At 38.2% G+C, this 144,179-nt stretch overlaps 1 protein-coding gene and 1 pseudogene across 1 annotated transcript; both read right to left on the bottom strand.

Annotated features, from left to right (window-relative positions):
* Positions 1-67,575: 67,575 nt before the first annotated feature.
* On the bottom strand, positions 67,576-129,406 carry MACC1 (MET transcriptional regulator MACC1). The gene is made up of 5 exons (XM_053609535.1): positions 129,347-129,406; positions 86,626-86,748; positions 83,160-85,201; positions 79,134-79,322; positions 67,576-67,801 (listed from the first exon to the last, which is right to left on the bottom strand). The coding sequence occupies exons 2-5, from the start codon at positions 86,738-86,740 to the stop codon at positions 67,589-67,591; spliced, it is 2,559 nt and encodes an 852-aa protein (XP_053465510.1). The 5' UTR covers positions 86,741-86,748; positions 129,347-129,406; the 3' UTR covers positions 67,576-67,588.
* A 1,512-nt stretch (positions 129,407-130,918) lies between these two features.
* On the bottom strand, positions 130,919-131,051 carry LOC128560445 (uncharacterized; annotated as a pseudogene).
* Between the last annotated feature and the right edge of the window lie 13,128 nt (positions 131,052-144,179).

Raw genomic sequence — 144,179 nt, 5'->3', positions numbered from 1 at the left:
TCCTTCCACATAAGGCTGTAGTAGAAGGGAAAAAGCCACCCATAGTAAGTCAAGTCTAAGCCTACACCATACACATGGGTAGAAATGTTAATATGAAAGCTATATAAAACTCATCAAGAGGCCATCATAAGTACTGGTTCTAGACTGGATGGCTCTCATTTGCCCCAGAAAACAAAAAAAAAGAAATCTTGTTTGGACACAATCGATGGCCCAAGGCCATGGGACACAAATGCGGGAAAATGTCCTGCTGACGAGGAGCTTACAATCACAGAAAGGAGATGGAAGATGAGGAGGAGGAGGTTGTTATAATAAGAGTGAGATGGAAATAAGGGAGAATTAGCACTGAAAGAACTGGAGATCATAGAAAGAATCTAAAGGAAAATAATAAAATTTGTATTTTGAATAAATTAAAGAATAAAAGAGAAAATGAAAACCATAATGAATTTTAAAAGATATAAAGAGGGAAAAACAAAACTAAACAAGCATATTTGTGAAAACCAAATTGAACTTCTAAAAAGGCAGTTGATTAGATCCAGCTGGAAAACAAATCATCAACTGAAGGATAATGTGGTTGAAATCACAGAAAGGAGGTCAAAGACGCAAAATGTTTAACGACCATAGAGAATAGAGTGAGAAAATACAGAATATCCAGCTGAAATTTTAGGAAGAGAAAATAGAGATTGGCTGTCTTCAAAAGCAGTATTTAAAGGTAGAACGACAAAGATCTTTTTGGAATCAAAAAAATCAAAAGTTTTCATATACAATAGACAGGACAACCTGAGCAGTGTAAGTAAAAACAGATCTACACCTACGCCTATCATTATCAGACTTCGCATATCAAAGCCAAAGGAAAAAGATTCTAAAAACAGCCATTAAAAAAGGAGAGTTCAACAGCAGAACATTTCTTTCCACAAGTGGCTTTTTCCGCAATTTTTTCTAGCTTATTAAATAGTAGCAACATTTTACAAATTACTCAGGTCCAAAACCTGTGAGTCATGTTTTATTCCTCTAGGTCCCTCATATCCACATCCAATCATCTGAGTAAGTCTGCTTACGTTGATTTTCCAAATATCTCCTGAATCTGAACACTTCTGATCATCTTCAATACCTTCTCCCTAATCTAGAAGACTGAAATAACCTTCCCACTGATCTCCCTCCACTCCAGGCCTCTATAATTAAGTCACAGTACATCCTTGTTGAAACCATCCAGTGGCTTCTATCCTAGGCAGGTACAATTCAATTTTTTCCATAGTGTACAAGGGCCTGCATGATCACCCACTTCTAGCTGACTCCTCCCAATCTTCCTCTGGATTAGCTATGTCCACCCAGGTGTTACAAACTTACTCTGACCCCAACACCATTGTTTACACTGTAATTATATTCACCTGCATCACCACATAGGTGATCTCTCATTTCATTTAGATTTTTTCTCAAAGATCTCTTGAGAAAAGCCTTCACTGAAGATTGTCCATAAATTTTCTTCATGATTCTTTTTAGCATTTAACATGATGTAATATCATACTACACGTTTTTTGCTTGATTTTTTTTTTTGCCTGTCACTCAATAAGAAGGTGGATTCCATGAAGACTTGTATGATACCATCCTTCCTACTGTCCAGATTAGTGCCTGGTGTATGGTAGCTCCTCAATAAAATATTTTTTGAGTAAACTCTTATTTTCAAAAAAGAGAGAGATTGCATATTATTTTCATACACACCTGACCTGTTTACCTACAAATCTTCCTGATGCTAGGACACAGAAAAAGTCCAGTCCATCCACAAAAATAAATCTTATACTCATCACAAAAAATAAAAAATAAAAATAAATAGATCTTATACTCATCACAAAGACACAATGGCCACCTAAACCTCTAAATTACAAATGCAAGAAAATTTCTCTCATGAAACAAATGTCTTCTCTCTGTCCAAACAGAACCTATTACAAATACACTGCCAAAAACAAGTCTGAAAGCCTTAATATGTCACTCATTCAGTATCAATTAGGTGTCAGACTCCTATTCCAGAACTGGAGACGACGTTTTTAAAAAAAGAGATTTGTCTAAAATGAGTGAAATTGAGTAAGGGAAACAAAAATAATACATATCATGGGAAGTTGAATTTGATGTTGTATAGTTTGTAAAGTCAAAAGACCAGATTGAGTGAAGAATTTAGTGGCCCTTAAGCTGGGACTTAATCGATGGATAACATTTAACAGATTCAGGTAGAAAAGGGAAAGAAAGTATCTCCAGGTGAAGAGATTGGTAAGTGCTAATCTATGGAATCAGAAAATTTTACAATACTTTTAGAGAAACAGCAAGCCATCTGACTTGGTAGAAATATAGACTGTACTGGTAAAGGTATACTGAAGGCAAATTCTGAGTGATTTAGAAGTCAGGATAATGAATTTCAGACATTAATCCACAGGTGATGAGAAACTAAGCTCCAGAAGGCTTGAAGGAGAAGGTGATGAAAATCCAAATTATACTTCTAAAAATTTTATTTAGGGCTTGGCTCCTGAAGCTCAGTGGGTAGGGCATTGGCCACATACACAAGGGCTGGCGGGTTCAAACCCAGCCCAGGCCTGCTAAACAACAATGACAACTGCAACAACAACAAATAGCCGGGCATTATGGCAGGCACCTGTAGTCCCAGCTACTTACTGAGGCATGAGGATCGCTTAAGCCCAAGAGTTTGAAGTTGCTGTGAGCTGTGATGCCACAGCACCTACCGAGAGTGACATAGTGAGAGTCTCTCTTTCAACAACAACAAAAAAATTAATTTGCCTGCTGATATTACTACCTTTAGAACAGGGCCAGCAGAGTTCATGAACATAAGTCTTTCATGAGACCCACTCACTGAGCACTGTAGTGCTTGGATCTGCAACTCAGCTTTGTTTGTGTGAGAAAGTTGATCACTGTAAAGTGAGCAAAAGTAATATCACCTAGAGGCGGTGGACAGAGACTTTGGGCACCAAAGCACTCTAACCCCCAGGGGAAGAAAAAGAGAGAAAAGAAATAAATTTTATTTTTTTTATTGTTGGAGATTCATTGAGGGTACACAAAACCAGGTTACACTGCTTGCATTTGTTAGGTAAAGTCCCTCTTACAATTTTGTCCTACCCCCAAGAGTTGTGTCACACACTGTGGCCCCCATCCCCCTCTCTCCTTCCCTCTCTCTGCTCCCCTGTTCCCCCACCCCCCACCATATACTAGCATCAATTGTCCTCACATCAGAATTGAGTACATTGGATTCTTACTTCTCCATTCTTATGATGCTTTGCTAAGAAGAATGTAGTTTTATAAAGATTTTGTCTAAAGCACATACCTAGATTCCGATAAAGATATATCCACGTTATGGATTCCTGCCCACACCTCTGTGGCTAGGAGAAAAAAGTGCAGAGCCCCTTGTGATTTTACTAATTTCCTACTCATTAAAAAGCTAGAATATAGGAACTCTTAGCTTAAGAGTAAATAGCTCCTGGCTTCCATCACTGAGAAAAAGAAATCTCTGTTTTTACCACTGAAGGAGAGGTCACTAAGGGAGATGAATCATGTTCTGAAATTACTGAACTATGCAGGATATGCTGAGTAATATATTTATGTGCAATTTGCACAATTCCTTAATTAGTTTTAAATATCAAGCTTATCCTAGCTGACATCTAGGCTTTAATATTATCTGATTCAAGCCAAGTATGTGGTTTTGAATTTGTTTTGAAAATGGTATGTTCTTAAGGGTTGCTTATGCAGCAATACTCTGACTTCAGTTGCTACATGATCTGTCTTAAGAATTCTGAACAGAAAATCCTATTTACCCACAAGGATAGAATACACATTTCTAAACAAATCTGTCAAGAAAAACGATTCCAGAACATCATATTTATCTGATTCTTAAAATTTTCTGAATTTCATTTCTGGGTTATGAAGGCAGATCACATAAATACACATAATTTAACTTCCTCCAGAAAAAGTGTAAGCTATCGAAGAGAGATTGTGTAAAGGAGCAAGAGATATACAGTAGATGGGCAAGAGACATACAGTAGATGGGATCTATCTCATGGGCAAGAGATATACAGTAGATGGGATTGTAACATCTATGGATCCTGTGTGCCACAGACGGTGAGGGCTGGTGGGAGATAAAATCCAGCTCTTCACTTCTTCCTCACCTGAGGCATGCATCCTCTTAGAGAGAATACTCTTTCCTTATTCATACAAAGACAACTGGCTTATCACACAGAAGAAAGCCAAAATCAAAGCCGAAGAACTAACACTATTTATATGTCAAGAAGCACAAAAACAGCAGCAGTAAGGGAGAAAAACAGTAAAGAGCCTAAGGGCAGAACGAGTCCTGGGAAGCTGCCTCCCTCTCCTACTTCATCCCGCCAAGGAATGGTCTCCAGCCCTAGAAGAAGATTTGGTACCTGGCCCAGGTGAAAAACGTCTCTGTACTGGAGGCCCAGGGAAGATTTTGGAGAATACATTACTGAAACTGGGTGGTGAAGTCACTGTGACCTTCTAATTGAATATAGAACCAGCCCTAGCCCTTGTCGTTCACTTGGCTGCCAGAATTCTGGGACTCACAACCCCGAGCACTACTATTGCCTCAAGATGTTGACTTTAGATGTTTCTCCAAAATAGCTGAATGAGATAAACCTAGAGAGAAACTTAAAACATATACAGATGGCAATCAATTTTTTGTCCCCCACTCTGCATAAGCAGAATGCCATTTTTTTTCAAATTTATATACTTATTTTAAAGTGGACACAAAATTACGTATATATGTTTTGCACAAAACAATGTCTTGAAGTGTAGTCATGTGTTGTTTAAGAGCAAGGATATGGTCTGAGAAATGGTCATCAGGTGATTTCACTGTTGTGTGAAACACCATAGGCTGCACTTACACAAACCTAGACAGTCCAGCCCACTACACATGGAGACTACATGGTATAGCCTATTGGTCCTACACTACAAATCTACAGACTATTACTGAATCAAATACAATAGGAAAATTTAATGCAATGGTAAGTGTGTGTATACCTAGACATAGTGAAGCATCAAAAAGGTACAGTAGAAATATGGTGTTATCTTATGGGACCATCATCATATATGCAGTCTGTTGTTGAGCAAAATGTGGTCAGGTGGCACATGACTGTATACATTCCCTGTGCAATGGTTAAATCTAGCCAATTAATAAATGCATTGTCCCATATAGTGATCATTTTTGTGTTAATAACTCTTAATACCCACTCTCTAAGCATTTTTCAAGAATATAATATATCATCACTAACTGTTAATACAGTAGGACTTTTGCCCACTCAAGGGACTGTAACAAACTGGTCAACATATGAAGTGGTCAACATAAGGAACCAGCCCTACTGTACTGATACATATATGTCGTGCATGTCCAGTCTTTGAAAATTAAGTCAACTTAAGAAGGTGGTCAGTGTAGCGGGGTGGTCAACTATGAATGCTGTACTGTATATTGACCATGCTTTCCAATAGATCCCACAAACTTATTCCTCTTGTTTTAGAGACATGTAAAACACAGTGATATAAGCAATCAAAAGGGCAAAAAAAAAAAAAGGAAATAGACACTATGCAGGGCAAAAAAAAAATATGGACATAATACATACAGAGGTATGAGAAGATAATCCTTAAATTTCTTGAGATTACTTAGACAAAATAGGCAAATTAGAATTCTTGAGAATTAACAAAATATATGTCAGTAGAAATAAAAAAATCAATGGATGGTTGGAAAATAAAATTGAGAAAATCTCCCTGGAAAGTATAGCAAAAAGACAAATAAGTAATAAACAAGAAAAAAATAAGAAAACTTAGAAGACTAATGTAGGCAGTGAAACATCCAGCAACCTCTTCACACCCTCTTTCCTATTTCTGTATCTCTTTTTACTCCAAACATCCATTCTTTTCTTAAAATACCTTGAAAGATATATGTTGTTTTGGATAGCAGCACTCAAAGTTTGAAGACCACCAGACCAATGAGATTTTCATTAGGGCCATGACGGTTCTTCTCCCTACAGACCAAATTATTATATAGACACCTTATCCACTTACAGCAACAAAATCGTCCACACTGTGAACCATCACCTAATATGAAGCTGTTTCTTTCCTCACCGGGTTATCATCTCCCAGTATGCAGAGGTCCTATCTCCCTAATTCACTGCTACGGTCCCAGGTATGAGCCTGCATCTGTTGGCACACAATGAACACTTAATAAAATCTTATTGAATAAATATTGAGTGAATTACATAAACATTTATCTATTAAAAGGGCATGTTTTTCTTTGGTATATATAGAAATTGTAAGTGACTCAATATCAGCAGCTGCAGTAAATTAAATAATTATCGCTTCCCTTATTTTATGTCTCTGGTGAAATCATGGCAATACAGTAGCAAAAATAAACATCAAGCAGCTTTGCAGAATTTTATTCTACTAGCTCTACAACTGCCAGACAGTGCCATGATGAATGGGTTCAGCGTGGAACAACATGGAAATGCTACACTGATCAATCTTTGACCTGACAGTGGTCATGCCACTGATGATGCTAGAACTTCCTTTGATTATAGTGAGTCCTCACATGACATCTTGTATAGCTTCTTGGAACTGTGACTTTAAGCAACATAACAGAAAATGAAAATCAATGTTATATCAAAATGACATTGAAGGAAACATTATTCAAGTACATGCTGCTAGGGGTGAAAGTGGTGGACTGTACTAGACATCCCTTGTTCTTCACATCAACATCCCTCAGCCCAGAATATGGTCCCAGCAATTTCTACACAATCCAAGGCAAACAAGTATAACCTCAGGCCATCTCTCCTCAGCTGTACAGGTTGCTCACTTTCTGCCACCACCATGTGGGATGTGTGCAAGAATTTGCTCAGCCATTCTGACATACACACTAATCAGAAAACACAAGGACATTTACACTCTGTGAAGCAACTCGACTGACAGTGGTTGAGAACTAGTGAATAGTGTAGTCCTTTATCTGTTCCAGTGGTTCTCAGCCTGTGGGTTGCGACCCACAGGAACTGTATTAAAGGGTCCCAGCATCAGGAAGATTGAGAATCGCGGTTTAGACAGTTTAGAGGTGTGTTATACACCAATCTTGAAAGGCAATAGTGTGATAAACTCCCATTTGTCCCCAATTGAGGTCAGCTCAGTGTCATGATCTTGAGTTGACTTTCCCTCTTTCCGTGTTTTATTATTGTTTGTTCTCATCCCGCCAGTTCCTTGGAATCTCTTAGTAAAACAAATGACATACAAATCCTCATCTCCTGCTCTGCACAAGTTATTACAACTCCTTGATATGTAAAACAACCTATCATAAACTAAATATTTCCAGGTAATTTCAGTTTTTAAAAATAAAAAATATTGCCTTTGGAAACAAATGCAAAATAAAGGGAAAGTCTATCACCTAATTGGTTCTTTATTTAGGGTGACATGATATTTTAGAAGAAAAATTATTCTACTATTTTGCAGGTAAATTATTAACAGACAGGGGTGGGGTCCACCGTATTTCTTGTATTACTTGGCATTTCGATAATATATATTTCTAACCTATTTTTTCTTCTAACTAATTTTTATTTTAATACGTATAACTACTTTTATAACTGTATTCTAAATATTAAATTCCAGAAACATGTGTTTCTGAAAGAATTACCTAAAATTCAATAGGTAAATTAACCTAAACTACTCTGAAATAATAAAAGAGTAAGAAGGTTGTTGTAATAATTAGAAATGCTGAAAATTGAAATTTTCTCACATAATATACTATTCATCTCTACGGACATATACACAAATCAGAAAATCCAAGGAAATTTACACACCATGAAGCAACCTACTGACAGCAGATGAAAACTAGTAAATAGTCTAGTCCTTTGTCCCTTAGACAGTTAATTATCCTAACAGGATATTTTCTGTATTTCCCTAGTTGTCTAAATGTGGAATTTTAGGCTTTTAATTTATACACGAAGTTTCTTTTCTGACTGAAAAATAAATGTCAATGATTTTACTGTTCGTAACTATTCTACAATAAAACAAGAAAGCCGTAACCAAAAGTAATAAGCTCCCATGGAATAGTATATGAACTACATATTTAAAATATTATTTTTATATGTATGATAAGAAGAAAAAATGTGGTTTTTAATTGTGAATGATTAAAATGATAAGAGATGAAAGTACGATATAATCACATCATATATATATATTCAGTTTTCTTTTCCCACCTGATATCATTACAATTTGCTACAAAATCAACATGAATATGGTGTTCCCCTGAATCTGACTGTATTAGGCAGAATTCTGTGATGGCACCCAAGATTCCTATCCCCTGGTGGATAGTTTCTGTATAACACCTCCCCACATCAGGTCCCTAGACTGAAGGCATTGTTATAAGATGAAATTCTTGTGTATGAAGTTATGTGAAAAATAGATCATGCTATATGAAAATAATGAAAATATTTGCACATAAATCAAAATCTCTAAGTAATTACTTTATAGTAATAAAAAGTGAGAATATCTTGGGTAGATCTGAAATAATCACTGGGCCTTTAAAAGGAACAGTGCCCTTTCTGAAGGAGGAAATATGAAGGGTGAGAAAGATTTTTATGTTGACTTAGACGTTGGGAGAAGGTACTAATTTAGAACTTGGGAGAGGATGAGGACTCACAACAGGGAACTGAGGCAGTGCTTAGCTGATGAGAGCAATCCCCAGGTAGCAGTTAGCAAGAAAATGAGGACCAAAATACAAATCTATAAGAAAGTGAATTTGGCCAATAACGAGAATAAGCTTGGGATAGGATTCTGATCTCCACAGGATAAAACAATCGAGTTACCACCTTGATTGTTTTGTGAGACTCTCAAACCAGCTACTCTGTGCCCAGATTTCTGATGCACAGAAACAATGAGGTGATAAATGCATGTGTTTTGAAATATTTAATTTTTAATTTGTATAAATTTATAAGGTACAGTGAAGATTTTATACATGATTGTATTGTGGTATAGTGGTGAAATCTAGGCTTTTAGTGTAACTATCACAGAAATAGTGTGCCTTGTATACATCACCTAGTTTCTCATCCTTTATCTCCTTCTACCTTTCAAGTCTATTATTCCACACTTCCTGCCCATGTGTACACATTACTTAGCTCCCACTTCTAAATGACAGAGTGCAGTATTTGACTTTCTATTTCTGAGTTATTTCACTTAAAATTATGACCTCTAGTTCAATCTATGTTGCCACAAAGGACGTAAGTTCATTTTTATTATGGCTGAGTAATATTCTGTTATGTATATATATTACATATATAGTATGTATTATATAGTATAGTGCTGTGATAAACATACTAATGCAGGTATCTTTTTCATATAATTATTTCTTTTCCTTTGGTAAATACACAGTAGCAGAATTGATGGATCAAATGGTAGCTCTCTTTTTAGTTCTTTGAGAAATATTTACACTGCTTTCCATAGAGGTTGAACTAATTTTACATTCTTATCAACAGTGTACAAGAATTTCCTCTCTCCTCATCATCACCAACATTGTTTGTTTGGTTTTTTTGACTTTTTAATATCTATTATGACAAGTATAAGGTGATACCTCTTTTTGGTTTTCACTTGCATTGCTTTGATGATTAGTAATGAATAGGAGTGGTAAAAGGGGCCATCCTTGTTTAATTCTAGTTCTTAGGGGGAATGCGTCCATCTTTTCCCTATTCAGTGTGATATTGGCTATGGTTTTGTTATATATGGCTTTTATTATTTGGGAGGTATATTTTCTCTATGTATTTTATTGAGGGTTTTGATCATGAAGGGATGTTGAATTTTAGCAAATGTTTTTCTGTGTCTACCAAGATGACATGATTTTTGTTTTTAATTTTGATGATGTAGTGAACACTTCTAATTCATTTGTATATATCATCCTTGCATCAAGAAAACCCACTTGATTGTGCTGGATTATCTTTTTGATATGCTATTGGATTTGTTTTGACCTGTGAGTTTTATACTTTCATGGATTTTTATGATACCAAGTATTGACCTTTCATTCCATATGTGTAACACCTCTGAGAATTTCTTGCAGGACCAGCTAGTGGTGAAAAATTCCCTCAGTGTTTGCTTATCTAGGAAAGCGGTTATCTCTCCTTCATTTCTCCAGTTTATTTTACAAGGATACACATTTTGTGGTTCTCTGATCTTGTGCTTAAGTACTTTGAAAATTGAAACCAAATCTTTTCTGGCTTGTAAGGTTTCTGCTTTTGGTTTAATGGGGTTTCCTGTATAGCTGATTAGACACTTTTCTCTAGATGATTCTAGGGTTCTTTTTCATCTTTTTCAGTCTAATCTGATGACTAGAGTATATGTTGTGGTAAGGTCCTTCACAGAACATATTTCCCAAAAGTTATTTGAACTTCTTATACACAGATACCTAGATCACTTGCTAGACTTGGGGAATGTCCCTCAATTATTTTCTCAAACAGGTTTTCCAAACATTTTGCTTTTTTTCTCTCCCTCAGAAATCCCTGTAATTCATAGGTTCACATGTTTTTCATACTCTCATACTTCTTAAAGTCTTTCTTCATTTTTGTTAAACTCTGTTTTATTTTTATCTGACTAGACTAATTTGAATGATTTGTCTTCAAGTCCTGAGACTCTTTCTTCTGCTAGGTCTAGTCTATTATTGAATCTTTCAACAATAGTTGAAATTCCTTCAACGAACGATTCAGAACAAAGAAGTTCCCTTTTTTTTTAATATCTCTTTGGTAATTTTTTTATCCTAATTCTAAAATGATTTTCTAATTTATTCATATTTGTCTTCAGATTTCTCTTGGATCTCAATGGAATTCTTTACAATTAATATTTTAAATTATTCATCAGATATTTAAAGAATAAATTTTTGTCAGGATTTATTGCCAGAGAGCTGGTATGATCCTTTGGGACTATCATAACACACTGTTTTTTTTAATTCTTCTAGAATTGTTACATTGATTCCTTGTTATCAGGAGAAATTGTCACTTCTTTTATTTTTTGAATTTACATTCATTTAGATAGGACATTTTTTCCCACCTTGGGGATAAGAATATAATATATATTGAATAGAGACATTTGGCTTTGCTTCTGGGAATTTTCAGTGTCCAAGACTCTGTATGAATTCCTTTGTTGTGGATATACCTCACTGAGAAGGCTTCCTCAAAAGCCAGTTTTAGTAGCAGTGGACTGAGTATGCGAGCAGTCTCTTGGCCTCCTGCAGAGGCAAGAGTGTATAATTTTCTAGAAGCTTATCTTATTCTCAAGCACCATGCACTCATGTCAGCAGATTTTGTACAGGGCTGTCCATATTAATATCCAGGGCAGTAGGTGGTGCTTGCAGGTAGGGGTCAGCTGTAGCAGTAGCAGTAGTGTTCATGTGTGATCTTTACCAGGAGAAACTCTACACAGCAAGGACTTTCAACTGGTATGCCAGCACACTGGTGTGCCTTGAGAGGATCTTACGTGTGCTGCAAATATATTTAAAGATAATGAAATTATTTTCCAAAGGAATTCAAAGCACAGTAAATATGTTCTTTTTTCAACTCTTCTTTTGGATCAACACAATTTAAGTGGACCACGGAAGTTTAACTATAGGTTCAAGTGTACCATGAGATAAAAAGAAGATGGAAAAACTCAGGGTCTCAAGCCTGTGGTCTGTAGTCTCCTCTGTGGAACACAAAGTGGCCCAGGCTCAGTGCTAAGACCTAGGGGAGGGGTGAGGTGATGTGGAGCTGCCCAGTGCAATTCCACCCAGGTCCCCAGTTGTGGGCACAAGCACTAGCCCTGATAAGGGTGGTGAGGGAGTGGCGAGAACTCTAAGATTTCCTTGCTTATAAATATCCTTAGTATGGCGGCTTTCTCACATGCCAGATGTCCTAGTAATGCACCAGGTAGGTGAGAAGGCTCAACCAGGGTGATGTGAATGGTGGCAGCAGAGGTCATGTAATGTTTCTCTTCTTCCCAAGTATTGTGCATTTGTGTGAGATGTCATGGGCTGTGCAGATTGACCTCCTGTCCAGCAGGTGGCACTGCCAGGTGAGAGCCAGCATGGTGGTGACAGTGAGGTTTATGCTTGACTACTGTTAACCATGTGACTTGGTTCAGGTGTCCCACATGGTAGGCTGAGCTGTGGAACCCCTAGGCATCCCTGTCCCATGTTCTGCCACTGAAGCAAGTAGAGGGTCACAGTGGGGTTAGAGATGCCCAGTGGTAAGTGTAAGCCCTGGCTCTAATGGGGTCAGTGCTTTTCTCATGCAGGTCTGTGCTCCAGGAGGACCAGAGCCTCCTCCACTGTGCCAAAGTGACAGCACAGGGAACAAGGGTGGTTTAGATGTCATAGCCTAACAAGCAGTATTGGAATCGGCCTCAGTCTGTTGGGTAGCTATAGAGTAACAGTGGTTTGTACCAGTAAAAGTAACAGTGGTTTGGACCATGACTTTTAAATAATTATAACGGGGCTCAAACACATATTTATGAATCAAAATAAAAACCATTACAGTCAGCACATTTTTGCCAAAGAAAAATAAATTTGTTTCTTCCTGTAGCATAAAAATCTGTTCCTTAGGATTCTATGAACTCTTGGAAAGCATTTTCTGCATCCTGCTGGTTATGGAAGCCAAAACTTAACAGTCCAATTCATTCAACTTTGGATATGTTGATTATGTAGCAGGTGGTCAGGCGTGGTTGTGGAGGAGAATTGGGCTTTGTTGAACAATGCCAGATGCAGTTTTCAGTGCATATCATCAACTTGCTGAGCATACCTCTCAGATGTAGTGGTTTTGCCAGGATTAGAAAGCTGGAGTGGATCAGACCAGCAGCAGACTACCAAAGAATGACCTTGACCTTTTTTTGGTGCAAGTTAATTTTGGGAAGTGCTTTGAGGGTTTCCCTCAGTCCCACTAAGCTGGTCATAGGCAGTTGGCGTATGAAATCCACTTTCATCAGATGTCACAATCCAATCTAGGCAAGGTTTGTTGTTGCACAGAGTGAGAAATGATGACACTTGAAAACAACAATTGTTCTGTTTTTCAGACAAGTCATGAGACACCCACTTATGGAGCTTTCTCACCTTTCCAGTTTGCTTCAAAGAATGCCTAAGGAACACAGAAGAGAACACAGTTCTCTGGCAACTTCTTGTGTAGTGGTCAAAGGATCTGTTTCAATGATTGCTCTCAGCTGATCTTTGTTGACTTCCGATGGCCAGCTACTAAGCTCTTCCTCTTCAAGGCTCTTCTTGTCTCCTTTGCAAAATGTCTTGAACCATGAGTGCACTGTACCTTTGTTAGCAGTTCCTGGGCCAAATGTGGTGTTGATGTTGTGAGTCATCTCCACTGCTTTATGACCCATTTTGAATGTGAATGAGAAAATTGCTCCAATTTGCTTTTTGTCTAACATCCTTTCCATAGTCCAAAATAAATACAAAATAAACAGCAAGTAATAAGTCTTTAACAAAAAATCATAAAGCTAGAAATGTGCATTAAAATGGTGGTTAACAAAACCACATTTATTTAAGAATGCATTCCAGTACCAAATGGTGAATTTCAATAATACAAAAACCACAATTATTTTTTCACCAATCTAAATAGACATGAGCAGGGTGGATGTGATTGGACTATTATGGGCTCTCATGAGGACACAAAACCCTGCAATTGGGCAATTCTGGGAAAAGGAGATAAACAATGCTCGAGGACTTTCCAATGCAGTTAAGGAATGTGGTCATGTTGACCTGTGGTCAGGTCAGAAATGGATTTGGAAAGAGCATTTGATTAACACTGCCGAGACTTACAGTGTGCAATAGAATTGATTAAGACCCCAGGTGCATCAATCAGAAAAAGAATAGAAACAATGGGGCTTTCCAAAGAGCAGGTGGTACTTCCCTAATCATTTAGAAGAATTAAAGTTGTGCTTTAGTGTCTGGAATCACTAGGCCCAGTTTACTGCATAAGTTGTTAATAAACTTTCTTTTTTTTTAAGCTAAATTTTATTTGTTCCCTTTATTTTGGCAATTACATCAAACCATTTTATGGCTGTAATGTCTTTTTGCTTATTTTGTTCATTTATTTTGTTGATTCAGTACCAGTAACCATTCTTTGGTATTAGGAACCAAAACTTGGAAACTCAGGGACATGTCATTTGGTCCCCACACACTATTCACTAAATATTCCCACAGTCTCAATCCAATGGGATTTCCCCTGTCACTGGCAGCAATCTCAAACAGCCAAGTCAAAAGCAGTCTCAGCTCATAAAATTGCCCAGGACAATAAAACTCACCAGCTGGGACAAAACTAGGCTCCAGGTTACAGCCCTCGTGTTCAATCCTGCTAAAGTAGGGGGTGGTGGTGGGGTTGTCTAGCTCCTTTGCCACCCGTTTGCCTTTCAGTTTTAGTTCCGGAGACTCCTCCCCTAAGATTAGATCACAAATCTGTTTGGAGCCTTTCCAAACCAGTGACCCCTGCCCAGAGTTGGCGGGCTTATTTCCACATACATATTTCTGTGAGTTAGGATCAGGAACAGCTTTCTCTTCTTGGTGCTGGGGACTAAGAGCACCCTCAAGGCACTTCCCAATTCCTCTTCACACTGTGTCCCCACTGCTACTCAAGTCAGACCCAGCACTTCGTAGGGTCAAGGAGCTCCCCTGTGGCCTGGACTACCTGACTGTCCAGAGGGAATGCGTATCATACAGACACTTGATCCCCTTCTCATTCTCTGAGGACCCACAGTTTTCCACCAGACCTGCACCGTGGGCTGCTGCCCGCTGTTATTTTTCAAAACAGCCACAGTTTCTTTAGCTTTTATGTTGAGTTCTATAAATGAGTTATTTTAAACTACTAAGTTTCTTATAATTTGTTACACAGTAATAGAAAATGAATATACTGGTAAACTAGAATGAAATAAGTGCTTTCATTTCCCCCTAAATTTTAGCAATGTAATCACTAAGATTAATAAGCAAATAAATACTATGGTCTTAGCGTCTGAAAAAAAAGTTAAACTTAATTTTCATAGTCTAGTTCTATATTCTCTCAAAACTGACAGTCTAAAACAAATTTAAATGAATTATTTTCTGAAAGTAGGAGACAAAAGTGAATTGGTTGAGCTCACGAGTTCAAGACCAGCCTGAGCCAAAGCGAGACCCTTTCTCTAAAAAAAAAATAGCCGAGTGTTGTTATAGGCACCTGTCGTCCGAGCTACTCGGGAGGCTGAGGCCAGAGGATCACTTGAGCCCAGGAGTTTGAGGTTGCTGTGAGCTAGAACATCATGGCACTCTACCAAGGGTGACAAACTGAGACTCTGTCTCAAAAAAAAAAAAAAAAAAAATTGCAATGCCAGTTTAAAAATTTGGTTTGAAAACAAATATATTAAAAGATGTGGAATGATGAGCTTATTTTTTTTCCTATTTCAGGGATAACTTTTCCTGGGCATGATTTTGATTTCAAAAAGTTACAGAAGTGATAGAGTCTCGTGTTAGGCATACGTTCCCCATTATTATTTACGAAAAAAGAGGATGTTAAGGAAATGAATTTGATTAGCCAAAAAACAATTCTAAATACATCCGAGGAATAATACAAAACTAACACTTTTGAGCATTTATACTGTTCTTGCCACTGCACTGACTGTTTTGCGTGTACTCTATCCCCTGTTGCTTATAAAAATTCTGAAAAATAAATACATCAGAGTTTCTAGACCTTGAACTCAGAGATTCAAATAATTTGTGTTATGTCATATTGTTAGTAAATGGCTGAGATAAAATTTTAATCCTGATGAATCTGATTCAAAAGTTTACTGTCACATAGTTTGTTTAAAATAAATTTCTTTGTCTTTTACCTGCCAGAAACTTTAAGTCATCACATACTATGAGATACAATATTCAGACATTTAGTTTATTAATAAACCACTGTATTTGCAAAGATTCACAGTAAAGAATAACAAGGTAAAGAGACGTTTACTTAGGAGTCCTCTTAGAGGGCAGATTCCTCTCCCAGCCAGTTTGGAAATCTCTGAAGGGACTGACTCGTTGCTCTGACTGGTTAATTAGTACCTGCAAAAATTCTCCAGCGTTTTTGAGCTTTGATGGTAGTGTCAGAGTTTGAGAAATATGGTCTCACCAGATGCACATATCATTGGTGAACCTTCATTGCACACAACCTCACGTAAGTCACTGCTTCTGGGGCTAACTGATTTGTAACCAAGGGGACACTGTGAACTGAAATCCCACCTCCTCCTTCCTAAGTAGGGGAGATCTCACCTGGATCCTGTGTTACTGATCATACTCAATGGTTGTTCTTTCCCTGGAAACTTTGTTTAAATTATCTTTCACAACAGGACACTCTGAGAGTGAAATGGAACCTCCTTACTAATTTTATTAGGACTATTTCAGAGAAACTGAGACATGAGGTAACAGCATGTCTAGATACTGATGTGATTCAGGACACAGTGAAAATAGTCATAGTACAGGAGAAAGAAGAAAATTTCTGGAGATATATCATTGACTAGACTACGGGAGAATGTCCTAGTGCACAGGTAGAGAGACAACTTTCAAATGTATCATTTATAATAAGAAGCAGGAAGGCAAGTTAGGGACTACAGATTCCCTTTTATTTAATTAGCTCTTTTAGCCAATTTACTTTTTATTTCCTATATTAAAATCGTATGTTATTTTCCATGCCATTCATGATTACATTCCAACAGCTGATGTTGATGCCTATTTTTTAAAAAAAACCTCAATAATACCTGTGAAACAAGACACCAAGTACTTCTTCCAGCAAACTGTGCTATTTCCCAGTGATGTCCCACCTGCAAAATGAAACCTTGAGAACAGGATAACAATCCCCGCTCTTTCCTTCTCTTCCACCCACTTTTTCCTTCTACCTTTAGGGACGACCTTAGGAAACCTTTTATTTCTCTTTTTTCATCATGAATCTAACCCAACTTTTAAATTTTACTGAAGTACCTTGATCCTTTCAACTCCAAACATTATTTGTATCTCCACACGTTTGTGTCCTGCATTTCAAGAGCCTTTATTTAGGTCTCTCACAATTAACTCCCAGGCTTCAGTCACTATCTCTGTCATCACCCGTTCTCCATCCATTCAGACTCACCCCTGCTGCCTTTGTCTGTTCTCTCTCCTTCTCTGCATTAATTATTGTAGTTTATCCACTCTTTGGGTAAATACTTTCTTCATCGTCTCAGATTGGGTAAATTATGAGACATTTTCTAAAATACATGTGTCTGTGAATGACCTTTCCTTCACCTTGGCACATGCATGCCAGCTAGCCCAGGCATATGATTTTTACATTGCCTTCCTTTACTTCCTAGTCACCTACAGATGAGATTGCAATGTTATCTGTTCTTTAGAACTGGGAAGCTGGGGGTGGCGCCTGTGGCTCAGTCGGTAGGGCGCCGGCCCCATATACCGAGGGTGGCGGGTTCAAACCCGGCCCCGGCCAAACTGCAACAACAAAAAAAAAAAAAATAGCCGGGCGTTGTGGCGGGTGCCTGTAGTCCCAGCTACTCGGGAGGCTGAGGCAAGAGAATCGCTTAAGCCCAGGAGTTGGAGGTTGCTGTGAGCTGTGTGAGGCCACGGCACTCTACCGAGGGCCATAAAGTGAGACTCTGTCTCTACAAAAAATAAATAAATAAATAAATAAATAAAAAAAGAACTGGGAAGCTGAAAAATACTAATTCCTGGTCCCACTGATAGACGTTCTAATTTAATACGTCTGGGGTGGAGCCTAGGATCGCATTCTCTAGAGTACCTCCGGCCATCCTAATGTGCAGCCAGGACTGAGAGCTTGTGGATGTAATTCTACTGTGCTGCTGCTCTGCTGCTGCTGCTTTCCCCCATGTGCCCCAGCATGGGAAATGAGAAACCCAATTTCAGCCTGATAGGCCTATCTTCATTATGTACTTGTTCTTTCTATATTAAAGCTTTTAGTATTCCATCTGCATGCCCGAAATTTGGAATTTTCATCTTGTTTAGATGTGAGTTTCTTCTTATAGACCCTAACTAGTACTTCAAAATTCCTTTTAATGGGTCTGTTTTCCCTCTATTTTTATCTAATTAATATCCTAACTCAATATCCCACTTTTCTCCTCCTAGAACTCTTATTTTCCAACTGTCTCTTTAATATCACTTCACTTTCCATCCCTTTTCTATCTCCATGTATTTTGTTCTGTAATAGTTTATCTACTTTCGCTTCTAGGCCAGTAATTTGGTGAACATGTTCTCTTTCTATTGACATGATGAAATTTTAAACTTGGAGATAGTGTTATTTAAGCTTCAAAAGGTCATTTGGGGCTGCACTTGAATATTGTTAAATGCTTTTTACCATTTATGTATCCAAATGTCCAGCAGTTGTGCCACATCAGGGGCCTGGCAGGAAGGTCCTGTCACTTCTTGCTCTCTCTTTTTGTGGTTTGCATTAGGAGAGTTAGGATTTTTTGGATTTTTCTCACTGCTGTTGCAATCTAACCATGGAGGAACACTGGATAGCAGCAGCCCCATGGCTGATGGCCTTTGTCCTTCTCTGCGGCAGAAGTCTTTCTCCTGCTGAGTGTCCATGAGCTTCGAGTTCTCAGGGATAGGAACCTGAAGCACACCTTTCTAGCTATGCCTCCACTCACGAGAAGTCAATAAACCCCAAGTATAATGAAGGGTGGTGGCTCCCAATTGTAATCCCAGAACTTTGGGAAGCCAAGGTGGGAGGATCTCTTGAGGCCAGGCAATTGGAGACCAGCCTGGACAATGTAGGAAGACCTCGTCTTTACAACAAAATAAAAAAATGAGTTAGGCATTGTGATGCCTCCCTGTAGTCCTAGCTGCTCAGACTAAGGTGGCAGGATCAAGCGTGAGGCTACAGTGAGCTATGATCTTGCCACTGTAGTCCAGACTGGACTATAAAGTAAGAGTTTGTATCTTTAGAAAAAAACAAAAAGGTGCACTCAGCTATGTTTCCTGACCTCCTAATTTTCACTCTCACTGCTTCCCCCACCCTCCAAGTATCACTATGAGGTACATAGTGAATTTATAGCCTTTGTATATTCATCAGAGTTTTGTAACTCTGGTGACTGCCTTTTCCCCCCATCATGTGAACGGAGATAGTCTTCATTAGTTCCACCTGTTGGGTCTCTGAGAGCCTGAGGTTCATGCTCTTCAGAACTCACAAGCTTGTTGTAGCAGCCATTCTGCGTGAGAAGATTAGATGGGTTGGAATGAAAAATAGAGAAAGCAATATCCATCAAGTCAGTACCCTTATCCAAGAAGCTTTGCCCTTCGTGTTCTAAAATTTTAAGCAATTGGCTTGGCACCTGTAGCTCAGTGGTTAAGGCACCGGCCACATACACCACGGCTGACAAGTTTGAACTTGGCCCAGGCCTGCTAAACGACAATGACAACTGCAACCAAAAAATAGCCCAGAGGAGGAGACAAGATGGCTGACTGAAGCCAGCTTTCCACAGAGGCTCCCGTCCAGTAGGAGAGTTAAAGGACAAAAATTCAGCAAGTAACCTGGTGGATTTGAGCTGCACTAAGAGAGAAGGTTGAAGAATGCACATCAACCCTGCTGAGGTGAGCTGCGACCGCAAGGATACAAACAAAAGGTACAAAATCCATCACCAAGCAGACGGGAGTCCCCTGCCCCATGAGAACTGCTCAGAGTGCCCCACAAACAATCGGGCAGAGTTCAAAGGTCCTCCCACTGCACTCCACGGGAGAGATCCTCTAAAAACTGGACCTATCTCCCCTACTAGGGTGCTACAGTGTCCTCCTGCCAGGCATAAAACTGTATAAACTGTATATAGTCTCTACCTGGAATTCTGAGTTCCCAGCGCTCCCTTTTACTCACACTGAGGTCTGGAGGCCAGTCCCGGTCCACGGAGAGGGGACCGCATTGGAGTGGCAGTTCCCTGAGGCACAGTGCGACAGCCGTCTTTTGGTGACAATACAGCCAGGCATAAAACTGTGTAAAGCTGTGTGTGTTCTCTGCCCGCAACCCCAGGCTCCCAGCGCTCCCTGCACTCCTCTCTGCTCTCGCTCCAAGGTCTGGAGGCCTGTCCCCCAGGGGTCCAGACTCCTGGATGATTGCTCGAGGGGTGTAGACAGTGCTGGGCTGCAGCCAGTGGGTGCAGACTCTGGGGTACGGGAGTGGAGAGAGGACTGTTGGCTGGAAGGGAGCTACACCGGAGCAGCGGTTGCCTGAGCCATAAAATAGCAGCCCTCTATTGCTAGCAATACGGCTTACTACGGAATATTCTGAAGTCACACCCCCTGTCTCCCTGGGCAACCAGAGACTCTGAGTATAGGATTTGCCTGAGGCTACTCCAACTTGCAAACCGGGGAGACTCCCAGGGTGGGGCTGACCCAGAGGTCCGCTTTACTAAACCTAAGACGCACCTGGCCCTCAGGGGATCATCAGCCTATAGACAATATGAGAGCAAAGACAAGCTGATTTGGAACTCAATTCAGCTTCTCTTCTGCAGGGGAACTGCAGAGTTGTTCTGTTCTGTTCTGTTCTGTCAGTAACATTAAAAAGGGGCGAGACTGGACCTGAGTGAAAACCCCCCAACCTTTATCAAGCACCTGAGGTTGTCAGGCCTCACCTCCTCCTGCTAGAGAGAGGCAGAGCACAATGGCCTGGCAGAGTTCCTTGTGATTCAGGCAGGTGCAAACTCCTGGAGTACCAATTCACTACAGGCAACTGGGTCAGGCAACTGCAGGGCTATCAGTGACTGGGTGTGACAGTGGTGCAAGGTGGGGAAGGAGGAAGCAACCTTCCCAGACTGATCTATTGGCTGGGTGGCTCCTCCTGACTCCATGCAGCACTGGAGCAAGCCACACCAGAGTAGTCACCAGACCCCTATGATCCAGTTCCCAGAGACCTCTTAAACTCTCTCACCCAAGACAGGTGCAGAGTGAGACAATTGATTTGGACTTTTCAAACTGAACCAATCGCCTGAGGACAAATCAGGTGGTGCCCTGGGTGCACCATGGTAGGAAGGTTTGATTTTTCTTCTCCAATTGTTTGCCGGTGGGGGGTGGGGTGAGTTAATTGCTGATATTTCTCCACAGCTGATACTTCAACCCAGAGTATCTGTTTCGCTAGGGTGGAACAGAAACCAGCTGAAAACAAGACAGAACCACTTAGCCCCACCACACCAGACAGGGCCCCAGTTTCTTAGGCCACAACACTGTACAGGCCCTGGACAAAACCCCACAGGAAAAAATCAGAGGAAGTAAAATAACCATGGGGCGGAATCAGTGAAAAAACTGTGGTAATATGAATAACCATAATAGATCAACCCCCCAAGGAAAGATATGGCAGATGCAATTGAAGATGCCATTCATAAACAACTGGCTGAGATGTCAGAAATCGAATTCAGAATTTGGATTGCAGACAAGATAAACAAAGTAGAATTAGGAATTCAAGGAGAAATTCAAAAGTTGTCTCAAGAATTTAACGAATTTAAAGACAAAACCACCAAAGACTTAGACACATTGAAGCAAGAATTTGCAGCCCTCAAAGATATGAAAAATACAGTAGAATCCCTCAGCAACAGAATGGAGCAAGCAGAAGAAAGGATTTCTGACATCGAAGATAAAGCCTTTAAACGCTCCCAAACTCTCAAAGAGGAAGAGAAATGGAGAGCAAAAATGGATCATTCTCTCAGGGAGCTCTAGGATAATGCGAAGAAGGCAAATATTCGAATCACTGGAGTTCCAGAAACAGATGAAGTGGCCTCGCTGGGCACAGAGACCCTTCTGCATGAAATTATGAAAGAGAATTTTTCAGGCATGTCTAGAGATTCTGAAATTCAGATAGCAGACAGCTTCAGAACCCAAGCATGACTCAACCCCAATAATACATCCCCCAGGCATATCATAATTAACTTCACTAAAGTTAATATGAGGGAGAAAATCCTCAAAGCTGCCAGGAGAAAGAAAACCATTACCTTCAAAGGGAAGAATATTAGAATGACTGCAGATCTCTCTGCTGAAACTTTTCAAGGCAGAAGAGGGTGGTCACCGACTTTTAATCTCCTAAAGCAAAATAACTTTCAACCCCGGATCTTGTATCCAGCTAAACTGAGTTTCATTTATGATGGAGAAATTAAATACTTTAATGACATTCATATGTTGAAGAAATTTGCCATAACCAAACCAGCTCTTCAGGTTTGGTTCTTCTGTTGAAAAAACAGTTAAGGACTCTATCCCATTCACAGTAGTGCCAAAGAAGATGAAATATTTGGGAATTTATCTAACAAAGGACGTGAAAGATCTCTATAAAGAGAACTATGAAACTCTAAGAGAAGAAATAGCTGAAAACATTAACAAATGGAAAAACATACCATGCTCATGGCTGGGAAGAATCAACATTGTTAAAATGTCCATACTACCCAAAGCAATATATAATTTCAATGCAATCCCTATTAAAGCTCCACTGTTATACTTTAAAGATCTTGAAAAAACAATACTTCATTTTATGTGGAATCAGAAAAAAACCTCGAATATCCAAGACATTACTCAGAAATAAAAACAAAGCAGGAGGAATTACGCTACCAGACCTCGGACTATACTACAAATCAATAGTAATCAAAACAGCATGGTATTGGCACAAAAACAGAGAAGTAGATGTCTGGAACAGAATAGAGAACCAAGGGATGAACCCAGCTACCTACCATTATTTAATCTTTGACAAGCCAATTAAAAACATTCAGTGGGGAAAAGATTCCCTATTTAACAAATGGTGCTGGGTGAACTGGCTGGCAACCAGTAGAAGACTGAAATTGGACCCACACCTTTCACCATTAACTAAGATAGACTCTCACTGGATCAAAGATTTAAACTTAAGACATGAAACTATAAAGATACTAGAGGAGAATACAGGGAAAACCCTTGAAGAAATCTGTCTGGGCAAGTATTTCATGAGGAGGACCCCCCGGGCAATTGAAGCAGCTTCAAAAATACACTACTGGGACTTGATCAAACTAAAAAGCTTCTGCACAGCCAAGAACACAGTAAGTAAAGCAAGCAAACAACCCTCAGAATGGGAGAAGATATTTGCAGGTTATACCTCTGACAAAGGTTTAATAACCAGAATCCACAGAGAACTCAAATGCATTAGCAAGAATAGAACAAGGGATCCCATCGCAGGCTGGGCAAGGGATTTGAAGAGAAACTTCTCTGAAGAAGACAGGCGCACGGCCTTCAGACATATGAAAAAATGCTCATCATCTTTAATCATCAGAGAAATGCAAATCAAAACTACTTTGAGATACCATCTAACTCCAGTGAGACGAGCCTATATCACAAAATCCCAAGACCAGAGATGTTGGCACGGATGTGGAGAAAAGGGAACACTTTTGCACTGCTGGTGGGAATGCAAATTAATACATTCCTTTTGGAAAGAGATATGGAGAACACTTAGAGATCAAAAAATAGATCTGCCATTCAATCCTGTAATCCCTCTACTGGGCATATACCCGGAAGACCAAAAATCACATCATAACAAAGATATTTGTACCAGAATGTTTATTGCAGCTCAATTCATAATTGCTAAGTCATGGAAGAAGCCCAAGTGCCCATCGATGCATGAATGGATTAATAAATTGTGGTATATGTACACCATGGAATATTATGCAGCCTTAAAGAAAGATGGAGACTTTACCTCTTTCATGTTTACATGGATGGAGCTGGAACATATTCTTCTTAGTAAAGTATCTCAAGAATGGAAGAAAAAGTACCCAATGTACTCAGCCCTACTATGAAACTAATTTAGGGTTTTCACATGAAAGCTATAACCCAGTTACAACCTAAGAATAGGGGGAAAGGGAGGGGAGGGAGGGGGGTAAAGGGAAGAGGATTGGTGGGATTACACCAGCGGTGCATCTTACAAGGGTATATGTGAAACTTGGTAAACGGTCTGTGAAGCTAGTGAATGATGCCCCATGAATATATCAATGTACACAGCTATGATTTAATAAAAAAAAAATCTTAGATAATAGATTACAGCTACACATTAAAGAATTATATATCTCAAAAGAAAAAAAAAAATAGCCGGGCATTAGGGTGGGCGCCTGTAGTCCCAGCTACTTGGAATGCTGAGGTAAGAGAATTGCTTAAACCCAAAAGTTTGAGGTTACTGTCAAGTGTGACACCACAGCACACTACCAAGGACAACATAGTGAGACTGTGTCTCAAAATAAATAAATAAATAAATAAATAAATAAAACAAAATTTTAAGAAATTGGTACTTGTGTGGCGTTATTCTATGATGCTTGGCACCGTGGTTCTCAGTTAAGATACTTGGGGCTGGCCCTGGGCCTGTTTATCAGCTTTTTGTAATAGATACAGTAAGCAGGAGACCGTGTAAACATCAATGTAAGGACTGTGCCAAAAGTTGCAAAATATAAATTTGTATATACTCATGTCCTTCCAGATAATTAGATGCAGTTGGTCTGTGGTATGGCATGTGCATTGATATTGTAAAAGCCCTCCATGCAGTTCTGATATATAGCCAGGATTGAGAAGCCCTTCTATAAATGAAAATAAATAAATAAATAAACAAACAAACAAAAACAAAAAAAGGCCAACATCATTAGATTTTTTTGCAAGTACTATGCAAAACAGGGCTTATCAAAGTGTAGTTTGAGAACTATGTAAATGAGAATGCTTGGAATGCTACTTAAAATGCAAATCCTGCAATGATGTCAGCAAGATGGATGAACAGAATGTCACCTCACCACACTGAAAGTTCTACACCCATTCACCGACAAAAGCACCATTGTGGGAACTTTGCTATTTAAGTAAGAGGCTGTGAAACCACAGTGGAGCCCAAGCCCCCGCACTCAGGTGGTTGATCTGCTGATTATGCTCCCAGATTCAAACTCGGAAAGGGCCCCACTCCCTGAAGGGCTTGGCTATGTCTCTGTATGGCCTTGAGCCTGCAACCAAAACCATCTGCAAAGGGGTCCAGGAGGAATCACACAGTCAAATACAATGGTGCATTGGCAGACAGGCTCATCTGCCCACTGACATTTATCTCATCAGTTGACCCAAAAGTTACTCTGTAATTCGGCTCCCGCCTACCTTAGCTGTGGTTCAAGCTTAGTGTTGCTTGTACGGCTTATAGGAGAATTTCCCATCTGAGCCACTGGGACAGGCCTGCTAGTTTCCATCCCACAGCAGATCCTGAAATGGTCCAGTCTCAGCTCCGGCAGCCCTGGAGTTATCCAACTTGTGCAGGGAACTCCTGGGGTGATGAACCTGGCCAGGACTGATAGCCTCTGTCCCACAGTGGTTCTGGACAAGGCCATGAATGTCAGCTCCAGGCCCTCTTAGCCATGGCATCCAAGCAAACTTGCCCACAAAGGGAACTGCTGAGAATCTTGCCTGCTGGTACAATTGGGTTTGTTTTTCCAACATAATTCCCACAGTAGATTATGCATTAGCCCCATAGCTCAGTTTCAGCCCCTCACACTGATGCTCTGGTAGGAGTTCTACCCAGGATCCTGCTGGGAGACATGCCCATCTGAGTTCTTATGGTAGCTTGCCCACCTCTGGTCCTCATGAATCAGAATATTCTATCCAACAGCAGCAAAATAAACATACTTCTCAAGTGTACATAGAACACTCTCTAATATAGCTCAAATGATAGGCCACAAAATAAATCTTCGCGAATTTAAGAAGATTGAAATTGCACCAAATATCTTTTCTATCCATAATGTAATAGAAAACTAGAAATCAGTAATGGGAGGAATTTTGGAAAATTCATGGACATACAGAAATTAAATTGTATGTTACAAAGTAACCCATTAATCAAAGAAGAAATTAGAATGGAAATTTTAAAATATCTTGATATAAATGGAAATGCAGCATACAAAAACTTATGGGATACAATAAAAACAGTCCTAAAAGAAAACTTTATACCAACAAATTTCTACATCACAAAAGAAGACAAATTCTCAAATAAACAATTTCACTTCATATCACAGGGAACTAGCAAAAGGAGAAAAAACTAAATATGAAATCAGTAGGATGATGAAAATCAGAGCAGAAATAAATACAATGAAGAATATAAAGACAATAGAAAAGAACAACGAAACTAAGAGTTGTTTCTTTTAAAAGATAAACAAAATCTACAAACTTCTCAACAGACTAAGAAAAAAAACACTCACATATAGATGGTCCCCAATTTATGATGCTTCAACCTATAATTTTACAGCTTTACATTGGTACCAAAGCAATATACACTTAGTAGAAACTCCACATTGAATATCCATAAAACTATTCTTATTTTTAATTTTCAGTACAGTATTCAATAAACTACAAGCATTCTGCAATATTTCACTATATAATAAGCTTTGTGTTAGATGATTTTTCCTTGCTCTAGGGGCTAATGTGTTTTGAGTATATTTAAAGTAGTCTAGGCTGAGCAATGATCTTTAGTATTTTAAGTGTGTTAAATGCTTTACAACTTACAAAATTTTCAACTCAATAAGTTTTTGGGGATACAACTCCATCATAAGTCAAGGAGCATCTGTAAGCAAAATGAGAAATAAAAGAGAAAAGTTGCATCTGATACTATAGAAATACAAAATGTCATAAAAGACTACTATGACAATCAAAAAATGGATAATCTAGAAGAAGTGAATAAGTTACTAGAAACATATAACTTAACCCAAGGCTGAATCAAGAAGAAATAGAAAACCTGAATAGACCAAAAGTAAGGGACATTAATCCATTAAAAAAAAAAAAAAAAGCTCCCATCAGAGGGAAACCAAGGGTCCATGGGGTCCACAGCAAAATTCTACTAAAGATTTACAGACTGATATCAATCTTTCTCAAACTCTTCCAAAAAATTGAAGGGGTGGGGAATATTTCCAAGCACATTTTAAGAGGCCAGTATTACCTTGATAGAAAAGCCAAACAAGGGCACTACCTGAAAAGTCAATATCCCTGATGAACACAGATGCAACAGTCCTCAACAAAATACTAGCAAACTGAATTCAAAGATACATTAAAAGGATAATTTTCCATAATCAAATGGGACCTGAGACTATTAAACTACTAGAAGAAAGCAAAGGGGGAATGCTTAATGATATCATTCTGGGCAAAGATTTAAGAGAAATGACCCCAAAAGCCTAGGCCACAAAAGCAAAAATAAACAAATGAGGTTACATCAAACTAAAAAGTTCTTACACAACAAATGAAACCAGTTAACAAAGTGAAAAAACAACCCATGGATTGGAAGAAAGTATTTGCAAACCTTATATTTGATAAGAGGCTAATATCCAAAATATATAAGAAACAACAATAGCAAGAAAACAAATAACTTAAACAAAAAATGGGCAAAAAACCTAAATAGACACTTCTCAAAAGAAGACATAAAGTAACCAACAGATACAGGGAAAAAAATGTCCATCACCATTGATTATTAGAGAAATGCACATTAAAATCACAATGAGGTATCACCTCACATCTGTTAGAACGGCTGTTATCAAAAACACAAATGTTAAGTGTTGGTGAAGGTATGGAAAAAAGGGAACTCTTGTGTACTATCATTGGGAGTGTTACTTAATGTAGCTACTATGGAAAAAAGTATGAAGGCTCCTCAGAAAATTAAAAATAGAATTACTATATGATTCCATAAGCCCACTTCTATATATATTACATATCCAGAGGAAGTGAAATCAGTATGGCAAAGACATGGCAGCACGCCCATGTTCATTGTAGCATTATTCACAATAGCTAAGGCATGACAGCAACCTAAGTGTTTATAATCAAATAAGTGGATAAATAAAATGTGAAATATATACACAATAAAATTCTATTCTTTCTTTTAAAACAAGGGTGGGAGAAGGCTGGGCATGGTGGCTCACACCCGTAATCCCAGCACTGTGGGTGGCTGAGGCAGGTGGATTGCCTGAGCTGAGTGGTTTGAGACCAGCCTGAGCAAGAATGAGACCCTGTCTCTACTAAAAACAGAAAATCTAGCCAGGCACAGGCATGGTGATGCATGCCTCTTGTCCCAGCTACTTGTAGGCTGAGGCAGGAGGATCACTTGAACCCAGGAGTTTGAAGTTGCTATGAGCTAGGCTGATGCCACAGCACACTACACAGCGGGGGTGGGGGGAAAGACTGGGAGAATCCTATCACTTGTGACGACATGGACGAACCTGAAGGACATTGTCCTAAGTTAAATGGCCGAGCATAGAAAGATGACTACTATGCGATTTCACTTTTGCGTGCAGTCTAAAAAACTTAAACTTATAGAATTAGAAAGTAAAATGATGGTTCCAGAGAAAGAAGAGATATTGATCAAAGAGTACAAATATTCGGATAGGGGCTTTAGCAATCTATTACACGGAGTGATAACTATAATAAATAATAATTCGTTTGGAATAGATTTTAAATGTCTCACCACAAAAAAATAATAAATATTTAAAGTGTTGGATTTGTTCATTAGCCAAATTTAATACTTCTACATTGTAAACATATATTGAAACATCACATTATATCCCATACGTATATTACCATAATTTTTCACATAAAAATAAAATTAAATAATAAAAATATTTAGCAATAATAAGGAAACCTGAAGAGTAATGTAACATTTTACATGTGTAAAAGGATGACTAAAAATGGCATGCCATATTATCATTATTAAAGATTTATTAGATGTTGAAAATAAGATATTTACCAGCTCCATCAAACAGTAAAAAGATAAATAAAATAAAATGCAAATCTCTGGGCCTCACACAAACCTAATAAAACAGAATTCTTGGGTAATTTTTACCAAATTGTTGAGATAATTCTAATGCATATCAAACTTTTTGGTATGCCATGAAAGATGACATAGTCGAATATCCTGCAAGGATTCAGGCAGGGAATGTAGGATGTATATTTTAATTACAGAGAACAGTTCCTACTCTGTGTTAATGTTCCCTCAAGACCAGATGGTCCAGATCGCCCTGTAATACTCCACTGACATGGTATAGAGAAGTGAGGCCCTGCCCCACTTAGGAGGCTCTTAGGTATCAGGCTAACTGGGAAGCTCTGACCTTTACAACAAAGATACAGAAGGAAAAAGGAAGACTGGTACCAAAGCACCAAAACATGAATAGAAGAGAAACCTTAAAACTGCAAGGATGCGAGAAGCTGGCTAGACGGGCATGATAGAGTAAGCTCAGTTGAGAGAAGAGAGGTGCAGAGTTCCTACCAGGATCAATGAACTGAAACGCTGAAAATAAAAAGAGCACTGTGGGTATAAAAGAGGGGATAATATTGATTAGTTATCTTTATTTTTTCCTTTTGTTTTATTCTTTGATAATTACTGTTATGTTGTCTGTAATTTTTATGCAAATGTATTGAAATATATTATCAAAAAACAGTTGAAAGCACTGTAGTTTTGTCTCAGGATTAAAAAAAAAATAACAAAACAAGGAACAATCAAAATGAGAGGTATAGGGAATGGAAGGAGGATGCTGATCCCCTACACTCAAATTCTCACTCCAGTCTCCTCCAAACCACAAATACTAAGTTCTCTACCCAATGTGCCATGATGTTTCTGAGATGGGAAATTGTCCATGATGAGGTCTTTCTCTCCTGCATTTGGTGGAATCCTTCATCCTCTCAAAGATGTAGTTGGAATGTCACCACATCTACCAAGTCGTCTCAATGCCCTTCCGTAAATCAGAACTCTTGATTATAGCACAGTCATTTTTCTTCTACACTTGGCTGGATATTTCAGCAGGCTGAGAGCAGGAAAGAGGCCTTCTTCATGACTGAGTTTCAAACGCGTATCAGAGGGCCTGGCACATAATGTGCTCTGCTCTGTACGTTATGGCATCGATTCAATTTAAGGTGAGTCAGCTGTGTCCGCGTTGCCAGTTGACACCACATCCCTCTCTCTCATACCTCGTTTACTAATCTGCCTTTTGAGAAAGAAGGGACAGAATGGAAGAATCCAAGGAAGAGGCGCCGCCCCCTCCAGGGCCAGGTGTGCGCAGGTGGCTTTTTCCCTTCACGGCTCCTAGATTCTGCCGGGCTGTGGGAGCCCCGGGCCGCCCTGCGCCCCCCACCAGCAGGCCGCTTCCCTGATTAGCATACGGTGGGGAACCAGCCGTGCTTTCGGTGCCCGCGGATGTCACTGTGATCCTATTAGGTATCGAAGGTACCACAACTGCGATTGCCTCCGTGAAGGGCATTTTGTTTCCTTACATCAAAGAAAACGTTAGAGTCTCTGCAGACACCTTGGGAAGCACAGGAGTGCCAACAGGACGTCGGTCTTTTGAGGAAACAGCCCGAAGAGGATGCCCACCTGGAGGGTGGTGCCAGCCCTGCGGCGTCTGGGAACCGAGGCGACGGCCTGCAGCCAGCGATCCAGGCTGCGCAGACGACGTGGGCGGGCAGGTGTCCCTGGACAGAAGGACAACCGCCCTCACACAGCGGCAGGGCCACGTGTGGCCGGCGGCCGTCAGGGGGACAGCAGAGTTCTTCGCAGGCGCAGTTCCAGCCGTCGGGAAGTGGAGAGAGGCTGGAATGAAGGTGTCGCTCCCGAGGCCAGCGCTGCCGAGGAGGCGGACGCGCGGGGCTGCACTGGTCAGACCCCGCAGCGATGCGCGATTAACGCATAACGTGACTACTGCAACCTCATCGCGTCCTTCGGAGAACTCTACCTGCCTTCCTCAACCTAAGGAGCATTGCTAAGGAAGGCCGCGCTGCCTCACAGAGTCGTCTCTGTAGTGTCTAGTTTTATTCGAATGATAAAAGTAACTTACTCTAAAAATGCACATATATACATACGCGTAGATGTATGTCTATGTATGCGTATGGTCACATTAACTTCCACCGGCATGGAAGTGAGAAAAAAGCCTCAGTTCAGTAAAAATGAAACTTATTTAAAGATGCTCTATATGGAGAAATAGTTTATAACAGTACTCTAACCCAGGGGTGTCCAACCTTTTTTGATAGTTGCCTTTCTAGCTACTGCTTAGCACACTTAGAGAGCATACATATAAAGTGCCATTTGCTATTAATAAAAGAAGGTGTTACTGAAATTAGTCCATAAGATCAAGAAAAGCCCTGATAAGTAATATTTTCCTGTGAAATGGATGTGAGACATGTAAATTTTACGGTAGCACATTTATCCTGGTTGAGCTCTAAGGAGGTTGTCATGTCAATTTCATGCCGTGATTAATAAAAGTATTTTCTTCTTCCCCCAGTTTTATATAGGTTCTTGAACTACGCCACATGCTGCCATAGCAAAAGAGAAACTGACATGGAAAAAGAGAATATTATTATAGTTTTTGCCTTAAAAAAAAAAAAATTGAAGGAAGAGAAGTAGGAGACAACTGTGCTCCACAATGTTTTTACGCATAGTCTTGCCTGCTCATTTATGTATCAGGCAGCATAGACTAAGTTACCCCGAGGCAATAAATAATTTAACTTCAAAAATGTCAGGACCTTAACAAAATCTATTGGTGTTCTGGGCCATGCTTTACATTCAACTTGGATAGGAGGACTATTGTCATTTTAGTCAGGAACTCAGAAATCAGAAAAGTTTTACCATCTTGTCATATAACTGCCTCAACATAAAACTTCAACATTTCCTAGAAAATGGAAAAACAATTTGGACAATGGACATCTTCTCTTAACTGTCTCCACTCTGAAATATGAATGTTACTTCCTCTCAAAATCCAGTGGACACATTTAACTACAGGACCCCAAACTAATTGTGTGGGATGTTGGATAGTTTTCCTACGTGTTCAGGAGAAAAAGAGCTGGGTATGATTAGCTCTAGTGCTATCACACAAATATGTTTGTGTGTGTGTATAAATATATATATTTTTTGACAGTTTCACTTGGTCACCAGGGCACTAAGTGCTGTGCCATCATCATATCTCACAGCTGAGACTATAGGTGTCCACCACAATACCCAACTGTTTTTCCAATATTTAGTACAGATGGCGTCTTGCTTCTGCTCAGGCTGGTCTCTAACTCCCGAGCTCAAGCAATCTGCTGTTTGGGCCTCCCAGAGTTTTAGGATCACAGGCATGAACCACCACGCCTGCCCACACAAATAATTATCACATGCCTTGTATGTGCTAAGTACTGGCCAGAAAACCAAAAAACAACTATCACATAAAACATAGTTTTCATAAAGCTCATGAGACCGGGAGAAGGAAATAAGAATATTTAACCTATATAAAAACAAATGCCTGAATTGTCAGTTAAGACTTATGTGAAATACAAATATTACCCAACATCAAGCTTTACAGATGATTAGCAAAGGTTATAAGAAAACTATCTGACAGACTCCAATTTATCAAATACAGCCTCCTGTTTTGAGTACTATGACATGTTTGGGTTCTGGAGTGCACGGTGCTCACTCTGCACGGCTTGAGTGAGCACAGGAAAGCCCCCGAGTGCTGTGGTCTCAGTTTATACATCATCATCTCACCGTACAGTTCTAGCCATGTCATTAAATTGCACTCATCAGCACAGCTGCAGTTCATAAATTTATAAAATTATAGATATGCTTATAACAATCAGGCCAGAGAGACCAGGTACATTCTGCTAAAAGCACTCATAGATCTGTCACTGGGAGCCAGTACATTTCAGCAGTCAATATGTTCAAGGAGATGTGGTTGGAATTAAAAGAAAAACCACCTCGGGTGTTCCCAAGGAGAAAAGAATGAATTACAGACTCACTATTAACCTGCTCCTTTTCAGCATCTGATCCATTAATGAGCCAAATGAAAGTAAATCTACCACAGTGGTGAGTGTCCCAAAGGAGGAGTTCCTGCTGCTATGAAGGGGGGAAATTGACATTTCAGAGAAGTTGAAGGAATTTGTGTGAAAAGTTGTGTGACTTGCGAAGGAGCAGCCCTGTGTGAGCAACTGGAAGAAGTCAGTGGCCCTGCTCCGTGATCAGCTAGGTAGAACATGGAGAGGGGAAATGATTTCAAGGAGGCCCGAAGGGGCCAAACCACGGCTGAGGCAAAGTAGATTATAGACCTCTCTCTCAGAAGCAAAGAGAATTTGTTTGTTTGTTTTTTGAGACAGAGTCTCACTCTGCTGCCCTGAGCTATAGTGCCATGGTGTCATAGCTCACAGTAACCTCAAACTCCTGGGCTCAAGCGACCCTCTTGCTTCAGCCTCCCAAGGAACTGGGACTATAGGCATGTGCCACCATGTCTGGCTAATTTTTCTATTTTTAGTAGAGATGAGGTCTCGCTCTTGCTCAGGCTGGTCTCAAACTCCTGAGCTCAAGCAATCTACCTCTCTAAGGCCTCACAGAGTGGTAGGATTACAGGCATGAGCCACCATGCCTGGCCAGAAAAGAGAATTTGGAAGTACTTTTAATGGGGATGCACAGAGAATGAGGTGATCACTGGAGGCAGTGAGAGAGTGGAAATAAGGAAATAGGTAGACACTCACTGCAGACTTTTGGCAGAGAGAAGACGTCGGTGTGAATAAGGATGTTGTCATGTAGACGAAGAAAGATGGTCTGAATTCAAAAGGGATCGGGATTAAAAAGTGAGTAGAATTAGTAAATGGATTGGCCTTGAGGAGTGAATGCGGACAGTTATCAGTGATGATGCCATTCCCCACAGGAGGGATCAGTGAAGGCAGAACGGGCTCGGGTGGCAGTAGGAAAAGCCTGAGAACCCGAGCAGCAGATTCTCGGCCTCTGCACTCCAGCAGGCCTGAGCCAGTTGTTGGCTGGCGGTGTCTAGAAGGCCCCAGTGAGAAACAGACTGTGAACTACATTTTAAACAAACATTATGTAAAAAGGACATGAAGGGGCAATTTCAAGAACACCACTAACACGTGAGTGAAAGAAACTAAACGGTAAAAAGGGCAACTGAAGCATGTGGTCTCATTTTTCACATCATATTTCCTAAGTAGTTGGGGTACTGGAAAGAAGAAAATGGGAATGTGGTGCTAGAGGGGACCGGAAAGCGGAGACAGAGGGACAGAAGGAGAGAACAGAGTGGTTTGCAGGAATTCATGTTATGTTAAGAAGCGTGCAGTGTAAAATGGGGCAAATACGTTTGTCTTACATTGTTAGATGGTTCCTTTAAAAATCCATTACAAGGAAAGGAATAGCTAACAGCATAAGAAAGAGAAAGAGAATTTGCCAGTGCACTTATCACAGCTTTGACAGACCTCAGACTTAGTCCCTCAGCTGGCATTTAATAGCAGTGTGACCCGGGGCAAGTGTTTATTCAAGGTGTGTCTCCATTTATTCACATTTAAAATAGGGTTAATCATCCAAATTAAAAAATAATCTATGAAGATGCTTCAAATATTATAAAGCAGTTTTATATTTATAGGTTATAGTTACATGTGTTATATAATTATTGCTATGGTTTGACTGTGTTCTCCAAAATTCATGTGTTGAAAACTTAATCCCCCAAGGCAGCAGTATTGGGAAGTAGGGTCTAGTGGGAGGTATTTTGGTAGAGCCCTCATGAATGGATTAATGCCACCTTGAAAAAAGCTATGGGAGTGGGGCTGCTCTCTTCTGTTCCTCTGTCATGTGAGAACACGGAGTTTGTGCCTCTTTGGCCTCCCACCTTGTGCTATGTGAGGATAGGGAGTGATGAACCAGACCTCTCCAGATGCCAGAACCTTGATCTTGGACTTCCCAGGCTCCCAAACTGTGATAAGTAAACTTCTGTTCTTTGCAAATTCCCCAGTCTCAGGTATTCTGTTACAGCATTACAAAACAGAGTAAGACAATTAGATGATTATACTATTATTGTAAGTATGACTATTAATTCTCAGAATAAACAGTCAAGGCCCTGAAGAAGCTGGGGAAAGACAGTGGACAAGGCTCCAGTATAAACAGAGAAGGATCAACTCATAGTGTGACCTCTGTGCAAGGACAAAAAGGTGAAGTCAACACTGTTTACATTTTGAGAGGTTTTACTGGAAGTGCATGTGCAGGAAAACACAACATTCAAGCAAATGGAAATAATCTCAAAATTATCTTGCCAAGAATGAATTCTTAGAGGAGGGAACTTCCAAGTTTTTCTTTCTTTCCCAACTTTAGTTCTTTGTTGTTGTTTTAAAAGGTGTAAGACCTAGAAATACATTCTATTTCCTGTAAGTTTGTGGTGACTACTTTTTTCTCCTCTCAGATTTTGATCTACAGGATATTCCCCTGGAGTCTGCAGGAATCACAGCTGCTCTTCAAAACTGTTGGAGATGTGGGAGAAAGATGAGTGTGGCACAATGTGGGCTATAGGTCTTCAAGAAAATATGCATGTTTATTCCCTCATTTTAAAGATGTATTATTTTTAAATTTTAATTATTTATAAAATTGATTTGAACTTATGACTGTGTTTACATTGAGTGTAGTATTTCTTACACCCCCAACAAACACCACTGCAAACAAACCCATCATTAAGTTGATATTTCTATCACAGAAGGCACATTTAAGTGGGAATGAAAATATAACACATAAAGTTAGAATAATCACAACTTTTAAACAATCTTTTCAGTAAGAAGACAAAACAAAACAACAAATAATTATTGTGCAAAACTCCTAAGAATTCTTCTCCAAAGTTTTTTTTTTTTTTGGCTGGGGCTGAGTTTGTACCCACCACCTCTGGCATAAGGGGCTGATGCCCTACTCCTTTGCGCCCCAGGCACCGCCCATCTTCTCCAATGTTTTTAATAATGGCATATTATTGTGCAGCATGAACAAATCATAGCCCCCCCTCCATTTCTATGCTATGGGGCATTTCTGTTGTAGTGTTTCTAACTTTTTAAAAAAAATTTAAATTGCAAAATGTTAAGGGAATACAACAATTTCTGTTACATGGATGTGCTCTACAATGCTGAAGCCAGGGCTTTCAGGGTGCCCACAAGCAGGACGGTGTTCATTGTACCCAATAGGTAAATTTTAGCCCTCACCCTCCTCCCACCCCACCCTTTCTTAGTTTCCGATGACATTTACTTCTTTGTGTGCCCATGTGTACCCAGTGCTTAGATTCCACTTACTAATGAGAATGCATGGTATTTGTTTTTCTATTCCTAAGATACTTTGCTTAGGCTAACGGGCTCCATTCTGTGTATGTTGCAGTACATGTCAGTATTACACTCTTTTTTATGGCCGAGTAGTATTTCATGAGATACATATATATGTACGTGTGTGTGTGTGTGTGTGTGTGCGTGTGTGTGTGTATTTAACACATTTTATTTATCCACTCATGTATTGATGGTCACTTAGGCTGATTCCATATGTTTGATGTTGTGAAATGTGCTGTGATAAACATTTGAATTCACATGTCTTTTTGATAAAATGATTTTTTTTTCCTTGTGTAGATACCTAACAGTGAGAGAAAACTCTTTTAGACATAAGCCTAGGCAAAGAATTTATGACTAAGACCCCAAAGACAAATACAGAAGCAACAAAAATACATAAAAATATATAAACCAAAAACCTTTTATACAGCAAAGGGAATAGTCAACAAATAGGCAACCTACAAAATGGGAGAAAATATTTACAAATTATACATCCAACAAAGTAGTAGTTTCTAGAGTCTACAAAGAATTCAAGCAAAATGGCAAGAAAAAGCCAAATGCCCCCATCAAAAACGGAGCAAAATAAATGAACAAATTATTTTCAAGAAAAGACAGAAAAAATGGCAAAAAAGGATGAAAAATGTTTAATATCACTATTAATCAGGGAAATGCAAATTAAAGTCACAATAAGATACCACCTTGCCCCTGTCAAAAAACAACAGATACTGGCCTACATACAGGGAAAAAGGTATGATTATACACTGTTGGTAGGCAAATTAGTACAAACTCTATAGAAAACAACATAGAGATTCTTCAAAGAGAAAAACTCTTATGATTTAGAAGGTATTAAGGTATTATATACATTCTTCATTCACCCAAAGCAAAGTACAGGACCTTCACAGACTAATTCATCTGCCTTTCCAATTACCACCTTCCTTAGAGATAATACTTTCCTGAAAGATGTTAACATAGCTTAGTTTTTTTATAGTGGAGTTTTACTTAATTGTTTAAGAAGGATTAGACAATAAAATGAAAGGGCCATATGGAAAGAAATGACTATGTGAGTTCTTTCTGACTGGTGACCCTTTTTATTAGCTACTCCACTAGGTACCAAGATTCATGAGGTGAAACTGGGCTACCACTTAACTATTGTAATTAATTAATTGTCCCAAATTAATAAATACTAAATTCAAACTTTCACTTCTATCTTAGCCTCTTCAATTATTTTGCCAATAATGTCTATGAAATAGGCTGACCAACATGTGAACCAAGAGAGAAGTCATTTACTGAATTAAATTAAGAAGTATCCCATAAAATGATTCATTTTATTTCACATAAAGAAAATTAAGATAGAAAAGTGTATTTAAAGATATTAAATTTTATATTTTAATGGTATATTACTATGTGCTTTTTAATGATTATACAAATAAACCTCTAGAATGCTGTTCCGGAACAGAATTCCAGCATCTTTCCCACAAAGTGGCCTTCCTTTGAACCCCCAAGAGACTGAGCTAAGATTGTTCAATCAGGTATAAATCTATGTAACCATACTATTATAGAGTTCAAGTGTCTCTAATTTTACTTTAAATAGATCACATGAAAGTTCATTATAACCAAATGTATTATGTCTATATCATCCTCTGACTGACATCTGTAATAATCCACAAAAAAAGAAGGAAGGAAAGAGGGAAGGAAAGAAGGAAGGAATCAGTTTGATAAAACAAAGTTCTTACCAAATTTCTCCATCCTTAACTCTTGCCTCCTAGTAGTCAACATATTCATGAGGGACAGCTATGTGCAAGCACCACATTACATAAAAGTTAAAAAAGGACTCTTTTAAAGGTAATTATGATCTGTAGTAGTGAAGACAAAAATATGAAAATGATTACCATCTGGAGTCATGTCAAGATGAAGACATAGTTCTCTATCAAAAAATCCCTGTAATCCCTACACTATTAATGGAACTGCAATCTAGCACAACCTTTTTGGAAAGAAGTATGAAGAATCATCAAATAACGAAAAGGAGACCTTCCATTTGATCATGCAATCCCAGGACTGGGTATCTACCCAAAAGAAAAAAAGTCATTTTGCCATAAGAACATTTGCACTCAAATGTTTATAGCAGTTCAATTCACAATTGTGAAGGCGTGGAAATAACCCAAGTGCCCATGAACCCATGATGGATTAATAAACTGTGGTATATGCTATACCATGGAGTATTATTCGGTCATTTAAAAAAAAGATGGAGCATATGTATCTTCTGTATTTACCTGGAGGGGTTTGGAAAACATTATCCAAAGTAAAGTATCACAAGAATGGAAAATCAAGTGTCCCTTGTACTCTATACTAAATTGAAACTGGTAGATTAACAACAGCTACAGGCCCACAAAAGAGAAGGAGGTTGAAGAAGGGAGAAGGGGTTCAGTTATTTCCCATCTAACTGGTACATGTACGTAGCACACTTCCTGGGTAAAGGACACAACGACTACAACTTGGACTTAACAAACACAAAGTGTGTAACTTAATCACATATGCCCTCATAGAAAACATAATGTTCTTATCAAATTTCTCCATCTTTCCCTCTTGCCTCCTAGTAATCAATATTCATCGAGGGACAGCTATGTGTAGGGCACCACATTAAGCAAAAGAATTGCAAGTGGAGAAAGTGGATCCTTAGGGCCATGGTAAGATCGTAAGTTGAGAGTATGGAAGTCAGAGCATGATTTTGGCAAAGGCACAAGGGACCTTCATGTAGTTTGTATATTTGTCCTTTCCAAATCTTGCGTTGAAATTTGCTCCCCGATGTTGGAGGTGGGGCCTGGTGATAGGTATGTGGGTCATAGAGTGGATCCCTCATGAGTGTCTTAGTGCCCTCCCTATGGTAATAAGTTCTCTCTCTATTATTAATAGTTAACAGGAGAGCTGGTTGTTTAAAACAGTCTGACATCTTCTTCCCCTCTCTATCTGTCTCTAACCATGCTGCTCCTTCACCTTCCACCTTGATGAGAAACTCCCCGAAGTCCTCACCAGAAGCAGATCCTGGTACCATGCTACTTGTACAGCCTGAAGAACCATGAGCCAAATAAACCTCCTTTCAAAATAAATTACCTAGCTTCAGGAATTAGCGTGTAGCAACACAAAATGGACTAACCAATACAGGCCTTTGGGTATCACTCACAACCAAATATTTAGAACTTAAACATGTCCAGACTCCTAAAACTCTTCGACTTCTACCACTAATTTCTATTGTTAGTGCAACTCAGATAAATAATAAAAGATGTAATAGCCAAACAAATGCTGTCAAAGCCCCATGTTGAAATACAAGAAGTCTGATCCCTAGGGTCACCAGACGTAATATTCCAAATGTTACAAATCCTCTTTGCCCCTTGACTGGGAAAGAATATTAGAAATTATAGTTTCCTTTTGCTTTTGGTTGATAGGAAGAAACTAAGAAGTCATCCAATTTCACTTAAATGGGTTCCTATTAATAGAAAAATCTAACTCAGCATTGCCTTTCATTGGCTTGAAAAATGATTCTAAGAATCATCTGGCTGCAATTTGAAGTTCAGCTTCTCCGCTTGTGTCTCTGTTGAGCAACTGTTAGTGTTGTGATCTCAAGCACAATTATAAATAAGACACTGAAGAACTTAATCATGCCTATTCTTAACATTTTCAAATGTACTTTTAAAATGTATTTTATAATTATTTGACAAAGCATTCTACATACACATCCAGCTCCTTCTATATCTCATCTCATCTAGTACATGACAGAACACTTCGTATTTGCTCAAACATTTTGGCTGTACAGATGGTTCTTAATTCATAATGGAAAGGGGAAAAAAAAGATTTGTCAGTTTTCTTTTCAACCTTTCTTTTTATATATCTTGAGGACATATAACATTTCCAAATGATTCAGTGGAAGAATTGGTATTCTTTGCTCTTTTTCCTTCTCAGCTGCTCATTTTATTTTTAATGTTTGTGCCAAAGTCATCTCACTCCTACTCAACAGAGGGGAACTCTCTTGCCTCTCCTGCCTCTTGCCTCCCCTATTTCAGTCAATCCAAAATTGCTGCTTGAGGAAATGTTTATGTTTGCCTGTACCAACCCCTGAACTTAACTTTATTTGGAAAGTTGATGGCCTTCCCTTCTGTGAAAACTGAAGGCTCATTATTTGCCAGGTCAGTCTATTTGAATTTTGAGTCACTCTCATTTTTCAAGGCTTACCTTTATCAAGCCAAAACCCAGGCAAAAAATCACTGATCCAATTCTGACTTCTGAAGCCAGACAGAATCAGTCTAATGCTACTTCCCTAAACAAATATATAATGCTTCAGTGACTGGTAGAAACTTGTTTGCTTTGTTTTGATAACATAAATTTCCATGCAAAATAATGTTTTCTTTATAGAGACAGAAAGAAACAAAAGTATAAATCCTCTTCTAATTTTCCATTATCTTTTTGACTCAAATTTCTTATTTGAGATATGAGTACATCTACTTTCAACCTGTGTTCACAAATAAACACAAGACAGGATGGTTACATTTTCAATTTAGTTTATTAATTCTGTGCACTATAAGCAGCTCACGTGTTAGAAAATTGGGAGCAGGCCAGGACCAGTGGCTCACACCTATAATCCCAGCACTCTAGGAGACCAAAGCAGGTGGATTGCTTTAGCTCAGGAGTTCAAGACCAGCCTGAGCAAGAGTGGGACCCCTGTCTGTACTAAAAATAAAATAGAAAAACTATCCAGGGTTGTTCCAGGTGCCTGTAGTCTCAGCTACTCCGGAGGTTGAGGCAAGGGGGATAGCCATAGCCTGAGCCTAAGAGTTTGAAGTTGCTGTGAGCTGTGACTCCACAGCAATCTACCCAGGGCAACAAAGTAAGACTCTGTCTCAATAAAACAAACAAACAAGAAGAAATAAAATTGGAAGTACTGCATTTTGCTATGTAATGTGCCCCCGTGTATCATGGGTGCCTCATTTTTGGCCCAAATTTTCAGGAAAAAATCTTTCATTTTAATTTTTAATTCAAATTTTTATGTGTTTATAGTTAGGTATTTGTTTTATTTGCAGAATTTTCTCTATATGTTAACCACCCCTTATAAAATTATGTAATGATATTTTGTAAATAAAGGTAGATTTAGCTATAATTTCCCACTTTCCCTGTGTACGGTGAGTTTTAGCACACCCCGTAGTACTACCCATGTATAATGTGTATTCTTACTCTTCCCTCAAAAATATGGAACAAAAAGTGCACATTTTACACAGCAACATACAGTAGTTGATTCTACAGGATTTTGGAGCATTTTCTAATAAGAGAAGGACACTCTGTACTCTTTCTTCATTATCTAAGTTAAATTCCACCTCCTCAGTGAAGCTTTCTTTCCCCCAGCTTCTTCAATCTTGAGCAATCCTTGATTTCCCTTGAATGCTTTGTTTGTGTGGTGGCCATAGCCCAACTTTGTATTACAGCTCAGTGTGTACAAACTGGTGTCCCCTCCAGATAGTGGGCTACTGAGGACAAGAAAGTTAACCACTTGTTGCCTCCCGGTCACACTTTGAGAAATCAATAGATACTAATTGACTTGAATTAGAAGCTGAATTATCTCCATTTCCCACAGACAAAGCAGATTCTATTGATTTGTTTCAAGGTCACAGATGTTGATAGTTTAGTAGGTAGCTGATTCAGCTTCCAAGCCTCATCTAGAGAGGCTGATGCAACCATTCATGCATTTCATGAAATTATGTTCCTATGAAAATACATTAAGCACATTTAATACCGTCAGTGTGCATAACTTATATGGTACAACATAAAATATCAATTGTATTCAATAAGAGGATATTTTCTAGCAAAAATGCTCTCTGATAAATACCACAAAAGGATGTGCATTTTTGCTTTGAATCATTTTATGCAGAATCCTAGACACATCCTAACCTTTTACAAAACTTTTAGGTCATACATCATACTTTTCCTACTCATTCCAATTAACCACTATAAACTTATTACAACAAAGCAAGACAATGGTATTATACTAGAATAGTTTAAAAATAAGCCAAAAGGAAGGCTCTATTCTGGGCCAAAAATAAGCAGACTAATAAAAAATACAGACCAATAAAAAATACACCCAAAGAGAAAAAAATAGTATTTCTGTGTTAGATTATTCACATCAGTCTGAAAACATCTAAGCCTAGGACATTGGTGCCAGACACTGGTACCATGGAGTGATCAATCTTGTATGGCATTTGACTAGACTATATACCACATAGCCAACTTCTGAAGGCATGTAAGGATGCCTTCTCCCAAGCAAGAAGCTATGTGGAACAAACCTATGTGGATTCTGAGTGTTTTAACTATGAATTTTTATTCCTGGTGGCAGCAGAGAAACAGAGTTGACTGGTAGAAACTCATCCCCTTCTCTTCCAAAGAGAAGTGATGTCTGCCTACGTGAGGATGTTCATTCACTGCCAGGCAGGGCCAAGGAAGCAATCAACCTAGGAAAGGATCTCAGAGGTGTTGAAGTGCTTCTGCCTTATCCTCCTTTGCTGTCCTTATGGATGTGGGGACTGAGACAAACAGGGACAGTTATTTTAAGGAACATTAAATACACGAGAAATATGTACTAAATCATGAAGTGTATGAAGCAAGATGCTTTGAAACTGCATCCAGCGAGGTTGGTTTTTAATTCTTAAAGTTACAAAAAGAATTGAATGATTTCACTTAGCTCCTAAACAATTGGCATATTGGAATTGACTCCCTATATTTAGTTGCTCCTATCTATACTTTATTTCTTAGAGTTTGTCAATACCAGAAAACAAAGAGACAACTACCAGTGAAGGAAACTTAAATCATCATCACCATTATTATCATTATCAAGTTCATCACAACATGGAAGTCTATTTTTCAGAGCTTCATTCTCTATGTTTTAGAGCAGGCAATTCAGTATATCTAGAGTTATAGTCTTTGATCAGTAGTAAAGCAACAATTCAAAGCTTATGACCTAATACTTACATAGTGTTAGGTGACAATCTGTATAATTTATCTTTGCTGAATGCTCCCTAAGCCATCTGTCCTTCTTGACACCACCTTTATCACTTAAAAGTTAAGATAATGTTACTACTTATGCATTCTAATAATGGTAATGAAAATTGTTTAAAATTGGTAATTGGTTGGCCAGGCACGTTGGTTCACACCTGTAATCCTACCACTTTGGGAGGCTAAGGCAGAAGAAGATTGCTTGAGCTCAGGAATTCAAGACCAGCCTGAGCGAGAGCATGACTCGTCTTTACTTAAAAAAGTAGAAAAATGGGCGGTGCCTGTGGCTCAAAGGAGTAGGGCGCTAGCACCATATGCCGGAGGTAGCGAATTCAAATCCAGCCCCGGCCAGAAACTGCAAAAAAACAGAAAAATGAACTGAATGTTGCGTCAGGAACCTGTAATACAGGTATTCAAGAGGCTGAGGCAGAAGAATTGCCTGGACTCAGGAGTTTAAGGTTGCTATGAGATAGGCTTCACACCATGGCACTCTACCCTGTCTCAAAAAAAAAAAAAATAAATAAAATAAAAGGTAATTGGCATTTCTGTTATTTTTTACCCAGATCAAATTTCTACATACATCATTTTTTGCACTCTGTCTCAATTGATATGCTTTACAAAAGAGGGCAGTCTGGACCTATCTCGAGGCTTCACTGATGGATGCCAAAAATACATACACCAGACAACTCTAGAACTCTCCAAAGCACCATAGAGAATATTAGTGATTCTTCTCACTGTGTCCTGTGTAGGGAGGAGTCTATTACTGTTATATTTGTGGTGTAGTTTGAGTTTGTCTTTTCCTTCTAGGTATAAACATGGAAAGTCATCTTATGAAGAAGAGTTAAATACAATGCCCTTCCCCTATTCCAGCTTTGAATAAAATGGTGTTAGCTAACCTGACACATAACCACAATGTCCTTAGTCATTTGTAGCAAAGTGTTCATATTAATATGAAAGTAATATTTCTGCAATGCGAGTCAGATCATAACACTGCCTTCTCTAGACCCTTCCGTGGCCTTGTATATCTCATTGTTGAAGCTAAAAGTCTTTAGCATGAAATATAACAGCCCCTGTTATTCCACCTCTGCTTGTTGCTCCAATCATTGTCCCTTAATGCCATTCTTGGTTTTTTATTCTTCACTGTACCAATTTATAATATTTGTATTCCAAGAGAGTGGTAATAAGTGCAGGTCTCTGAGTATGATACCAGTGATAGTTTGTTAAAGGTATAATATTTTCTAAGGCCTTAGCATAGATGTTATATGGTGTGAAAGTATCTATAAGTCATGCTGTTGTAAGGATGGATGATAATTAACTTTACTACAAGAAATAGTGGCCCAGAAGGATATTCCATGCCCCAGCATAGTTTCTATGAAAGATTTAAGGAAAGGGACATTTGTTTTCCTTAATTCACATTTCCATTTAAAAACAATCCACAGGATTTCTTGAGTTGTGTTACAACCAAATGAGAAAATGTTCTCATTGATGAAGGGTCACTTCTCTGTTAACATTAACTAGATGTTTCCTCTCTTCCTTCTGAGTTATAGCTAGAAAAGTCCTTTCATTTTACTGCCCATTACCAAATAAGGGTGAAAAATGACTTTCTTCACAATATTTCTCACTTATACTCTCCTTTTTCATTTCTCTATTGTGATTTGCTTACACACAACATATTTCTGTGACTTAAGGTTCTTGTTGTAGCTTTTTCTTAGCACCAAATCCAAAACTTTGTATCTGTCCTTTTAAATACACAATGAAGTATACACATTGAAAAAGTGAAAATGTATACTCTCTATAGCAACTTGATCTTCCCCAAACAATGAATCTTTTAAAAAATAATTGGTCACTAAAATAGCAAATGTATCTAGTACATGCCAGGGAAATTTGTAATAAGTTCAGAAAATAATCTTCTTATAGTAGGTCATCAGTCAATGGCCTCATATTATCTATGCCTTTTCTAATGATTCCTACAGTCATCTGAAATTGAAAGAGAGATTTTCCTCATTACATGGAGAAACTGGAGCTGAGGGAAGGCTGTTCAAAATGAAATTTGTGTCTGAGATTCCTTTTCCAAAACTGTCTTGTTTGCACAATTCAAGTGGCATTTACTAACAGAAACTTTGGAAAAATTACAGCCTTTTATAAGCACACTATAATCTGATTCTGTTGGAGTTACTGTCCCAAAGACTCAAGTTTGATTCCAAGGCCTCCCACTTACCCTTCCAAGCTGTGTGACCATAAGCTATTTACTTCTCTATGTTTTAGAGATGTTATTGGTAAAGCCCCTGTAGCAATAGCACACATACCTATAGGTCTTCGGTAGGTACTTTGAATGTAAGGCACTAACAGGAATACCTGGCATATCTATCATACTAAATGGTAGCAAACTTTATCTATTTCTATAATACAATTAAGGTGACTAGATAGCAGAAGACATTGATAAAATTGAAAATCCTTGTGAAATCTATTCTCTTTACTGTTAGCAGTCAACAGTACATTAGAGAGTATAATTATGTCCTTGGCTATATGTGGCTTCATCAGGGTCATTTCAGGAAACAGTCTGGGTATTTTGTGGTGTTTTAAGCCAAGTAAGGATAACAGAAGAAAATACTTGAGTTTCAGAAATGCCTCAGTAAAGGGAAATTTACCAGATGCTCAGGCCACTCTCGTAAGAACTGCTTTCTAGCCATCTCTTCTAAGACCAATGTCACCCTGAGAATAAAAACAGGACCATGATGGAAAAGCAGAAGTCAGTTATCAAGTCTGCGTTACTTCCTTTAAGTTAAAAATTATACTCTTTGTTTCTGTTTCCCTATGAAAGACAGGAGAAAAAGAGGAAATAAAAGAGTTTCAAAGATTTGATTAGTTTTGACCAGAGAGCCAGCTCACGTGAAAAAAATAATGAGCATGGGACCTAAAAGGAAAACACTAACTCAATTTGGATTCGAAGTCAGGGTTCTGAGAGCACCTGACTCAGCTCAGGGAAAACTGTCTTCATTCAAAATCTTTTTTTTATCAAATAGCATGAGAAATGTGAACCACTCTAAAAGCAAAATGAAAGCTTCAGTGTTAACAGGGCATGTTCAAAGGTATTAGCAAAGATGCTGTGACCCCACAAATGCAAAAATGTTAATACAGTGGGTAACAGAGGCAGACTTTGAAAACACACCATACCCACTTTAGCAGCTGGGTTACTGTAACAGAACAGCGGGTGTGGTTCTATTCTGCTCTTAAAGCAATCTCCTCTCTCTTAACGAACTGAAATCTTGAGCGCTGATTTTGATTGTTAGAGATTTGACTTTCTTCTTTTTATTTTCTAGAGAGTAAAAGGAAAACATTCATATCAATATTTTAATGAGCTGTTAAATCCACTTGCCTGTGAAATCTGGTTACTACAGTTCACCACACTGCCTAGTAAACAGAGACTCCAGATAAACTCTCCCAGAGCTTGATTTATACAAATTCCCAATGGCTACCTCTCAAAGGGAAGCTACCTTCCCTCTCGGGGGAAGGCACTAACCATTCTAGATGGTGGTATAAAACTCTGCTCAAAGCTAACTTCCTCCTTGTGTAAGGGCTGAATTGCCCTGCTGATTCAGCCTAAGCAGCACAAGATCAAGTTCATTGCCTCGCTGAGCAGGAGACCAGTAATGAGCATGCAGAGGGATTCCAGGCAGAGGGGATTAGAAAGTTAATAGCTTGTTTGGAAAGAGTATTTATGCTTTAGAAAAAATGGAATTTACACTTTTAAGTAGAGAGATGTAAATTTTGTCACGTAAACTTCTTGCTTAAGAAAAGTTATTAATCTCTGCCCCAAGTTGTAAATAATTAAGTCAGATCCTTCCCATAACCCAGACTCCTTGTTAGTGATGAAATCACTGAGGACTTTGTTACTGCTGTCCATGGATTAGCACTGATAATGGCTGAGAAGAGACGAAGGCAACAATGGTCACCAAGACACTAAATTATTTTTGCCCTAGTACGGGACCCATCACTGGTGTGTCTCATCCCCGACATTCCCTGCTAGAATGAGGCTAGACCTCACCACCTTGCTCTTCTTAGCGACCACATGGATTAGTAATTATTTCATGTACTTTACTTTTTATATCTCAACTACATTGTTAACACCTCGAGATTTAGGATGAGGACATGTTTGTCTTTTCAATCCTGGGATACAGTGAAATAGCAGGAAAAGACAAACTTGGAAGACCAAAGCAATGCACTTGGTATTCTGAGCTTTCACGAGCCTAGCATGGTTCTGAGCACATGAAATCACACCATTTCATCACAGCAAGTCAAGGACCTGGCCCTTTTGTATTTGCTGGGCATTGTCCTAAGGGCTGTGTTGGGTTTTTGTGTATTTAACTGTCACAGCCCTCGGTAAGAAAGGGATTGTAACCACTGTTACTTGCCCCAGTCTGACATTAGAACATACTTCCTCAACACTGCTTCTTAGCACCTACTACCTTGCCAGTCCTCTGAGAGGACTCAGAGCTGGGAAGAAGACCCAGAGAGGGTAGTTGGCTTGCCTATGTTAAACCACGATCAGAACTGAGCTAGAATCCAATTCCCTGATCCTAGTTTCCAGAAATCGTCAACTACAGTGTACCTCTCTGTATGGGAGACAATTCATTTATGCAATTTTTGTGCAATTTTAATGTTTTAGAGCAGCGGCTCTCAACCTGTGGGTCGTGACACCTTTTTAACAACGAAAATACATTGAGGCATTAGGAAGGTTGAAAACCACTGTTTCAGAGGAAAACTGTAGCATTTTCAAAGTTTCTCGGTCCTTATTCATAGCCTATGAGTTATCATAAATTTATTACTATATAATAACTTATTTTTGAAAGTATCACCCTTACTACCTAATGTCAGATGAAAAAATATATCTCCACTACTAAATGAAGAGATTAACTGTGAGTGATTTGAGATTCCGCTTGGTGAGCAAGCTCTTAGCAGAAAAATAGGGTTTAGGATTTATTTATTTTTACTTACAAAGTATTTCAAACATACAGAAAAGTTCATGCCAGCACCCATGTGCAAAACAACTAAGTCAAATATATATTAACATTTTGTTGCATATATTTCAAAGTTCCATTTCTGGAAAAAAAAAAAAACATTATGGAAACTAGTTGCTTCTTCCCCTCTCTAAATATGACCACTTTTCTGAAATGGCCATGAGTTGCTCCTACCCACGTCATTTATACTTTTAGTATATATGTACACATGCAATCATAGATCATACACAATAATATTTTTGGTTCTTTTGAGACAGAGTCTCACTCTGTTGCCTTGGGTAGAGTGCCTTGGCATCATCATAGCTCACAGTAACCTTAGTGTCCTGGGCTGGCAAATACACACACATCACTTTTTTTTTTTTTTTTGAGACAGTCTCACCTTGTTGCCCTGGGTAGAGTGCCATGGTGTCATAGCTCACAGCAACCTCAAACTCCTGGGCTCAAGCTATTCTCTTACCTGAGACTCTAAGTAGCTTGGGACCACAGGCATCTGCCATGATGCCTGGCTAGTGTTTTTTTATTTTCTGTAGAGACAGGGACTTGCTCTTGCTCAGGCTGGTCTCAACCTCATGAGCTCAAGCAGTCCACCAGCCTCAGCCTCTCCGACTGTTAGGATTACAGGAGTGAGCCCCTGTGCCAAGCTGCTAATATACAATAGTTTTATATACTTAAAAATGGATATAAAAAGGGACCTCTTATATGAATCCATTTCACCTTATTTCTTCACTCAGCATTACGTTTTTGTTTTAGTTCTTAGTTAGAAGGTGTTATCTTTAGGTATATAAATTACATTCTTAAGTGTTAAAATATATGACAAGTGTGAGCATAAGATATGACTATGAAGGAAAAACACATTATTTAAATAACAGATCCCTGGAAGACAAAGACTATTGCATATCTTAAATTATGTATTTGTTCGTCTTTAATGCAGATTGTATACCTGTTAAATAAAGATGAAAAACTGACATAATAAAATTAGAGTAGAGCTATAAACAAAACCAAGTATGACACACAGAGAACCAAACTGTAAAATACCATGAGACTGAAGGATAAGGGAGGCGGGCGTGCCGGAGAAGGGCAAAGAGTTCAAATGCGCCTGGACTCCAGCCCTGCTCGGCCACTGGGGTTGTGCCCACTCCCAGCTCTGGCCTGTCCAATAGCCTGTCGCCACCTGCTGTCATCTCCTGCGCATACAAAGCCTCTTTATCTCTCTCAGCCCACCTCTGAGATTTAGGCTATGGCAATGCCAGCAATTCTTCCTTCCTCCTGAAATCTTGCCCCTCAAAGACAGCTCCTAACAAGTCCCCCGCTCGGCACTGGACCTCTCTTGCAAATATTCTCCCTTTAGTGACAAATTGCTTTACACTTTGGGCTTGTTGCATTATTCATGCTGTTAGCCTGAGAAACTATGATATCTCCTCAGGGCATGTTATGCCTTTTATCACAAATTTTTCATTCCCCATACCTGTTTTGTATGAAAGAACACAAGCCATCATAAATAATTTTAACAACTCAGCACATTTGTTACAGCACATTTTTCCAGGCCTCTAATGCATCCACATAAAACATATGGTTCTGATTTTACAAGTAGGTAAAAAGATAGTAAGAAGGTCTAAAAGTTAGAGATATCAATAAGAGCACTGGTTTCTAAGTCACCCAAATACTAGACGAACTCCAGAAGCACCACCAAAATACTGCTAAGTGATGATTTAAATGACTGTTAAGTATATAATTTAATAGGTTCATAAATCTCTTCAGTTTATATTACCTCATTTTATTTTCAAAACATAGGCTTAAAAATGATACTTTAAGCTGTAGGCTATTAATCTTTTCATTTTCATAGATAGACTCCATTACAGGGTACTTTGACAAAAAGCCTGGAAGAGGCTTATCTTTCACAATGTCAAATCACAAAGTAGTCCACTATCAGAGAAATAAACCTTATGAAGACAGCATTCCTCACAGCGGCCTGTTCAGCTTCTGATATGGTTCACTGGCTATGGGCATTTCGATGAACTATTGAAATTAGTTGAAACCAACCAAGATATCTGTAATGGTGTCTGGAAAGGTTTATAATTGAGACTTGCATGACGGTGGCATAATCGACATTGGGACAGGTAATTCTCTGTGTGCTACCGTCACCCCAGCCACATGTCCCTGACAGGAATGGAGTGTGGTATGGCTCTGTTTCTTGGCCACGTACCCACACGCTGTGGGTGGAGAATGTACTCACTTCCCACAAAGTCTAAATAGTGCCTGGGATTTAGACATTTCTTCTCTGGTGTATTTATCTTGTCTCTTGAATGTCATACATGGGAAGGGTATGGGACAAACTGTGTCCCCCCCAACCGCAATTCATGAGTTGACATCTCACCCCTTAATACCTCAGGGAATATGACTGCATTCAGAGGTGAGGTTTATAAAGAAAGACTTATGTCAAAATAAGGCAAATAGAGTGGTGTCCTTAAAGGAAGAAGAAGAAGCACCAGTGGTCTGAGAGCACAGAGGAACAGCCATGCAAGAGGTGAGACAGCCAGCTGCCAGCCAAGGGGGGCCTCGGAGAAACCAGCCCTCCTGGCACATCAGTCTTGAACTTCCAGCCTCCAGAGCTGGGAGAAAATAAATTGTGTTGTTTAAGCCACCTAGTATGTGGCATTTTGTAATAGAAACCCCAGCAAACTAGTACAATTGCAAAGATACTTCAAGGGCACCTGGACACTTCTGCTACATAATGTTACATAGCAATAATGTAGCATCTTTGAAATGATCATGAAGAGCATTAAAATTCATTGACTATCTTCTTCTGGGGCCCTGGCTTCATTAGAGCACTTGCTACAACATCCTAGCACTCGCTAGCCCCTAGGAAGCCAGGATTGTGTCAGAGACATAGCCAGCCTGCCACTCCTTGGACAGAAACCCTTTGTGATGACCCAGACACTGTTGGCATTATTTCTCCACCACAGACCTATGGCTTCTTCCAGCTATGCAAAGCCCCAGTGTTATTCTTGGCTATCAAGCACATGAATATTTTAATCTAAAAAAACAGGGGTTAGGTGAGTAAGTCCTCACCTATTTATTCACTCATTCTACAGAAGTTAACTTAGTTCCAGACATGAACCAGGTACTAAATTCATTTAAAAAAAATTTATGAATAAATTTAAAAAATATGAGTAGGTAGATGAGTGAACAAATAACTAAAAATGCTTCGTTCACTAACTCTTTCTGTAGCACAGACATAAACTATTCTCAGAATAGAGAGACTCAACACCGAGGACAAGGTAGGGAGGAAATTCCTTCCAGTTTAAAGAGATGGGGGAGAAGAAAAAGGATATTTATTTATTTAAATTATTAAATCATAACTGTGTACATTAATGCATTTATGTGGTACAATATGCTGATTTATATGCAATTTGGAATGCTTACATCAAGCTGGTTAGCATAGCCTTCACCTCACTTACTTAATTATTGTGTTAAGACATTTATACACTACTCGTAATAAATTTTATGGGTTCCCTTGCAATCTACACCATAGGTGAGATCTCACAGGATATTTATTTCTAAGATACCACTTATAGAACTGTGTTACAGGCTTGGAGTTGCCACTACTTGGAAAAAGAAGAAGAAACAAAAGAAGCTATTAATTCACAATAGTAACAATGTACAGTTCTCTGGGTTCTATCATAAGTATTTGTGTATAGTCTTCTATTTTCAAACTCATACTAAAACTTACTGCAACCCTGAAAAGGTTTATGTTGCAACAATTCCATTTTGCCTATAAAAAACTGACTATTCTACAACTCTTGTTACTTCTTGGAGCTCTTAATCTGCAGATTATTTGTTTAGCTCAGTGAGTTTTGCTGTAGCTGGGCCTGGGTCTGGGACCACAACTTTTTTAACTAATATAAAAGGCAAGTGAAGTCATAAGCCTATCAAGATCCATTTCCTTATCTGCTGAGCAGAATTAAGAAGATTGTGTTGCTCATAATTAGAGAAATAATTGTTTTGTTTAATCATTCTGGAATTTCTTTTAGAAGATAAACTTCTCAGTGACAGGAATTATGGATATATTCATATTTGTCTGACCCATAACAGGTGCAAAATAAGTTTTCAAAATAAATGGCCAAATAGATGGACATGCTCGTCAGACCTCACCAAGACATTGGGTTTAGTACTGAGTAAATATTTGATGAGGGTCTTGGACAAGCCTCAGTAAAGGTCAGAGAATGAGCCTTATCCCCATCAGTAACAGCACAAACTAGGCAATTAGTCAGCATTTCCTAAATGATGGATAAATGAATGAATCGGGTACAAAAGACAGATTTAGACTGAGAATTTTAGTTTGTTTGTTTTTGTTTTTAAACTAGAATTTATTAGTATACAAAACTCCATTTCATAGATAAAGTGGCCTCTCTTTGTGAGTCGTGAGTTTTTCAGTTGGTAGGCTATTAAAATAAAGTCAGAATAAATATCAGATGGGTTTCTTGAGCTAAACGATTTTCTGATGTATGCATTAAACTTCAAATGAATTACTAAATATTTTCTGGGTAAATTGGTACTGAAAGTTATAACCAATAAGAATGTGACTGATAATTATATAAACTGTTTCACTGGTGATATTGGCCAACCATCTACAGGGGTCCTCAAACTACGGCCCACGGGCCACATGAGGCACTGTGATGGTATTTGTTCCCCTTTTGTTTTTTTACTTCAAAATAAGATATGTGCAGTGTGCATAGGAATTTGTTCATGGTTTTTTTTATTTAAACTATAGTCCAGCCCTCCAACGGTGTGAGGGACAGTGAACTGGCCCCCTGTTTAAAAAGTTTGAGGACCCCTGATCTAGAAAATCAATGATCCAGGGACCATCAGAAAAGAAGCATGGATAGATGAATTCAATTCATCATTACTGCCAAGAGGAAAATGCAGTAATAATAACAGGATTTCAAAGTAGTTATTCTATCACACTTTTTCAATGAATCACTGCAAACAATGAAAAGGAGGTTTCGTATAGAAAATAAAATTGTTTATGCAAATAAACAAATGAAAACACTAAGAAGATCTATCACATTAATTTCTATTTAAAAATTACTGTAGTTTGTGTACTAATTGAAATGAGCTATTTCATGTAATCTTATATAATGTGTAATTTTAGATAATACTTTCATAGATACTGTACAGTTTTATTGGCTGGGGTGTCTAAGGAGATATGTGTACCCTCCATGCTCAAAGAGTCCTTTCCAATTACCTCATGTAAAATCCAAAAAATATTCATTTTTTTATATACCCAATCATTAAAGTGTTTATTTTTTATAATGTTATTTTGTTTTTTAGAGTTGCTTCTGTCTTTGAAAGTTATCTCTATCAAAGTCCTACCCTCATAAATATAATTGCTTCTCTCTCAAGTTTTTTTCCCATGTAAAATATTCAGTGATAGAAATTATTTCTACTTGAGCACTTTTTAGTTAGGGTTACAGATTTTTAAGCTTATTTTAAGCACTGGGATGTTTTAGAAATACAATCTCTTTTATTAATGTAAGAGCCCTGCCCGTAAACTAATTCTGTTGAGTCAGAATTTACTGATAGATTCCTGAATTTATCCAGAGCTTTAAATGTTATGTTCCAAGTGCCCTTTGCCCCCAAGGAATCAGGAGTGCATTAATATAGTTGTCATTGCCATATTTAATAAGGAATCTTGTGTAGGAATTTAGAAACTTTCCATTTGAAGGTGTTTCTTTCTCCTAAATAAAACAGAAGCTATCAATAGACAAGGAAGGCTGAGAAGGCAAGAAAGCCGGCTGTTGGGCTTACTCTGCGTTGCCATTGCATAGGAGAATGGAATTGAAGAAGCAGGTACTCCGGAAGTGTTGACGTCTGCTGTTTTTACTATGTGCAAAGTCAAAATTAACTGTCAAATGAGGTTTTAATGGAGCTAAATGTAAATATAGAAAAGAACAATTCAGGTGAGGTGCGGTGGCTTATACCTATAATCCCAGAACTCTGGAAGGCCAAGGCAGGTGGATTGCTTGACCTCAGGAGTTTGAGACCAGTCTGAGCAAGAAAGAGCAAGAGAGCATCTCTTCAGCAGAGCATCTCTACTAAAAAAAAAAAACCTAGCCAGATGTAGATGTTGTGGCGGGCGCCTGTAGTCCCAGCTACTTGGAAGGCTGAGGTAAGAGGATCTCTTGAGCCCGGGAGTTTGAGGTTGCTGTGAATTGTGATACAACAACAATCTATCCAAAGCAACAGAGTGAGACTCTGTCTCAAAAAAAAAAAAAAGAAAAAGAAAAAGAAAATGAAAGAAAAAAAGAACTATTAGCCAGGAAGGGAACAGAATTTTTCAGCCATGAGGTATGTACCACTTTTTCTAGGACAAGTTTGTAAACTTAATTGTCAAACTTCATATATGTAAATTTTACTTAATTAAATAAAAAACAAAAAAGAAATTAATTTTTAAAAAGGCAAGAACAATTTACAGTTAATACAAACATGTCTGTTGTTACACCACAAAATCACATGGGAAGCAATGGGAATGAAATGCAGTAATGACCACAAGAGATTGGCCTACTTTTCATGTTTAGTAAGTTTTTTAAATCCTTTTGGATAGACAGCATTGATTCAGGGCCTCTCTACTTGTAAGTTCAACCACCGTTTATCAATTATTTTCTTCCACATCTGTAACTATTCGTTCACATGCCCAGCTCCTTCACTAGGAAGGAGAAACTGTCCTCAGCCATGTGTCATGCCCCATGCGTACTGCTTTCTGTATGACAGACACGCAGTCAACCTGGCTGTCTCAGAAGCAGTAAGTGTACATGTTGTTCTAACATCTATCCCTGTTCTTTATGTCAATGAGAGAAAAAGAAGAGGGGGGAAAAGGGGGACGGAGAAAGGCAAGGGAAAAAGGGGGGAAGAGAAGAAAAATAAAAGCAGAGGAAGAAGAGCCTCATGGTGACTGTATTACCATCATTAAAGCAATCCATTCTTTCTTTAATTTATTTGGATCATTGCTCACACTTTTGGTGGTACCTTGACACAAATCAGCATTTATTGATTGATAACTGCAAAATCTGTATCCACGTTAAGTCACCAACATGATCGAGGCAATTCAAAGAAGGATTTCCAAACACTCATTTTCAAAAAATTAGACCCTTAAAAGCTTTTCCTTTCCCTCTCTCTCTCTTTCTCTGAATTAATACTTTCTCCATTTTAAAATATAGTGTGCAGATGAATATGCCTCATACTAATTTTCACAAATTAAAAGAAGGAATTTATTCTTTCTGTAAACTGGTTGTTAGGTTTATGTAAAGTCCCAAATTGTTTTCACTGATGTATTTATTATATTTTTTGATGGAATGAAGTTAAAAATTCCGTTTTTTCAGCCAGATAAACTAGTAATTGAGTTGCAAACTTATATAAATCTTGCAAGAAGATGAGCTTTATCAAGTATGGTCCTCAGCCAGAACTTCAATTAGTAAAGTTGGCTCTTAGTAGTTCTCCCTGCCAATTTTTGCACCTAGTATTTACTTTAAGTCTTGCCCATTCTGAGTATTTTTCATGACTCCATTTGCCTATAAAAAATCTCATGTTCCTTCCCTAATATAGGTTTACTATGGTGATTATTTGAGCTATGGTGCAAAGAGCCTGATAATGATTTAAGGTGTTATGTTTCCCAGATGCCACTCTTACTTTTAACAGTGACTTTCAGTGTTTTGTACTTAGGGTAACAAATTGTCTTGATTGGCCTGAGGCTTTCCAGGTTGTAGCGCTAAAAATCCCATGTCTCAGGAAACCCCACAATCCCGAAACGGTTGTTTACCCCAGTCACACTGAAAGGACTCTCTGGGCAAATGGCAAATGGGGGAAACTTTTTATCCTCCTCTCTCAAATTGCAGATCTCAGTTGAAGATTTTTTCAGCCTCTTCTCTCAACTCCCTGCTAAGGATGATCTACTCCGTCTCCTCAGGGGTCCAGAGCATCCTGACTTTGTTCCCCACTCATCACACCCTTCGAGATCAATTTCTCAGGTGCTTGGCTCAGTATGCTCTCTGGCTGATCTCACCTTCTCATTGTTTTGGTTCGTTCAATAAGAGACATTTGATAACTAGCCATTTTCCTGTAATTCAGCAATAAAAAAATATTGAAGGTGTGACCCTCAGTCTCCTTAGACTGTCTTCATGGTTCACCACCTGTCAAAAGAAAATTCCTTTAGAGTCCACAAGGAAAACCCAAGGGAAATGATCTACAGGTATATGTAGACGGTCCCTGTCATGGTTTGACTTATGTTATTTCAACTTCATGATGGTGTGAAAGCAGCACCCATTCAATAGAAACTATTTTTTGAGCACCAACACAACCAATATGTCTTTCACTTTCAGTACAGTATTCACTAAATTACATGAAATATTCAACACTTTATTATAAAATAGGCTTTGTGTGAGATGATTGTGCTCAATTGTTGGCTAATACACATGTTTTAAGCACATTTAGAATAGGTAAAGCTTTGATATTCAGCAGATAAGTTCTATTAAATAAATTCTTTCTTTCTTCTTTTCTTTCTTTTTTTTTTTACTTTGTAGAAACAGGATCTGGTTCTATTGCCCAGGTTTAGACTCAAATTCCTGGCTGAAGAGGCCTTCCCATCTTAGCCTCCTGAGTAATGGTGCTGTAGGCACAGGCTACTGCACCCAGCTCAATAAATTTTGACTTACATTATAATAGTTTCAACTTACAACAGTTCACTGGGACATAACTCCACTATAAGTCAAGGAGCATCTGTGTTATTTATACCAATGTTGACTACTTGATTATCAGGGCTGCGATTTCAGTATAATATAGTAACATGGTCCCAGCTGTCCAGGTTGGCCATCTCTCTATGATTCGGATCTCTGTGGCTCTGCAATGCCCTCCATTTCTCAGGCATCTATGATTTTCTGGTCATAGAGAAACAAGGAGCCAAAAATTGTACAAGGTTCATTGAAGCATTGTTTAAAATGCATATTTAAACAGAGTAGTTGATTTCAGTAACTAAAAAAATTAAAAGTGACCAAATAATTTTTGTTAGGGCCGAATCGTGTCCCTTCCTCAATTCATATGCTGAAGAGCCAACACCTAGTATCACCTAGTACCATGTGATGGTATGTAGAGATAACATCTCTCAACAGATAATTAAGTTAAAATGAGGTCACTAGGGTGGGCCTTAATCGAATATAACTGGTGTCCTTAGGAGGAAATCAGGACTGGACACAGTCACAGAAGGAGGATCTCATAAAGACATAGGAAGAATATAGCCAGCTAGCAGCTGAAGAGATAGGCCGGGAATAAATCCTTTCCTCACAGCCCTCAGATGCAGCCAGTCCTGACAAGACCTTGACCTTGTATATGTCCTCCAGAATTGTGAAAAGATAAATTTCGGTGCTGTAAACCACCAAGTGTGTGGTACTTTTCTTATGTCAGCCTGGCAAATGACAGAGGTCCTCCCTTATGCACAGGGGATAAGTTCTAAGACCCCCGAGTGAGTGCCTGAAACCATCAATAGTATCAAACCCCACAGGGAGTATGATTTTTCCTTTCCATACATACTGATGATAAAGTATAAAATAAATGCTATAAAATAAAAGCATAGTAATGAATTAACAATAATAACTGATAACAAAATAGAACAATGAAAACAATATACTATAATAAAAGCTGTATGCATATGGTCTTTCCCCGTCTCAAACTATCTTACTGTACCGTACTCCCCTTCTTACGATGATGTGAGACGATGCGGTACCTATGTGACGAATGATGCAGGCATTGTGACATAAATGGAAAATTCCAGCAATAAACAATTCCTACGTTTCAAACGATATGCCATACTGATCACTGGGATGAAGTCTCACTCCTTCGCTCTCTGTCCTGCCAGGATGTCACTTAGTAGCCATCCCGACTGTCACATTGATCGTGGCAGTATCCCAGGGTTTGTGCTCAATTAACAATTATTCTACTTAATAATGGCCCCAAAGGGGAAGTGTGGTGGTGTAAAATTTTCAGACCAAACATGACCACAGGTGCCTGAAACCTCCGAAAGCATAAAGCACAAATAAGGGGGGACTACAGTAATGCAACTATCTAGGAGGCAAACACACAGTATCCAAGTGGTCAAAACAAAGTTCTCTTGAAAGAGGGGTTTAAAACCTTGCTGAGGCAGGAGCCAAGGTGACTTAGAATAATTATACACAGGAGGTTGCAGCTCTCACCCTGGAACTTGGGCTCTTATACCTTGGGCACACAGAAACATCCTAGCAGTCAAAACAGAAAGAAATGCGAAGTTTCTCCAAGTATACCAAAGTAGATCTTTAGATGACTTTTCTTCCAAACATTCAGTGAAGCCTTTTGAAAATAGCTTTAGGAATGTAATATCAAGTGCTTGCTCCTCTTCTTCTAATGAATAACCTTGATCTCTAATCTCTTTATTTTACCACAACCCACAGAATACTTAACCTTGAAAAACTTTAACAAGGTCACATCCCCCCCAAAGAGCAATTCTCCATGCAAAGTAAATTATGAGTATAATTGAACCAACATTAAATGGGGCAGAAGTGAACAGACATTGTATGATATGTGAATTATATGTTAATAAAGTGCTAAACCAGAAGTCATACGTTACATATTTTAAAAAAGAGCAAATATGTCACTTTCATCAGTGATATCCCTTTCATTTTCCCCTATGTTTTGATGATGTCTTAGAATCATCTAATTCACTTCCATGGCTATTACTGTTCTGCTTTCCCCTGGGGCAGCATTTAGGGGTTATTATTTAGTTGAAAGAGGAGATAAAGATCTACAATGAAAGTCAGGTGGCTGAGAGAGATAAAAATACCGCTGACCTTGGATCTGCTTTTGTAATTTCATTCAGGAAATATTGAAAGACATTTGCCATGGTGTTTCTCACCAGCAAGTCATACGCTCAATTATAACTCAATAATTTTCTCAAGTAGGCATTCTGGGAACTCCTCCTCTGTCCTTCTCTCTGGTCAGCTTCTTTCCAGCAGTATGTGAAGTGCATCCGCTGGGTTAAGGGCCCTGCTTGAGAGGAAGTAAAGTAACAGGACCTCTGGCCCTCATCCTCCTGGGCCAGGTGTACCTGTAGCCTTAACAGGGTTTTAACTGGTTCTTTCATATCATCAGCAATTTATAAAGTGGAAGGGTGGATACTGCCTGAGAAGCTCAATTTACTTAGCATTTGATTTAGTGCAGAAGTTTATAGAAAAGTGGGCCCATTGCCCAGTCTCCTGGGAGGGACTCAGAAGACTAGCTTCTTGATTACACATAGGGAGAAAGGTATCCCGGTATAGGAAATGGTGCTGTGGTTAACCTCATGTCATAAGTCTAATGGAAAATTGCTCTTGGCCTCCTCAGCATCCACCTCTTTCCATTTCAGGAAACAGATCCTGATTTCACCTGGTGATCAATGACTTCCAAGGTCTCATATGGGTTTGATGGGGTGCCAAGGAAGGAACCCGTGATTTAGGCCTGGCCAAAGAACCAATGGTTACAGCCCTCAGTGATTGGCTGGGGAATGCACATTAGACCTAAATTGTCCAATCAGAGTGACTCTACTCAGGGTGAGTTATCAGAGAATATCTTCTCATCCTGTCTGTAAGGGTTTGTTCCAGAAGCAGACCCACCAACAAAGAGGTAGGCTAGGTTTTCTTACAGTCATTCAATCTTACTCTTTTTTGAATAGTTGTCAGAGTCTTGGTCTGGCTCCTTTTTCTCCCTCTGGTGCTAAGCCAGAAGTCATATGTCAGACTGAAGAAAAGATGGGCATGGACTTGAGGGGAGGAGGAACAATTTGAACCTGTGTTTATCAGTCTCTCACACCGAAGCTGGTCTCTCCCAGGCTCCACCGTCTCTGCTGAAACTCTCCCTGCAGTTCTCCATGCCTGGTGGAGAACTGAAGGAGGGGAAGGAAGAGATCCTGAGGAAACTGTAGCTGCAGGACAGTCAGATGTTCCCATCAATGACTAAGCCAAGGACTGTGACAGTGCCCAACCTATATAGACCTTCCGGGAGTAACGATAACCACTGCTTGGCTGAGACCTTACAAATCTTACACAGTTTTCTCTTGTGGCCACTTCTAACCAGAAATATTCAGTGAGGGGAACTTTAGAAAATATTAGTTTAGCCAAGTTGACACATTACAAAACCCTGATAACCTGAAACTGGAATGTGAAGGAAGGCGAGTCTGGAGCTGTTGCAGCCATTTTGTTGCCATGAAGCAGCTTGGTTTGTGGAGTCCAAGTATGGGACAAATGTAATCAAAGGCGCATGCGCACGTGTGTGTGTGTGTGTGTGTGTGTGTGTGTACAGAAAACAAGTTTGATCACAGTCTTCAAGCCCCAAATTCTGAAATACCTAAAATGACCTGTTGGAGTTTTCAGTTGTAAAATACAGTAAATTCTTTGTGCTTAAGTCAGTTTGAAATATGTTTCTGACACAGGCTCCCCAAAGAACTGCTAAATGAAGATTTTGAGGTAGTACTGTTGTGTTTGCTCAAGCTGAAGTTTCTTAGTAGTTTTAAAAAGTAATCTTAAGTAGCATTAAATACATACTGGAAAAAAAAAACAACTAACAATTAACTTGAATCTTACTGCTCTGATAAGGAGAAAGAATGAAAACTACTTCCCATTTTTAAAAAGATGAACACAGTAGTGCCAGCTACTCATTGGAAAAAGAACATCTGGCCAACCTATTAACAAATGCTTTTAATCAGTTTGTAATTCTACAGTGAAAGTGAGACATATAGATAGTTGCATTGATCATAATGGTTGAAAACATTTTCAATGAAGAAAAATTAATCAAGAAGTTCAAGAAATGACAAACCAGTAAACACAAGGCTTTCTCCAAATATACTTCATGGAAATAAGTGCAACACTACATGTATTTTGTAAAATTATCTTACTATGCTGATTAAATATTTCAAATTATCACTAACTGATAATTATTTAAATATTTTTACTCTATAAATGAGACACAAAGATCTTGATTATTTTAATTAGTTTTGCCATCAAAAATGTTATTTTTTAGGTTTTTATTAACTCATTATGAAAATTTCACTATATATAAATAAATCAAGCTATTACACAAAGTAGTTTTTTGTTCCTTTTTACAATTTATAAAATATTTTCTCTAATGACATGTAATTTTACTCATCTAAAAGTAAAAGTTTTTAGTTTAACAAAGATTCTTCTGTTCTATAGAGACAAAGGAAATATTAATACAGTGTTCCTCAAAGAGAGGCCCTGGACCAGCAACATTTGAATCACCTGGGAATTTATTAGAAATGCAAGTTATCAGCCCCACTCCATTCATAGATATGAATCAGAAAGTCTGGTGAGGGAGCCCAATAGTCTTTCCCCAAACCCCTCCAGGTTATTTTGCGGCTGATGAAGTTGTAGAACCACAACCATTACTATTACCTAGCCTACGACCTTGGCAATGAGACTGCAGTATGTTTGGCAGTGTACTTTGAGTGGCTCCCAGGAAAAGCACTGCTGACCTCTATCTCATAACTCAGTGATCATACTCTGTCTAGGTGAAAGTCACCAACTATTCAAAACAGTGCATATTACATGACCAATTTTATAAGGTTATGTAAAGAATAAATGAAATATTTATAAAGTGCTTATTAGGCTTAGGTATGTGTGCTGTATGTGCTATGCTTTGTGTGAACCAAAGGGGATGTTATTTTCATGTGCATAACTGGTGTTCAAACTGTAACACTTAAATCACATTCTCTTCACCCATAGCAAAATGAATAAATAACAACATAATATATTCTACTCATTATTCGTTCACCGACATTTAAACTGAAAGGAAATATCAGAGGTTACCGATAAGAAAACTGAAGTCCAGGGAGGCTGAGTGATAGGTTTACGTGGGGACTAGTGGGCAAAGCTTAAGCTTTTAAAAGCCACAGCTCTTAACTCCTGGACTAGTGTCTTGCACAGAAAGTTATTCAAGTTGTACTCATTAAGAAAACAGCAGTACTTATTCTGGAATTTTCTTTCTCTCTCTCTCTTTTTTTTTTTTTTTAGACAAAGTCTCACTCTGTCACCCTGGGTAGAATGCCCTGCCATCATCATAGCTCACAGCAACCTCAAACTCTTGGGCTCAATTAATTACCCCTCCCTCAGCCTCCTGAGTAGCTGGGACTATAGGTGTACACCACCGTGCCCAGCTACTTTTTTCTACTTTTAGTACAGATGGGGTTATTCTTGCTCAGGGTAGCCTGAAACTCCTGAGCTCAAGCCATCCAGCAGCCTCTGCCTCCCAGAGCGTGAGGATTGTAGACATAAGCCATAAGCCACTGCCCATGGTGGAGTTTTCTCCTTTGGCATGACTGTTATCCAGCACTAATCTCACCATCTCTATTTCCTCATATGTTAACTGGCATTGTTATTCAAGATCACAAAATTATTTATTAGGTGGAAAACGTTTTTGGCGGGGGTACACAAATAGAAAACAACATAAAATATGCATGCTAACGCCACATGCATTTCTGCAACATTCAGGGAAATCTTGATGCTGAACATCTGAAACACCTAACAGATGCTAGATATGTACAAATTCAAGTTTCCTGTGTGTACGTGGTCACTTCTTATTTTGTTGCAGACCAGTAAATATGTATGCAAGAAACCAACCTTCCACGTGTCATTTTATTCTGGAAAATAACTTTGGATTATCCCATCTAGAATGATAGGAGCTTCAGGCTTAGCCATACAGCAGCACTTCAGGGGAAACTTCATATAGAAGGAGGAGAAATCCCATTAATCCCCCTATTCTTAGGTTATAACTGGGTTATAGCTTTCATGTGAAGGTCCTACATTAGTTTCATAGTAAGGGTGAGTACATTGGGTACTTTTTCTTCCATTCTTGAGACACTTTACTAAGAAGAATATGTTCCAGCTCCATCCATGTAAACATGAAAGAGGTAAAGTCTCCATCTTTCTTTAAGGCTGCATAATATTCCATGGTGTACATATACCACAATTTATTGATCCATTCGTGGATCGATGGGCACTTGGCCTTTTTCCATGACTTAGCAATTATGAATAGGGCTGCAATAAATATTCTGATACAAATATCTTTGTTATGGTGTGATTTTTGGTCTTCTGGGTATATGCCCAGTAGGGGGATTACAGGATTGAATGGCAGATCTATTTTTAGATCTCTAAGTGTTCTCCATATCTCTTTCCAAAAGGAATGTATTAATTTGCATTCCCACCAGCAGTGCAAAAGTGTTCCCTTTTCTCCACATCCACGCCAACATCTGTGGTCTTGGGATTTTGTGATATAGGCTAGTCTCACTGGAGTTAGATGATATCTCAAAGTAGCATCTTACAAGGGTATTTGTGAATCCTAGTAAATGTGGAATGTAAAGGTCTTAGCAAAATAACTAAGAAAATGCTACAAAAGCTATGTTAACTAATGTGATGAAAATGTGTCAAATGATTTATGAACCAAGTGTATGGTGCCCCACGATCATACTAATGTACACAGCTATGGTTTAATAAAAATAAAAAAAAGGAAGGAGGAGAAAGAACTTTTGTAGGTCCTACATATAAGAAGAAAAACATTTCTTTTAATTTAAAAAGTCTCCAATTAACCTAATTTTTTATTATTTTCCTTTTCTTTTGTACTACTTCAAATGCTCCTTAGATATTAAAAAAGGGTATAGAAAATATAATTTGTAGTAGCACAGTATGAAAATTCAAGTCTTGAAACCTCCAATCGCAGTACTGTTTAATACTGCATAATTTTGAATGTATTTCTCTTTATGTGTTCATATCACATATTCACAGCTGTTTACTAGCAGAAACATTTCTTAGCTCAATGCCATTTATTGACTTAGTATTCTGTTCCTTCTAGAATCCTAATCATCCCCAAGCTCCAAACTTGACATATTATTTTCTACACCCTAGGAAAGTGTGCTGAAAGTGTGCTGTACCTATTGTTGGTATGAGCAGTCCATGACACACTATGGAACGTATGTCCTTAATGGTTTCATAAAAAGCTTTAACAGAAGGAAGCAGAGGATCTATGACTTACATAGAAAAATTATTGTATCACAAGCTGGGCACTAAACTAAAATCTTATCCTAATTCATGTAGCATTAGACCGAGGAACTGAAAACCACCATCTAAGCTTTTTCCCCTTTTGAAATGCTTAAAGAAATTTTAGATTAGTGGCTTTTGATGCTTGTAATGATGTCCAGGATGGGATGTAAGTGCCCTATTTGTTGACTTGCTGCCAAATATTAAAGGCCATTCATGATTACTACATTAATCTTTTCTGATTATGCAAATCTTTCATAGCAAAAGAAAATATATAAAATTTAGTAAAGTAGAAGAAATTTATAAAAAAATGTGTATATATTTATAAGAACAAAATGTTTGGATGCAGTATTAAAATTCCTCTGAAACATCTGTTGCAAGATTATAAAATATGTCTGTATGAATTAATGTTTAAACCATTGTTTCATCTTTAAATTGCAGAGATCATGTTTTTTAAACTTTTTAAAATTCCCAACCACGGTCACAATACATGATGCAGTCTAAATCTGGAATAACTTATTTAATTTTACTGCACTAATCAGATAACAAGATCTCTGTCTTCTCAGATCTTGGAGCCTGGAAAAACCCAGTTATTAATTCCTTACTGTCTCTCCCCAAAATTCTCTGGTTTGTTGACATGTAAATAAGATTCCAAGAATGTTCTAAAGAAAGAAAAATGATTGTGTTCTGAACTTAAACTTGTTTTTTTTTTTTTTTGTCCTCCCCCAGAATTTACTTTAATTGAAAATAAATTCTGCCCTTGAATGTGTGTATATAACTCTTTGGTCAAGCTGTGTTCTCTTATCCTCAGACATAAATATTGGAAGCCCTAAAGATCATTCTTAAATCCTAGTTCGAATTACCATTGCCAGCATACCAAATACAGCAGGGTGGGTGTATTAAAAGCTCTAAAAAGATTCTGCTTTTACTTTATAGCCAAATGGACATGTTTTATTCAGGTTCCTAAGATGAAATCCTGATTCAGCACATCCACATGACTTTGAAGGTGTGTCATTCTTTGCTAAATTCTAGGGCTTTAATGGCCCAAATGTGACCTCTTCCTTCGACATCTGGAGAAGGAGAGTGCACCCCTACTGGCTGCACCTCCTCAGCTCCCTTCACCCCTGCACCCTTCATCTCTCCACCTTCATCCCTCACTCCTTCGCCCCTGCTGGCTGCACCTCCTCAGCTCCCTTCACTCCTGCACCCTTCATCTCTCCACCTTCATCCCTCACTCCTTCACCCCTGCTGGCTGCACCTCCTCAGCTCCCTTCACCCCTGCACCCTTCATCTCTCCACCTTCATCCTCACTCCTTCACCCCTGCTGGCTGCACCTCCTCAGCTCCCTTCACCCCTGCACCCTTCATCTCTCCACCTTCATCCCTCACTCCTTCACCCCTGCTGGCTGCACCTCCTCAGCTCCCTTCACCCCTGCACCCTTCATCTCTCCACCTTCATCCTCACTCCTTCATCCCTGCTGGCTGCACCTCCTCAGCTCCCTTCACCCCTGCACCCTTCATCTCTCCACCTTCATCCCTCACTCCTTCACCCCTGCTGGCTGCACCTCCTCAGCTCCCTTCACCCCTGCACCCTTCATCTCTCCACCTTCATCCTCACTCCTTCACACCTGCTGGCTGCACCTCCTCAGCTCCCTTCACCCCTGCACCCTTCATCTCTCCACCTTCATCCTCACTCCTTCACACCTGCTGGCTGCACCTCCTCAGCTCCCTTCACCCCTGCACCCTTCATCTCTCCACCTTCATCCTCACTCCTTCACACCTGCTGGCTGCACCTCCTCAGCTCCCTTCACCCCTGCACCCTTCATCTCTCCACCTTCATCCTCACTCCTTTACCCCTTCTGGCTGCACCTCCTGAGCTCCCTCCTTGCTGAGGGCATCCGTGTTTTGTGGGACCAGCTCTTTCCTCCTCCCCTGACTAGCAACAATGCCTAGTTCTCCTTCAGGCTCATCATTTCTTTCCCAGGGAAAATGCACCTGATCACACCTCTTCCCTCATTTCATACGATGACCTCTCTATGTCTGTATCTCTTAACCTTACAACCTTTCCACTGAAGCTATGGTTACAAATGCCATTTTACATGTAACAGTGTCATTTGCTTTATCATCTATCACTTAACAGTGCAGAAGTCGGGGATCATGTTGTTTCCCCCCATTATTAACCTCTGTGTCTGCCACAGAGTAGACACATACACCCTTTCTGTCCACCGAATGACAGTAAATGAGGGACTGTTCAAACACAAACACACACATAAACCCTGGCAGGCAAGCAGAGGACTGACAGAGGAGTGAGATCATCTCTGTGAACTTTCCCAGCTGCCAGCATTTGTAGTAGCCCAGGTTCCTACATAATTGTTGTCTTCCAAAATCTTTATAAAACACTCTGGTACACACACACACACACACACACACACACACACTTGTTTGCATGAGCTTGCACACACAAAGAATATCAGCATTTGGGTGGTTAAGGTTGCTGTACTCAACAGTGGAAATTACAGGTTTTTGAAGCTGATCGTTGTTTTTAATAACCATGGTTATTAAAAATCCCTGGAGCTAAACTATTTTGCATTATGATCCTGCACAAAACGTCTAAGTTAAGCAGGATCAAATCGGTCCTAAGATGCTGGAGGAAGCTGATGAAAACACTCGGTTCATATACGCAGGTAACAGCTTTCTGGTAAGTCTTATCGTCCTCCTGGCAAACTTTTAAGAGATGGTGAAAAAGAGGAGCAAGCTTCAATGAAAATGAAATAGTCCCCATTTCTCTGTGGGTTTTAATATGCATTTTTATTTTATTTTGTTACTACTGCTATGTAGTGTGATTTTTTTTTTAAGAAATAGAAACAGGATTTTCTAACAGAAAACCTATTTTACATTGTTATATAGCCTTGAGCATTCTCTCCGGTCCTTGTTTTCTACATATGAAAAATGCTGATCAACTCCACTGAGGTGTCAAAGAGATCAGGTGTAGAAAGCAGGCAGCCCTGTCGCTGGGCCCGGAGAGTATGTGTTCGCTGCTTCTCTCTCCCTCCCTGCTTCCTGGTCCAATTCACGGTGAGAGCCTCTACTTGATCCTGGATGCTACATTTATTCTAATGGTTATTTGTTTTAAGTTAAGAAAATTAAAAGAGACTTTTAAAGAAACAGAGGGCTTAATGCTTTCATTTGAAGCACACACATGTGCTCGATGATAAAACTCCTGCTTGGTTATCTTTAGACTGTTCTTTCACCAGAACAAAAAAAAAAAGGTAGATTTTCAAACATGAGGAAAATAAGTACCATACTTTTCTGAGATTCTTTCTTACACACACATTTTCCCCCATCATTTCCCGCTCCCATCCTTCCTTCCTATACTTCCTCAGAGGTGGAGAATGCAGTTACTCTCAAAACCTCTAAAGAATTTACTAGTATTAAAGCTCCAGTTAAGTCTCTCCACTGTTTGGTCACAGGGTTTTTCATTCTGTCCAAAGCTGATTGAAGGTCTTGTAATATGTCTCTGTAGCTGTTTCCGTAATGAGCACTCCAAGTGTAGAGAAAATCATAGGCAGGTTTCCACATCATCTATAAAGAAAAAAAAGTATTAGATAGGAGTAGTTTGGAAGTAGAAAAGCAAGGAAATATATTTTTTTGGAGCTTCATGATCAAGTCAAAATGAAAGCAAAAATCTATTTCTCTAATTTCAGATATGACTTTAATAATGCACGTTATGAGTCAAAGAAAGACCAATATTCAACACTACTTTGCTTTCCCCAAGCACCTACCCATACCAATGATGTCATTGTTTCCATAGAAATAAATGTACGTCAAAGGGAAACTTCGCATTCAAACATGTATGTCATGGTAACCAAGGCAACCAGGCTCAGAGAGAATAGAGACAAAGGCAGACCAAATAAGACAAATTGTAGGAATACACACAACACATACACACAGAACTTAAAATGAATTTTCTCAAGGAAAGCAATGCAGTGAGCCCTGCACTTATAATTGGAATATTTGGAATATAAACTTGATTACTCACTTCTTTTTTGGTTTCACTAAACTAATTCAGTTGTGATTCCATCACTTGCAAAATGTAGGAACACAGAGTCTGAGCTAAATATTATGCAGAATTGCTCTTTCAAAATAGAACCTTGCTTAACAATAATATCACATGAAGCAGGGCCTTGGGATATGATTTTTCACCCTCCTCCAATATCCCCAAATAGTCCACACTTGAAAGTAAAAAAATTGAAGACCTAAATAAGGAGTCCTATTATGTTTGATTCAATCCAAATAAAAGACTCAAAGCATATTTTTATGTTATTTTTCCAAATGGGCATTCCTGAGGGGCCACAAACATTCCAAATCCTCACCTCTCTTGACAAAGCTCAATCCTGTAAGATAAGGAATAAAAGATAATTATCAATGTTATACCAGATTAGGGTATATGATGAAGCAACAGAAATCATCTCAATTTTTTAATGTAAGATTTACCCTTCCCAATCAGATTTGTAAAGAATTTTATCTTCCATCACTGTTAGAATATAAATAAGGTATTCTCTCATCTGTATTTCAGAAGACTTACATTGAAACCAAACCTCCCAAAGAACAGGTTGCCAGCCATGAAAGATGAGTTGAGTCATAATATTAAAAACCTTGTTGTCAGACTCAATCTTGGCTGTCACTGTTCAGATACTAAGAAACCCAAACAAATGTATTATCCTGGAATGGGCATATCCTGTCTGTAAAAGCTCTGGAACCTACATTCCAAGTTGCATTCGTTTAAAAGTCCCTGATACTCGACTAGCTGGTACTTTATTTGTCATGCATTGTTTAAAATAATGGTGTTTAAACCAAAGGCTTCTGCGATTAAGTCCCTTAGTGATTGAGTCTCATAAGAGCTGTATTAGAGACATAACAAAGAGTAACTGAGAGCATTTCAGTAACATGGGGATGGCACAGGAGATTAGCAAAAAGTGTACAGAAAACAGGTATCTGAAGAACTGGGAAGGGGTAATATATAGGTTGCCCTTAGATTCAAGAACCTTTATAGTCAGAAGCAGCCAACATGGTTCCACTGACTTTCGAGGTACAGCAATTCACTTTCCTGTCAATTGTTCTGCAGCAGGGCTGTGAACTGCTGTGTACAGAGAAGCCCTGAGGCACAGTCAGGAAGCAACTTCTCAGAGCTGTGGAGGGTGGGGAACATCCCGGTGATGCAGAAATTAGAAACTACACATTCAGAAAAAGTCCAATGATACATCTCCTCATAAGCTCACACAGAGTGCCACAAAATCCCCTCAAATGTGGCCATTTGTACTAATCACAAGATAGTTCCAGCCAGTTCTTGCAATTCAGAGAAAGTTGGTTACAATTCTGAGTTCTGGGCCCTATTTAAGAACTTTGAAAGTGTATAAAAACTTTTCAAGAGTCCCTTGAAGGGTTTGGTGCCTGTAGCACAATGGTTACAGTGCCACCACATACACTGAAGGTCGTAGGTTTAAACCTGGCCTGGGCCAGCCAAACAACATTGACAATTGCAACAAAAAATAGCCGGGCATTGAGGCAGTTGCCTGTTATCCCAGCTATTTGGGAGGCTGAGGCAAAAGAATCACTTCAGCCCAAGAGTTTGAGGTTGCTGTGAGCTGTGACTACATGGCACTCTACCAAGGGCGACATAGGGAGATTCTATCTCAAAAAAAAAAAGAGTCCCTTGAAGTAGTCTTTAAGAAGTAGTCTTTAATACAAGGAGGAATATTGCCATAAACTCATTTCATGTTCTCTGGAGTCTAAATCTAATCTGGCTAAAAATGAGTATAATAATTTTGGACTAAAAACACTAGGGCACTGGAAAACCTCATTATTTGAATTACAATATAAGCAAATTTTTACATCCAATTTTTATTCCTCATTATAGCAAATTAAAACTGAATATTTTTTCCGTACAAAACTTGATCTTCCATATATGAAATCACTGGTGAGCTCAACACAGTAAAATACTTTTGTAGCTCACATATCATCACAATATTCAAAATGTAGCATTGTTCATTGATTATGTCACTTATTGAATCAAGATTTATTGAGTAACTACCACTACAAAAAAAATTGTAACAACAAGGAATAAGTAAGGACTATAGCATGGTCTTTAGCATAGAAAAGAGAAAGGTAGTTACACACACTCTGGTCTAGATTTTGATTTAAATCCAAACTTTGAAAGATGGAGAATTTAGGGTTAATGAAAATTAAAGTGAAAGCACATATAAAATACTCAAGAAGAAATGTTAACCTCCTTTGGCATAAACAGAAACAATAGGATGTTAAAATCCTTATGGAGTAGGGGGACATAATTAGACAGGCAAGTGTCGTCATGAGGAATTGAGAAGAAATGGGAACAAAAGCTTAAGTCAATAGTTATGTACTTTATATGCTGGTAAATATTAAATTTTTGGAACGATGCTTTTGTTTTCCTCCAATAAGCAAATCGCTACTAGGTGTGTAAATATGACTTTTTCTATATTGGACTTTGCCTTGACAAAACTTGATTAACAGTGCAGCTTTCATCAATACAATAAATAGTCTAATAAGTTGCCTTTTCGTCCTTTGTGAAATAGATAAATGATAGGTGGATTCAAGTCCCCAAATACACTCTTAATTCTTCAGCATTTTAAAAATATTTTATTTCACTTTAGTTTTCTAACCAAGTGAATTTATATTATCCATGGCGAAGGCACAAGGGTGAAGGGCAGAGACACAAAAAGTAACTTGCATAAAATAGCAAACAACAAACTCTGAGAAATTATTCCTGAAAATACACACCTAGCAAGATCATAAAAGGTTCTACATTTTGGAGTAAATTACAAAGAAAGTCAAGTCATTACCTCTGGAAATGTGTCAAGGAATAAAACAGGTGGAAGAAATAATTTCCCTAAGTTAAGTCCTCCAGAGAGACTGCTGAGATCTCTCCCAGGTTTATATTACCTTACCTCTATTCAGTGTTTTAAAAATAGTTCTTCCTCTCTTGCTCAATGTTATGATTAAGGGAAGATGTGCAGAAACTCTGTGCTTATGCTTCAACAAATCAAAAGGACAATTAATGACAATTAAGGTTATGGGGGGGAGGAAAAGCAGAAAGAGGGACGGAGGGAGGTGGGTGGGGCCTTGGTGTGTGTCACACTTTATGGGGGCAAGACATGATTGCAAGAGGGACTTTACCTAACAATTGCAATCAGTGTAACCTGGCTTATTGTACCCTTAATGAATCCCCAACAATAAAAAAAAAAAAAAAATAGTTCTTCCTCTCTTGCTCAATGTTATGATTAAGGGAAGATGCGCAGAAACTCTGTGCTTATGCTTCAACAAACCAAAAGGAAAGCATGCTCTTGAGGGCTTATTTTTGTTAAATTATTCTTAACCACAAAACAAATTCTCTCAGCTGTCTCATTTCTACCACAAACATTTGCGACATGGGCTGCGTTCTTAGACCTCCATTCTTCCATTTTTTTAATGTTAATCTTACGATGTTATAAATACATCCTTAAACAGGCACAAGGCTAATGAAAGCGTAGTGGTTAATTTCTCATCCATGTTCTTTGATCCGTTTAGACAAACGGCACCAGCATCAGTAAGTATTTCATCTATCAAGTTGAGCAGTTCTCCAAATCCTAGCACTTGTGTGGAAGGAGTATGTCTTTTCTTTAGATTATCTTCTCTAAAGAGGAATGAAACAAGGAAAAAGTAATAAGTCAGATGCCAAAAGAAATGTAATAGGAATAGAGACACAAAAAAATTTAGTTTTCCAAATTTAGAGTGCTTATTCCCAGAAGCGAATAAGACTCATTAGATAATGCGCTAGATAATAAAAGGCACCATGAACAAAAGCAATTCGGATTTTAGCCTGGCATTCTCTTTTTTTTTTTTTTAGCTCATAAAATAGGAATAGCATAAGAATGCAATTGGTTTTAACTACCTTTAGATAATTACATTTTGCCACATTAAAGGATGAATAATCCACCTACTTTCTTCATAAAATTATGGGAGCTGCATTTCATTTTAAGTACCTTTAGCTGAGGAAGTATTTAGGCAAGTTTGCTTTATTAATGAGTGTTACATGTGTGCTGTCTGCAGTATGTCACTTACAATATCCAGATAAGCCTTACATCACCTGTGATTATTATGTGCACAAACGTTTACATAAAGATAAGATTGCTGTTATCTTCAGAAGAGAAGAAATCCTATCTCCTCATGAGAAAGATTCTGCTAGGTTAAAACTTAACCTGAAATTCTCTTGATAAAGTCTGTTTGGGGACAGTGCGCTAAGTCTGGTGGAAGAACCAGAGGAAGATGGAGGACCCGTTCCCGGCTGCTGCATCTGTTTGTGACATCGCAAAAACGTCCAGCTCGCGCCGTTCTCACCAAGTCCTAGGCAGAAGGAGTTTTCACTGCCTCTCCATCACCGTCACTCCCTTCACCACCACCACCAACACATTTGTGGTGACACCTGAAAGCTGATTTTAAAGAAAATTGGCTTCTGTCATCATTTTTTAATGTAAGATCAAGACAAATAAAGGAAAATATAACAGCAACAGCTTGGGATTTGGAGGCACACAGCCTGGGTTGAAATCTAGACTATTAACTTTCTAGCCCTAGGATCTTATATAAGCTATAAAATTTCTTTAGGCTCTTATTTCCCACCTGGAAAATGGGGGCGGGGGGGAGGGAGTATACTCAATGCCATAAAAGCATTGGTATTTAAATTAATGGATGGAAAAGTTTCTGACACATACCAGGTTCTTCATTAACATTAATTGTGGCTGTATTTGAAGGTAAGTAACAAAATCACCGTTGAATATCTAGGAAAAGAATCCAGATCGCCTAGGTATAAAGCCAGAGTCACTGGCTTTATAGAGTCACTTCACTAAAGTTATTGCCATAAATATAGTTCCGTATTAAGCAGTTCCAATAGATGCTGATTTAAGTCTTACCACTCTTAGGACTTTGGTTTTCTAAAATCCCTATTGTTGATGTTTTCCAATAATAAACCATGATAAAGAAAACCTGAAATAGTAAAAGTCTACTAATATCATCTCTAAATCCATTTGAAAGTGTCTTTATATTTAACCTAATATAATTATTACTTTTTGATATCAATCAGTGGTGTAATGAGACATATAAGGTCTAATTAAATCAAAAATCACAGAAATACAGCATTACCCCAGGAATTTCACTGTACTATCTTTATTTGCTTTCTTCCACCATTTCAAATGGGATATCTTTTTAAAATTAAAGGTTGTAGCAACAAGTATAGAATTGTACAAAGTAGACTATGGTAAACTAAATAATATCACTATGCCTAATCCCTAATTCAAATAATTAAGATTTGAAATACCATTCTGTTCACCTTACCAGTGGTGAAGGAATTTCCATGTAATACTTATCGTTTTCTTAAGACATTGTAAATACATTTATCACTGAAAACCAATGAATTAAGTATCAAGGCTAGAACTAAACCAGGCCCAGATATAGAACCAGACAATTCAACACTGCTGTAAGTAGAATCCTGGTGTCGCCAGGTAAGCCAGATAACTATCATGGTCCACGGATATTCCTTTTACCTTTTGTAAGAGAGATTTTTCCCAGGAAAATTTTAAATGTTGTTAAGCCTGTAAGAAAAGATGATAGCCAAGACTCTCTCCATTTTCTTCATGCCTTACTGTTCTGCCAGTCTCTCAGAAGGGAAACCTTGATACCATTGCTGACTTTTTCATTATTTCCATTCCTTCTATAGTAACTCTCAACTGTATTACTAAAAAATTACTATACTTTATTCCCTTTTCCCAAATCATTCAATGTTATATAGTAACCGAATTCACCTCTTTTCATTTCCTCTTCCTCTTCATCAAAATAATAAATAATATGCATTTAGTGATTATAATATGCAAGGCATTATTCCAAATATTTCATATATATTCTCTCATTTGATCTTTTAAACATCCAATAAGTAAGATAGCATTATTCTTCTCACTTTACAAAAACAATTAGATTCTTGGAAAAGTCAAGCAATTTGTCCAAAGTTTTAGGCTAATGGATTGTAGAAGTGGACCAGAAATCCAGCCAGGAGTCTTAACCCCTGTGTTCAAGGAGTTATTCTTTGGTTCCAACATAGACACTGAACACATCTGCTCATCTCTCAGTCATTAAAAAGATGAATTATCCTCTCTAGCTCACCTCTTCTCAGTGTTCTCTAGAACTTGTCAGTATCTAGAAACACTAACATCAATTTCTAATCCTCTACAATGATTCATAGACTATCTACCCTAAAAGATGTGTCTCCTGCAGCTACTGACCACTTTGCTCCTGTAAGTTAATTCTGAAAGGGCTTTAGCATCATACATCACAGTGGTAAGGACTTCATGTTAAACAAGTAGGTCACTTTATAACTATGTAACCCTCTTGGCATTTTCTTAGTTATGTCTTAGCACAATAACTAAGAAAATGCCAAGAAGGCTATGTTAACCAGAGTGATGAAAATGTGCCAAACGGTCTTTGAAACTAGTGTATGGTGCCCCATGATCGCATTAATGTACACAGCTATGATTTAATAATAAAAAAAAACTATGTAACCCTGAAAAATTATACAAATGTCACCCTTTGTTTGCCTATATGTAAAAAGTAAATAGTTATAATGCCTTCCTTACAAACTTTGTTGAGATAAATAAGATATTGTAAAGAAAATGCTCTTAATGATTAGTTGACATTCAGTTAACACTCAATAATGATAATAACTATCATTCTCATCTAATTATGTACTTCTTTAAAAAATTGTAGCAATTTAGATATAAACAGTTTATCCTGCTTCCTAGATCAAAATAAAATTTATCTTTAAAGAGAAATAAATTATGTTTTTAATTCTGTTTGTGCGTATTTAAAAAGAAATAGCTCCTGCATCACTGCTGAGAACTGATAAGCCCTGAACACATAGATGAACTGAGTACTGAAGGCAGGGACACAGAAGAAGGATACTAAACAAACGGGGAGAATTCCATGCAGAATCTTTCATTGACTTATACAAAATGAATAAAATTAGCTGTTTGAGAATCACCCACTTTAATCAAGGCATAGAATGAAGGGCTCTGAACATTCAACCTGCCAGTCAGAAAATGAAGAGGAAAAGATTGCAGCTAGAAGACACAAAAGAGAATTAGATCTGCATTGTGCATTGATTAAATGGTGACCACAAAAAATGTAAAATACACCTTATCAAGTATGACTCTCTATGGGTAAGTGGGTTCTGAGTGGGAAAATGTTACTATTAGGAATGGTAACTTCACCAGGCTTCCATTAGGAAAGTGGCCCATTCTGACAGGCAGGTAACAAATCCTCTTCAACAGGACTATTGGTGCCATGGTCAAGGGACAGCCTCGTGGGCAAAGATAATTTTAAAAAGAAAGTGAACTTTATGTATTCTTGGTGAATAAAGTTTTTATTGAATAAGACAGAAAACATAAGCTATATTGTCAGACAAAGGGCCAATTGTCATAGAGGATAATAATCCCTCCAAGGCTATGTAAAGATCATCCTTGAAATCCCAGTAAAATACAACCTCTTAGGAGGCTACATTTCTAATATTTTACTGATTCTTTTAAAAAACATTAAAGCTCTAAATATCTTCAGAAAAACTCCAAGGAATTTTCACTAACTTTCACAGAAAAATCTTGGCAATAGTTCACATTTTTGTATAGCACAGGCATATTTGTTTTTCAAAAGAAACATATTTGGTTTATAATACGATTCTAGGCTTTATGGTATTATAAAATTACAAAGTCATGTAAAAAGTTGAGTGACATTTCTTAAAATTTCACTTGAGGAAATGATGTTCTCAGAAACCTACAATGAGAGGATTTTTCTTCTTCTTAAAAAAAAAATAAGAGGCTCTGCGCCCGTAGCACAGTGGTTATGGAGCTATCCACATCTACCGAGGGTGGTGGGTTCGAACCTGGCCTGGGACAGCCAAACAACAATGACAACTGCAACAAAAAATAGCTGGGCATTGTGGTGGGTGCCTGTAGTCCCAAATACTTGGGAGGCTGAGGCAAGAGAATCGCTTAAGCCCAAGAGTTGGAGGTTGCTGTGAGCTGGGAAGCCACAGCACTCTACCCACAGCGACATAGTGAGACTCTATCTAAAAAAAAAAAAAAAAGAATAAGAACTGGTAAAAGTATTCACAAAAATCTGAAAAGTATATTAATATACTTCAATCTTTCACCAGCTTGAGGCTTGATAAAGATGTCAGAGCAAACTTTGGTAGTATCATAATGTGACTTGGAAAAGGGGACACATCCCAGCTCTGCCCATATCTCCCAATTCTGTGCCTTGGCTGCCATATTGAACAGTGGATAGGGGAGGGAAGGTAGAGTGTAAAGGTTAAAGGGCATGGGCTGCAAAGTCAAGGTCTGTGCTCTAAACTTGATTCCATGAGTTTGTAGCTCTGCACATTTAAGCAAGTTATTTACCCTCTGTATATTTTTAGAATATGAGTATCTGTCCCACAAGTTTTTGTTGAAAGGATTAAATCAGTTAATTTTTGTAATGTTCCCAGAATAATGCCTGGCACAGAGCAAGTGTCAGATAACTGTGTGTTAGACACAATAAAATTAGAACAAAGGGAAGAGAAGGAAGTTGGAAAGGTGAGAGAGTAAGTGAAAGAGCCTGGCTGTAGGTGTTGGCACAGAGGGAGCAATGTTTGGCACCTGTGCCCACTGAGGAACTGAGACAAAGGAAACCAAAGCAGCAGGGAACTGGTAGACCTTGTTATCTCCCCAACCCAATGCACTTCCCTCTCTCTACACATGCTACCCAAAACTAATATCAGTATGCTTTCAGATCAATTGCTAGACTTATAAAATGATCACATTTAAAAACCATCATTGTTTAAAGAGGAAAATAACTTGTAGAGCTATTTTCAGGGGAATGGAAACATTAACATATATTTACCCATCAGTTAAGTGGACTCACAGGCAAAGATTCCTGCAGATTATTGAAAATGATCTTGGGCCAATACACCATGAATTTCTTTCAAAGCATTTAACAACATGGATGGGAGTGATGACTGTTAGGATTAATCACAATAACTAGAACTAGAGCCCATACAAAGATACCTTAGGGGCTTTTCTTTCTGTCTCTGGGAACTTATGAACCTCAGGCAGAGACTTAGTCATTTATGATTGGGACTGTGCAAAAGTAAATAATGGAAAAGGAGGCAGTGTGCCGGCCTCCATCAACATGTGGAGGAAGACAAAGTATGAACACCACAATTAGAGAGAAGCCAGATGCTTAAGCGGGCTGACAGAATAAATAACTCTCTGATAAATAATCCTCACCAAAAGTCATTCAAAAACAGAGCCTTTTTAAGGAAAAAAAGTAGTTCTACTTAATCAGACAATTGTTTAAATCGAAACCAGAATCTGAGGCACATATCCCTTGTTCTTGCTTCCTTCTTATGGGTTTCTCATCTCAGCTCATTCAATGAACACTTGAGTCCACAGTGTGTACCTCACCTGATGCTGTATTATGCTTATTTCTAGGCTGCAATTCCCTCCTAAGTCTATGAAGATAAATGTAGTCTAGGAGGGGGAAGCATGCCCTCAGCTCCTGGCTGCTCCTGGATGACGAACCTTGTTTTCAGAGGAGTTCTGGCTGGAGAGCCAGGCTCTAGGAGCCTAGAAACCAGCCTGCTGATACTTCCCCACAGCTGCCAGGATTCAACTGACTTGATTTGATTCTTTACTGTTCATGCAAAGGTGTCCAGAATACTCACTTCAAAATAAGAAAATTTTCTCCAAATATTAATATCCAGCTCCACGCCTCAAAACAAAGTGGAAAACATAGCTTTTGCTCTTACCTTTCTCTCTAATAGGAGAGAGAATATTTTCCAAAACTTCAATATCTTCAAATGCTTACATTCACATGATAGAAAGATACAGCAGCCCATTTTATGTATGCTCGGCACTGGAATATTTTTATTTCAGTAATAAAAATTGACTCACATTTCTTTATGGTAATCTATAGAAAATATTTTATCTAACTTGTGCATGCATTTGTTTAAATATTAATAAAAACACTATTTGCATGGTAAATATTTACTTTGCACTAAGTACTGTTATTATGCATTTGATGTCTATATAAAATTATTGTACAAAAAAAATTGGGAAGGAGATAATGAAGCTCTTAGGTATCTATCTCTCCTTCCCAGCAGCTCCACACATCTACTCTCTTAATGCTTCTTGTCCCCAAGCATTAGCTATCACAAATGACTAAATTTATACCTGAGGCTGATAAATACTTACTATATCTCCTTCCCTTGTTCTGACTTGGTTCTATCTATTCCCTTTATTTATCTGTTTTATACCTCATATACTTCTAGACCTTCCTACATGACCCAATGTAATCAATTCATTTCATCAAAGACTATGTTAATATGAAATCCAACAGGAGAAACATCACTATTTTAAATGCCTTTTGAGAAGGACGTGTGTCAGGTACAGTGGCTCATGCCTAGAATCCCCTAGGAAGCAAGGGGATTCCTGAGCTCAGGAGACCCCTTCAAGGCAGGCACATGTGGCCTCAGCTACACAGGAGGCTGAGACAAGGGGATCTCTTGAGCCCAAGAGTTTGAGAGTTTGAGGTTGCTATGAGCGATGATGACACCATAGCAGCACTCTACCCTAGGTGACAAAGTAAGACTCTGTCTAAAAAAAAAAAGAGTGATTTGTGTGCGTTTCTGATTACTGGTGCAATGACTTCAGTGAATCCCCTTGGATACTCCCACAATTAATCTATGAATGTGTAAGGCTTGATTACATTTGCTTTATTTGGTCTGCAACTTTTCACTATTGAGTTAAATTTTTAAAAATCTTACCTCTCCAGCAACATCCCCAGATTTTCCTCGGTGAGGATTTTCATATGCCTCCATTTGTTGCTTTGTGAGTCGTACTAACTTTTCAGCTAGTTCCCTCCAGCCTTTTCCAAGTTTGACAGCTGAAGTCAGAATAGCAGCCTCCTGGGTGAGATGTGCTACTAACCCTTGGCAATCCATCTTTAGCAGAGCCTGCAGCAAAGATTACGTGTCATAATTAAAAGCAACTAATTTGAGCTTTCTTCTATATTAGATTTTTCATGACATATTCTAGGAATGGAAATCTTTTTTAAAACACACATAACACATATAACTGAGTTTTCTAAAACTCAAAAACTTATTTCACTTTTAAGTAAATTCAACATGGAAACTACAGTGGATATTACTAAACCAGAATCAGGAGACGTTGGAGATGTACTCAGTGACAAATTGTAGGGTGTTAGGTAAGCTACTCAACTAATATGCTTTTATTTTTGTTTTTTTCTTAAATCATAGCTGTGTATGTTAATGCAATCATGGGATACAATGTGCTGGTTTTATACACAATTTGAATTGTTTTCCTCAAACTGGTTATCACAGCCTTCACAGCATTTTCTTAGTTATTGTGTTAAGACATTTATATTCTACGCCTAGTAAATTTCAAATATACCCTTGTAAGATGCACCGTAAGTGTGGTCCCACCAATTACTCTCCCTCCACCCATCCTCCCCCCTCCCCTTCCCTCCTCTTCCCTCCCCCTCTCCCCTTTCCCCTTCTTCTTGGGCTATAATTGGGTTATAGCTTTCATAAGAAAGCTATAAATTGGTTTCATAGTAAGACTGAGTACATTGGATACGTTTTCTTCCATTTTTCAGATACTTTGCTAAGAAGAATTAATCATATCTTTGATTATTATAGCAGGAAGTTAGTCTAGACACTTCCGAAGGTACTCTGAAGTACCAACAGTCCCTAATTTATCAGACCAGGGTTGATTATTTCTCACAAAAAATAATGCCTTGCTTTACCAGAAGATGGGCTATGGGATTTCTCTACAGTGATCACACAGGGGATAAACATTATTCTGTTTTTCATCAAAAGATGATTGAAAATGTCCCAGAATCATGCCTGTTGAATAAAAATTAGACTCTTCTTCAAATTGAACGATGCTATTAATGTTTATACCTTTTAAAAATATATAAATTAGAAAAAACTCATTAACCTCTAATACAATTGTGTTAAAGATAAACCACAGGTATTAAAGGTAAAGTACTGAGTCTTCTACAATGCAAAAATAAGAAACCATCATACTATTTTTTTTCTTCCTTTATTAGGTATTTGAGCTTTGTTACTCATCATCATGTTTCAAAAAAAGTCTATAAATCTCTGTTTTGCTTTGAGGACATTTAAGACTAGGAGATTACACTTATCTGTAACTTTTCTCCGTTCAAAGATGCAAATAGAATCGCCCTTCTTTATCTGGGAAGGAGGCCTGACAGTACAGATCATAACAAACCCTACATATGCATGTCTGCTATGCCTTTCCCTATACATTTACACTGATTAGAAAGTTAAATTTAAAAATTACGCAGTAGGAAATTAACAATAACTAATAATGCAATAGAACCATTGTAACAATACACTGGGATAAGTTATGTGAATGTGGTCTCTCTTTCAAAAGAGACATTGGGGTAACTGAAACCACAGAAAGTGAAAGAGTGGGCAAGACCACTCTAAACATGTTTGGCAACCCCTCTCATTTAATGGCACAGAGAAACTTTATCTACCAATAGGCAATAATAAATTATAATGAATGACCAAGTGAGGCAACTTTAAAGCCCACAGTGTTCATTCCCATGGAAGTATACAATTAAAAGGCGTAGCCATGGTTTTTATAGAAACACTCTACTGAGCCATACTTTCAGACTGAGGAGTGACGGCTTCACTGAGAAATAATACTTAGCCAGCAGGCCCCTGACGGTGCTTTCAGGGAACTGTGAGGTGGGTATCCAAGTTTCTTGTTTTAGGGGAAAAAAAATATTCACTCTGAGTCACAAAAAAGCTTAGTTTAAAATTAAGTTTCATAAACTACAGGACTTAAAATTAATCACATAATATCTGTATTTAATGATTTTTAAAGTGGATATGGTAGCAAAGCCACTTCCTCTAATCCTCCATAATAATTATGAAAAATTGAATCTGATACTGAAGTGCCTTAGAAAAGGTCAAGTGTCAAGTATACGAGGACAGCCAGTCTCAAGGTCTAGAGATGACTAAAGAGGTTAGACCCGCAATCTTGCCAGCTTTATTGGCTCTCTTCTTGCCATTCCAAATAAATACATAATCCAAGAAAAATGTACACTAACTATGCAGATAAAATTTCAAGTGACAACTCTATGCCCCAGGCTCTACTACTTTGCTCCTCATACAGAAATCCTGAAGCCTCCGCTGAGTCACAGTATGAGCTGTGGCTCTCCTTTGGGAACTCCTCCCTTGAATAGGCTTCCTGACACTTTGTCTAGTTAAGCAGCCACTCAAGCCACTCTACTATTATCCTGCCCCCCTAAATTGCAGGGACGATTAGGCTTAAATTCTCAGACCATTTGGACGATGTAACATTTTAAAGCCACTGAGAAAAACCTCACAATTTTCCATTTCAACCTTTGTAGGAATATACCGAACATGAGCTATGAGAGGCAATGAATTATTGTAAAATGCATGTGCAGCCTCCACCAGGTAGAGCCACTTCCGCTGAGATGAACTCTCTGCTGAAAACATTCAGTGTCCACGACTATGATGGCCCTGACATGTGGGCAATGCAGCATGCTGTAACAAAACTGTCCACCTAGCACCTGGGCAGTGGAGCTTTTAAATTGTAACCCCTGTCAGTATTGTTGTAGAATCATCAAAAAATCATAATAATAATGGAGAGAAAATGTTTCATATGTATTTTTCTCTTTAGTATATAAATTATTGTTAGTGTCACAAATTAAATTTCTCCAAATGTTTTCTCCTCCTTTTATGGCTTGATTAGAATTTTGTATGATGAATCTCACGGGTCTCCTATAGAGCACTGTCCTTTCACAGTTATAAAGTTCTGTGAAATACACACATAAACATATGGATAATACTTACACAATCATTTTTACACACATATTTTGTTTCAAGAAGACATAGCAGTTTTAAGTATAATTTTGGAAAAGTGTTTTCAAATACCACCTCTAACAAAAACTAATGGTGGGGCCCTCAGCAAGTAGCCTAACTCATGAGACTTGGCTGTAAGATGAAGATGCTACCTCTGCTTGCCCCATAGAGTTGTTATATGGCTAAATGAGATCATGTGTACCAGGTGTTCAGCACTACAGGAATATTAGGTACCATTGTTTTTTATTGATACGTTCACATTTGAACCATTTTTAGAAATACGCTCTTCATTTTTAAAATTTTTACTTTAACGACAAAACAGTTCTTTATAACTCACTACTGAGTCTGGGATGAATGCTATGCTGAAAAAGATGACTTTGAGAATCCTGTTAAAAGATGAGGATTAAGAAGAGAATTAACAATACCTTTGTTTGGGATGTAATGTACACACATAACATGCAGGAAAAATTGCTAAAGTAAGGGATATTTATGATATGTTCTTTAAAATACTGAAAAATGGACCTCCAACCAAAGTTAGTTTGGTTTCAATTTGCTCATGTTTACTTTCATGTTATGGAGCTTCTTTGAGACCCTAAGGGCTGTCTAAATATTTGAGAGAGGAAGAGAAGCCATCTCTTAACTGTTAAGCCCAGCGCAAACAGAACCTTTAATGTTCCTTGGAGAGATGATCTGTAGGAGCCTATTTCCTGTAAAAATCACAACTGAATCTCAAATTTTAAAAACCAATTGCATGATCATATAGGAAAATCTCTACATTTGCTGAACAGTAGTTTCAATTTATTTGAGATTGTTAATTTAAAAAAATTTCTTCTATCATATGTTTGGTTATAAATATTGTTATTAAAGTTCTCTATAGTAAATACATTACTATGATTAAGCGGTACTCACCACAGTAAGTTCATAAAGAAACTTCCTCGTATTTTTATCTGCGTGGCAATCTTCCTTTAACTTCTTTACAACATAAGAAACTTTTTCTGATTCTTTGTCTGCTTGTGTTGGAACCAAATTGTCCAGTGCCAGATGTGGGTAACCGAGGACATCAGCTAAAACATTCCAGTCATAAACTTTTTCTGACACCAAGGTCAGTACAACTGAGTAGATATAAGTTAGTTTTTTTAAAGGTAGAGCAATTTGTTCAAGAAGATTTCTGGTTGTAAAGATACTGTCTGATATAGACATTACTTGCTCCTTTGAAATCACCTTGACATTTTTGTAATGCACGAGTCCAATCTTACCTCTGAGGACTCCCACATACCATTCTTTTACTTTGGACTGGCCAATGGCTTTTACCTTGCCTTCTCCAAGAAGTCCTATTGTATCCCCTTTGAAATATTCAAGTAAGTAGTCAATCTTGCTTTTTCTCAGTACTGTCTTCAGGGTTACCCCATACTTGGTGAAGTTCATTATTTTATCTTGAAATGTGGGATATTTGATAAGCACTCTTTGTAGTGAAGGCGCAGACTTGATTTCCTTCTCCTCTTGCAAATAACCGGGCAGATGTGAGAGCCTTTTTAGGTTCGGGGCTGGATCAGGTGTAGTGATAAAGAATTGTGCAACTGCTTCACCATGGGGACGCTCCACCTGAACACGGAAAACAAACAAGTGCATCTCTCCACGGGCAACTAAAGAAAACGAAAAGTGTCGATGAACCACTTTCCCTGCTTCCAACTGCTTTTGTTGAATTTCTTTCCATTCTCCTTGTGCCTTTACTTCAAAATCAGGGTCACATGAAGAAACAGAAATACTTAAATCCTGTGGCTTATCTAGTAAAAATGAATGCTTCCCCCAGAGCTGAAATACCACAGGAGATGTGTTTTTTCCACCCTTCTTAATATCAGAGATTGTAAGCTTTCCTGGCATGTAACTGTGTCCACAAACTGTGAAAATAACAGTGAAACTAGGATGGCTATATTTGGGTCCATAAACCCCAATTGAGATGGTTTTGTGGATATAATCCCAAACCGTGGCCGCTGGGGACCGAATAGCTTTAGCTTGTGCAGCAACCACCAGATACATCACCTTACTCATGTCCGTTAGTTTGACTTGGATGGTATCTTTATAAACATAACAGCTGCTTAACACCTTGAAAGGGCCTTCTTTATCCAGGCTACATAAACACACTATTTCTGTCATGACTTGGCTGAAAGGATCTTTTCTCACCTCAGCCCCAATTTTCATCTCCAGCAAAATGGCTTCCATGGTATTAAGGTTGCCTAATGTGACTTCCAACAGCGGGCTCACAGTGCATGAAAGATTGTGGTTAAGCATTTGTGGAGGATCAAGAAAAGCCCTTAGAGACATCTCTTGGAATTCTCCCACAGTTACATGACCATGGGGCACATGAATAGTGATGTCTGATTCAGGTAATTGTACTGACCCTCCTTCGTGGTTTAATTTACAAACTATGGTGATCTCTGCAACCTGTGTTTGGGCCCATCCGGGGTTCTGATTAATGGTATTCATATCCAGACATGAGCGGGCCAGCTGGCGTTGACTTAACCAGGCCATTTTATAAGCCTCTCGGTCATTTTGAAGCCATTCTAAGTCTTGTTCTAGGATCTGGTCAGAGTTATGTATACTTCGAGGGGCATGTGCTGTGTCATCTAAAATGTCCAGAAGTTCTGAAACACTTTTAGATCTTCCAGATTTCCTTGAGGAGGACTGCCTAAGTAATTTTCGCACATCAAGTTCATCACCAGAGGAATCAAAAGAGTTTCCATTTTCTACTTCTCTTAAAAAAAGAAAAGGATCTTCCTTCAAGATGGAAATATTATCTCTCTTCCTGTTGTTTCTTAACTGAGTTATGTCATCCAAAAATGGGTTAGAAACAGACAGTTCATTCCAAAATGGATTTGTAACTTTGGATGCATTATTACGACGAAAAGCAAAAGCGTCTGACCAGTTGTGAAGAAAGTCTGGGTCTTGGCATTCTTGTTATTCAAAGAAAAACAAAGCAAGACAAAGGTAAGGTAGCATTCTGAGATAGAACCCAGATTAATTTTTTTCGATAGCTTAAAATCTCAGGACTTAATTTTCATTTTTTTCTTTTGTATATTCGATCTACTAGCTACTACAAATTTAATGGTAAATTTGGTTACATTTGCAGGGAATGAGAAGACAATTTTTCTACCAAGTTATTTTGACCATATGTTATGCTCTTTTACCTTAAGACATCATGATTTATAAACTAAAGAAATAAATGTTTAACACTTTAGATAATATTTTTTAACATTTTCCCTTAAAAATGACCCCGATGAGCCTGAACTTGTGACTTATTATTTTATGTTTTATTTTTACAAAAGCCAATCTCCTAACAAACAAAATAACTCAGTTACCCAGATTTTCTTAAACATTGAATAATTGGTCTCATTACGGCTAGAATATTGATGAAATGTTTTTATTTTTAGATAACATTCAATATGAAAAAAATCAAATACATCTGTTAAAAGATAAAATAATTTTTAAAAACAATGTGCTAAATTAAATCATCAGCATTAGCTCATTCTCTGAAAATTTGCATTGATGAATTTTAATAAAATTGAAATTTTTCATGAGAAATGAAACTGGCTTGATAGAATTTTTAAAGCTTTTGTGAGCTTGCAATGACAGCGTGGTCTTACCACTAGGAATAGAAATGTTATTACTTTGGAAAGTGAGTGTTTTAAGAATTAGAAACACATTAAAATATTCCCATTTCTAGTATATGAATTTTTATAAATCCCACAATATTAAGGCCATGTTTTTATGTTCATAGCATCTCATATTGGTCATTTCTCTCAATGAATAGTAGTAGTAACTGTGGATTTGGTGAATCTGGTGCTGCATTAGAGGAAATAATGACTAAAATAGCCAGCAAAATGATAAGAAGTTCTATAGGAAAAAAGAATTCAAGAAAGTTGTCAAGACTTTTTGTTTAATATATGTAAAACTATTATCTAGATTGAAGGCACTTAAGTGTCATATATTAAAAATTAGAAGATAAATTTTGAAAAACAAAAATGGTATTTCTCTAATTTCCACACTTTTCTTCAATTCATTTATTTCTAACTTTCTTAAAGCTTCATGAATATTTATTAAGCCAATCCACGCTTCAGAGATCTCTTTTACCTTAAAATTCATTATATGTATTTCATATACCACTCATTCATTAATAAATCATTGCCTCTATAATATTTTTTATAATCTATTTACTGCTATTTTATTTTGTACATGTTTTTAAAAATAGTGTAACTATTTCTCCTATAAAATTGTGATTTTATAATTCTTCCAATTTTCTGTAACACTTTTCAATAGCTACTGGTGATGGATGGATTCATTTACGTGGACAAAATTACAAAGTTCTAAGTTCCTGTACCTGTAATACTGGAATTTTTGGAGAATTTTTGGGCTTCCATGTCAACAAAATTTTCTTCAGACCTACTCCGTGAAATTCCTCCTGACCAAAAATAGGCTGGTTCACTGATTAACATTTCTCCACCTACAAAGTAAATAGATACGTATTTTGTAAGCATATATGTACAGGTTGTCAAGAAAACAACCCAATATTTATATATGTTACATTTATATTTTAAAGACTGCATGTAAAAACACAAGGGCCCTCTTCTTCTGATAGGATGCTGGACTAAATATCCTGAAATATATCAGTGCAAAGTGCTTAAATTCTGGTTTAATACAAATAAGAAATCCTGGAAATACATTACTGATTCCATAAAAAAGTAATTAATGAAAATCCAAAGGATAATAAAAAAGTAAGTCAAAATCTCAACAAACAGGCATTTCATTTGGTAATTGCAAGCCTAAATACTACAAACCTGAAAATTCTGCCCAAATCATTCTATATACTCAGTGCAATTTCAAAATAAATTATAACACGCCAGGTTGTATGGTTGTGTTGGTAAATTCTTCTTAATTTGTTTCTTTTTTAATTAACATATTAAAATTCTCTATATTATCAGGTACCTTATATTGTTTTGAAGCTTGTTGTTTTGATATACGTTGTTTTCAACAACATAAAACAACCATAACTTCTTAAGCTATTTTAATACTTACGTAGAAAAGCTAAGCAAATGGTCAACACTCAAGATAACCCAGAAGAAGAGCAGGATGAAAAGGAATGTGCCCAACTTACCAGATGTCACCATTTATAATTAATGTGTGCTGAGTAAGATGACATGGAATCAGAACAGAAATATATCAAGAACACAGAATGAAAACCCCAGAAACTGATCCACCCTCGCATACGACATGCAAAGAGGTATGGGAATGATCACTCAACAGTGATGATACCAATGATTGCTCATGCTGAAAAAAGATTACATTCCATACACACAAAAAATCAATTCCACGAGATTTAGAGATCTAAGGGTGAAAAGAAAAACTCTAAAATTTGAATAGAGAGTCTAAGAGATTATCTTTATGCTTTCTAGAGAATTTCTTCAGCAAGGGACGCACACATGCAAAATACAAACCACAAAGCACACATACATATTAAAATGAGAAATCTTGTGTATCAAAACACCATTTGCAAAAGTAAAAACAAACACCAAAATCTGGGTGAATTTATTTCCATTACATATGACTGTAAAAAGAAAAAGAAATTGGTTCCCCAAATACATCAGACATCCCTCCCAGAAATTAAAACCAAAATAAATCCATAGAAATCTCTAAGAAAATATCTAGATAAGCATTTTCAAAAAAAGGGAAACATGAATGACCCCCAAATACCCGCGTATGACACATATTAGAATATGCAGAATCTAATAGGTATAATAATTAGGAAAATGCCACATGAAACACAATTACCACCCAGCAAATTTATAAAAATAAAAGGTGACATCCATTATTGACAAAGGGAAATCCTATATACTCCTGGTGGAAATGTCCATAGGTGTCACCACTTGCAAATTAATCTGGCATTACCTAGGAAGGATGCTCAGAATCTACTATGCAGGAATTCCAATCCCAGTTATTTGTTCTAGCAAAATCTTGCATCTGTGCATCACAGACATGCACATGAATATTCATCATGTCATGTTGACAAAGAACTAAAACTAATGAAATATCCTTTGCCATCTGAGTGTATAAATAAGTCATAATATTTTAATATAGTAGAGTACTATGCAGCTATAAAAACAGATGAATTATAACTGAAAGTACTAACTGTACGTTTCTTATTGTTGTGACTCAGCCTTCTCTTTACCTAAAGGACTTCTCTTTGTCCCATGTCAACACTGTGAAATAGGTATTTTAAATCTGATTTTCAAAGTGAAAAATGAGTCTCAGCAATGGTACCTAACTAACCTGCAAGGTCACTGACCTAGAAATAGTTACCTATGTGTGTCATAGCTACCACATGCAGCCCCTAACTCAGGACGTCATTTACCCCATCTCAGACCCCAGGCTCCCAGTGGTACGTTCTGAGGCTGCCCCACCATCCAGATCACATTTTCAGTTACGCTAAGGTCCCATTCTTCTTCTCCTTTGGGTGTTGACCACACATCTTTCACTTTTTTTTTTTTTTTTTGTCACATCCTACTTTAAGTTCTTGATTTTTTAGTTCAAAGTAGTTCATTCTTTTTGAAGAAAGCAAAAGTCTTTTCTGGTACATAAAAAACAAAAACAAATTAAAAGAAGATAGAAAAGAGAGAAAAGAGATAAGAAAGGAAAAGGAGAGAAGCATGTGTTCTAGATACGATAAATAAACAAATGCAAAAATTGTAAGGTGACATACTTAAAAAATCAAATGTTGCAATAACAATTTTTTTCCTAAGAGGGGAAACCACATCAAAAGATTGAGTAAGAAGTCGAATTATGCAATATGTAAATTTCACCGAGACAAGTTTCCTGGCAGATCCAAAATTCTGTGGTTGAGTTTAACCAAATATAATGTCCCAAATTAGAAATTCTTAGCGCTCCAGGTAGGAAACTTCGAGGTAGGAAAACTGAGCTCAAGTCCCTCAGCAAAATTTAGCAAATCAAGTTAAAATGAGAAAAAAAATGTAAATGAAAAAGTATTTTCCAAAAGATAAAGTACATTTTAAATGGAAAACCAAATTAGGCAGCAATCTACCTAAACTCTTCTGTTTTTTATGGGCAAAAGGCAAAAATGAACAATTGCTACTCAAGATTCCTTTGAGGTATATAATCCTTGAAGTGAAAAATAGGTACAACCCAGTGAAACATGGTTACAAGTCTCCAACTACATAAAAGTCAGGAATGGTGCCCTGTGCAGCTCAGAGCCTGAAGGATCGTAATCTGGCCGAAACAAAGGCACCACATGGTCCTTAGCTGTAGTTCTTTGTGGATTATCCCTTGTCTTTAGGTTGCCAAGCATAGATCTTTATTATAACTTCAAGGCAGTTGTTCTCAACCTCAATCAGGTGGAGGGTTTGACCAGACATGGGCTACCGGAATCACCATCATGTTTCTGATCAAGAAGGTCTGAGGTTGTGCGCAAAATTCTGTATTCTGAGAAAGGTTTCAAAGGGCACTGATGTGGTTCTGCGGGGCATGTGTTGAGAACGACATTCTGAAATCCATTGCAGTAGGATCCTTCCTGGGCCACATGGTTCCCTAGCTGCTCTCACTGTACCTCAACAAATCTTTCCTCTCTTGATCATCTTTCTGTAGATACACACATACTCTCTCTCTCTGTCACACACACACAACCTTACAGTACCACATTTCTAAATCTGTGATGTGATTTTCTATGAATCGAGAGAGAGATGCAATAAAGTAGGATAAAAGCCCTTGTCTGGAAGGAGGAAGGGACGAAGCTGCTGCTCTGTCAGCACAGTGCTTGTTTATACAGGTGCAAATCGCACTTGCCACATTTATCATTGCCCTGTGTTTTTTCCCAGTTAAACTCTACACTCAGTAGCAATTGCTGTCCAAAATAGCATTTTTTTGAACTTTATTTACAAAAGCATGAGGTAGATTTTGTTGGAATGAGTAAGCAGGAAAGGGTGGTCTAGCATTCATTCACTTTGGGATAGGATCTTTCAATATGCCTTTTCCAAAATAGCTATTCTGATTTCACATGATCCATAATGTTTTTCCTCAAAAAACCAATAAACAATGTTCTGCCCTTTCCTTATTTTACTATTTAAATTGATTCCTAAACAACTGGAAAAATTTACCAAAATGTACAACTTAGCAAAAGATTCCAGAAGATTTTAAGAAGTAGGGAGGAATGTGGTATTTGGAAGTAAGTAACCAAGGAAGCATTAGGGGTAGAATAATTATTCCTTTAAAATGTGTCCTTTGAAGTGGTTACCGTAGAAATTACCGAGTGAAAATTGCTATTGTTAGCTATCTGGCAGGTTCAAAGTATTTTTCAATTAGTCCTTAAATACCTTAGACATCTGTAATCTCCAAGGATCTACAGTGTTTAACTCTTTCCATGACCTGTAGCGTATTTTACTGTTGACTTATGTGGTATTAAAAATACATCCACATAGGCTGTAATTCATATAGTTGAAAGCAGATGCTAAAATGTCATGAGAGTGACTGTTGGACCAGTAGACTTTTCCTTCATCCTCCCAAATGCCAAACCTACCCACATAACATTGCAGTAGCTCGTAAAAGCAGCTGATACAGAAGGCCTGTGCATCTTGCATAGAAAGTTCGCAAAGGAACCATCATCAGCTGCAGATACTCACTGGCTGTGATTTTGCTGGACATGACCATGGTGTGTGTGGCCTTAGTGGACCTTACCCCACCCCATGCACCTTCTGATGGGTTAGTGGCTGTCTCTCATTGGTGGTATATATGCCCTATTACCAATTATTGAATAGTTTGTGTGTTACCTCTGATTTTTCTTACTAAATATTTAAAAGGCCTCACAGCTTGACAGGGAAAATGTCAGCAGTCACTTTTTCCCAGCAAATGGCTTCAGGAGTCTCTCCAGGGAGGGAAGCAGGGAGGGCACACTAAGTATTCATATGATGCCTCCAACCCTGGTAACTCAGAACATTTTGTTAATGCATCATCTTGTTAATATCACTATGTCAAAATGTCTTCCTACCAAACCAGGATTATTTGGATATGATGTAGAGCTAAGGCAAGAGAGAATCAAGCCCACTGGCAAGGCTGGAACTGCTTGTTCTGATTTTATATCATGCTTTCAGCATCTTGCCTTTCACCTCATAAAGAAGAAATATACAATCAACATTCAGAAAATGGGTAAGATGTCATCTGAAAGTTCAGAGGACGTTGCAGGGAAATAGAAGCATTTGAAAGAATATTTTAGACTTCTGATAAATATCTGTTATACATTAGCAAGCTTTTAGAATTAATCTAAGTATATATTTGACTATCAATAGATGTTCATCTTTTTAATTTAAATTCCCTACAGTGCGTTCATTTTACACGTGTGCTTTCATACACACACATACATATTCACACTCTGCTTTGGTTTTAAAAGAATTTGAGAAAACTTACAAATATTCAAATAACACAATAAGTTTAAACAAGTGTATGTTATTCTTCAGTAAAAAAGTTCAAAACTAAAACAAGAAAGTGAATAAATTAAGGAATCATCTCCAGGAAGTTGAGAGGAAGATAAGGCTAAAAGTACTTCCACAAACATCATGTGTAAGTTTCAGAACACTTACTAGCAGTGGCCCACACATTTGGCCCCATGCTTTCGAAGAGTGACCACAGAAAGAAAAACATTACTAGTTCCAAGCTTCCCAGGGACCGTAGGATACAAACAAACCACTTAGAAGAAACCCCAGTATTACCAGGAATGAAGAGGAGTAAAAAGGAGGATATAATTCGGAAATAACACCCCCAGTCCTGCCTTTTACAGTAAATCTTTTTACAGAACTCTTTCTTAATATGCGTTGATGTCATCTCACCTCAGAATAATTGTCAAGTTGGATGGAGAGCAGTGTGTCCAGCCATCTGCTTCCCTATTGTAATACAAGCACACAAGTCAGGTTACAGTCCCCAAAGGATGGGACAGACCACCTCGTCCAGTAAAGCTCACCATACTCTGTTCCTCCGAACTGAATTTCTCTTTCCATAAAGATCCAGCCCAGCTGTTTCTCTTGAAGACCCAAATGACCAGCCAAGTTAAAGATGGGAGCCACATTCTTTTGAGAAAATAGACATGAGTAGCTATAATATCGCTGGAGCAGATCCTCTGCTTTCACATACCATGGGCTACATTGTGACATGGCTACAATTTTCCTCAGAAACAGTTGTGTTACTTCTCCCCCACAAAGGGCATACATGTACCAACTTTCAAGGCTGCAGAGCAAGGCTTGAGTTCTTTCACTATGAAAAACATTTAATAAATCATTTTTTTTCAAATGTTATTGTTTTTATTGATTATTTACCAGCAAGTAATGAGTATTCCATAGATTTAATAAATGATTTTTAAATCATCCTTTGTTTATAAATCCTGAATCACTACAATAAAGGGGAAAACATACACAAAATTTGAAATGCTCAAAAGGCAGATGATAATATTTCAAATTTAACTCATCACCTTGTCTCACCATCCTATAATCCTGGATTCTACAAACCTGGTATTTTTGTTGAATCTAAATTAGAGAGAATTGGCTCTTTCTATGCCCCCTGCAAAAAAGAAAGTATTTTCAATTCAATAAAAGCCAATAGAGTAAAAGCACAAAAGTTTTAGTAAGAGACGATTAAGCTCTGATGATGTAAGTGTTACAGAAAGGATCATGAATGAAAAGATCTTAGATTGAGGAGGGAAACTTTGTGACAGGAATGTGGAAGGTCCTAAAGAGAATATAGCGAGAAGGCAAGATCAACAGGATTGATAACAGCGGTGATGAGGCCCAGTTAGAAAACCACACCTTCAAGGAAAGCATTGTTATAATCCCCATTAGGCATTATAAAAATTAACGATCAGCAAAATCAATAGACTCAATCTCATACACAGAGGAGGCTGAACAGCTAGGCATGTTCTTTAGGGCAAGCCTTTGGTCTCTCAAGCTGATTCCATTTATCATGACTTTCTCTCCTGGTCACATCTGTCCTTCATGTAATTAAACAGCTTAGTATAGTCTGTATTCAATGTCACTGCTCTGTCATCAGATAAACTTTTTTATCATATCAGGGCCATATAGTTTTAATGCCCAGTGTTCTACTGAAATTTGTTTCTTCACATATGGTCAGATCCCCTCTTGTTGGTTCTTTTCACTCCTATTCTAAACACATCTATAGTCTTGGATATTTAATATAAGGTACATGCAGACACACCTTCCTCCTCTGTGTCTCTCGTCCAAGCTTCTGGATCCCCTCTTTGGTCTTCAGCTTTCTCCCTCCCTTCTAGCGCTGCCACCTTTGTTTCTGGTGTCCTTTAATGTCATTATACCTATGTCTTTATTGCCAGGCCACTTACTTTCTGACATAAAATAACATCAATAATAACACCAAATCTCAAAGTTTAATAGCCGGGTATATATAGATCATTCCCAATGTATCACTCCACTGCGAAATATAAAAGGTTTATTCCAGTTTATTTCCATGTGGTTTCCTAACTGGGCCTCATCACCGCTGTTATTAATAAATCATTTTTATCAAATCCCCACTATTGCTATAAGATATTCCCAGTGATGTATCTCTCAAGTTTAACTTTAAGCAATAGATGATGTTTCTAGGAAACGTTAGGAGATAAAGTAGCTGCAAAACCTGTCCCTGGTAACCGAACAAGCTGCACTGTTACATGAGTTGTTGGAAATGACTTAGTCTGGGTAATTATTGACCGTAAGCCTTTTTTTTTTTTCTGTACACTTCATTGCAAGAGAAGTTCTCTGCAATGTATTTTTCACAAGGTACAAAGGTCAAGTCCTGATTAAAAAGCAGTAGAACCCGGAGTGGGGTTTATAGTGCGGCCAACAAAGTTGAACCCACTGGGCCCTCACTTCCGTCGCCCTTTCCAAGGAACTGAGGCTAATTCCTTATTTGTTTTCTTACAAGCTTCATACTCTGCAAAGCTCTGTTGCTTCAAAAAACATTTGCCAGTAAATCATGCAATCTCCCTGGTTGTCCTCTACCAGCAATATTTTTTCTTTTTTTTTTTTATTACATGTAAATGTATTTTGGTAAAGTAGAAAGAACACAAGCTTTGGAGTCAGAATTCTCTTATTTCAGAACTTTGACTAAAACCTTGGAAAAGCTTCTAAACATTTCTGGGCCACTGTTTATCGTCTGTTAAAACATAAAATCAAATAAACAATAAATATTATTATGAATATATAATGATCCTACATCCCTTGTCCTGCTGCTATAAGGCCATGTGGAATATGGTATGAAAAGTGACACAATGAGGTGAGTCCCTTCCTCTTACTCTGGCCCCTGATTATTGCGACACATACAGAAATCACTTTGCCAGCTGGCCCCGCTCCACAATCTGGTCTTCTCACTGAGATGGTTTGAGACCCCAACTTCACTCCTTCACTCACCAAGGAGCAAAACTGCCTGCTGACCAGAGGTGTCTCAGGACCATATATCCTCTTCTTCACTCTTACAGCTACTGTCATGACTCCTGACAAACAAGACGCTGGGCGCATGGTGAAAGAGCAGACAGAATGCAGTCTTTGAAAATACGTGGGTATGGATTCTAAGCATGCTCAGAAATTATTCACTGAGAATCATTTATTTAACTAATAAAAGTTATTGTAATTGTATGTGAATTTGGCGGCACCTGTGGCTCAACAGAGTAGGGCACCAGCCCCATATGCCACAGGTGGCAGGTTCAAGCCCAGCCCTGGCCAAAAACTGCAAAAAAAAAAAAAAAAAGAATTATATCTCAATGAAACTTTTTTAAAAAAGCACCAGCAGTGCAGAAGTGTCCCCTTTTCTCCACATCCAATACCATGGAATATTATGCAGCCATAAAAATGATGGAGACTTTACCCTTTTATGTTTACATGGATGGAGCTGGAACATATTCTCCTTAGTAAAGTATCTCAAGAATGGAATAAAAAGTATCCAATGTATTCAGTACTATTATGAAACCAATACTTAATCACCCACACTTTCATACAAATGATAAAACACAACTATAGCCCAGGATGAAGGAGGGAAGAGGAGGGTGAGGGGAGAGGACGGGGGTGGCTGGGTGTAGAGAGGGTAATCGGTAGGACCTCACCTATGGTGCATATTGCAAGGGTACCTGTCAAATTTATTAAGAATAGAGTATAAATGTCTCAACATAACAGTGAAGTAAGTGATGTGACGACTAGGTTAACCAGTTTGATGTAAGCATTCCAAATTGTATATAAAATCAGCACATTGTACCCCATAAATGCAGTAATGTACACAGCTATGATTTAGTAAAAAAAATTAAATAAAGAAAATATCTATTCACCAACTAAAAAAAAAAGAAGGCCTTGTAAAACTTAAATTACATACCATAAATCTTTAGTGAAAACTATAGGTGCTTTGATAACTCTTATGTATTTCTCTCTTTTTCCCCCCTCGCATCTGTGCCAATTCTGTTGGTTTTAGCAAGTGTAATTGTTAGTTTTAGCAAGAGTAATTGTTAGTTATTGACAAAGAAACTTAAAGAACATTGGAAATGAGGGAACACAATAAACACTGTGGAAGCTTAATTACCATTTTATCTTAATTAATCATTCATCCTGATAATATTCTTTTCACCTCTCTGAAAAAGGACAACTCACAAATGACTGTATTATCTTTTAATTTGATTTTTTTCAATCTTTTAGAAATAGAATCAAATGTTTTTAGGCCAACATTTGTTCCATTGTTGCTTATGAAATTAATTATAAGATTCCAAATATTCTTTGCTAAGAGAAAAATGCACTCTGACAAACATTTTGTGAGACTCAGTTTTCCTTGGTTTGAACTTTGAACGCTAGTGTGGATCATTTACATATCACTTGACAAGTTTACCTGCTTAACAAAAAAGAAATCTGAAAGTTCAGTCACTATTAAATGAGAACAGTGTGTTCATGTCCTAACATTCACTGTGGAAGAGAACATGGATGAAATTTGGTAGAACAACAAGATTAAAGGGAGACTCACATCATCCAATTTGCAAAGCAGGAATTTCCCTTAAATTCTCAACAATCTATTGCATCTAGTTTTTACTGTTTCAGGGAATCACAGTGCTTTTATTTGTCTTTTTTATAAACTGAGACTTGTGTGTAAAAATATGAACTGTTCATTAAAGCACCAACTTGAAAAATATTATGTGTACATGTGTGCATCTATCTATTCAGAAATATAGAGAGATAATGGATATGTGAGGTCAGACAATTAATTTTAGGAACTCATCCTGGAAAAAAGACTACATACCTTCTTGTCAAATATCACTGTGGTTGCCAGAATGCCAAGAGAGTACTTCAAAGGTGACCGTGACCATAGTGATACTCAGCAATGAGGTATGTAGCACTGTTTTTAGGGTGAGTTCATGAGCTTAATTGTCCAACCTCATAAACTTACACATATATGTGATTTAGCTGAACAAGAAACATTTGTATTATAAGTAATGTCACACTCTTCTCTTAATATTAGAAACTAGATTATTTTCTGTCTAAGAGACAAGTAAATCTTCGAAAATTCACATTTCAAAATAGTATCAAAAAATGATGGATATTGTAAGATGTCTGAAGAAAAAAGCTAAGAGACATCAAAATTTCCCTATGTATGAAAAGGAACCAACTAAGGGGATGGAAGATTGGGACTGCAGGTGATTACAGCCTGAAAGAGACATGATTAATCAAAAGACATGATTAATGCAAGTATTCTGAGTAAAATACCAATAGTTGTGCATTGACAGTGTCAGGTTAGCCGTCTGTTCTTGGTTCTTGATGTATTCTTGGCCAAAGAATGACCAGACACACTGACAGAAAGGCAAGCAAGAAGCAAAGTTTATTGAGCAAAATAAGATACAGTCACCACAGACTGTGCAACAGAAAGCCTCAATTATGGTCTGGGATCTGTTTCATATTGTCTAGGCTGGGCCCTCCTCATGGTTCAAAGCACTGTGATGGACAGTTGGGAGTTACATAATCTCAGTCTTACTGTGCATGCAGGTCTCCCATGAGCCTCTCTGAAGGCCCACTCAGTGGGCAAACCTCAAGGCAGATTTAAGCCAACGACATGATAATTACCCTTAGGTTACTCTCAGTCACTGTCCAGACCTTATGGCATGTTCATTGCTTGGCCAGAGGACTGGGGAATCCTCTGCATCCTTTGCAGTTGGCCCTCTAAGTTCTGACTGGCAGATTGGTGGGGCAGGGCATTCCTTCTTCCCCAGGTGTGGCAATTGCTCTGGGAAGCACCAACCCAGGATGCCCACCTTTGTCCCAAGACAAGCCAGAGATCCCTCCCTATCCACCTGACAACAACGCTACCATCTAGTTCTCTCTTAAAATCTTCAGAAGAAGTCTGTATTACTTACTAATTCAAAAAAATATGAAGTGAAAAATAAGAGGTGTTGAGTCCTACTTAAAGGGAAGAATAACAGGAAAACACAGCTGCTCAAGTGAACACATGGGTTATAAGTACGGTGACAAACCATCAGTCTGGGTTTTTCCAGAATTGTCCTGTTTTAAAACTGAAACATTTTAGCCCAGGGCAAACCAGGATAGTTGATCACTGGAGTTACAAAAACATACTAGGATATTAATACATAGTCCAGCAGGGAGGATGTGAAACAGTCAATGTAAATTCCTTCTATCTGTACAAATAGTTATAGAAAATCAATGGTTTTCTGCTTGATATTGGTTTTAAATACTTCAAATATTTGTACAGATAGAAGGAATTTACATTGACTATTTCACATACTCCCTGTTGGACTATGTATTAATATGTTTTGTAACAAATGTATATTTGGTTGTCTACTTAATATGTGGGTGTATGTATGTATATATATATATATATATATGTAGTCAATCATTGTCTCTTTTCAATTCATAAAGTCAACCTAAAAATTGAACTTCATCACTTAACAGCCCAAAGTGACTGTGAACCTCTCCAGAAAGGACCTCCTCCTTCCATTTCCTCCCCATCTTCCCTTCACTTAGTGCAAGTGGAATACTCAATGTTGGGATTTGTGTGTCCCTCTGCTGAGACCCTCTGCTGCCTGTGGGGGCTGGTGTGTTGCTTGGGATCGGAAACTGAAGAGGCTCAGAGTTGTGCCCACAGCACCACCTGGTGCCGGGTCAGGGTCTTCCTGGATGGCTCTTCTGGGGTTTTGTCCTGTTCTTATTTTCCTAACCAGTTTAGTATAAAATGACAGTTCTCAACCATTTCTCTGAATCAACCAAGTTTGAAGCTTTAAAAAAAAAAAATTCAGATGCCCACAAGCAATCCCAAGAGTCTGAGTGAGGTGGAGCCAAGGCATCATTTTATAAAAAGGTTCATGGATATTCTGATGACCAAAAAGCCATTCAATTGGGATTATGAGGTAATTAAAATATATATGTTTCATTTGTTTTGTTTATTACAAGCATGTTACTGGACGAGATACCCATCCTTACAAGGTAATCCATCTACCGGCAAAAACACACATTGGGGCAAAGTATATCAATCTGTCTAGTATAGTTTTAGGACCATAGCTGAGGTGAATGCTATTCTAGGTTTTAGGGACAAATCTCTGTCCCTTAGTATGTTTTTGAGGATCCAAGTCTTTTCCTTTTTTATAGAATTGTTAAGAGGTATATGTAGATGCTTTGGGATGTTAAAGTGACATAAAGCCTGCCTTTAGGCCTTTAGCATAAGCCTTTATTCCACCTTTTAGCATAGGCAAAAATTTCCTTATACCCCAGAGTCATTTTCTAGGTAACCAGAGTTCATCCCTCATAAAAATGTGTGTTTGCCTGGCATCATTCACTTCAAGTGGTCTTCATAAATCTATGTGTTAATTGACAATCTGATCTTAGGTCCCAGCCACATGCCATCACGGCCCAACTAACCACTAGAATCTCTAAAAGGTAGTGTTATCCTTCCAATTATGCTGTCATGAACCTGATTTGGAGCTGACTAGAATCACTGTGATTAATGCTCTTGATTATGATGAGGAACTAGCTCTGAAAGTGGGGCTGAATGAACTCTCTTCTCTTTTGAGGAAAAATTGCATCACATGAGTATATCCATGAATACCTGCCTTTGGATATATAGATTTGGATGTGTTGATTTTTAAAAATTGATTCAAGTGTAAGATTTCAAAGAACTAGGTAAGTGGATGGATGTTCAGGTTGATGAACATACAAAACAACATTCAGTATTGAAGTGTGTTTCTAACTAGCAGGAATTGTCTGAATCATTTTTGGACCCCAACACTTGGCATAATTTATGGAATAAGTTCTATATAAATGTTGGTGGAATTAGTAAAATTAGATTATAATGTATACATGCAATATGTGCCTAAAGATGAAACAGAATTTGCCACTGAAAAAGTTGGCAGGTCATCTGTGATAGTCATGTCAGGACCTGGAAGAGCTTAACGTATTTCATGGGAAGGAAGGTGAGAAGTTCATGGGAAAAGTTTGAAGTTCAAATACAATGAAACTATTGCTTGAATTCAGATGTGAGAAAATATTTTACAATGGTTAAATAAATGTTATAGCAGCAACAAAACCAAATGTTATAAAAAGTATATAATGAGGTGGGAAATCGCTGATAATATAATGTTATGTGCAAAAATGCAAGACATAAAATATTTTATATGGTATGATGTGTTAAGTGTGCATACAAACACATTAGCAGAATTCTTTTAATATAGAAAAGTAGAAAAATAAAATTCTCACCCCCAAAGTCCACTTTCAGTGTTTTCTGGCTATCATTTCAAATGCTATTTCCCTGATCTATTCACATAAAATCTTATTTAAAAAAGGAATAGAAAACATGTAGTAAAATTAAGTACTGTGTACATACCTCTGAATATAAATTCATACTTATATTTGCATGTGAATTTCATGATACTGATATTCATTTAAATACTCTTCACTTTGTATATCAAGAACAATTACATCATTAAAATTTTTCATATATTTGTTTTATATTTCTTTTGTAAAATTCTTTGCTACCATTTTCCCAGTTTCCTATGAATAAACTTGAAAATGTTCTAAAAACTAAAATATTAACACTTCATGTTTTATGCTACATATCACAAATCCTGCCTCCCAGCATAACGTCACTGCCTTTATTTTATCTATAATATCTTACGTCATATTCTAATTTTTATGTTGACAAATCTAGAAGTCTTTTGTGACTTGGTTTCCTGTTATATGTCCACAGTTAGAAAGACGTTGTCTAGTCTTAGGGAAAATAAACATGACCTTTTATTAGCATAAACCTCTATTCTAATTCCTTAACAGCTTTAAATCTTCTTTTATGAACTCTTCATCGCACCATGATTTTATTTTGGTATCTGAGTTAAACTTCTAGTATTTCTCCTTTTCTCTAAAAATGCTTAGTTGATGTAATTTATATTTTATGTAATATTAATATCGCCATGACAATTTTCTTTTGAATATTGTACGTTAAAGTTTTAACACACTTCTTTTTCACAGCTTAATGTCTCTGAAATTAAGATGCACATCCAATTGATATCAAGGTTCAGTTGGCCGTGTTTTTTTTCTTTTAATGGCATGTCCTAAAATGGACATAGTGTTTTAAATGCAGTGAAATAAAGCATTTATCTGACATACCTTCTTCCATCTCCTTATTTCGGTCATTCTGATTGCTTATTAGCTATGTCACCATTGGTAGCAGATTCCTAAATTCTTTAAAAGTCCCACCCATTGGCAGTCTCTTTCTTTAAATAGTTGAGTTCTGTCCTTTTAAAATAATTTAAAAATTTAGCATCTTTATTTCTCTCTACCATCTTATTCTGTGCTTCCTTATTTGCTTTCATTTCTCTCATTCTTCTGGATTGATAAAATTTCCAACAATCCCTTTTGTTCCCCATTCCAGGTTTTGAAAGACACATCACATTTATATTCCTAGTCTGGTAAATTTTAAAATCCCAGTTTACCTACTTCATTACAAATACTTGTCAGAAAGTCTAAATTTGTTCGTGTTTCTTGCTCCTCTAAAACCAAAAGACGCCACAAAAACTCTGCCCATTGAAAAGTCTCACATTACTGTTGTTGCCTGGAATGTTAATGGTATTCCATATACACACCATTGCCTCCCAACAGTAATTGATTGACTTTATGGCCACGTTTTATATAATTCTGTGCTCATAGTTGTTCTCGTGCCCTGTGCTTTCTTTCTGAATTCATGAGATTTATCGTTGTACACCTTCAACTTTTTGAAGATGTTATTCCATTATCATTTGACATGTTACTCATATTGATGACAAATCTTCCATATACAAAAAGCCTGATGGATTTTTTTGTAACTACTTTTTTTTTTTATTTTCCTGCAGAATTTTTAAGAAGTTCTCTATATCCTTGATATTAAGTTTGCTATGAAGTGTTACTATGCATATTTACCTTTTTACCCAACTGAAAACCCATACCTTCCTTCAACCAATAAAAACGCTCAACTATTAGGACTTTACGTGTTTTTCTCTACCATATTTTCTCTGTATTTTTCTTCTGGAACTCTGATGAAATGACTGCTCCACTCTTCATATTTCTCGAGTTTCATCTGATAACTTTTTAATTCCTTTTTTACTTTGTATTCTTTGCATTTTACTGTGTAATCTCAATGAATCCCTCAATGGTAATGTCCAATTTATTGAGTTTCTTCGTCCATATATTAGATTTCCAATGACTGCATTTTTTTAATTCTAAATTTTCTTATTAGTCCTTTTTCATACCCATTTTTCCTTCACACGATGTCTCCCTATCTTATAGAAAAACATTCCATCATTTAAAATTTGAATATTTTTCAGATAGTTTCATAGAATTTGTTTGGATTAAATATATTTATGTTGATATTAACATATTAAATATATCATATTAATATATATCATATTAAATATATAGCTGCATTACTTGGCATTTTATTCATCCATGTGTTTCAGAATTTTGATTTCCCAACTCATGTTAATTGGAGGGTATTTTGTCTATTTGGTTTTTCTTCTCAAGTCTGGGCTCATTTCTGTCTAAGGAATTCTTTCCTCCAGTTGACTTCTAAGGTCACCAATCTGGTTTTATACCAGGTTCTACCAAAATTTCTACTTATCAAAATTTTACATTATTTAAATCTTATAAACTATTATATGAAAAGCAATGGAACCTGGCTTATAAGCATTAAATTGAAAGAAAGAACAATTATAGCATAAAATAAATTATTATAATAAAGTCTTGATCGATATTATTGGGAGTCTAGGTGACCAAATAAAAGATAAATGCATAAAGACTGGTAATAAATCAATTAGATAATGTAATGAGAGAAATCTCTTCAACCATAGCCTACTTTAGTTTTGTCATATTCATCTGAAAACCCCCAAATTTGACAACACTCACCTCACTGCCCATTGCTGAAATTGGCTATAGATAAAGGACCACAAATTTCAACTATGCCCATCAAAGAATATACCAAAACCTGCACCCTTCTACATAACTCACCCTCCCAGTATCTGAAATAATTTTATCATGTCTTCTATTCTCCTTCCAAACTTGAAATGCTCCTTTTTCTATCTCACTCATGAATAGTCTTTGCTACTTGTTTCACAAAAGAAAATCAGTAACAAACTTCTATAAGCTTCTAATCCATCTACTAAACTTCTTGCATCTAAACCTGCATAATTATATTCATGCTATTTCTTTAATTTCTTTAGTTTCTGCTCATAGAGATGATCTATAGAGGGGAGAATGTAATTCAGCTCAGAATATGTTAAAAATATTAATGCTTGGGGCGGTGCCTGTGGCTCAGTGAGTAGGGCGCCGGCCCTATATACCGAGGGTGGCAGGTTCAAACCCAGCCCCGGCCAAACTGCAACAAAAAAATAGCCAGGCGTTGTGGCGGGCGCCTGTAGTCCCAGCTGCTCGGGAGGCTGAGGCAGGAGAATCACATAAGCCCAAGAGTTAGAGGTTGCTGTGAGCCGTGTGATGCCACGGCACTCTACCCGAGGGCGGTACAGTGAGACTCTGTCTCTACAAAATATATATATATATTAATGCTTTATGTGAGATTTATGGCAAAATATTTTCACTGGTTAAACAACACTCTTTACCTTTAGCTAGAAAGATTTTTCTCTCCGAAAGGGGTATAGTTTTCCAGCAATACTGACTAGATATTTGAAAGAAATGACATAAATTGTCTCTAGAGTAATTAATTATATCTTTTAAATTACTTTATTTAGGAAAGGAAACAGTTCAATAAAAGATTACTCATAGGAAAATTGAAGGAAATGCCTTTAATATTATTTAATATTCTTTCTTATTGCTTTTAAAGATAATTTATAATTCATTTGATAATAAAGGTGTGAAATTTAAATATTATTTATTGCACCAAGTCCTAGAGATAAAAACATCCTCATCTTGAACTTAGTTTAGGTCAAAGGCCCTTCAATTATGATTCACAGAGACCTGTTCCTCTCCAATCTTTAGCATAGAACAAATACCATTACTCTTCAACCTCCTAATGAGACTGTGAGAAATTAATGGCATTTGTCCCCTCTAGGAGCTGGAAAAACTAAACCTGAATTACCAAAAATTGTTATTCGTACAGAGTCCTACATTTTGCTCATAAAATGATTGCTCTTTTAAATTCTATCACTATCCCAGAAACTTATCCATTATAAACTTTTAAAAGCCAATTGTAAAACATCTATTAATTCAAAATATAAAAATGTATCTTCTGGTATTTTAATAGTATCCATAATGAGCATTCCAGTTAACTCGACCAAGGAGACATCAACTAAATGAAAATGGCATGTACTCACAGAAAAGAGAAGAGAAATAAGGAAGATTCTTGGGACCGGGTTGGATGTTCAAGCTAAAATGAGTTGGTTCTTACAAGTTTATAGAAAAAACATAAATATTTCCTTTAAATATATTTTAATCTATAAAGAAAAATAGGAAAAAGTTATCTACTTTATTATAAAGGAAAGAGAATAAACATAGAGAACAAAATGAGAAAAATTGCCTTAAAATCATTACTAACAAAATAAAATAATAGACAAAGAGAAATTGAAAGTAAGGGAAATCTGGCAGAAATAATAAATGATCATTAAATATAGGTTAAATTAATTTTGCAGTTAACTGATGATGGCTGACAACCTCTAGTATGTTCTATGCCAGGCAGTGTTCTAAGTACTTTGCATATGTTATCTCCCCTAATCTGCGCAGCAGAGCTATGGGGTAGTGATATTAGTGTCTGCATTTTGCAGTTGGAGAGATATAAATACATAGAGAATAATTAACTTGTACAACATCATCTTTCTAGGAAGAAGATAGAAGTCAAATCGCAAGAATTTTGCCCCAGAGTCCACCATCTCAATGACTACACACAGAATCACCTGGACTAAGTCCTTGCACAACAATGTAGAAAGCCCTGGGTAGCTCTGCTGAGGGAATAACTACAGAATTACCCTCAATTGGCTAAAGCTACTCATCCAGCCCTAGTACATAGAGTTCTAGTTCAGTAAACCCTGCCTTGTTAGCTGCTCAGGTGTTTTTTTTGTTTGTTTGTTTTGTTTCATTTTTTTTTTTGCGCAGGATGTGTTTATTTTTTTATTCCACTAAAGGTGAATGTGTGCTCTTAAATTTGCAAGCCCACACTTTCATCACACTGGTTAACATAGCCTTCCTGGCATTCTCTCAGTTACTGTGCCAAGACACTTACATTCCACATTTACCAAGTTTCACATATACCCTTGTAAGATGCACCGCTGGTGTAATCCCACCAATCCCCTTCCCTCTACCGATCTCCCCTCTCCCTCCCCTCCCTTTCCCCCCTCCCCCTATTCTTAGGTTGTAACTGGGTTATAGCTTTCATGTGAAAACCCTAAATTAGTTTCATAGTAGGGCTGAGTACATTGGGTACTTTTTCTTCCATTCTTGAGATACTTTACTAAGAAGAATATGTTCCAGCTCCATCCATGTAAACATGAAAGAGGTAAAGTCTCCATCTTTCTTTAAGGCTGCTTACTTCCTCATGCTGCCTCTCCATAACCCTTTATATTCTTAGAACATCTTTGATGCTTAGGCAATGAAAAGGACCTGATAAATGGGATTTTTTCTGAGTTTTCCAATAGAAGTACGGTGAAGTTTTACCACCAAAAACATTCTAAATAGTTCTGGAAACATTCAACAAAAAAATAAGGCCAAATTATTAAGTGTTTGCTAACATGTACTAAGTAATTAAAAATTAAAATAAATTATTATTTTAATCAAAACAAACATGAGGGTGTGTGAATTTATGGCTATAGTTAGAATAGAGCACCACAAAAAATGTAGCATCATATTAAAAAAGACTAGGTAAGATAATAAAATAAATGAAAATGAAAGGAAAAATGGAAGGCTAGCCAATTATATTTACATCCCCTGGGGGAGTTATTAAAATACTATAAGGACACTTGAAGAGAATTCATATAAAGATAGCTACAATGTCTAAGAAATAGTTTGAGGAACTTAAATTATTCTGTTTGATAAAAAGGAATGAATACATAAACATTCCTTAGGAAATATAAATAATAATGTTCTTAAAAATGTGCATAAAGAGGCTCATGTAAGTTTAACACACAAACTAAATTAATGTAAATGTCTGTAATATAGATAAGATTGAATAAATTATGAAACATCCTTTTCCTGGAATATTAAGTAGTCATTCAAAGTAATCTCAGTGAACGTATTTAACAGCATGAAGTAGCTTAGGAGAGTACAGTAAAAAGGAAAAAATGGCAAAAAAACAAATACATAAAGTGAGTACTATCTTGTTTTATGAAGTCACATAAAAAAAAAATAAGATTTAAATGACATGGAGACAGTCCCTGACTTACAAGGGTTCAACTTATAGTTTTTCGACTTTATAGCAGATTTATCAGGATACAAAATAGATTTTCAACTTATAATATTTTTTATTTAGGATAAGTTTGTTGGGACATAACCTGGTTGTAAATCAAGGAGCATCTCTATTCAAAAATATTACCAATACATGTAGACACATGTAAATGGTAAGATTTGATATCAATTTTTGTTTTCCCTTTTATATTCCCAAACTTTTAATGAACATATACTATTTTACAAAGAGAGGACAATCATAACTAACTCATAGCTATTTTTTTCTTAAAGAGAGAGACATTTAAATAAGATCAAGATGAAGTAGAAACCACAATGGGAACAAAGTGAAATCTTAACGTTTGTATGAGCTCTAACATGAATTAGTATTTTACAGCACTCCCTTACAACAATCCCTTCCCCATACAGTATCAGCAGCCGATGGATTCCACGAGCTTTTTGTTGTCCTTTGCCTGCTTCTCCTGCAAATCTCTTTCTTTCTCCACAGCTTAAATTTCAAAAATCAATCATGATGTCCCTTGTGCGTGCCTCTTGAATCCCTAATACTCCACGAGACTCTCCCCTAGTGTAGTTCCACTGGTGAAACTATGGCCAGACCTTGGGAAAAGCCAACCCTCCACTCACTTATTGTAACCCAAATTGCTGCTTGGAGCTGAAGAAAAGCGTGCAATCCTTTCAACCAGACTTGCTTTAAATTGGGGGTTGCTAACCCCAGCTGGGCTCTTACTGCTGCCAGGCAATCTCATCCCATGTTCCCAGGGTAGACACCTCTCTCTTCTTTCTTGTGGAATCTCTTCTACCCTTTTAGTTCTCATATTTTACTAATGACTTTACTTCATATTTTGTGGAGGGGAAACAAAGAAAAGCTATCACAGAGAACTTTTGCCGGGTCCTACCAACACAGCCTTTGAATTTTCTCTACTGAGCCCTCCATCCTTACCTCATTACTGTGAGTAACCTGTCCCTGCTGTCAGCCAAGTCTTGCCTCTCCACACGTCCCGCAGGTCCGTTCCTGCCTATGCACTCTAAGAAGACGCTTTACAAGCTCTGGTCTATCTTCCTTGTAATATTAAACACAAGTGTATTTCTCTCAATTGTACCTTTTTCATAAAATATATGGTTATATGATACTTTTCACATTATAAATAAAAAGCACACCTGTCTGGATGTTTTTCCCCTCCAGTTCCTATCCTACTTCTACACTTCCCTCTACAGAAAAAAAAAAAAAAAAAGGACACACCAAACATACTTTCTCTCCTTATCCATACATTTTTTTCTTCACACTCTCTAACCCCTTCTAATTGTTTTCACCATCCTCTACTCCACCACACGTGCTCTAATCAAGGTCACCTGGGTCCTCTGTTGCCAAAGTCAATGGTAAATCTCATTCCTTATCTTCCTTGACCTCTCAACTTTGTAACTTTACACAATACAGCGCATCACTCTTTCTTCTTTGAAAGAGTCGGGATCATATCATTCAAGTCATATAACTTTCCTGTCCAAAATCTTGTGATAGCTTCCTTTTCCAAGGAAGTAAAACCAAGGCCAAGTGACATATGTCGCCCTATTCTTTGACATTCTTATTACCTGCCTGAGTTTATCTGAGTCCATCTCACATGATGTGGCCGCACTGGCCTTCCCTGCTGTTCCTTCAGCAAACCAGCCACGCTCTTCCTGCAGGGCTGTTACACTTGCTGTGTTCTCTGCCTAAAACCCTCCTTTCCTTGATACATGTATGTGTGGTGACTTCTTTAGGTATTTATTAAAACTCTGCCTTATTTATGAGAAATTCTCTGACTTCCTTAGGCAAAAATAATAATACACACTCCTTATGGCACTTCTCTGCCTTATTTTCAAGCCATTTACAATGTACAGTATGCAATGAATATGAGTGATTTATTTTATGTGCTATTTTACCATACTAGAATGCAAACAGCATAGTGTGAAGACTTATTTATCTATTATTATTTTGTTCACTTCTATATCTCCAGAACCTAGAACTGTTTCTAGTACATAGTAGGTGCTCAATAAATACTTGTGCAGTGAATGTTGAATGAATTTTACTTCCCCTTGAAAAATGAACATACAAATGAGCTGTATTAATAGAATAAAAGGCATTTGCAATAATTGGATGGAAATGCATGAAGTTTTTCTAGGTAGTTTGAAAATCTGCTGCAGATATGACATATACATAGTTGACATGAATAGTTTTCTTAAAATAAACGCTAATGACACATAACCAGGAAGTAGTATATTTCAATTCCACCATCTGTTAGTTCCAGACCAAAGCAGAAGGGGTTGACTGGCCATGTGAGATGGGGGAAAGAGACAGACAGACAGACACACACATATGTAATACATACAATCACAGAGGAAGAGAGAATCTTCACTCAGTCTGCGTAACAAAAGCAAAACCTGTGTGGCCTAAACAACAAACGTTCATTTCTCACGGTTCAAAAGGTTTAAATCGCAAGACCAGGGCGTTATGTGGGTTGGGTTCGAGGAAAGAGTTCTTGTTTTGGTTTCCATACCATTGTCCTCCTGATGGCTTTCCTGTGATAGAAAACTCTCTTCTTAATATAAGGGCAGTGATGTAACCACTTCCCCAAACCTCACCTCCAACTCACATCACTCTGGACTTAGGATTTTAACATATAAATTCTGAGGGACACTAATGTTCAGTCTATAACAGAGAGATATCCATGAAAAAGCAAGAGACTCTGATTTCTGTCCTTCTATACTCCAATTTCTGTTACCAGGCCTTTTGTGATATGACCTTTGGGATGGTCCCTAATGCCATTCACCACATATTTCCACCTCTGTTCCTTTTTGGACATGTGACAGGATTGTACAGCCTGGCCACACCTGCAGGTCAGGCAAGGTCTTGTGACTAGTTCCAGCTGATGAGTTGTGAGTCGAAGTGAGATGTGCCATTTCTAGAGAACACTTGGGAAAGCCTCCAATGCCCGTAGACGTTTTCCTGTGGAATGAATGATGTTTACTATGGATGCTGTTCCATCAGTCTAGGTTTCTTAGTGTAACAAAGACCAGTTCCACTACCCTAACCTCCCCAAACCTGGCGAGGGATATGGAGCATAAGCAAAAAAAAAAAAAAAAAAAAAAAACGGGCGGCGCCTGTGGCTCAGTCGGTAGGGCGCCGGCCCCATATACTGAGGGTGGCGGGTTCAAACCCGGCCCCGGCCAAACTGCAACCAAAAAATAGCCGGGCGTTGTGGCGGGCGCCTGTAGTCCCAGCTACTCAGGAGGCTGAGGCAAGAGAATCGCTTAAGCCCAGGAGTTGGAGGTTGCTGTGAGCTGTGTGAGGCCACGGCACTCTACTGAAGGCCATAAAGTGAGACTCTGTCTCTACAAAAAAAAAAAAAAAAAAAACAACGGAAAACAAATCTTTGACATTTTAAGGCACTGAAATTGAGGGAGTAGTTTCTTATCACTATAGCATAAACCCATAGTAAAATAACACTTATTCCATAGACCTTTCTCTGTTTCCTTAAAGAACAACCAAGTTAATAGAGAAGTGTTTCTCAATGTTGAATAATTAAAAAGAAAAAATAATAATGGCCCTCCACTGCAGCCTTAAATGTAATATATATAATATATATTTAATATGCTTTTGTATTAAAGTTTTAACAAATTCCATATGCTCATGACAATTTGAAATATGTAGTCAGAACAATATTATTAATTAAACTTTTTTAAATTACAAATTAATACATTTTCAAAATGCTGGCATTAATTTAATGTAATGAATGATGTTGCATTACTGAAAATAAATTGGCACTAGAACATAAGTGAAGTATCAAGGCAACTCACAGATTCTTTCAAACCCAGTGTGCTAGTACCTAGCAAGTGCCATTTGATGACTCAATTATCCCACATATTTCTATAATAAAATCTCTGCAAATTGACCCTTTTGCAATGGGTTGTGACATTATTTGGCATTTGTGTGACTCAGATGCATTATTTCTGTATTGTTTCAACTTGCTTTATTTTGTCACTCTGATATGATTATAACGGTACTTATTAGAGCACACACAGTGATAGAAATCTGCATATTCTCAAAAAATATAACAGTGGAAATCACAAGGTGGTCACCAAGGATGATTCAGATGACATAATGACAAAATTAAAAGCAAAACATTACCAACTCTGAGAATTCTGTGCTCTGAGCACTGGAGCTGTGAGAGAATACTGGTGTCCACAGCTTCTTGCTGCCGTGAAAGGAGACCAGAAGCTGGAAGCAGTGAGTGAGTCACCTCCCCCAACCTTCATGTCTTAATTTCTGTTTGGACGTCCCATTTGGCATGACCTAACTGAAACCCTGATGATGATAAATCTTGGAAATATAATCTGTGGGGTATGAGGACCTACAATACATAAAAAACACAGAACAGCAGACACGCATGTGAGGGGCAAACAGTCGAATGGCTGACGTATGTATTGTCCCGAGAGCTTGTTTTTCTGTAATGTTTATTTAACGTGACTACGGGAATTTGATATCTTACATCCATAACCTTACTAAAGGAACAGAATAATAAGATGATATAGTAGAAGATGAGAACATAACACTATACTATCAGTATAGGATGTAATATTCAGCTATAAATTAGTGATCTTATTTTAGCCTGCTAGTAAAGAAATTCTAATTTTTTGACTTTAATAGAGACACATTTAGTAGATTCATGCAAATTACCTACCTCATTTTCATGAAACCAGGTTCATTTTCTACTTAAATCTTTATTATTTTGTTCAAATGCCAATGTGATGGTTTTGAGCAGATAATTTGTGTAGAAGTAAACAGCCAGAGAAAAACTATTAGCCTATGGCAGCTTAAAGGTGGCCTTGAATTTTATGCTGCCCTCAATAAAATTCCCCTTGAATCTAAACAAACCATACTGACTTGCTCCACTAATAAAATGCAGGAAAAACAATGTTTGGAGATTTAGAAATCTAACTCATAAAAATCTTTGCAGCTACTGTATAGGGGACTCTTAGGAAACTTGGTCTGGGTGAAACTAGGTGCTATGTAACAATTCAAACTGCCCTGAGACCACCTTGCCAGAAAGATCACATCAGGCTAGCTTGGTTCTCATAGCCTCTCTGAGCCCCAGCATCTAGTCATTCCCTCCAAAGTGTCAGATAGGAAGGTGAAACCATCTAGAAACCTCCAGACCACTCCCTCTGCAAGTGGAGAAGCACAGCCTACAATACGATGAGCAGAACCACACAGCCAATCCCTAATGGAATCTCTCTGGAACCAAAATGGAAAAATACAATAAAACGGTTTTCTTGAACCAAGTTTTGTAATTGTTTGCCATATAACCATCGGTAAACAGAGCATGGCCTTCCTAACTCCTTCAAAGGATGCATAATAAAGTGAAGCATCTGTGTTACATGTAACCAGGTCGTGCTGGCTAAATTAGCTGAAAATATTTACTTCACCACACACAGTACTACAGAGGTTGAAGGGGAAATGTCCTCACATCTTACTGAAGAACTGGGAAATGATCACAGCACTGGAGGGAAGCTCTTTGACAATGGGAATCTGACACAAGTTGAGCTATGGCTCCCTGCTGTGATGAGTCCCTTTAAGGCAGGAAATTCCCTGTCAATTTATATTTGTAATTTTATACTTTTTTCTCAAGGAACCCCCTTCCCAAGTTGTATAAACTTTAGACCCAACAAAATAGAATCTGTCCCTGGAGGACATAAATTAACAATTGCAAAACTCTTTTTTGGCCCTGCTGGGTAATTGATATTCCACCCTCTCAAATAAAGGGGGACAGCTATGTTTATAAAACTTTCTATCAGAACATTATATGTAATTGAAAAATAAACTGAACATAATCCTAAATGTTCTGTAATAGAAGAATCATTAAATAATTTATAAGCAATCCACTTAGGGTATGATGTCATTTTTAAGTAGTTACAAAGCCTCTAACAACATGAGAATGTGTTTATAATGTGTTTAAGTGCAAAAGCTAATCTGGAAAGTTTATATAAACTATGATTACAAGTATAAAAATATATATATTACAGACAAAAACTGCAAGGGGAATTTGGAGAAGTGAAAGCAGTTATGTTGAGGTGACTGTCATGAGCTAACACTTTGCCTGAATTATTTTTATCCTTATTTCTCATTTAAGTTGCATCCCACTATAGTCAACAGTTAAGTGATGCCAGCACCTCAGAAAGAAGCTTCTGAAGTTTTATAAGACATATCCTTTAAAAGCTGTCACTAAACTAAAGGATGACTACAGCGCCCAGTGCCTGGGAAGGCAGGCCTGGGTATGGAGGACCACTTCTCACTTTCCAAAATTGTAATAAAGTGGAAAAACAGACTTGTCATTAGAAAGATAAAGTTAGATTCTTGAGGAAATTTGGCATCTATCTATTGCTCTTTTGCATCATGAATGGCAAAGTGAAACTGTTGGGAGGCAAAAATTAAAGAGCAAACCCTATAGCCCGGTCCCTTATCTGCCAGGTTTACACAAATGGGTATCAGCCTGTTGACGTGTGCGACACACACACATTCACGCACCTTCAAGAAGATGCATTTAAAGAAAGCACTTGCTATTTTAATTTTCTGTTATTTTATTTTTACTTTTTTGCTTATTGCAGAATGGCAGAACATAAATAGCAAGGTCTGGAATCTAATGATGGCTTTGTGGCCAGTGGTTATTTGACCTGCAGTGACCTCTCACTTGCTGAGAGCCTCCACATCTCTGTCTGTGAAATGACGGGGGTTTCACCATTTTATGACATGGCAAAGCCATGTAATAAAAAATTAAAAAAGAGGATGTTGATGCAACCACAGACATCCTATTGCGTGCCACCGGTATCTGACTGTGTTCCCAAATGAAATGAATTTAAAGAACAGAGAATTTGTGAAGCTGTACTGCTCTGAGTGGTTTTCCCCTCCTTTATATATCCTTGTTTTAGATGATAGAATCTTCGGTAATAAAATTCAAAATGATAGAAAAGAATAACAAGGGAAGCCAGGTTCTGACGCATAGCTTGGTGGTGTCAAAAAGCCGAGAACCCAGCTTTTCTTTTTGGCAGCAAACCTGATGGCAGAGCAGCGGCCCCTCCTGTGTTCTTTCCTTCAGTTTTCATTACAGAGGAACACAAGGACAGGTGTTTGGCTCTGCCCCACGGCAGAGGTATCAACAGTCTCGCTTAAGTAGGCCTCACACCTTTACTTGTATCCTTAAAATCTCACACCTGACTCATCCAGGTGCTGACTGAAAGCCAGCTTGGCCTCTGGACCCACTTAGCCGAAGTTCAGCTGGAAGCTGAAGCAAATCAATCTCAGAAACCTTATGTTCATGCAAAAACATCATTTTGCTGTCTTTCAGCAACAATCAGGAAAGCCCACCTTTCAGTGTGTCTTCACAATGCAAATTTAAAATTTCCTCCCCGACAGTTTCCATTCAAAGCATTCCCTATACTAAAGAGGACATAATAAGCATTCATGGCACACAATTCCAGTTTTACCCCTGAATCGATTGCAATTGAAAGGCAGTCTTCAAGGTAAAGCATATTAAAATGCATGTATATTTCAGCCTATTCAAATTGCCTTTACAAAGTGATGACTCATCATAAAGATGTGGTTTACTCATTGTAAAGATGAGATGTCACCACAGGTAGAATTTGTCTATGTTATTGTAAACCCTACTCAAAAACAATGCCAACTAGGCTGTACATTTTCCCTCATCTAAATCCATGTATAGGGAATTTTTCTCAAAGTTTAAGGACAGGAAAAAGTTTCATCCTCATAATCTTAATGTTTCCTACTATTAGAAAAAAAACAGTATTCTCCCATGCTTTGAATTTTCCTGACTACCAGGGAAACTTAGGTTGAGTTTTGTGTACACTTCTATATCCCTGATTTTTGTTTCTTGTTTGTTTGTTTGATATAAGTAAGCACTTTACCCAATCCTAACACACAGTCTTAGCTTTTGTTGGCAATAATACTTAGTTTTACTGGATATGTATGTTTATAATTAGGTATATCAAATCGCATTAGGTAGTCTATAAATATATAACAATGTATGTAAGTATATGCATATGGGTGTATATGTTGTATGTAATATATAATCAAATCCTTAGTTGCCACAGAAAAACCTCCTTTTAGAATTAAAAAGAGCTCAAAAATAATTTAATTAAATTGTTTTAAACAGATATGTATCATGCGTGGAAAACCTATTCCCTCAAATGAAATATTACCCAAAACTTAAAGAAATGCAGTTGAAGCCTTGCTTCCAACTGGTGCTGGTTTTGCCTGTTCCCTTGGAATTCCTCATGGATCTTAATTCCTTGATCCTATGGATAAAAAATCACATGGCCTTGTGTTTTGTGTATATTACCTAAGCTTAGCCAAGATAAAGATTTTTATGGAAGCTTAGTGACTCCTTGTTTTTCTTTCCTGAACAATTTTAAATATTAGTCTGGCTTTAGTTTTTGACATTATGCATATCAAGACCTCTTGTGCATTTAGGAAAGCCTGATGGTGGTTTTGTATAGCTGCTGTCCAATAATGGGGACTGACTTAATCTATAAGTGCAGCTTATTTTACAAATGGCTCCTGACAAGCACTAAGAAAGTAAAATGTACTTGCGCAAAGATTTCAGACAAACTTGGGATAGATCATGGAAAGTTTAAGATCCATATTTGAGACTCAGAGTTTAAAGTCATGACTGTGCACATTCAATTTCACATGGAACAGCAAAGTTTCGATCAATTTTTTGTCACATCTTAGATTTATGGCTTTTAGGAGAAATGCTTCCAAATCTACCATTTCCTGTTTGTTTTTATTTTTATTCCTTACAATATATAAGCTGGTTTCACCTACTAGAATTTGACTATTTCATTTATAGGAATATTTATTTAATACAAAAACAAGTCAACACCATGGATCTCAAGGGTCATAGAGGAGAACAGTACCCTCTAGCAGCAAACCCCTCAACAGCAAAGCCGTGGAGGGAGAATGCTTCCCTTAGTTACCACAATGACTAATCCAGGTGGGGAAGGGAGTGACAGGAGGATGAGATGTTTGCCTATTAACAAGAATCCTCAAGAAGAACACAGAGTCTGGATGTCCCTGAGGGCATCTGCTACCTGGTGTTTGGAGGAGAATGGTAGGAAGAGAAGTAAATCATTCTGCAGAGATATTCATCAAAGCAATCTCTTATCCTCCTTTCATGGGGGCTGGGAAAACCTGGCACTAATTAAACTAATGCCTAAGTAAAGTCCCAGGGGCTTTTCTGAACCAGAATTAGGCATCAGATCCAAAGGCAACACGGGAAAACACAGAGGGACAAAGAGCCCAGCCTATTCTGCCGGCTCAGGATGTAAACAAGGAGCAGAGCAGGACTGCCAACAACTAGAGTTTAAGGCATGTTGGTCTCCTGGCGGGCAAGGGGGGACGAAAGGGGATCAACTGGCCAAAGTAAACATGCCAGGCTTATCCAGACAAGTAAACATTTCGTCTAGGCTCCACCCTTTGATTATTTAATTGTGTCTTGATAAGCTCCTACAGGTTGCCTCCAGCCCAAGCCTCCATTCTGGAGTTCTCCTTGCAGATCTAAGTCTTGCCCATAATCCCTCCTGTCCCCTTCAAATGAAGCAAGATTTTTATGGGGTTATCAATTGATAAATCAAATTACATATGTATCATCTAATCAGTTCAGTAAAAAGAATACATCCCATATACCCCAAGCAGACTTGAAATAGGACAAATCCTTCAAATCAGAGACAAAACAGGACTAAAAACAATAATCTCAGTTGGCAAAACCATGAAGACTCAGGGAAAAAGAGAGAGCTACAGAAGATGCTTAATAAATCTCTTATCCATAGAAGGATAAAGCTGAGGCCATGCAGAAAGGCTTGTCTGAATAGATCAACATTACAAAATACTTTTCAAATGCAAAGCTCTGTATAAATACTACATGCTGTGTGAGTGTTATTATTCTTCTGCCAGTATAAAGGGAGAATGGTAATAATAGTAATGTGAATGTATGGAGGGCCTATCGCCTTAGACACTTGTGCTTTTGCATACCAGGCTGATTAATCCTCAGGAATGTCTTAGGAGAAAAGCATCTGATGTTATCAGCTCCATTTGCGGGTAAGAAACTGAGACAGATTATATGACTTATACAAGTTTTGCATGAGAAAGCTGTGAGTAGAAGGAAAAGTTATTAGCTACTAAGGTAAAACTGTGACCCACAGGTATCAGTTGCCAAGAAGATACCAGGGAAAGACCCTGCTTGCCTTGTTTGAAAGAATGGATGTTTTGGCATCTTGCTGGCCTGAAGCCTGCTCCTCCCTCCAGCACCCACTCCCTAACCACACCCTCCTAACCACAGAGATGCCACCACATGATCTGGAAGCAGTCAGGTCAGAGCCATGCTCTCAAATAAGGATTAGAATGACAGAATACATAAATCTTCAGATGAAATAGAGAGCAGGCAGAGAAAACAGAGCGCTTACTGACATGAAATTAGACACCAGAAGGAACGAAGAAGGATTTACAGAAGTGAGTTAAAGAGGACAAAGGGTGTCATTCAAAACTTTTACAACAGAATTCACTTTGAATACTTACCACCTTTTTTGTTTAAAAAGATTGATTTTTTAAAAAAGAAATACTTTAAAATAACTTTTAAAATTAAACTAAAGACTGAATGTTCTATAAGATGACTTAATAAGAAAATAGTGGGAAGTTACAAAGGTCACAGACCTTGCAAGCCAACTTTAAACATTAATTAAGTTAGCCAAACTCAATACAATTACTAACAAGATAGAGAATAAAGGAAAACATGACCATGTCATTGTGTGTATGCAGACACACACACACACAGGGGTACATACATGTACACTCACTTAAAAAACTGCTAGACAGAACACTACAGGCCCCCACGAGAGCAAAAACACAAACTCAAGAAGGGAAGGGGAGGGCTCAGTAAGCCCCCAACTAACAGGTACAATGCAGGGGTGTATGTCACACGTCCTGGATGAAGGACGCAAATGTACCTCCGACTTTTCCTAACGCATGCAAACAATGTAACCTCATCATATGTACCCTTACATTAATCCGAAATTTCAAAAAAGATAAAAGATTATTAGAAATGGACAGCTGTAAATAAACAGATGAAAGTTGTGTCTTTCACTTAAAAACACTGTTAAGTTATACTTCAAGGTAACAATAAATATTGAAGAAAACACGTGAGGGCATCCAAAGAATGAAGAAGTTACTGAGAGATCTTTGGTATCAGTATTCTCAACCAACTTACCAGTCATGAGAAATCCTGGAAGAGAAAGTAAATGGTTGTACAATTGCAATAGGCAAGACTGTATAGGTTAATCATGGGAAATTTCTAGTTTAGGAAAGGGCCAAATTCAACCCGTGACGTGAGAAACTGATTGATAAAATTACATGAGAGGGGAGCCAAAGGAAAGCATTCGGCCATCCATTCCTAACTCCTTTCTGCCTGAGCCAGGAGAAATGATTTCCTAAGACATTCCTTCCAACACAGCTAGAAACATGGCTGCTGTCCAACCATGGACGTTTGTAAGAGTCAGGTGATACTTTCCTGCCTATCCTGCCATCCACCGGACAAGGCGGAACCAGTAAGGATGCCTTGAGTACCATGGACTGACCAGTGTCCATCCTGATGGGCCCAGCGTCTGTGCCAGGCTTGTTCCTGAATATTTTTAGTGTCATTCTGCATCCAGAAAAGTGTCAACCTATTACCCAAGTATTTGTTCTTCTCTCTTTTAAAAAGTCTTTGAAGATGACTGGGTATTATGCAGTTGGATGCATTTCTATTACTATTGTGGGTTTTTTAATTTAAAGAACACATTCTCAAGTGAGAGAGTGGCACTATGCCATTTGAATTGATTTGAATTGGCGAATCAACTCTAAGGAGGACCTTGACGAGTGCTGGTCAGACCCAGAAGAAAGACTACACAGTCTGAGGTTATAACAAAAGAAAGGGAAGAGCAAAGCAGCAGGGGCAGGCCATCCAGCGTGAGAAGGAAGGTCCTTCAGCCCGGCCACCCTGGGGAATATGGTGTGGTGTTTCTGAAACGGCTTCACCCTGAAATCTGTAGGGAGGGGATGGATGAAGTGCTTCAGATAAAAGGAATATGCTTAAAATGGTATAGAAACCATGGTAAGCAGGACTCATTCAGGAAGCAGCAAGAATTTTGGTTCAGGAAGTCTGAGGCATAGCCATGGGGAGGGGGCAGGGATAGAGGACAGGGGAGTAGAAGAGGAATGAAGCAGAAGAGGGCAGGCAGGGCCTGGCCAGGGCACACCCGTGGGACAGGCTGAGAACGTGAACTTCAGAAGATGCAGAGGAGTTTCAATTAAGGGAACCACGTGATTCAATCTGTGCTATACAATTTAGGAAAAAGGAAAACAAAAGCTGAAGGAGAACCAGAAACAAGGAGAAGGTCAGTGGTCTGAACGAGGACAGCAGCCAGGAGAACGGGCAGAGGTGGGCAGAGCTCACTTTGCTCCTTGTTTTTCACATGTAAGTTCCCCCCAAATTATTAATCACCCCCTTGAGCCTTTGCCTTCAATCCCATCTGACGTTTCATCTTTGAGCTTCAGCTTCCAAGGATGCAAATTGCCAACCTAACTCTCTCAGCCTGTGCACCAGCTGGACCTCCTCCGGCCTCCTCTAAAGGAAGCGAGTTTCAAATCTCATTTACTTGCAATTATCCGTTATTTTTTTTTTCAACTGACCCCTGTATTTTATTTCCCCAATAAAATAGTTATCTCCACACAGCCCTAAGCATTTGATGTGGAGCAATATTTTTATTATGAATTTCATTTATCTTCATTTATAAAAGACAAGAGAAAGCAAGTCTACTCTTTTTTTTTTTAGAGACAGAGTCTCACTTTAAGGCCCTCGGTAGAGTGCCGTGGCCTCACACAGCTCACAGCAACCTCCAACTCCTGGGCTTAAGCGATTCTCCTGCCTCAGCCTCCCGAGCAGCTGGGACTACAGGCACCTGCCACAACGCCCGGCTATTTTTTGGTTGCAGTTTGGCCAGGGCCGGGTTTGAACCCACCACCCTTGGCATATGGGGCCGGCGCCTTACTGACTGAGCCACAGGTGCCTCCAGTCTGTGCATATTCAAGGCAGCTAGTGGTTTCTTAGACAATATACCAAAGTAAAGGGATAATATACATACAATGTAGTTGCTTAACGTTTCATTATTACTATTTAAAACTCTTCCCATTCATAAAAACAATCTTTTAGTGAAATCAACCTCTGTAAATAAACGTTATGGATTGTAAAATGGGAAGTCTTAGAAACAAATACAAGATTCTGTTTCCCACCATGGGTAAAGACATAGAGCTGAGCTTAGTGTCTTCCCCTCAGGGAATTTTAGATTTCAGAATATTCCTCTTTGTATTTTGAAAATAGAGCAAAGTAGATTTTATATTTTTTACTTGTCTCGAGGGTCAACAAATACACTTTAGAGGAAAAAACACAAGACTCGACATCAAAAACTCTGCTCAAGTTTTTCAACCTCTCAGAACTCCAATTCTTACATCTACTAAGTGAGAATAATAATTATTCCTTTTCCACAGTGTTTTGTGACAATTACATGGTTTACCGTCTAAAATAAGAACAAGAAAATTCTTTGAATTCGGAAATGTTTGCTATCTACTCTGTCCAATCAGATCATCAACATCTACAGGTAGCTATAGGAAACTTGAAATCTAGCTAGTTTCACTGAGGAACTGAATTGTTAGTTTTAGTTAATTTTAGTTACTTTAGAATTTTAAAGACCCATGTGGCTAGTGATGACCTTACTGGGAAGCGCAGCTCTAGAGTACTTTTTCAGTTTCAGACATTCCTACATTAAGTTAGTTACTTCTAACTTTACTTTGAAATTTCATAGATTGCCCTTGTTTAAGGATTAGTGTTTTCCTTACATATGAGCAAAGATAGGTATGTAACCATCAATAAAACAATTGGTGATACGAAACAAAACACAAGTATGTTTTTGTCCACACTGTTCTTTTAAAAATATTTTCCCTTGGGAAAGTTTTTTTTTCCAACACCACTGATGAAAATCCCCCTTTGGCACCATGTATCTTCTGGTCATTCTTAGATTAAAAAAGAAAATAAAATTCTGAGGTTTCTTTAAGTTTCAAAATGCTGGTTGATTGGTAAATTTTCATAAGCACCTCAGTCTCCCCAGGTGAAGCTGATCCTTCTGCTCCCCACATCACATGGGTCTATAGCCTCTAATGGGAAGCAGGCCAGTAAATAGGGTGAATCTCCTCTTTTCTCCTTCAAATCTTCCATCCTCCAGCTCCGTAGCTGCTGTGAGTGATGGCTTCAAAGTTGTATATTTCCTATCTTGGGAAGGAGGAGGAGAAATGCAACGGAATGATCTTGCTCTGCTTGTATGATTTAAAGGTGACTTTGACCCTCCTTTACAGACCTGACTAATGTTTAATTCCTTACAGCCGAAGCAGTTTCTGATGAGGAGGAGAAGGGTGTGTGTGTGTGCGTGTGCGTGTGCGTGCGCCCACACATGCACTTTGGGAGATCTTTCAACTGCAATGCCTGTAAAGTGAGTAATGCTTCCAGTTTTCAAGTTACTAAGCCTCCCTGAGCTCTGGTTTCCTAAACGTGCAAAGCTTTCCTGGAATATGCACTGAGGACTCTTCCCTTAGGCTTGAGATGAAAGTGTAGCATCCCTCCTCTCACACCTGTACCTCTCTCTGTATTGGGATAGCCCTTCAAAATCATTCGCAAAAAAATCTCCTCAGGGTTCATTCCCCCTTTAGCTTTCATTGACATCTGGAAGTCAGTGAGGAGCTCAAGATTTTCAAAAATGTTCTCAGCTGGGATTTCCACCAGATACGTCTTTCTAGTATATAAAATAAATTATCTTGGAATCCTGGCTAAATCTTTCAATTTATACCGTATTCCTATGCCAACATGATCTCTGGGCCTCTGACAATAATAAGTAAAGATTGGAAAATTACATAATCATAGCAATTAAATAAAAAGTGGTGCTTTCATAAGCAATACAGCTCCGTCATTAAAATATATTAGGTTAGAAAAAAAGGAAGCCAGACATACTTCCATTTGCATTTTAAAATAGCAAATACAAACACACACATATATATGGATGTACTTTTGATTTAGATTTTTTATTATGTGTTAGAATTACTTCGATTTTTTCTTTATTATATTTGTAAAGTTTATATTTGATTTTGGATACATATTGCAGGCTCTATTTATTGCTTAGTTTTTAAAAATGTGTTTTTCAAGTCTATTTGGGCACAATGTCTCCAAGGTTTTCTTAAATTATCATTTTAAATTTCAGAATATTGCAGGGGTAAACACATTTTGGTTACACAATTTGCTTTTGTACATTTTGAGTCTAAGTTATAAGTGTGCATTTCACCCGGAATAGCCCTGACATTTTAAGACATTTGTGTCTCAATCGAAGTCCAAGTGAAACATACTTCCCCATATATAGGCCAACTTATTTATAACATCAACCTTTTGAAAACTTAATAAAACATTAAAAGTAGAATCAATGAATTTATATTTTTCAGTAAACAGATGAGCTGTAACAAACATACTTTCTTTTCACAGGAGACAACAGAAAAATAGGTTCAGTTACAGGTGTAACTTGAAAACTGTATTCACACTATAAGATTGTAAGCTACATGGAAATAAAGAGGAATTAACCTTACATCTTAAAAATGACATTTTATGCTTTATAATCTAAAACAGTAGCATTTTTACTGCTTTTTCAGTTTATTAAAATTATCCAAAAAAATAAAATAAAATAAATAAAGATAACTCAGTGTGAAGAGATTGCATATTTTCAATTACCAAAAGGTAGTGAGGTCTCTCCTAGCACCCTTATCTGAGGATTTATAGTTAAATTTATGCTGTGGTTGATGAGGAGAAAGTTTTATCAAAAAGTTTGAATATGAACCAATAGCTTCTTTGACATTAATAATTTGTCTTTTTTAGACTGGAAAAAATGGGAAGAGAAAGTCACATCAACTTTTATCTCTGATAAACTTTTATGATATCAAGCCATGTTCAGACTTGATCATAAAATATTCCCTTTAACTTTAGCAAAGAGGAAAAGAAATTGAAGTCTATCTCATAAAATTAAGCAAAGTTAAGTATTTCATTCCATTCTTCATATTTCAAATGAATGTAGAAATTGGAAAAAAAAAAAAAAAAACTCCAAGACAACATAAATCACAGTATTACAGCATTTATTCTTCAAATTTAATTTTCAGGACAAGGCAAGAGTTGGAAAAGCCCAGCCCTACTTCCCTGGTCATTTTCTCCTTGACCTGTTTGATTGTCTCATGACCTCAGCTTTCTAAACTCACCTCCCCCTCTGCTTTCTTGAATTAATATTCCTGTGATTTTCCTGTTACCACTTTGATCATTTGTCCCTGTTTTCTTGAAAGGATCTTCATATGTTACCTGTTTATTTAAATACTCCCAAAGATGTTTTTGTTTCTTCTCACTTTCAGGGATCTCTGTGAGCCGTCCCAGCCTTTCCCAGGATTCCAAATCCCAATATTTAAGGAAAATGCTCAATGGACTTTGTCTCCACCTGAGATCCCTCCCTACCCTGGTGCAGTCCCCATACACCTCAAATCAGCATCTCTCTCCTTTCTTTTCTTCACCAACCAAAATGCCTTTATCTTTTCCTGAACTCTGCCTTTGGTAATGATTTCAGGAGCTTCTTGGTCATTTCAGACTAAAATCTTAGAGCCCTTTTGAACTCCACTGTCTGTCTCCTATGTCACAGCCACCTACCTACTTGGTAAATCCCACTACCACGGTCTCTTTCTATCCGACGCCTTGGCCCTCACCCTGGTTTGCCCTGGTTAGCATCTTTCTAGCATCCTGACCTCCTCTCCTGTCTCCTGCTTTCTTACGTCTTCCTTCCTTAGGCTATTCTGTCAGGGGAGTCACCTTGAGTCCCGGGTGTAATCACGGCATTCTGGTTCCTATTTCTAATGGTACTGATACTGCTCTGGAGAAGACTTCCATCATCACGCAAAGGCAATCTTTCATTCTCATCCGGCTTCCCTGTGATGTGTGCCCCTGTTAACTTCTCTCTTCTTGGAAAGCTTCCCTTCTTGTCCTCACTCACTCCATTAAATTTCTGTTTCTGTTCTTCTATTTCTCTGGCCTCTCCTTTTCCATCTCCACTATGGCTGCTTCTTTCTCTGATTAAACCTTCATATGATTTGTCAAAGGTACCCAGCCTGAACTTCCTACTCTTCTCATGCTATGGGTTTTACTGCCCGAGGACGGCCAGCCATACCCAGGACTGCAGCCACACCTAGGGATTGCCCACTCCCACATCTGTCTATCTCCAACCTATTTGCTCTCCTGACCCCTGGACCCATCTAATTGCTTAATCAGTTTCTCCAAGTGGATGCCTCGGGCATGGCAACGTCTGCCAGCCTCAACCAACTCACCTCTTCTTCCCCACAGACCTGGAAAGGACCAGGACGCCATCATCCATCCAGTGAGATACCTATGTCAGAAACTGGGAGGTGATGAATTTTACCTCCTTCCTGTCCCCCAGGCATGGGGCACTGTCGTCCGCAATCCACTAATTTCTACAAAGGTCAAAATCAAAATCAACATCTCCAAAATCTTCTGCCACCTTCCAGTTGTAATTTCACTTCTTTTGTTCAGGTTCTGGGTTTTTTTGTTGTTTTTTTTTTTACCCTGAAGTCAGTGGGGAATCAGTGGGATTCTTCATGAGGTGAGTAGCAGCATTTATTTATTTGTTCAGTAAACATATATTCTACCTGTGTTTGCTTAGCACTAGGAAACAGGATAAAGGAACAAAGGAGGTCATTGTGCAGTGGAAGTGACAAAATGCAGTATGAGAACTAAGGCAGAGGTTGCCTAGAGGGGGATGCCTAATCTCTGCTGCTGAACTGTGGTCAGCAGAGGGAGGACAGAGACAGGCTGGGGCACTGGATTTCATCTTTTTTTCTGACTTCAAAAGTTGCACATTACTATAGAATATTTGAGAAAAACAATTATACTGACCAAGAATGTACACCTTTAAGTGTTGTGGGTATATCCTGTTAGCTTTTTTTGTACCAATAATAGATCATAAGAATGAACAATTTACAAAAAAGTCATATCTTTTTAGTTCACTGAATTGTACATTACACATTTTCAACATCATTATATATTCTTTTATGATAAAATTTTAAATTGTTCTTTCGTATGTCATAATTTAACCAATCCTGAAAATAGCTATTCCTTCTAATATTTGCTATTGTGAGTAGTGTTGTGTTGCATTTTGTTGTACAAAAATCTTAACTTGTCTCTGATCAATGTCAGATAAATTTCTAGAAATTAAAATATAAGTCAAAATACCCAAACACCTGACTATATCCTATAAGAGAAGAAGTTCTTTTAGAATATTTAACAACAGAGTGTATTGAAACTTACATTTTAGAAGGATCAACCTAAAAATATGGCAAAGGGAGAAAAGATTAAAAGCAGTGGACCCAGCAAGATTAGTACTAAAGTAAATGCCTATTAAATGGAAAAGTCAGTCAATCGTCAACACTGTAGGTTAAGGAACAGAGAAGTTGACTTAAGATCAAATTTTGCCCTACAGTTTAGAGATCAGAGGTTTCCAAGCATATGTGAGGCTTCCTGATGCCACAGTCATCTGGCTTTCTGTTACATCTGGAAAGATTATTTGATTAGAACATTTGAGATAAACAAGTGTGTTGAGAATGGGGAGAAACAGAAACTCTCATTTTGGCTTGGAATACAATGTGGTATAAATGTTTTGGAAAATGATTTCTCAATATCTCATAAAGTTGCAGATACACATGCCCGTGGTTCAGCAAATCTGTCCTAGAAATATTCACTATAATAATTCTTACATTTGTACACTAAAAGGAATATGCTAGAACATCTTATGGTGTTATTTATGATAGCAAAATGCCATGTGGCATGAAAATAAATAAGCTTCACTATAAGAATTGACATGGATTAATCTCAAAAGTATGATGTTGAGAGACAAGTTGCAGGTGAATAATTCATACTTTAATTGTTTATGTAAACTTTTAGACATTTGAAACAGTGCTTCGAATTTATCAATATGGTGGGCAGAGGGAGTGGAAATATAGACTCCAGTGACATCTACAAAGAAAGCACAGTAGTGACCTCTGGGTTTGAAAAGAGGGAATAAGATCAGGAAGGTACTTTTTTTTTAAGCTTTAATGTTTTATTTCTTAAACTGGGAGGTGAGTACACAAGTCTTTCTGATGTCTGTCTTTAAATACCTACTAGGCACTGTATGTTTTCAGGGAACATCTAAATTAAGTGTTTTTTCCAATAGAAAAGAAAACACAAAACTCCTCTACTATATCTGTAAATGAAATCTGGTGTCTGTTTTCCCAGATGGAGATGAAGTTGTTTTTGTTGATTCTGAAGACGGACTCTATAAAGATGCCTCATATCTCTGGCAAGGTAGTGGCCGTAGTAAAAACTCAATTGAAAATAAAATCTTAGGAGGAAAGATTGGTTAGTCTTCACCTTCCCCTCCCCAGGCACTGGAGGATGCTCTTTCTTTAGCTTCCCTCCCTGTAAACTACTCAAGATCCCTGCTTTCTTTGCAGCTGCACATAAAACGCAGCCCCTTCAATTTCCCCTCTTAGTTTCCATGTTTGACGTCCCCTACGTCATTGTTTCCCAGACTTCAGGCATTTTGGTACATCATAGTGGTTTTCTTTATTACCAGTTACCACCTGAACAGTTTTTTACTTAATATTTTCTGTAAATACACTTTCATTTTAGCTCAGATGAATATTTTAAAGGTTAAGTTCTATAAATACCATAAATGAAAGAACTTATGTCTATTGGTAAATAGGAAATAATTCTAAAAATAAATTTTATTTAAAAGGAATAATTAAATTCAACTAAATACTCGTGTCTGCTAAAATCTATTGCTTCCTATGTTATGTAAAGAAATCTTAAATCAAGTGTTCGACTAATTTTTAAGTCATATCAACAACAACAAAATTTATCTTGGAACAACAGAAAGTTAAAAAAAAAAGCAACTTTCTTAAACTGTCACTGTAATATTACTGATTGTTCAGTCCAAGTGCTGCTTAAAATCGTTTAACTTGTGTGTGCAAAATTTGTAAAATGCTGCTGTCCAAGAGATTTTTCATTACCTCTTTCTGCCAATTCCAACTCTGCACATCCTTTAAGGAATGGCAAAGTTCTACCACTTCCTGCAATGTCCTTGGAATTCAGTACATTGTGATTACTCCGTCCTCTGGCACCCTGAGAACACCTCTCTCCCACATTTTGGAAAGTCATTCCATTCTCCACTCTGCTTTTGAATGACTCATATACAAGTTTTCAAGTTTATTTTTTTCTAGTGATTATAGTTTGAGGAAAGGTATTTGGAGGCTTCTTTTTTAATCCCCTGTTACCCAGCATCACACCTTCTAGGATGGGATTAACAGTGACTCCAGGGAAAGCGTGAGTGACAGCCGGATTCACACCTGCTCCCTTTAACTGTTCATGAGTAGCAGCATCGCCTCTGCGCATACGGATCTCCTCCAGGGCTGTGCCTGAGTCCCTCTTCTACAATGCAGGTCCAGCCCAGTGGGAGGACATTGTAGGGTTGCTAGAAATCCTTGTCAAATGAAAAATGAAACTTCCCAGAGAAACTAGACCGTGGACGGCACGCAGCAGCACGGACATGCAGCCCGGTGGGAAGTGTGTGATCGGTATGTTTCCAGCGCTGCCCCAGCTTGCCCTCATCTTCATTCTAACGCTTTCGTGGACTTTGCCAACCTAATCCAGAGAGAGTTTACAGTTCTATGGCATATCACATAAAAACACTCTGCGCACGCATCACAAACACTAGCTGTCATGCCCGTCCATTAGCACCAAATACTGGGAGGGGGGGGGTTTAGTCTTCACTGACATAAGAGCTCATATCTGGTCTTTCAGGAAAAACATTTTCTAAAAATTCAACAAAGGTATGTCTTCCATTTTTAAATTAACATAATTCCAAATTATGTTTTGCCCTTCAAGTTAGTTTCTATGTTTTACGATAAGGTAGTTTGAACAAACTCTGCCTTAATAGTCTTTATGATCTCTAAGACACAGATACAGATATTCTTATTTATAAATTAGCTATAGGGAAGTGAGAAAAACCGAAATAAATAATCAATATATTTGTTTCAAGGTTTCTAAATGAGTTGCAACGAAAGTTGTCAAGTACATTGGAACTAATCATTATGACTTTATAATTTCTAAATCCTGTGCAGAATCCATGAAATCATATTAAAATCACTATTATGAATGAAAGATAATCATGTAAAAGATCAAGACAACTTTAAAAATATACTTAGAATGCATCATTATCATCTAACATTGTTACGTGAAAACCAGACACTAACACAGAAGGGTTAATATCAATCCTGAAATCAGACCCATTCACAGACTTAAGACCCATTTTTTTTTTAATAGGTTCTTCCTTAGTCACCCCAGCTAGAGTGCAGCTCACTACAACCTCAAACTCTTGGGCTCCATTGATCCTCCTGCCTCAGCCTCCCAAGTATCTGGGACTACAGGCCCAAACCACCACACCCAACTAATGTTTCTATTTTTAGTACAGATGAAGTCTTGCTCTTCCTCAGGCTGGTCTTGGAACTCCTGGCCTCAAGCAATTCTCCCACCTCACCCTCCCAAAGTGCTAGAATTACAGACAGGAGCCACCATACTTAGCCAACTTAAGACATGTTTTAAGGAATCAGGAACACCTTAATAAATGGGAGGCATCAGAATTTTCAGGACATGTTATTTGATCTTTTCTTTAATTGTGGTAAAAGACTTATAACTTAAAATTTACCATCTTAACCATTTGTAAGTGAAAATTTTCAATATTATTAAGTATATTTACATTGTTGTGCAAACAATCTCCAGGATGTTTTTATCTTGCAAAACTGAAACTCTATATTCATTAAATGACTCTCATTTCCTCCTCCCCTAAACTCCCATCAACTATTATTCTACTAGTTTGTTTCTGTGAATTTGACTACTGCAGATACTTCATTTATGTAAAATCATGCCATATTTTTTTTTTTTTGGCCTCTTTGATCTGTTTTGGAAGGCTAATGAAACTTTATTAGGATAATGCCAAGTTATCCTCTGTAAGCCATGGTCTACTTAGTGCAATGAACTATGCTAACTTAATTTTATTAACCTAGTGAGGTAGTTTATGCTAATTTTACATATGAGAAAATTGAAGATTTATGAGGTGAAACATCTTATCAAAGGTCACAAATCTGATTAGCAAAGGGGCCACTGAATCCAACTTTATCTGGCTTCAAAATGCACAGTCTTTTCAACACACCTGGAGACTTTTAAAATATTTAAAATTTTCAGAGAACTTCAACCTTCTACATATTTAAAGCAACTCAGAATGGCATAACTTTTGCATTTCAGTTTTAACATTGCATATATTACTCCTTTGTAAAAAAAAAAAAAAAAAAAAAAAATTTTTAGAGATAGGGTCTTGCTCTGTTGCCCAGGCTAGAATATAGCTATGTCACAGATCACTGCAGTCCCAGACTCTTGGGTTCAATGATCCCCCTCAGCCTCCTGAGGAGCTCAAACATAGGCATGCCACCATACCCAGCATTAATTTTTTCTCCTCTTTTTTGTAGAGATGAGGTCTTATTCTTGCTCAGGCTTGTCTGGAACTACTGGTCTCAAGCGATCCTCCCTCTTTGGCCTCCCAAAGAGTTTTGATACAGGTGTGAACCACTGCACCTGTCCTCCTCCTTTTAAAAAAAAGGAATAAACCCCTTTATTCTAAATTATGTCTCAAAGGTATTCTATTCTTGGCCTCAAGGTTTATTCCAATACTTGTATTTCACAAGCCCACAGAACACGAATTATCTTCCCCTTTCCAAGCAGGGCTTGAGAAAGAAGAAGCAGTTACTTTGTTTAATCATTCTGGAAATCATACAACTTCCTGGTGTGTGGTACCTATCAATATTGAAAGGAATATTATTTTTGAAAAAGCAGGACTTACATTTGTGAAAGTGGAGTTCCAGCTTCTTCAGCTTAGGCACATGGTTTTACTGAATGGAAGTCATGCTACGAAAACCAGGTATTTTCCAAACGTGCCTTGCTCTATGTGCAGGCAGGCACCTGCCCTCCTGCCTACCAAGTCAAGTGGGCGGCCCCGAGGCTGCCCAAATAGAAACCTGAAAGGCAAGAGGACTACAATACCCACAATTCAGACTCTTCACCCGAAACCAGGAGAAAAGGGCGATGGCTAGAGTGTCACCATAGGAAGAAAGGGGGGACAGATGGAGAAGGAACAAGAAAGCAAAGTAATTGGGTGTGTGTATCTAAGACCTTTCTGGAAGTATGGCTCTATTTCTAAGAAAGGAAATAGAAGCAGTTTGATGTTTGCCAAGGAGAAAGAAGGCTCCTTCAGTGTCAGCAAGACAAAAAAAAAAAAAAAAAAATCAATCTCTGTGCAAACAAATCCGTCCTGTGGCCTTGGAACCTGCCCCACCAGATTCTTTTTTGGTGACTCAGAAGTGAGGATGCCTCACTGCCTGTGGAACAGGTGACTAAAGACTTTCTAGGTGAGGCCTAGTTTCTCCTACATCTCTCCAACAGCACTGTGGTTGTCACTGAGATACTGAGGGACAGTCAATACAATGGAGACATTTTGACCCTTCATCTTCTAAAATGCTCTGGCTTTTTAAAAATATACTTAAAATGTGCCTTTTAAAATGTAAGCAAAAATGAGCCTTTCTTGATATTTTCTCCCATTTTCCTTTCCGTTTCTGAGTTTCATAGTTTCCTTCTATATTTTCATCATTATTTCCAATTGTTCAAAATTCAAGAAAGAGAAAACTGGGGCAGAGATAATTAATACTTCGAAAGATGAAAAAATACAATAATTGTTTCATTTCTTTACAACAGGCAATAATGTAAAAAAAAAAAAAAGCAGCAACTAAGAAATGTGTTTCTGCATGTGTTCCTGTAGTATCTTTGTCTAGCCTCTTCCTTCCTTCCTGTTAGACACAGCCCAGAAAATGGATTAAAACACACTCTGGCTTAGTCTGGGCTCAGAAATTAAACAGGAGAATTCATCTAAGGTAAGCAAATAACAAAGGAGAAATTTCTTTTGCCTTTTCTGCACTTTCTCTCTTGCCATTCTAGGTATCCCTGCCTCCCTCCTGCTTCCTGAGTGTCACCTGCTCAAGCCACCTAACCCACCAGGAGCCGCATTGAGTTTCCCTTGAGTCATCCCACGAGCCAAACTGAGCTGTTATGTTTCCCTTCATCACAGCTTCCTCAACTCTCCACTAGAACCGAGCTTTCCTTTATGTTGTTTGTATTCCTTCCAAAACAAATGACTCTCTGCTTCCCCCGACTGTATGGATTTTGTTCTTCATATAGTTTCTCTTCCCTGGAAATCCTCTTTTCTCCTCCTTAAATGTTCAGATCTTTCCTTTCTTTCAAAGTGCAATTAAAACACACACACACACACACACACGCAAAGAAGTCCTCCCTGGACTATCTCTGTTTGTTGTTGTTTTTGTTTGTTTGGGGGGGGTTATGTTTTGTTTTTCTTTTAATTCAGTCTCCATAGAGACCATCAAAAATTGCCACTATATTGCAAGCCCTCATGGTGGGGTATTGGGAAAGGTTTTCAATTAGCAATAATCGAGCCTCGGATAAACCTCATTGCTGCAATACTTCCACTGTGCAAAGCTTCTCCCTAATCTCTCTTAATAAGAATTATTCTCTCCCTCCAAATAAATTCTATAATGTTATATCTGGGCCTCTCCTCTCTTAACATGTTTTAAACCTTGTTTCATTTTTTTATTTTCTTACTTTCCTATTTGAAGGCAAGACCTTATTGTATTCCCATCTCACTAAATCGATGATGTATATGCAGATGTTTCTGATAAACAAGTAATGCATGAAATAACTTAAGATGCTAACGCTAAGCTGGACCACCTCTGTCTCTCCCAGAAAACAGTTATCTGTGAAGAACTCTCTAAATACCAGGAATAAGTTCTGTTATCAGAATCCCCCAGGGGTTCCAAAGTCTGGCATACCTTCTATAACCTTTATTTGCAGAAAGGCAAGGTTGTAAATTTAGAATCCAACTCCTGAGAGTCCCTGAAATGGAAGCTCCCATACGTCAGCTGTCATCGTCTCTCCTGATCATTGGCTTTCTAACAGCTTCCTAATGACTGTCCCCCTCAAGTCCTCAGCCCCACAGCTGTCTCTTGGAGACCAGGCCCTGCCCCCTTCTAGGAATTTTTGTTATCAGCACCATTTCTGGACCCCTCACCTATAACCTAATCTTCGCTCCTCCTCTTACACGTTTTAAATCGTTCTTCAGCATTGACCTCCCACCTAGGGAAGGGGGTTCTCTCAGCAGTCACTGGGTCCTCACACCTCTGTTTCCACAGCATTCTCCTGGTCCTCACATGCTCTGCTGCATCTTCTAGCTGTTAGTTGTCGTAGAGCAAAGGAACTTTCTAGATCCTGCTGACCCACGTGATGAGCTTTCTGTACCATCAGACACAAAGTCTGGCTGTTAAAGGCCACTGCTGTCTGGAAAGTCTTCTCAACCCTTCTCTAATCATATCATAAGGACTGTCAGGCCCTTAGCTTTCCTCTGTGAACATCATCAGCTATTTTGAGTTCATCCTCAATCTACGGCTCACTTCCTTAAGAAGGATCACTTCCTTCAGAAAGCCTCTTCTGACCTCTTTGCCCCTTCATTCCCCCTTCCATGTCTCTCTGTACTGATTTATGGAGACTTCTGGATGGGTTGATGTTTTGTGTGTTTTGATCCAAAGTGGTTTTTTCTTTTAATTTTTCCACTGAAGTCATAATCATGATCACTTGAAGCCATGAAGTTTACTTTTACCTGAGAAAAAGAGCAAGATATAGACATATATTATTTCCTGACAGATAGAAAAGGGGTTCGGTGCCCTCTCTACTCCAGTGAGTGGGAAGCAGACAGCAAGAGGCTGAGTGAACTCGGCATCACTGGGTGCCAAGTTTGTGCAGTGTTCCGGCACGGCCTTGCTGCTCAGAGGCCAGAATCAAACCAGGTCCCCCACAGCAGGTGGCCAGTCACCATGCAGAAGGCACTACATCCACTCCAGACCTCTGTCTTTACCCCATATCGTAAATTTACATCTGTTCCCTTACTATACACATGGGTATCACCTTGGTGAGAAATGCGAGGAGAGGAAAACTCAGAGACTGAGAATAATAAAAGACTCAGCCCAAAAAGGCTTAAGTTGAAAGAGACTGTGCTGAGCTCACCTGTTAAGTTAAAGTCTGCTCCTTCGTTCCATCTACACACTTCAGTGGCCACAGCTGGCATAGAAGCTCAACACTCCGGTGAGTCACAGTCCCAGCCACCCTTGCAGATAAGGAAGCGGCAAAGCACTTACGATGGCTGATCAGACACAGCTCTCGGGGACCTGGGATGAGGAGCTAACAGCACAAAGCAGGGACAGAAGACACTTTGGTCTGGGGCTGCCCAAAGGCAGCTGCGCAAACAGTGAGCTGCTCTGGGCGTGACAGGCTGCTGGAGAGCACACAGCCCACAGCCTCCGTCACATAAACGGTAGTTTCTCGACCTTACCAGAAACAACAGACCTATTCAGTGTGGCTGGGGCTTCATCATCCATGCGCCTATTCTTCAGCCCTCTGGAAATTCAAGGACTGGAGTCCAGTATGTTACTTTTCCACTTAGATCAGCCAAAATCATCTTCTGTTGCTTAAAGCTAAAAACTCTGGCTGATACGTACACACACCTATATGTAGATCTATGTATTTACACGCACCCGACCACACTGTCACTGCCCAGCCGAATCTATTTATCTCTAACTACCCCAAAGCTCCACAGCGCCAGGCCATGGTACATATTTGTCAAACTAAATCTAACTGCTCAATAAAATGAGGAAGTTTTAAGGTTTAAAGTTTCTTCACACTTAAATATTCTGTGACCACACGGAAGCTGTCAGATTGCTTCTTACTACAGATGTATTTTTTTCCCCCTTCTAATTAGGCTTAGAATTTGGATGTTACCTCCTCTCCGTTCTCTAGGAGGGAGCAGAGCTGGTGATTTCCTACACGGGACTGGGGAATCAAACATGCACGGTTACTTAATAGTCAAAGGGGTTTTTTGTTTTTTCCCTCAGTAACTTGTGTTAAATATCACTTCTGTTTTGTCCCTGAAGTATAAGCACACCAGAAAGAGTGAAAGGAAATAGCACATTCCCCTACATGCTCCATTTTTTCTCAGTATGAGGTTATCTTAGAAAGAGAATGGCCACATGTCAATCTTAGAAGAAAGTTCCCCTTGGAGTTTTTCTCTGTGCTGTTTCAGTATGTATTGACTGCCAGACTCTGGGCTGCCGTGGCATCCGGATCCCGGGTCACCCTGTCCCTGAGTCATGATCACACAGCAACTTTCCAAAAACAGATAATAACTCTGCCATTTTCCAGTGAAGTTCAGTGAGTGCCTCAGATCATAGTAAAATGTTAGGGACAGAGTTAATTTAGGTCAAATTGATTTTATTTCCATAGATTAAGAAAGTGAGCCAAGTCATTTCTTACAATTTTATATTTTCCTCCGTTACGTCTTTTTGGATTCTTGCTCAACCACAAAATGGATTTTCCATAAATTGACCCTTACCAAGCTTTAGTCCAGACGTTAATGCTGTTTTCTTTGATGTGTTACTTTTATCATGACATTCAAAAAAACATGGGTCAACTCTGCATGATAACAAGATACTTCTATGCTATCCATTTGCTACTAACCAACAACGAAGGGAGGGCTCTGGATGGGTTTTCACTGGAATGCTGATGGATTATTTGTCACAGAGCTGTGACCTAAAGGGTTGTCCCTTGGATGACTCAGCCAAAGTGGGTGAGAGACACACACATTTGTTAATAGACACACACACATAACTGCTATTGTAATGGGGAGATGCAAAATATTACATGTTCTTAGGATTTAGTGACAAAAACCATGTCTTGGCACAGTTGCCTATTATCCTACCAATATCATTCTCTGGAAAAATCTTCACCTGTCTTTACATCGACTTCCCTGGAACTATTTAATTTTTTCAGAAAATTTCCAAAACATAATTTTGTTAGTATGTGTGTGTACCTCACCCACTTTGTGGGGAAAAGACTTTACCCCGAGTCACTCACTGTTCTATCAGATGATAAGATTATGAAAATGGACTATCAGCTTATAATTGTATTCTATAAAGCTCACAATCTTGAAGATAAGAGGGTGGCAGTTATTCCTAATTTATCTGCCAATATAGTTTAAATAACATGCTCCACTATGTGTGTATGTACATGTGTTTGTGTTTCTTGTACATTAAATTTTTTTTGTTTTTGAGACATGATCTCATTCTGCAGCCTCAGGTAGGGTTGGTCATCACAGCTCACAGCAACCTCAAACTCTTAGGCTCAAGCGATCCTCTTGCCTCAGCCTCCTGAGTAGCTGGGACTCCAGGCGCCCGCCAAAATACCCTGCTAGTTTTTCTACTTTAGTAGAGACGGGGTCCTGTTCTTGCTCAGGCTGGCATTATAAAATTTTGCCCAAGAAGACACAAAGCTTTTCTTTCATGTTAACATCCATTCACATACTGCTTTGTGCTGTGGACACTCTCGCTGGGATTTGGCAGGAGTAGTTCAATTTCTCTGACAACTGGAAGTACCGTAAGAAAGAAGCTGTATGTTTTACATTCTGGGAATTTTAATGTTTCTAATAAGCATCACACCACAGTGAGCTCTAGTCTCTAACTTGGGGTTAATAACAAACGGACCTCCACAGGTTCACCTACGAAGACTAATTTCTGGTGTTCTCTGTGGAAAAGAAGAGGAACATCTTATGTCACCCATCCAATACCCTGTAAGGATTTCCATCTGGGCTGCAGTAGCCTAGATAGGGCTAGCTGCTTACATTGCCACACATCCTTCTGGGGCTGACATGTTCATTCTAAATGTATGAGTTGCCAATTATTGACATCAAGAATTACCACAAATTTAACAACTTAAATCACACAAATTTAATACATTAGATTTCTGAAAGTCAAGAGCTGACACAAGTTTCACCAGGCTAAAATCAAGGTGTCAGCACCATATTCCTGCCTGGAGGCCTTTCCCAGCTTCTGGAGGCCACCCACATTTCTTGGCTCAGGTCCCTTTTTTTCTCTTCAAAGCCAGCAACAGCAGGCCAAGTCCTCTCATGTCCTATTTCTCTGATCCCTCTTCTGTCATCACATTTCTCTCACTGACTATAGCCAGGAAAGCATGTCTGCTTTTAAGGATCCATGATTACATTGAAGCTGCCTAAATGATCCATGTCACACCCCCATCTCAAAGGGCAGACTGTTAATGACATCTGCGAAGTATCTTTTGCTGTGCCAGCAACGCATTTACACACATCAAGATTAGAGTGAGGACTTCTCAGAGGAGTTGTTATTCTGGCTACCAAAAAGGGTTAGTTACTTCCTCAACAAATTCTGTACACAAGTTTCTCAGGTTGGAGTCAAGTTCTTTTTTTTTTTGAGACAGAGTCTCAAGCTGTCACCCTTGGTAGAGTGCTATGGTGTCACAGCTCACAGTAACCTCAAACTCTTGGGCTTAAGCAATTCTTTCGCCTCAGCCTCCCAAGTAGCTGGGACTATAGGTGCTGTTTTCTTTCTTGCAGTTGTCATTGTTGTTTAGCTGGCGCGGGCTAGATTCAAACCCACTAGCTTCCGTATACGTGGCTGGCACCACAACCACTGTATTACGGACACCAAGCCTGGAGTCAAGTTCTTTATAAGCTTCTCATTGAGAGAAAGCTTCTCATTGATTTGCACACAGAACCAGTGCCAGAAGACCAATTAAAGAGGCATAAAGAAAGGCCCAGAGTCCCCAAAACATCCCCTGCCTCTGGCTGTCACCCATGATTTCCTTATAAGAAACACAAGACTCAGTCCTCAAAGTGGTTTCCTCTCAGAAACAATTACATCAAATTATTTAAATAAGATCATATTAAAATAGAAATATATCTTAGAGGGGTTCTGTTGAAAGGATTGATCAATCCACATTTTAGTAGGGAAATGTTGATGACAAGAGCTGACTTGTGAAAGGATAAGGAGAGAACTAAATGGAGGAAAATTTACAGGAATAAATGCCAGGATCTGCCTGTCCAGTGAGGACGAATGATTGCCTCTGATGCAACAACTTCCTTCTCATGAAAAAGCCGAGCCGCAGATAAAGGTTTTCATGCCATGTGACTCTACTGTCATGATTGACCAAAGATGACTGGCCACAAATTACTGGATTAAAAATTTATGTCCAAAACAAAGTTGACCATCTGCAAAATAAACCAGAAGTGTTTTTTTTTTTAACTGTATTTGTCACTGTTTGTGGGTTGTGAATCAATTTAATCAACATTTTAAAGTGAAATTGAATAAATGAAAATAGGATGAAACGGGATGGATGAAATGAATAGAGTAGAACAGAATAAACAGGAGTGTATTGAACTAAAAAGTGTCAGTGTTGTTTCATGAGCGATTCATTCATTGTGTGTGTGAGTGTGCACGTGAAGCCTGTGTGTGTGTATATGTGTGTGTGCTTGAAGATTGGATCAAATATAAAATGGTAAATGGTTTCCTTTCTGTGGGCAAAGGTGAAAGCCACACAGACAGTGATCTTCTAAAGAAATCGAGCAGGAGAGTTATGCTGTATTAGGAGATTAGGATGTTTTTATGTTGGATAGCAACCACCTAACTAACCAACCAAAGCACTTTTCTTTGCTGTTCAAATGAAAAACTTCAAATAAAAGTGTGAGTTCTGGAACATGGAAAAATCAAGAGAAGCACCTTGACAAGACAGAAAGAAGAAACCGCACACTCGTCAAAAGCTTGAAGACTCGGATCGTGGGAGTAGAGAGCAGCAGGTCGGAAGACTGGTGATCCCATAAAACAGACATGGAACAAAGCAGAATGAAGAGAGGCTGGTCACAGGAATGGCAGACACACAGCATGGGGAGGCATCAGGTGAGCTGTTAGTCATGTCAACAAATGTTTGCTGACCACTGACCATGTGCCAGGGGCTGTTCTCAGAGTTAGGGATATTGCAGCGAAAAAAAAGTAGACATAAATCCATGGCTTAGTGAAGCCTACATTATAGAGGACTTACAAATACATACTAGACTGTTTAAGTTCTTCCTGGTTGTACACTTGTGCTGGTGACTCTATACTCCCTTAATTTGTCCTCTGTTTTTTCATTCTCATCGTGTCATTTCTTAAGCACGAATAAAAGCTGATTGCTTAGAGATTTACACAGGATCAATTTTCAATGAGCAACAGTCTTACTCTAGTAGAAATGAATCAAGATCTTATCTTTTATTACAGATGATATTTTGACTACAAGAGAAGATCTCTCAGCAAATTATTAACATTTGTCAGAATAGCGTAGATTGTATTACACTGGGGGGGAAATGTCAAAACCAGGACTTTCAGACTCATGACAGCAAATGCTTCTTCTTTACCCACTCCGTCCATTGAGTGTTAGTAGGAAGCTTTTGCTCCTCTTTTTTTTTTTTTTTTTGTAGAGACAGAGTTTCACTTTATGGCCCTCGGTAGAGTGCCGTGGCCTCACACAGCTCACAGCAACCTCCAACTCCTGGGCTTAAGCGATTCTCTTGCCTCAGCCTCCCAAGTAGCTGGGACTACAGGCGCCCGCCACAACGCCCGGCTATTTTTTTGTTGCAGTTTGGCCGGGGCCGGGCCTGAACCCGCCACCCTCGGTATATGGGGCCAGCGCCTTACCGACTGAGCCACAGGCGCCGCCTAATCACTCAGGAATTTAGGCCTTCTGAGCAGCCTCCAGTTTAAACATTGTTGCCTTGATACAGGGAGAGAGAGAGCCCTGGTGAACCCCAGGTAGGCAATTATAAACTCTGTCCAGGATCATACATCCTTTTTATTCACAACTCTTCAGCCAAAACTAAATACATGGTTACTAAACACCCATCCACAATGTGCCAGGAGGTAGATATCACCATGTGCCTAGAGGTAGAGCACTATAAAAATTTGACAAATTAGAAGCAATTTCTTTTTTCTTTTTCTTTTTTTTTTTTTTTTTGTAGAGACAGAGTCTCACTTTACCGCCTTCGGTAGAGTGCCATGATGTCACAGGACTCACAGCAACCTCTAGCTCTTGGGCTTCTGCGATTCTCCTGCCTCAGCCTCCCAGCTGGGACTACAGGCCCCTGCCACAACACCCGGCTATTTTTTGGTTGCAGTTTGGCCGAGGCTGGGTTTGAACCCACTACCCTCAGTATATGGGGCCGGCGCCTTACGGACTGAGCCACAGGCACCACCCTATGGTGAACTTCACTGGTTATTCCTAGGAACTTACTCTCCCTCGTTGTCTGAGAGAACACTCTCTTTATGCCTGCGCTCCCTCTGCCTGACCTTTTTCTGTCCTGGCAGGCTCATTTTCTCCCCCCTACTCAGCTTACCTTAGGGCCTCATCTCTTCCCTGGGGTAATCTCATCCTCACCTTTGCTTTCTATTACCTCCCTTCCATTAACAATGTTAAACTTATGTCACGGGCCTCTTCTGAGCCCCAGACTCAGCTAGCCAGCTCTCCTCATTTCTACCAGTGTACTTCGATCCAAAACTTGACTCGTAAATTTGCTCCCAAGTATTCTCTACATTGGAGAGTGACACTACAAACCATTCACTCTTAAAACTCAAAGTCCCAAGCCCCATCCTTGCACATGTACCTCCTCTCCCGTCCTCTCCCACTCTGAGCTATAACCCCCTGCCACCAGGTCACCTCCTAGGGAGATCTCTGTGTTCCTCTTTCCATGAACCCTGTCACCTGCTCCAAACGACCCACATCCCTAGCCTGGAATACTACAGCAGCCTAACTGGCCTCGCCTTGTCCATTTTTCATGCTTTTCAATCCATTCCTTACATTTAAAATGAATTGTTTCCAAAATGTAAATACACTGCCTCTGCTTTAAAATTCTTGAATGGATTTTTTTTTTTTGCTCTCAGGGGAAAGCTAAAATCCCTATTTGGCCAAAGCACCCCCCACCTCTCATGCTTTCTTGAGTCTATTTCTATCTTTCCTCTCTCATACTATATTGTTCTTAAGGATTTGCTCTTCTCCAAAGGAGCTTATTTTACTTCCTAGAATATTCCAAGTTTTTTTAGAGTCAATAATCTTTGAATATTTCCTTCTAGCTGAAATGCTTTCCTCCTTCTTTCCATTTGGATTTTGCCCTTACACAGAAGAGCCTTACGTAGAGCTTCTGTATACAATTTTTAACTCTGATGATTTTTGTGAATAATTCACATTTGTTGTTCAAGTAAACTCCATGAGGCCAGGGTCTGTGCCAGTTTTATCACTATTATTTTCCCAGATGCTAGCACGGTGCCTGGGATATAGTAGAAGTCTGCTAAACATAGCTTGAAGGCATGACTGAATAGCAAATATTATATTCCTTTTGTGTACTAGATTTTAGTGGCAACAAAATTCATATCTTTAAAATTGCCCCAGAAAAAGAAAGAAGTGTGTTTCTATCACTAGAGAAACTAATAAAAAAATAATGTTGTAAAAGAAAAAGTTTTTACTAAAATGTACTTGTTATTGAGATTTTAAGTGATAACTTTACTAACAAAAGGGGAAAAGCTTCTCATCTTTTCCCAATTATATTTCACAGGAATTCTTCTTACATAATAATTAGGGTAGAAATTAGACTCACATCCAGATGTGCATGACCGTTGCTGAAAAAGAGCAACTAACGGGAACGCTGCTACAGAGATTTCCCCTGTTCCTGTTCTGTTTCAGAAGACATGTATGAATTGCCAAAGTCAGAGTTTAAAGTCACGGAGCAATATTAAATAAATACACGCCTGCAGTTTTCCCTGACTTTCTGGGAAATGAAGTCAACCAACCCCACACCCAGGAGATTGAGGTAATGTGTCACCCTAAATTCCAAGATGGTATTTTTAGGCAGTCATCCTAAGGTTTGATGCTGCCTGGAAGAAGGAAATAGTTTACTCAATTTGCACTTTGTAGCTCTTTAAAGCTACTGCGTTTTCTCTAGTGAGATCTTAAATGCTGCTTCATAAATACACTTCTTCTTACAGGCATCCTAGGATTGGGCAATTAACTTCCCACCAATGGAATAGGCACTGTCAATTTTACTTTTTTAAGATAAAAATCTATGTGTAAAGCCCATATGTAACCAGTCAGGCTTTTTTTTTTTTTTGAGACAGAGTCTCACTATGTTGCCCTCTGTAGAGTGAAGTGCCATCATAGCTCACAGCAACCTCAGACTCTTGAGCTTAAGTGATTCTTTTGCCTCAGCCTCCCAAGTAGCTGGGACTACAGATGCCTGCCACAATGCCTGGCTATTTATTTGTTGCAGTTGTCATTGTTGTTTAGCAGGCCCAGGCCGGGTTCAAACCTGCCAGCCTCGGTGTATGTGGCTGGCGCCGTAACCACTGTGCTATGGGCGCTGAGCCCCAAACAGGCTTTTTTTAGTATAAATAATACTAAAAGAATTTCAAAATATGTAAAGAAAGACAAAATATTAAATATGCTTAAGTCTAAACCAAAGAATACTTTCCTACTCACATTAATTACTCCATATAGTAAATTATTCTGAACTTTCCTTAGCATTTTAAACCATTAACTTCTTGAAAGCACCTAATTAATGAGTCATGTTGCCAGTATAAAAAAAAGTTATTTGTTCCTTTTATCCATACCTGTGCTATCTATATCTATAGAATAAATAGTACCTAAATCTAAATAGGTTAGATTCGCTCCTACTCCACCCATCTTTGCAGATCACTAGTATAATAATCATCTAGGAATTGACCTGCTGGCCAACTTTTAATGATGCCAGAGCCATTCATAGATATGCATGAAAGTGATTACAAGGATATTAGAATTGACTCTAAAAAGAGATCTTTATCATTGAAAGCTTATTTAGACTTCTTCAAGCTTAAGCATACCTTTATTTTTCAAATTCATACAACATATATTTCCTCATATATAATATATAAATATATTCCCTCACTCATCACAAGGGTCATGACTGACATTCCTATAACAAAGGACAGACTAGCAGGTGCCTTTAGAAATGAAGACACACGACCCAGAGAAAACTGTGCTGTTTTACACTTAAGTTCCAAGAAAAATTTACGGTTGGGTAGTATTTAATTGGAAAAAAAAAAAAAAATGGGCCGTGACCTAATGGTAATAAACCGAAGGGAACTAAGCCAGGCTTGTTTTGTCAGATTCTTCTTGGCCTCTCTGTAGCACTCCTTTCCCCCACGTAGGAGGCAGATCCCCTCGGAATGACTTTCTTATGACCTTCTTTTAGCTTAGGTAGGTGGGAGAGTTCCCTTGTGACAATGCATCTCACAGAAAGGCAGAGGAGGGTCTGAAAGTGACCTTTCTGGGTTTTATGGCTTGCTTTATGGGGAGGAGTTGTAGTTTCTATGACCCACTTGGGGGAGAAGAAAATAGAGGGTGGGAGAAGGTCCAAGAGACATTGCTTCTGAGGCCCTCCCAGTCTCCTTCAGACCAAATCACCCAGCACACCAAACCTCCGTCCCTTGGAGCCCTGACACCCAACCCATAACACACAACCGTGTATCGGGCACTACCACAAACTGATACTTATAGGATTTAAGTGAATCTTTTTAGGGTATGAACTGGGCCTTAATCCAGTGTTCTTTCCACTTTACCATTATAATATTTAATATAAACCTTCTTTCAGGAATTTTCAATATCCCAACACTCTGAACAACAAAAATCTGTATTTTTTTTAATAAGTGTTCGATATAAATGGTTAAAAAGAACCCCTTAGGAAAAGGGGGAAAGAAGTGATTTCAAAAGTAAGGATCAAAAACATGTTAGGGAAATGATTTAGGATTCCGAAGAAGAAATTAGACCAAGAAAAGTCCCTTTCATTTTCACTGGTGTGTAGATGAAAGTAAAAGTTATGAAATATGAAAGAGTTCTGGGACTCATTTGAATATTTTGTTTGTATTGCCAAAAGGTAACCCCCACAATACAAAAGAAGATTTTCTGGCCCATTTAAAAGACTTAAGAGATAGTTTGTGATATTCTTACACAAATTCCTTTCATATCGTACTGCTGGTATGGATTTGCCTTGCCTCTTGGTCTCTCTCCTCACAGATTTTTCCAACATCACTGAGACCATAGCAGTGACAGAGAAATACCAGATCTGAAAGTGATTTCCAAAGGAGCTTTCTGTACATAATCTCTTTCAGAGGGCCAGGGAGTGGAGAACTGAGAGATCATAGCTTTAATCCACTGAGTCATGCTGTTTTTAACAATTAAAAACTGTGGAGAATATGACTGGCTATGCTAATGCTGTCACAGGATGGTTTCAGGACAGTGGAAATACAGAACTTCACTGACTAATGAAGGTTCCCTGAGCAACAAGGCTGTCCCATTTCATTGCTCTCCATCCTCCTTCTGCCAGCTGAGCAGGGCTCCCATCGCTTTCATTCAGATTATCCTAGAGAGGAAACTTCCCCTATGTAAATCCAGAGAACTAATCCATTAGAATCTAGTGACTTCCATTAACATTGTATTTCCATGCCCTTAAATGTTCAGGATACTTTTGTGGCCTGGTGTAATAACCACTATTTTGAACTTTTTTTAGGGAGGAAGCTGCACTCCTCTTCCAAAGAATTGACTCACACAGAGTTGATAAGGACTTACAGAAACACATGTGACTTATTCATTCATATTATACAGTAATATGAATAACAATAAAATTTGAGTGATTTGAGCATCTAGACAGCATTTCCATTCTTCAAATGTCTGTAGAATTTTTCAATGTTGCCATAGTTTAAAAAGGAAACAAAACAAACAAACCTTCTGAAATAGGAATCCAAAACCCTGTATTCATACCTAGTGCTGTCACTTACTAAGCTCTATCTATGATCCAAAACAGTAAACCTGAGCCACACTTTCCTCAGCTGGAGAAGGGCCTGTCCCATCCCCCCTTGTGCTTGTGAAGCAGTGTGGAGCAGGTCAAGGATGTGGACTTTGAAGTGAAACAAATGTAGATTTGGATTTTTCTGCCCCCAATTTCTTATCTTTGAGAATTTGGAAGATTCAAAATAGTATGTGCCTAATGAGTGCTGGGCAAATGAATAGTTGCAGTGATAAGAAATGTAAGAGGTGTTTGAAAACAGTTGAGTGTTCAATTAACATATGTTCAAATTACATATTGTTGAACATAAGAATATGCACAGTTATTACGCAATGTAGATCACAGTGTGAAGCTGTAATGTGCACTGACCTTGATGCTTGCTTGTTATCTGTCTTCCGTGTCCTTCACCTGCTCCTCACTGCTTCACAGCACACGGTGGGCCATGTGAGATCAGGAACTTTGTCTATGTTGATATGACTTTATTCCCAGTCTCTAAAACAGTGCCTGGCACATGGCTGGCGCTCAATAATCTGTTAATCCTGTGATCTCCACTCCCTGATCTGACATTACCAGGCTTGTCAGGAACTGGGTCACACAGCAGGAGGTGAGCAGCAGGTGAGAAAGAAAGTCTACATTTACAGCTGCTCCCCATCTCTCCTCACCTCCTGAGCTCCGTCCCTGTCAAATCAGCAGCAACATTAGAATCTTGCAGGTGTGAGACCCCCCTACGGTGAACTGCGCATGCGCGGGATCTAGGCTGCACATGCCTTCTAAAACTCTACAGCCTGACGGTCTGCGGAGGAGCTGAGGCGGTGAGGCCAGTGCTGGGACTGACCAGTGCAGAAAAACAAGCTCA

This window comes from Nycticebus coucang, chromosome 11, assembly GCF_027406575.1.
Source record: "Nycticebus coucang isolate mNycCou1 chromosome 11, mNycCou1.pri, whole genome shotgun sequence".
In the NCBI taxonomy this organism is placed as follows: domain Eukaryota; kingdom Metazoa; phylum Chordata; class Mammalia; order Primates; family Lorisidae; genus Nycticebus; species Nycticebus coucang.
This window is presented reverse-complemented; position numbering and strand designations above follow the sequence as displayed.

What these genes read in the sequence shown, in the direction of transcription:
- MACC1 (XM_053609535.1), bottom strand. Translation starts at nt 86,740, where the DNA reads ATGTTAATCAGTGAACCAGCCTATTTTTGGTCAGGAGGAATTTCACGG. An exon ending in TTCTTTATGAACTTACTGTG is followed by an intron (nt 79,323 to 83,159) that starts GTGAGTACCGCT and finishes TCTTTGCTGCAG; the next exon opens with GCTCTGCTAAAGATGGATTG. An exon ending in CTGGGGATGTTGCTGGAGAG is followed by an intron (nt 67,802 to 79,133) that starts GTAAGATTTTTA and finishes TTTTCTTTATAG; the next exon opens with ATGATGTGGAAACCTGCCTA.